Here is a 103046-nt window from a genome sequence, read left to right as displayed (position 1 = left end):
TATGGGAAAACATGAAAATAGTAGATAAAATATGACATGCAATGAAATGCAAATATTTCCAAGACAACAAAAATATATTCGGTAAATTGTGCTGTAACGGCCAAATGTAGTTGAAAGTAATTGTGAAGTCTTGAGATTTGGCTTTGAATGTAAAACGGTGGCTACATTTAATCAGCAACTGAAAGAAGTATCTTCACTATCGCTCCGCTTTGCCACATCCATTTAGATGGCGAGATTGACGTACAAAATTGCCCTCTTAGTGGTATCTAGATTTGTATGTCTATGTTTCTAATTCGGTCTAGTTTTTTTTCCTGTTAGCCACAACCCTGCGAAGAGGTAGGTTTGACGCGCATCCGAAATCAACCATGGCACCTTTTGGATTAAAAGCCGTTGTTGGAGAAAGTAAGGAGTGTTTTATTGTTACTTCTCTGTTTGTTACAGTATTTGATCAACACCGATGGTGCATCTCCATGCATGATCAACCTAAGTTAAATATCATAGTAGATATCAATCTAGAACCAATACGAAAACATAATATTATTCTAAAATGATATATAAATTTTAATTTGACACATTTTCCATTTTCATTTCATGTGTTCACATTTTTAATGCTTGTTTTATGGTGATACTACCTCAAAATACTGGACTATAATGCAATATTGCTTGTTTTGAAATAGATAACATCTTATTTTTTGTACTGTATCGGTAAGGTTGATTTCTTTTACAAGGTAACATATAGTGCAATTGTGTATTCTTTGTGAATTCTATTCTAGTTCAATACACCAAACAAACATGCCTCCAAATCATCGGTTGAGATGTTGACAACTATTAGGGAAGGAATTGTTATTCGGAAAAGAAAATTATATTTAAGTCACTTTAAAACGGAGAGGTCATCATCAAGAACCTTCTTCGTGACTGATTCAGGGCACCTTTTAATTTAATTTCAGGTTCATAGATCCATGTTTTATACCGTTTAAGCTGTTCACTGTTATTGGGAGATGAAAGGTTAAAGGCAGACTTCACAATGGACTGGTTGTTTGTTAAACACTTTGAATTTAATTCAATTAATTCAATACTAAAACTGTAATGAAAGGAAGTACACAAAGTTCCAGTGTGATATCATTTATTTATGAAATAAAACATTGGTTTAAATATTTGGGGAAAATATCTACTCGGAAAATATTTTGTTACATCCCTGCACACCTGATCTTTGTTTGTCCCCCCCTAAAAATGTTTCTATGAGACATTCATTGCAAATGTTGTTTTGTTTGGCAATGACTAAATCGTCAGCCATCAATGAATTGTCAGTCACTGGTGCATTTTTGAATTTACAAAAAGTCTCTTTTAGACGATTTTTGCGGACCAAATCAAGCATTGTTGCCGATATTGTCTTCATTAAAGTCATGCCAGAATCTTACTCCCCTCCAAATGTCACTCCAAACATTCCAAACAAAAACAGGATGTATAGAATTCCTTCAGAGGTTTCGTGTGTCTCTTTGTTTCTGAGGGCTGTTGCTTTCCTGTGACGTTGTCAGATGATACAGAACCACCCTGAAATAGTGATTGTGAGGGTTGTATACTAAGAGGATTTCAAGCAGATTAGAGGCAGGGATTGCGTTTACCCTCCAGAGAGGACAGACTGGATTGTTAAACCCCAGTGATGGAAACTGGGACACTCTTTATCTGTATGCCCATCCACCCAAGAAAAACAAATTGTAAAACATCAGCTATATTCCAATGTTTTGATTAATTTATTTTTTGGTCATTTGCTTGTTGTTTCAAGTTCAAGTCTATTGCTGCCCAAATAGTGGTTGGTCAAGTGCAAATTTGTGAGTAGTTTTTGCTACACTATATCAACTAGGATTTTTATAAGGGGTAGATATTATTCCAAGGATGTTTAAAAATACAGTACCGGTACTGCATAAATACTGCTATGGACGTCAAAGATGCCTTTTAACTAGTAGTTAATTTTTATTGAAAAAATAATTTGTTGCGTGTTTCTCACATTAAAGAGATAATGAATGCTGTCATCAAGAAGGCGAGAGAAAAAGGAAAATGGAAAGTAAGTGCACATTCGACTTCTAGATTCACAGAGGATTTGAACAATACATTCCCTGCTAAAAAGAGTCTCACTTGTCTGTAGGTGCTTGTGGTGGACAAGCTGAGTATGAGGATGATTTCATCCTGCTGCAAGATGACAGACATCATGTCAGAGGGAATCACCAGTGAGTACCACTATTTTTTCCAGTGCAAATTCATCTGAAAGACAACACATATCTTTTTATGGTTTACTTCAGGACTGATGGGGTCGAAGTATTGTATTTCTTTCTCTTCAGATGTCTGACCAAGGCTGCTGCTCCTGGTCCTTGGGCACCTTCACTCATTAATGTAGCTTGAAATGGAAAGTTCTCAGCTCTTCAAGACAAATTATGTGCATATTTTGTTTTTGTTTTGTTTTTTTTGGCGGGGGTTCCACCCTGGCGGAAGAGACATATCAAGCATGTTGTATACATTATCAGATCATTGGCCCTTCTTCTGCATTACCTGCAGACTAATTAGCATGTGTCAGCAAAGGTGTTAGTTTTGGGAATGGAAATTAAGAGGGTGATTCGTGATTGAATTGGGCGCTATCTACTGTAAGGGCTTACGACGGTGTAGTGCAGGGGTGCCAAACTCATTTTTGTCGCGGTCCACACTGTAGTTACGGTTTCCCTGAGAGGGCCATTATGACTGTGAATTTTGTAAAACCGTACAAGTCACCTCCACATATTACAAATTCAGTGCACAACAAATTGGTGGATAACTAGTTTAGAAATCAGAAGTCAAGAATAATGGTTTGTTCAGCCATTGTTTATGAGATAATGCTTGCAATCTCTCTGTGTTATGATGGATTACATACGGCAATTTGAAATTTTGCTTCAGACTTGAGCAAGTATAGAAAAGTTGACATGCTTGATTTGCTCTTGCGGGCCAGACAAAATGATATGGCGGGCCAGATCTGGCCCCCGAGCCATGATTTTGACACCAGCGATATCATGGTAATTGTGATTTGAAAGTGCAAATGTTGATGGGCAGTCACTTCATGGTGTGGTTTAAGGTCTCCTCTGATATAATTAAGTGACGATACAGCTTCTCATGTTACACTATTAGTATTTTTAAGTGATACTGCAATTGAGTGTGCAGTTTGGTAATGTGCCAACTTTCTGACAAATATTTCAAAAATTGCTCGTGTGAAGACTTGCCTTTTTTTAGACGGAACAATTTCTAAAATTAAACAAGCGAGAATATTTAGTTTTATCTGTGAGCCAGATGCAATCATCAAACGAGCCATATGTGGCTCGCGAGTCATAGGTTCCCGACCCCAGCTGTAGAGTCTGGTTCATCTCCACATAGGTCGATTTGTCGCAACAAAGTTTGGAAAGGTGTCCATCCATGCATCCATTCATTTTCCGATCCGCTTATCCTCACAAGGGTTGCAGTGGTGTGCTGGAGCCTACCCCAGCTGTCTTCGTGCAGCAGGCAGGACACCCTGAACCGGTTGCCAGCCAAGCGCAGAGTTTGGCAAGGTGTTGGCGTTAAAAATAACCAATCAAATGAAATGAGAACAAAACATTTTATTTTTAATAACAAACCACAAAAATGCCAGCGAAGTTGAAAGTTGGTTCATCTTCCACCGGCCACTGGCATTGCCAGCAAAAAGTGTCCAGCATCTTGACAGATGTCTTAATAATTGATGATTAACAAGAGTTTGCTAATTAAAACATTGCTCTTTTCCACAGTTGTAGAGGACATATCCAAGAGACGGGAGCCTCTGCCCAGCATGGAGGCCATCTATCTCATAACGCCCTCTGACGAGGTAAGAAAAGTCTGTGAAATACAACAAGCACAAATGTAATGAAACCACAGTTTCAAAAGATTTAACAAAGACTTGCATTTGTAAGCAAGAAAGTCAATCCTTGAGTAATTACGACATTGACATGTGCAGTTTGTACAGTAAGTTTTCTGATGTGATAATGGTTATTGTCAAACCTATATGTCATTGGATAGTGGTATACTTTATCCATATTTATATATATATATTAGAGCTGTCAGTTTAGCGCGTTTTTATTGGCATTAATTAAAATTAATTTTAACGGGGTTACATTTTTTCTCGCGAGATTAACGCGGCACACGTCACAAGCGGGTGTTACGTTGTTCTATAAATACACCAGAACAAAACAACAAGCGGGCTGCAGAAGTCCACGCCCATGTCTGTTTTGCCAGCCATGGCAGCGCGAGACACCGAAAACGGATACTTAAAGAGTTTATGAATGGAAAGTTTACTTTTAAAAAGTTGCCAGATTGCTCCACTGACAAGATCAAAGTTACCTGTTCTTCTCTCTCTATTTTACCGATACCCACCAATGCATCGTGATGAATCTCGATTTCACCCGTCAATCGCGTCGTACCCGGTGAATGAGCCGATGCACTCGCATCGCGCACGTGCGCATCGATGTATCGATTAATATCGATTATTTTCCACACCCTTACCCGTTATGTGTTTATATCTACTAAATCATTTTTATATCAATCAGAAAAGAAAAAGTAAGAAGAAATCTCCATTAAGGCTCATACTTTACCCTTAACCGTGATATTTTTACAACTTTTGGTTTGTATCGGGATTATATACATCCTCACCCTGGCACTCTTGTGTCAATTTTCTCTTGTATTCATAATGGATATGTCAATACCTTTCTCTATTTATCAACTTAGTTCTGATTTATCATTATATTTAATGTTTAGAATTTATCATTTTAACTCTGATTGATGTAGGTTGTTTGTACTATTTTTTTGAATTTGTTTTTGAACTCAGCAAGCGATTTACTCATTTTTAGGTCCGTTTCGAGATTATTCCACAGATTAACACCTTTCCTAGATACACTTCTTTGCTTGATGTTTGTTCTTGTTTTGAGTTTTTTGAATAAGTTGGTACCTCTTAATTCATAGTTGCTTTCTCGAATTTCAAAAAACTTCTGAATGTTTTGGCAGAGCAGGTTATTGTGTGCTTTGTACATTAATTGGGCGATTTTAAAGTCAACCAGGTCATAAAATTTCATCGTATTTAATTTGATAAATAGTGGATTTGTGGGTTCCGTATATTTTGATCTATTAATAATTCGAATTTCTTTTTTTTGTAGTTTGAGAATAGGGAGTGTGTTTGTTTTGCAGGCATTTCCCCATATTTCCACACAGTAGGTCATATATGGTAATAATAATGAAGTGTATAATGTGTACAAAGATCTCTTATTTAGCACTTCCTTGGTTTTGTAGAGGATCCCTACGGTCTTGGCTATTTTTCTTTTTACGTTATCGATATGTGGTTTCCAACATAGTTTTGAGTCTATTACTCATCGGAGAAACTTGGTTTCATACGCTCTCTCTATTTCAATTGAGTTTACCATAATTTTAGCTTGGTGTTTGATTGGTCTTGTGCCAAAAACAATTAACTTCGATTTTTTCAGGTTAAGTGACAATTTATTTCTGTCGAACTAGTTTTTTAATTTGTTTAATTCGTTTTCTACGGTTGTCAGGAGCTGTTTCAGATTTATTCCAGAACAGTAGAAAGTTGTATCATCAGCAAATAGGACACATTTAAATAGTTTTGAGACGTTGCAGATATCATTTATATATAAGATGTATAGTTTTGGACCAAGCACTGACCCCTGAGGAACTCCGTGAGTGATTTTCAGTTGATTCGTTTTTTTATTGTTGAGTTGCACGTACTGATATCTGTTTTCTAGATAACTTTTTATCCATTTATAAGCTACACCTCTAATGCCATATCTTTCTAGTTTTTTCAATAATATACTGTGATCTATTGTGTCAAAAGCTTTTTTTAGATCTAGGAAAACCCCAACAGTAAATTCTTTGTTGTCTATATTAGTGGCTATTGCTTCCACAAACTCCATAACTGCCATTGAGGTGGTCCGTTTTCCCCTGAAGCCATATTGATTCTCACTTAACAGCGCGTGCTTTTGTATTAAGCTATCAAGTCTGCGAGAAAATAGTTTTTCTAATATTTTTTAAAATTGTGGTAGTAGTGATATTTGTCTATAATTTGTAAACAGATGTCTTTCTCCACTTTTATAGATTGGAATAACTTTAGCAATTTTCATTTTTGATGGAAAGATACCAGCTTTGAATGACAGGTTGCATATGTGCGTGAAAGGTCGCACTACATATTCTATAATCTGCTTGATTATTGTCATTCTATATTAAAGCAATCAGTTGACTTTTTATTTTAAAAATTTTTTATAATATTTGATACTTCTTGTTTTACAGCAGTACAGAACATCGTGGAGGAGTTTTTTTCTACGTATCTATGTATTTCAAACAAGTTTGTTGGATCAGGAATTTGTTTTGCTAGGTTACTGCCGATGTTGACAAAAAATCATTAAATTCAGTTGCTATTTCTGCAGTTTTCCAAAATAGTATTTTTGCCTTTGATAAAATACTCTGGATAATCCATTTTTTTAGGACTATTTCTGATTACTTGGTTAAGTATTTTCCATATTTCTTGTGTGTTACCTTATATATAGATATATATTATATATGTATTAGAGCTGTCAAACGATTAAAATATTTAATCTAATTAAAAATGCAACTGTCATAATTAACTCAAATGGACTAAAAAATTAATCGTGATTACTCACACATTTTTTATTGTTTCTGAATTTCCTTTTACATTTTTTGTCCTATTCAACATGGAATCATCAATCATTTTTCTATGTGCCAAATGCAAATATTTACTGAAATAACAATTTCGATTTTCAATTTTACATTAACATTTTTCACTTGGAGCAGTTATTCACAAATAATCTCTCACACAATATTACTGTCCATCAACAACAGTGAAAACAATATTTTGTCACACAACAGCTGCTTTAACAGCTTTTTTTATAAAATCAAAACATAGCAATATAACATTATGAAGTGCACATCTGAGGTAAACTAGTACTCAGCCTATAGTAGATTTAAACAATGGTTGCATACTTCGTTTTTCTCAAGTTTACTTTGAACACAGCAGTCTGTTTCTGTATGTTTGTTGAAGAATAACGAGACACCGGACACCAGTGTTCATTATGTGCCGCTATATTCAAAACTGCCCGCCGTACAAAAAAGCGCACGCACTTCCCCCGTGCTGCTGGGGCAAACCATTCTGAAGGGGGGGGGGGGGGGGGGAAGAACACTGTAACCTTCCACACAAAATAGTTCCAAACAAGTAACAATCGTGTCAGTGGCATACATCGTATACCTGTATGATACAGAGAAAGAGAGAAGAACAGATAACTTTGGTCTTGTCAGTGGCGCAATCGGGCAACTTTTTAAAAGTAAACTTTCCATTCATAAACTCTTTAAGTATCCGTTTTCGGTGTCTCGTGCTGCCGTGGCTGGCAAAACAGACATGGGCGTGGACTTCTGCAGCGCGCTTGTTGTTTTGTTCTGGTTTATTTATAGAGCAACGTAACATCCGCTTGTGACATGTGCTTGTGTGATATGTGTGTATATATGTATATATATATATATATATATATATATATATATATATATATTCTCTCTGTGTGTGTGTATATATCTATATACCTGGCCTGCCTGCAGTCCAGACCTGTCTCCCATTGAAAATATGTGGTGTGTGATGAAGTGTAAAATGCAATAACGGAGACCCTGCACTGTTGAAGAGCTGAAGCTGTTCATCAAGCAATAGGAAGGAATTGCACCGACAAAGCTTCAACAATTTGGGTCCTCACTTTTTAAACGTTTTTTTGAATGCTGTTCAAAGAAAAGGTCATGAAACACAGTGTGAAACAAGACGCTGTCCCAGCCTGCGAGTGGCCCATATTTTAGCTACAGCTGGAAACCTGCCTCCTATTGTGGCACTCATGGTGCCTGCTTGATTTAATGGGAAATGCAGGGATGCAAATCCTGTTGGTCTTGTATTATTTCATCGTTATACTGTATTCCAAACAGTCACCAATGGACTTCCTTATGTAAAGGAAGTGTGTCTTTGCTCACAGTCATGGATCATTCCAGAAGTAACTACTTTTTACACAAGATCATGAGAAATCGTATTATTTTCTGTTGACAGTCCGTTGAGGGTCTGATTGATGACTTCAGAGATCCACGGTCACCGAGGTATAGGGCAGCCCATGTCTTCTTCACCGACAGTGAGTAACACAAAGCTATTTGTAGATTCATCTTGAAATAAATACATGCAATGGGTGGTTGTAATATTTAAAAATAACAATAAACTGGACACGTCATGTTCGAAAATATATTTACAAAAATGCTTGCACACAAGTGGTCGACTGGTTAGCACGTCCGCCTCACAGTGCATGCAGAGCTACAGCGTTCGATTCCAGCGCCGGCCTTCCTGTGTGGAGTTTGCATATTCTCCCCGTGCCTGCGTGGGTTTTCTCCGGGTTCTCCGGTTTCCTTCCACATTCCAAAAGCATGCGTGGCAGGTTAATGTAACACTCTAAATCATCCCAAGGTTGAGTGTGAGCGAGCGTGGTTGTTTGTCTGCATGTTCCTTGCAATTGGGTGGCAACCAGTTCAGGTTGTCCCCCGCCTATTGCCCGAAGGCAGCTGGGTTAGGCTACAGCACGCCCGCGACCCTCGGAAGGAGAAGCAGATCAGAAAATGGATGGATGGATGGCTTGCTCACTGCTGAGGGACACAGTTACTATAAGAATAAACTGCAAACCTCAGGTTATATCAGGCTTAATATCTGTGCACATCTCTTAAAATGAAACACAATCTAACGTTAGCATTTATTGCTTCACTAAGGGAATGTTTAGGGATTTAAATAACACATTTGTGTTTGATTTACTGCAGCAATTCCAGACTCCATGTTTGGTCTCTTGACCAATTCTCGCGCCTCCAAAGCCATGAAGGCCTTGACTGAAATCCATGTAGCCTTTCTGCCCTATGAATCTCAGGTAAGGAAATGCATTTTACAAAGTCCTGCGAATGCATGGATTAGTTTATTAATAATAGTATTGTTACCTGATCAAGTGTAAATCATACCGGGTATTATATTTTCATGAATATTTATATGTACGGTATCTAGTGTATCTACTCTATATGAATTTATATTTACATTTGACCAGCCGAGCAAATACATTAATAATTATCCAAACATTGTCCAAAAATAGAAACCATTAAATTTTTGTTTCAAATCCAAAGAGCTGATCCTGAAATGTTCAGGTAAAGATCAAATGTTGAGCAATATTCTGATGGATTCGCATCATTTTTAAATGATTTGTCTTCAGCTCATTTTCACAAAAAACTGCAATTTGAACATTGGTGTGTAGACTTTTTCATTCATTGGAAAGTAGTTTTTTTTGGGGAGGGGGGTTTAATGATCCACTAGGAGTCACTGAAAGGCCAGTCATGAGCAATCTTACCCTTAAAGTTCCTAGCAAGTCAAGTTACTGTGGCAGAAATCAAACAAGTCAAGAAGAGTTCCTCCGAAATTTTATGCATCATAAGTAAAGTCATGCAATCTTACTTACTCACACGTATTTCCGCATTAACCACTATGCACTCAGGATCTCTACTTGTGTTAGTTAACTGTACTAGCACACATACACATCATATATCTAGATAACCCAAACCCAAAGATTGAAAAAAGTCTTTAATCTTGACTCAAAACTTTTTAGAAATATACGGTGTATTTGTGTGTGTGCGCGCGCGTGTGTACGTGTTTATTTTATTGATGTGTGTATCTACCGGAATGTATGTTATGTACACTGTATTCACAGTACAGTTTGTGTAAACACACGATTCCCCATCTTTTCTATATACTGTACCTTGTCTTGTCTTGTTTTTTAAAAATTTTTTCCAAGATGGCACCCGAGTAGGCAGCCTTCGGCAAGTGCTCTTCAAGAGCCTTGCTTTTTTGTTCTTTTTTGTTGTTTTTATCTTTTGTTTTGTCACATGGTGTTTTTTGTTTCATCGTGTGGACCTAATAAGGACTGTTTTCAGCGTTTTTTTTGGCCACGATATTTGTCAAAGGAGAAGTATCTGTGCTTGGTGGTTGCGCCTTCTCGGGAGCACGCCTGTACCAACACAGATTTTGATTGGGAGGAATGTTGGCGCAATTGACTGTCGGTGCTGGACAGACCTGGGGCGCTTGTGTTTTTTGCGCCTGTAATGGGCAGCATTTTTCACAACCCCGATTTGTTCAGTCGAGATGTCAGCACCGTTGGACAGTCGGATGGATGGCTGCTGAAGTTGAGGATAAGGAGAGAGGAGCGTTGGCGCAGAGCGCCGACGCGTATTTGGAACAGAGTCGCCGGTTGGAATTGAAATGGATTCCCATGGGACAGGAGAAGTGAACCAATCTCTTTTTTCGTCAATGGATGCTACAGCTTCTTGTTGACTTTGAAACTTAGCTTGTAGCCAACGTGTGCACATTTTGAGCATAACATCTCTGATCCACTGGTTAAAGGACACTTTGATTCTCTCCTCTATCATCTCAAACTGCTTCAAACAACATAGCGTGTGACGGAAAAGTGGTTAGGACTGCACGACTGTCCGTGTTTTATCTTTTGTGTTGTGTTTATTATTTTACTTTATGTTAACTGTTTTGTTCAGCGCTTTGTTACAGCTGCCGCTGTTGTGAAAGCACTATATAAATCAGCATGTATAGTATTGTCTAATTCGACGTATACCATAGCAACAACATAAAATTAATCATAAACACATTACATGACCCCACAAAATCGAATGATGGTGTTTTAATTTCAGTGGTTACTCCCATTCTCCATTAAGCGCCTTCAGCTGGTCCAGAATGCCGCTGCTCGCCTCTTGACTGGTACTCGTAAGAGGGAGCATATAACTCCTACTCTGGCATCCCTTCACTGGCTCCCTATTCATTTTAGAGTTATTTTCAAGATCCTCCTCTTTGTTTTCAAATCTCTGAATAATCTCGCGCCACCTTACATCTCTGAGCTCATCCGCCCCTACACACCTGCCCGGCGCCTCAGGTCTGTGGACCAGTCTTTGTTAGAAGTACCAAGAACTAAACTGAGACTCAGAGGGGATCGAGCCTTTTCTGTTGCTGGTCCCTCTCTCTGGAATGACCTCCCACTGAACATTCGGCAAGCCTCCTCGCTGCCCATCTTTAAAGCCCTCCTCAAAACTCACTTGTATTCTTTGGCGTTCGACTCAGCATGACTTAGATTTGTTCTTGATTTTACTGTTTGGTGCTTTCTACCGCCTTTATTACCGATTCGTCTTACTGTTCATTGTGTATGTTAAATCGCTCCATGTACAGCACTTTGTATGCAGCGAAGGCTGTTTGAAAGTGCTCTATAAATACTGTTGACTTGACTTGACTTGACATACAGACACTGTTGCAAGACTGCAAAAAAGCCATGGCACATCGTCTACGTGCAAATCACGGTGTTGGCCAGCAGAGGGGGTTGTGTGCACATAAAACCTCGATGAACGGACCTTTCTTTGTGAACCAATTGTAATGCTGGTTAAATCACGTTTCCCTTTGGTGCAGGTCTTCTCGCTGGATAAAGTAGACGCCTTTCAGGACTTCTACAGCCCCTTCAAAGCTGATGTGAAGAACAACATGCTGGAAGGTTGCGCTGAACAAATTGCAACCCTCTGTGCCACTCTCAAAGAATACCCTGGAATTCGATACAGAGGGTGAGACCAACAATTCATTCAGCCATTGTTTTTTTTCTTTATTTCATTTATTTATTCATCCATGCATTTTCATGGCCACATAGCCCTGAGTGCATTATAGCACCGAATGGCTATAACTGTTTAGCTTTTTTATTTATTTTTGTGTGTTTTTAGGGTGGGGGGGTGTCAGGATTACAACAGTTTGGAAAAAAACCCCCAACCCACCTCTCTCAAAATTGTACTGTATTTGTTTTTTGTATTATTCAGAGAGTACAAAGACTGCGCTGTTCTGGCCCAAATGCTACAGGACAAGCTGGATGGCTACAAGGCTGATGACCCAAGCATGGGGGAGGTGGGAGATAGACAGTAGATGAAAAAAAGGCAATAGGTAGCCATTCATTTACACTACCCATACAATCGAACTGTAGGAACAGTTGTAAGTTGACAACATTTTTTGTTGATCTGCTACACTGTGGAAAATGTGTGCAGCAATTCATTCCTCTGTGCATGATGCATGATGTTTGGAAAAGACCAGGTTGTTGTAAGGTTCTTACAGACTAGTCTGTTGTGAATCCAAATCATTCGTCCACAACTTCAAAAGAAAAGAATATTGTGAATTGGTGAATACAATGTCTTCATGTCTGGCAATTGTGCTCAGAGTCCATATTATGTATTACATTCTGTACACATACTGTATATATTGAGTATATTCACGGGATTTTTTAAGTGCAGGAATAGTTCTGCAAAATTATTGGTGATCACGTTGTTTTGATATGATTTTACTCTGCTAATGAAGCAAAATCTCCGTATAATGTGAACAGTCTTTTGTTTCCGTGCTGGATTCCTCCAGGGACCGGATAAGTGCCGGAGTCAACTAATCATCCTGGACCGAGGATTTGATCCTGTGTCACCTCTTCTACATGAGCTCACTCTTCAGGCAATGGCCTACGACCTGTTAGGCATTGAGAATGATGTCTACAGGTATATATAGCCACACACGCATCCATGACCACATACATGCACACATACTATTCAGATCCAAGAATAGAGATCACCTAAAGCAGGGGGTGTCAAACTCGTTTTTGTCGCGGGCCACATTCTCGTAACGGTTTCCCTCGTAGGGCTGTTATGAATTTGGGGAAACCATATTAATGTTTAATCCCCTCCACATATTACATACACAGCGCACATCAAATTGATGAACAACTAGTTTTACAATCACAAGTCAATAATAATGACTGTTATTGTGGATTGCATATGACAATTTGAAATTTTGGTTCAGACTTTAGCAAGCATCATGGAACTTGACATGCTTCATTTGCTTTCACAAGCCACATAAAATGGTGTGGTGGGCCAGATCTGGCCCCTACGCCTTGACTTTGACACTTGTGCCCGAAATGTTTGCATATTTTATCAAATCAAAAAAAGAAAAATCAACAAACCAACCACAATTAATAATTAAGAACTGCTTATCCTCACAAGGGTCACGGGCATGCTGGAGCCTATCCCAGCTGTCTTCGGGCAGTAGGCGGGGGACACCCTGAACTGGTTGCCAGCCAACACAGTGCACACATTGTCAAACAACCATTCACGTTCACAATCACACAATAGGGACAAATGAGAGTTCCATGAACCCATTTAATCCCAGATTTTTCCCAGACATTTAAAAGTCAAAATCAGGTGTCATTGGTAGCCCTTTTAAGTACCGGTAATCAATAATAACACTGTAAATCAAGTCATTTTTGTCCTTCACAAATGTGACTGTTGGGATTAAATGGGTTAACCTGCCATGCATGTTTTTTGGATTGTGGGAGAAATCCGTGGTACCTGGAGAAAACCCACGCAGGCAAGGAGAGAGGGAATTTACAATTTTTTGGGTCACATATACAACATTTAGCAAAATGGTTATTTGCATTTCAAGATGTTTATTTGTCAAATGCACCAATAAAAAAAACACGATGGTAGCAATGAGCAATTAAATTCTTATTTGAACCCCTCCCTGCGGAGGGTTGGTTACCAGGCTTGATCTTGTGTCAGCACCCTGGTCAAGTGAATTGATTGATGATGTACCTTGTAGGAGAAACTGGAGAATTCCAATCTAGAAATACATGTAATACTCATGTTATTGCTCTCTGTATTCTTTCTATCCATTGCGTGTTTTTCTTTTCCAGTTACACTCATTGTATATGCACTGGAGCCGTCATCTTAGCGCGTTATTATCGGCATTAATTTAAATGAATTTTAAAGGAATTAATTTTTTTCTCGCGAGATTAACGCGGCACACGTCACAGTGGATGTTACATTGCTCTATAAATAAACCAGGAGCAAAACAACAAGCGCCCTGCACAGGTCCACGCACGTCTGTTTTGCCAGCCATGGCAGCGCGAGACACCGAAAACGGATACTTAAAGAGTTTATGAATGGAAAGTTTACTTTTAAAAAGTTGCCAGATAGTTCCACTGATAAGACCAAATTTACCTGGATGTTTTGCAGTCGTAAACTGAGCTATCATCATAGCACGTCGAGTCTGAAATACCACTTAATGGCCAAGCACACAGCTGATGTGAGTACTCCGGCCCCTCGTCTAAGACAGACAGCTATGGATCATTTCAACGCGAAGAAAATGAATGACACGACGAAGAACAAATTTGCTAAAGCCATAGTATGCTAAATGTATGGCTACTGCATGCAAGCCTGTCAACATTGTCCAAAGCCAGACTCGAGCTGAAATCATTCGCATTGCATCGAACGACTCCACTATGGATTGCCAGCGAGAGCCTCCATTACAAGCTATGAACAGAAATTGTACGTAGCAGAGAAGGCTAAGGTACACCAAGCGGGAGAAGACACTGTTTCGGGAGAGAAATAAGAGACTAGGTTGATGAGCCTCTGGTGAATAAAGAGTAGGCATTCTGTTGAGTTCGATGTATACCACTGACACGATTATTTGTTTGGAACTATTTTGTGTGGAAGGTTACAGTGTTCAGCGTCCATATAAATGGGGTGGAGCTTCTCTGTGTTTGTCTGACAGCGACGGTGCGCTGAGGCACGTCGAGAGGTGCAGTCGTAGAGACCACACTGAAAATAAAACGTCTCCAGTGTTGTGCCTCGAACCAAGTGTAGTCATCCGAAATGATGTCTACACAAAACCAAAGAGAGACTTCTGCGCAAGAAGGACCAACAGAATCAACATAGCCTGACTGCTGTGTTCAAAGTAAACTTGAGAAAAACGAAGGATGCAACCATGGCTTAAATCCATTATAGGCTGAGTACTAGTTTACCTTAGACATGCACTTTATAATTTTATATTGCTCTGTTTTGATTCCCTAAAAAGAGCTGTTCAAGGTGCTGTTGTGTGACAAAATATTTTTTTCACTGTTGTTGATGGACAGAAATATTGTGTGAGAGATTATGTGTGAATAACTGCTCAAAGTGAAAAATGTTCATGGAAAATTGAAAATCTAAATTGTTTCAGCAAATATTTGCATTTTGCATGTAAAAAATTGATCCATGATTCCATGTTGATGAGAGCATTAAAATGGGAAAAATAGGACCAAAAAAAAAAGGAAATTTAGAATCGATAAAAAAGTGTGTGTGTGTTCACGATTAATTATGAATTAATTATGACAGTTGCATTTTTAATCATGATTAAAGTATTTTAATCGTTTGACAGCTCTAATATGTACATATCTGTGTCAGGTTTGAGACCAGTGGAATGGGGGAGACTCGGACAAAAGATGTGTTGCTGGATGAGGATGATGACCTGTGGTTGACTCTGAGACATAAACACATTGCTGAAGTTTCAACGTGAGTACTTGTGTTACATATGCCTTGTTTCGACATGGTAATGTGGAATATTTAAAAGAAACAAACACAACAGCAGACCACCTAACACTTACTACACTTTAACTTTTGAAAGTGTACAAAAGGCTTCCTTTTTTACTGCATGTCAAAACTGATTTTGTGACATGATTTATGTTGTCTTTCTTTTGTTTGCATAGGGCTGTGACTCGCTCTCTGAAAGAATTTTCTGCCAGCAAAAAAATGAACACAGGGGAAAAGGTAGAGGAAAAACATCCACATTACTCTGAACAATCTTTTTTGTCATAAGACCGCATTGAAGAGAATGAGAAATTAGGAAATTGGTACACAATGTGGCTAGAAGAATTTCGATGAAACTTTGAAATGCCAGTGTGCCACAAATGAAATATACTTTACTGAAGGTGAAAATCTATTCAGGTCAAAAGTTACTCTCTTAACATTTGTACACAACCACCTTCAAACGAAATGTGTTATGCTATATTTTGTCCAATACAGATGTAACTACATTACTCGAAAATAAAATATGAAATATTGATCTCTTATCTTCTGATGGGAAACCAGGATTTTTTTTTTCAGTGTACGGCAAAAAATAAAAAATCTGGCTCCCTTTTCCGCAATCAGCAAAAAATGCTAAATAGATATTTTAAGCAATACAAAGTATAGTGTGGTCACAGCCGATATCAGACTCCACAACCGTCCACATACCAACAAGGAAAAGAGAAGAACATTTATAATTTATACCAGGGGTCCCCAACCTTTTTTGCCCCACGGACTGGTTTATGTCAGTCAATGTTTTCAGGGGCCGGCCTTTATGGTGTGGCAGAAATAATACTACAAAATAATATGGTATGAGCTGCATGAAAACTGTGGTGTTTTCGAAATATAATAATAAAAACAAGGAGCGTCTAATCTGGCCGCAACACTCTGATCAATATGGTAATTTTTTAATGCCTTCAAAATACGCAACGCAAATTCAAAGTGCATGAAAATGACGACTCACCACAGCCCCGAGCTTGATTTTCTGCAACCAGACGGTCCCATCTCAGGGTAATGGGAGACAATGACACCTCAAGTGTGTGGTTTATGTCTAGTCTACTTCGTAATTTTGTTTTAGTCGCCGTTGCTGCACAAAACTCCCGCCTCACACAGGTAGGATGTCGGAAATAGCAACTGTGCTATTATGGCAATCTCAGAGTATTTAGACATAATTTTAATCCAGTTGTCTCGAACGTACTTTTAAGGCCGCCGTCATTTGCGATCTCAAGCAGTTTTTTAAATTCATTTTGGGAGCTCCGGCGTTTTGTTGTAGCGTAATCGGTCACGTGACGGAGAAGCGTGGTTTGACGTGTGTCAAGCGTTACACAGACGGATGCAACTGAGAATCCGGCGATTTTTCAAAATAAAACATCTTTCGTATTCCGAAATAAATAAAACGGAATCAATGCAAGTTCTTTCTGTGCGGCCCGGTACCAAATGCCCTTCGGACCGGTACCTGCTTTATACTACAATTTATACAGTATTGTACTGAATCACTCATGACTGTCACCATTGTCTTTCAGACCACAATGAAGGAACTGTCTCAGATGCTGAAGAAAATGCCTCAGTATCAAAAGGAGCTAAGCAAAGTAAGAACAGCAAGTGTATTCTTTTTCACAGTCTTCACATTTGCCCGTAACTTGTCACTGCCTGCACATAAGAGATAAACTTTTTTTTAATACATTTGAACGTGCGAATGTTTGTAACTCCTGGATATCTTCCTCAAATAGCTAAACTCATCTACCGGTACTTTTCTTGTTAGTATTCAACCCACCTTCACCTGGCTGAAGATTGTATGAACCGCTACCAGGGCACGGTTGACAAACTCTGCCGTGTGGAGCAGGTAATTCAAAAAGCTTAAATAAAAAATTGAAACAGTCACAGGTATTGTGTGTTGTGATGAATTTGAACCATCCTCAGAGGTGTGTAGAGTGGCCAAAAATTATACTCAAGAGTACTCTTAGGTCATAATAATATAAAAAATTCCCCTGAATAATGACTTAAGTAAGAGTAAGTAGTCAGTGAAATATAATTCAAGTACTAACTGATGAGTAATTTCTGATTTAATGTTATTCACTTGAAATAAAACCAAAATAAGTAGCATTTTCATCAAGTCGGTGATGTGGTTCAAGACTGGTTGGCACATCCGCCTCAGAACACAGAGGTTCAGTGTTCGATTCTGGGGTCCGGCCTTCCTGTGTGGAGTTTGTATGTTCTGCCCGTGCCTGCGTGGGTTTTCTCCGGGTTCTCTAGTTTCTTCCCACATTCCAAAAACATGCATGGCAGGCTGATTGACCACTCTAATTTTTCCCTAGTTATGAGTGTGAGCACGAATGGTTGTTTTTCTCTGTTTTGTCCGGCTGGCAAACATTTCATGGTGTACCCCGCCTACTGCCCAAAGATGGCTGGGATTGCCCAGGGGGATTGTCAGCACATTGTTTTAGGGAATACCAGGTGAGACAAAGATGGGAACACCAGATATTTCTCAAACTTTGCTTCCCTCATCAATACCTCAAAATGGGCTAGCGGAGGTACACTTTATAAGAAACAAACTCCCCTAAATAACCTGACACTTTTCTTCACCTTTCGCTTCCATTCTAAAAGGATCTTGCAATGGGTACCGATGCAGAGGGCGAGAAAATAAAAGATCCCATGAGGCTTATTGTACCAATCTTACTGGATACCAATGTCAGTGTCTCTGACAAGATTCGCATCATTCTGCTTTACATCTTCCTCAAGAATGGTGAGATATGTGGATTGTTTTTATCCTTTTTGTAGAATTGTCATTACTATGTTACAGAGACTGAAACTCAGACATATGTCACCCAACATACATTTTATACCTTTTGTAATGTATATTTAGTATGCTATATTCTATCATCAGCACAATTTGATTAAAAAAATGCACCATATAAATTGGAGACTGCTATTATTTTTGTGATGAAGCTAACTTACTAATGTAACGGGACGAAATAATGACTCTCACCTATGTATGTATTCATGTATTATAGAAAGTCTGGACCTCTTTTGTGATTTTTGATTTGATTTGTAATTTCCAGATTTTCTCCTACTCACAAATACACACCACTGCATAATTGTGAAGGTTTGCACTCTTGTACAGTTTATGTCAGTAATCAACTGCGTGTGTGTGTGTGTGTGTGTGTGTCAGGTGTGACCGAGGAAAACTTATGTAAGTTGCTACAGCATGCCAGCATCCCACCGGAAGACAGTGACATCATTTCCAACATGGCACACATGGGTGTGCCGATCATCTCTGAGGTATGTTGTGTTCTGAAATCCTCAAGTCAAGTATGAAACCGGTGATCCTTATGTATTTTACCTCTGATACCCTTACTTAGCTACAGCAGGCGTAGCTAAATATAGGCTCAACGTGTGATTAAAAACCTTGCAACAATTTAGACAGACTTCGCATGCGGTAGTTGGAGCAGCCTTCTAACAGGAAGTAAATGTAAGCAGAGGAAAATTCTGAATCTGTGAGCATATGTCTCAATGAAGAGATAAACACAAGAAGATAACAAGGAATACATCTATAATACAAGCCCCAATTACAATGAAATGCAATATATTTATATATATATATATATTTATATTTCAAATTTGGTTGTATGTCTATGTGTGCCCTGCGATTGGCTGGCAACCAGTTCAGGGTGTCCCCTGCCTGCTGCCTTAAGACAGCTGGGATAGGCTACAGCAAGCCCCGCTTCCCTGAATTGCTGAGTCATTCACAAACCAAGATGGGGCGAAATTCACCACTTTGGGAACAACTGCATGAGAATATAGTCAAAACAGTTTAAGGATGATATTCCTCCATGTGCAATTGCAAGAAATCCAGGGATTTCATCATCTACTGTCCATACTATCATCAAAAGATTCAGAGAAACTGGAGAAATATCTGCACGTAAGCAGCAATGCCGAAAACCAACGTTGAATGTGTGGGGCCTTTGATCCCTCATAACCACTTCAAAAAATCATTATAGGTTAGGACAGTTCATTGCCACATCAACAAATGCAAGTTAGTCTACCATGCAAAGCAAAGGCCAGAAATGAAACCGGCTTCTCTCGGTCAAAGCTCATGAAATGGGCCGATTCAAAGTGGAAAAGTGTGCTATGGTTTGATGAGACCACATTTCAAACAGTTTTGATAAATGGTTGACTTTGTCTCCAAAAAAAAAGGACGATAGGGATTTTTATTGCCGCAAGTTCAAAAGCTAGCATCTGTGATCGTATGGGTGCTTATTGTTAGCGCCCATGGCATGGGTAACTGTCAGGTTGGTCCAAATTGACACTCAAGAATAACCAAAAGGAGGAGACAGGAGACTCGATTCTGGTACCAGGAGGGAACGAGGAGAAGCGTTCGGTTTCAGTTCTCCACACGTAACCCCTAACGATCTCCCCCTTCACCTCCTCATTTATTGGGAAAAGCTACTACATAGGTGTGTCCAACCTAAAGGGTGGGGGCTGTTGAACACACACTGAACTTGTTTGACTATGTGTGTGTATGTGAGTGCAATTTACGTACATGTGTGCAAATAGACATAAACATCCCGTTGCAGCTGGTGTTGATGTCTCCATTCACGGTTCAGCCTTGCTTGCTGTTTAGTCTTAACAGTTATCTCTTCCCAGCCACGTCCTCGAAAAGGTGGTTGCGACCCTAACTTCTCACACAGTACAGCAAGCAAAAGTGAGCACATAATGAAGAATATATAATGATTATAGATGTGAGTAAATAATAAAGGATATATCTTTATTGAGAACGTTCTTCATTGCAGGCAAAGCCAACTAATGATTGCAAGCATAAGCGTTCTTCTTTGCAAGCAAAATCAAACTACACTGACAGGCAGAAGCATTCTTCATTGCGAGCATAAAATGACGACACGAGAATCAACCGAATAATACGTGAATGTATGATTACTAAACAATAATAAATCCAACATTCCCCCCTGTTCATCCTACATTTGCACGTATCATCACACAGAACCTTCCCGACGGCCTTTATTCAGTGGAGTCATGCCGCACACGCAAACATAGTTACACCTAGGGGCAGGGAGCAAAACGACTAAAAACCATCTATGACCCCCTGATGCCGAAGCGAAATCACGTCATCAACCGAAGAGGTATAATCAACCTCAGAATCACTGCCATCAAACAACAACAGAGGATACATCTCATTCACTTTAGACGTCGTGGGCGAGACAGCCGTAGTAATAAGCTGGACAAGCAGCACTCTGATACAGGGAATGCAACAGCATCGACACAACGTCAAGACAGCTGCAAAAAGAGCAAAAGAGATTAGTACATAAAACACCAAATCCTTGTACTCTCCGAAGGCCTTATGCCACCACTCCGCCCAGAAGGACGTATTCACGCCGGAATGGGCCCTTATTTGGCGAGTCAGGGTGCGGAGGCCTCCAATGGCCTTGGCGAGGGCGCCATTAGGCGCGGTGTTGTTAGGTATGAACGTACAACACTGGTCACCAAACATCGCACATACTCCATTGGTCTCTGCCAAGAGCATATCAACCGCGATGCGGTTCTGAAACGCCATCAGGGAGGTGGCCGCCAATTGCTCTTTTATAGCCAAGACGGCTTATACAGTAAAATTTCCGAGCCTCTGGACCTTGTAGTGGAGGTAGTTGATCCTGTCAACATTCTTATTAGGGGTAACCCAAATGAAAATGGATTCCCAACCGGCAGCAATCTGGTTAACCAACTTATACTCATCTGGCACACCACGAGGAACCCTTTAGGATTACTAAACAATAATAAATCCAACAGTAACTCGCACAACTGTTTGGGCACCAATAATGCTGACAGGTACAGCAGATGCAGATTTTCTTTTTCAGGTACTTCCCTGCCTGCTTTTTTCAGCAAGACAATGAATGCCAAGCCACATTCTTCACATGTAAAAATAGTGTGGTTTTGACCATATTGAGAATTGAGTGAGACTATAGATTGGCCTATCAGAAATCCAGAGCTGTCTCCCATCCAAAATATAAAGTGCAAAATACAAAAAGAACAGGTAAATCAGTTTGAACACGAAATATATTGTATTCAATTGAATATAGGTTGAAAAGGATTTACAAATCATCGTATTCTGTTTTTATTTACATTTGAGAAAACGTCCCAAACCCATTGGATTTGCGGTATCTATTAACGATCATCCCAATAAAATAAAATGTTTCCATTGCAGGTCACTGCCAAGAAAACCAAAAAGCCTGACCGGAAGGAGCGAATTAGTGAGCATACCTACCAACTCTCGAGATGGACACCTCTCGTAAAGGATCTCATCGAGGTGCGCTATTTGGTGCAATATTATTCTGTCCGCAACAAAAAGAGACACATTATTCATGAGGATATCTGAACCTAGTTTGATATTCTACCTAATGCTGAATTCGTACATAAAACATGTTTTCCTTTATGAAAATTACAATGGGTGCGTCCTTTGAGATATTGAGTCCTAGATCTAATTCAAATGCAAATGACAATGCATTGCGTTTCCATTGACTATTGTAAGGAAGCAGTGGACCCTCTAGAAATTTTTTTATCGGGTTGGCCAGACTGACGAAGTCCCCTTCTGCTAATAGCAGTTTAGTTTACATTTTCAATTTCACAACAATTATGTTTTATTGTGTCAATATATATATATAAGGCATGAGGTGTGCCATTTATTGCAAACAAAGCCACTATTGGGCAAAATCCCTTTATGGGTTCGAGGAAAGAGTTTTAGTTGTGGCTGCCTGGGCTGCTCTGCTCTTGACTGGGGGATATCAATAATAAACCACACGCAAAATCAGTAACTTTGTTATCAAAATGAAAATAATAGTGGGAGTCATAACAATAATATTTAGCCGCTCTCCATAGTAATTATCAAATTGAGCTGTCATAATAGCCTGTTGGCATTTCTATTCAGACAAATGAAACAGAACTATCGTTAAACATGAATCAAAGTGCTTGAAATGACGACATCATGATGTGTAATTCAATGGAAACACGCTGAAAAAAACATTTCTCCAGATGATGTTACTATACAGGCTAGTCATCCATTTCATGATAAAGGCCACATAGGCATAATTTGACCTGTTGGCACAGGAACAGGTCAAACAGTTGCTTTGGGTGGGGCCACCACTCGCTTCTGACAGGTGTTGAGGAATGGGAGCTGTTAATTTGCTCTTGGCCCTCCTTGGTTACAGGTTCTTTTATCTCTCTATAAGGTGGAAGAAGACCCAACACAACGTAGTCTTTTCTTCAGTTTATTACAACGCAACACGAATCGATTCGGGCTCCTGTGAGTCTCAGATTTCATCAGGAAGCCCCGAAGAAACACATTCATGAGATTATATAGAGACGATATGATAATGAGAGGCGGGGAGGTACGCCTCTCATGCAAATCCCGAAACAAAGAAAGTAACATGTCATCTGACCCGGTGTGGCCGGAGGAAGCCAGGAGCGGTGAGGTGAGATCAGACCACCACTACCCCCCATTTGGTGCGATGGCAGGAACACAGATACCTGAGATAACAGCTCCTCTAAAACATGTCCCGTGGAGGGGGGCCCCAGAAGTGGTGGGGGTCGAGGGCACTAAAGTTGATTGTAATAACATAGAGCAGGAAATACCGCATTGTACATTGTTTCTTTCAGTGTCTGAACAAACACAACCAACAGGAAGGAATAACACCATAACCAAGTAAAAAGCAGAGATAAGGAAGATCAAGAAAAGTTCGATCTTGATATGATGACAAAGTATAGACCACTGCTGCTGGTCACAGATTAGGGTTCCTCTTTGAGGGCACTTGAGAGCCTTCAGGGACTTTTATGAGGTGGTGGAGGCAAGAAAACCCTTGGGGGGCTGTTAATTAACCAAAGGGAAATAGGCTCTAAACTTCACAGTACATTCTTTGTTTTAACTACTTCAGCAGATTTTCAGGAGAGAGACTAGTGTCAATAGTTCTCATAGCAAGATGAAATTCAACAAAGTTCTACTACTACTTCTAGCGGAATAATTCCTTAACACAGGCAAAGTCAAAGTGCTTACCTTGAAGAACTTGTCTTCTTGCAGGATGCCATTGAGGATAAACTTGACGTGAAGCAATACCCATACATTTCCCAGAGACAAGCATCTGCCAAAGCCAGCGCTCCGTCAAGGTTAGTAGTTCACAGTAATCCATATTCCGTAATCGGTGATTGTAGTCCATTTGAACAAATATCTGATATGTGTCATGAATTATTATTTTCTGTCTCCCCATAACTGCTTTGATTGATCCCTAGAAATTTACTCAGACAAGTCAGACAACACAAAAATGTCATTGAGTCATAATTGTATTTCCTCAACGTATGGATTTTGTCAGATTTTTGTTGGATAGCAGGTCATGAATGCAAATGATGAGCTGAATTGCATCATACGAAACTTTGTTTCTGTAAGTAATTGTAAACTGTGACAGACTGCTAATTTACGCTGATGGCTGCAAAGAGCCTTCAAGAGGAAATATTATATTTTGAATACACAGTTCAATCTGTAGGCACTTAGTATTGGCGAAGGTTCGAATACCGACTAGGTTCCACTCTCTTTTCCTGCATGTGTGTGCTGTGATTCTTTGTATGATGTCATGGATGCAGTTTCAATATAAATACAAAAGATGTGTGTCGCGTTTCTTGTTTCTCTTCTCATTTAGCAGTGCCCGCTATGGTAACTGGCACAAAAACAGGGGCCCTACAGAGGTGAAGACGGGTCCGAGGGTCATTGTCTTCATTATTGGAGGCATGACCTACAGTGAGATGCGCTGTGTGTATGAGGTCACCCAAGCCAATGGCAAATGGGAGGCACTCATTGGTATGTTCTCATTTTCATCCATGTTCGTTACTTTTTCCGTTAATGTCCGTGTTTTATGTTATGTGTTGTGTTTATTATTTTACTTTATGTTAACTGTTTTGTTAAGCGCTTTGTTACAGCTGCCGCTGTTGTGAAAGCGCTATATAAGTCAGCATGTATTGTATTGTATTGTATTGTACTTTTGGTTATGGTGTTCTTAGATGTCAAAATTCCTAAGAGTCCTCAAACAAGGACAACTTTACACCTAATAATTTCAAAAACTGTGAGATTTTTTTCCCCCTAAACCTTATGCTTTGAATTGTACAAAAACAGGGATGCCCACACTTTTTGGACCAAAGATATACTTTTCGATCAACTAACCTCCCAGGATCTGCGCGCACACACACACACGCCATGATGAGAAACCGACTGAAACTGAGGCATGCGATACGCTTTTGCACCCTGTTAACTATCGTAGCTCACACGTACCGTTTTAAAGTGCTTCCCTGGACCCTCCTAGATTCCTATTCTTTGCCTGTGCCCTCAGTGAATTGTACACAAAGCAAACTCTGAATGAGAACAATGACGATAAAAGATAGGCCGCAACAACTCTGATCACAAGCTGCAATTGCAGACTGATGAGCGCTAACAACTTCCGGTGACGTAATCACGCGCCATCGTAAATTCAAGATTTACCTGCTTTATTTTATTTTTAAAACATTTTTTTTGTGAAAATGAGACTGATAGGGTGATTAGGGTGCAGCGTACATTAACACAAAAAATATATTACCAACATGTACAAAGACACACAACGGGTTGTTTGGTTTTTTTCTCCTCGACACTCCTCGGATCTACTTGGGACCTGTCTTAGATCTACTGGTAGATCAGGATCGACGTAATGGGCACCCCTGTACTAAAATATTGTGTAACTATGACAAGCATATTTCATTAAATCTACAAATTAAATAAAGGTACCGATAAATAAACCTAATTTATCAGTTTATTGAAGAGAAAAAAAGTAAGACAAATTCCCCCCAGTGTTTGTCTCTTCGGAAGTTGTCCATTTCCAAGGCAACAGATTAAACAAAGATCATAAAATTCTTTTCCATCTTCATAGACTTGACTGTGCTTTTAAAGAGCTACAGTATGTTGTATACTCTTTGACAAGGAACAATGAGCCAGGCATGCATTTTTTTAATGTACATTGTTCAGTTTCATCACAGTTTTGCAGTGTACACTCAGCATTGATTTTGAGCAAAGGTGTTGGTCTCCTGCAGGTGCCACCCACATCCTGACGCCTCCCAAATACCTGAAAGAACTGCAGCACCCAGATTTCCTGGACCCCAATGCACCACCTGAGGCCACAGATGAGCAGTCAGCACAGTGATAAACGGGGGTGAAAGCCCTCTCGTTGGTGGATTGTTTTATTGACATTTCTACATGCAACACACATCTAGTGTTTATATTTGTTATTCTTGTTCTTCTCTGGGCATACAGTAGTCTGGTACTGTAGATTCAAATGTGAGATCATCTTTCAAACAGCTATGGGTTGATTGGAATCATCTTTATTGGCCAAATATGTAGAACACACAAGGAATTTGTCTCCGGTAGTTTAGGCTGCAGCACCAGTTTTGCAAAAACAAGCAACTACGAAAAACAAGGACATAACATATAAGTTTCGAAAGAGTTTCCGTCATGTAAGGGTGCAGTAGTACCACCCAATGACAGCTGTGTGACAATGTGCATAGTCATCGAGTAGAGGTGAAGTGATCAGTGGAGCAATACAATACTCTGATAGTTGTGCATTTTGAAGTGACCAGTAGCAGTAATTGTAGGATCACTTTAGGTGTGCAATTATACAGGAAGTCCTTGAGCGCTTTAGAGTGTCTGGTGCTGTGGAATATTGATCAACGACAATTGTTCAAGTATGTAGAGAACTGGATGTACAATGATCAGTGTGGTAATACTGTTCCAGGGGGTTGTGCAAAAATGCAAAGAGACACTACAGATTTGAATTACTGTTTAGTGTCAATGGCGAGAGGGAAGAAGCTAGTTGAATGTCTCCTGGTTTTGGTGCACATGGTTCGATCGTACTTACCCGAAGGGAGCACCTGGAAGCAGTGGTGGGCAGGATGTGGGGGGTCCTGTAGGATTTTTCCGTTGTCGTGGTTCTTGTTGTTTGTAAGTCCTCAAGAGTGGGTAGGTGATCAAATCCAGAATGTTTGACGGTTTTCCAAGATGTTGTTGGCCAGCACAGACTTAAATCTGCCTGAAATGCTGTGTCAGACCCTTTAGAGAGCCGCACAAGAGCAAATGCCTGCAAACAATGGGCACTTGGTTCATATTGAAACTACCGTGGTTCTTAAAGCTGCTTCAAGCACCGAAGCAGCCCTTAAAAAAAAAACACTCCCAAAATTTTAGAGATAGAGTATACTCTACTTTTCACCTGTGCGTTGTTTTTTAACAAGCTAGACAATTGGATAAAAACATACAGTAAAAAATAGATTTTAATGAGAAAAATAGATTTTTCCCCTTTTTGCTTTAAAACAATGGTTTGATTCAGCTCGCTCATTCCACCCTGCTTTGGAGCTCCGAGCAGCGAGCCGTAGTGGTGCCTAATTGCTTTCCAGTCTTGTAGAGCGAACGTAGAAGTGTACTGTAGCGGGCTTTAATCAGGATATGTGACAAATTCCTTCCCTTCCACTCAACACCAACACATTAACATTAATAGGCTGCTTTTTGTTAGCTGCATTTACTCTTTGATCAAGTTGCTAGATCGGAGTTGCTAGATCGGAATTGCTGATATTTATTTGAGGTTTCAGGATCAACTGAAATGATCACCCTTTGCTCATTTTAAAAACTTCCAAAAGACTTGAGGAACAAAGAAAACACTGCAAACAATTTCACGTAGCGCCCCAAAGCACACAAACAGATGGTCTGCCTGCCTACACTCTCCCCACACAGGATGATTCTTCAAATACAATATTTTGTATAAGGCACTTGAAAACGTTTTTTTCCTGTGTCAAAAGTATTGTAAATTGTGTTTGGTCAATGTTATGAGCAAGACTATTTTTGGAAGATCTTCTTTATTGTGCAGTGTGTTTATTTCTTATGTGAAATAGTTTCGATGTAGGAATGAAGTTCAATTGACACGGATTTCCTCCATTTTATCATCTAATGATTTATGCAATCACATGTACCGTATTGGCCCGAATATTAGACGACCCCCTCTTTTTCAAGACTCAAGTATGAAAAAATACTTTTTGAACACCAAATACATTTTTATACAGAAAAGAGCATGTTATTTTAATAATAATAATAATGCATTTTATTTAAAAGCGCCTTTCATGCCACCCAAGGACACTGTACAAACAATAAGAAAATACAATGTAAAAATTTGTAAACGAGATGTTATATAAAAACAGGACATAAAATCATAAAAACATAGGAAATGGAAGAGTTATGTGTTGTAGGCAATTCTGAACAGGTGTGTTTTTAGTCGGGACTTGAAAGTGGAAAGAGGTGTGCAGTTTTGGAGGTCCGGAGGTAGGTTGTTCCAGAGCTTTGGAGCAGCGTGACTGAAGGCTCTGGCTCCCATGGTGATCAGTCGGGCAGGGGGCACTGACAGGCGGAGGGAGGACGAGGATCTGAGGGAGCGAGAGGGGATATGCACCTGGAGAAGGTCAGATAGGTAAGGAGGGGCCAGGTTGTGGATGGCCATATATGTATATAGAAGCAGTTTGTAGTTGATTCGATGTTGAACAGGGAGCCAGTGGAGCTGTTGGAGAACGGGGGTGATGTGGTGGTGGGAAGATGTTTTTGTGATGATACGAGCAGAGGCGTTCTGAACCAGCTGGATTTTATGAAGGGACTTTTGAGGTAGACCGAAGAAGAGAGCGTTGCAGTAATCAAGGCGGGATGTGACAAGACTGTGGACAAGGATAGCAGTGGTGCGGGGGGGTGAGGGAAGGGCGAAGTCTGGTAATATTGCGGAGGTGGAAATAAGCAGTGCGGGTGATGGTGTTGATATGTGAATGGAAGGTGAGCATACTATCCAGGATGACACCCAGACTCTTAACCTGGGGGGAGGGGGACACGAGGGAACTGTCAATGTTGCAGGAAAAACTGTTTACTTTGGATAAAGTGGATTTGGTGCCAAGAAGGAGGACTTCAGTTTTATTAGCATTTAATTTAAGAAAGTTTGTTGTGAACCATGTTTTGAGTTCGGAGAGGCAAGAGGTGAGGGAGGCGGGTGGGAGTATGGAGTTTGGCTTGCAGGAGAGGTAGAGCTGGGTGTCATCAGCAAAGCAGTGAAAGTGGATGTTAAATTTGCGGAGGATATGGCCAAGAGGCAGGAGGTAGATGATGAAGAGAAGTGGACCTAGGACAGATCCCTGTGGTACACCTGTGGTGACTGGGGAGGCCTTTGAGGTGAATGATTTGAGCTGGACAAACTGTGTGCGGCCAGTGAGGTAGGAGTGGAACCAACTGAGGGGAGTGTGGGAGAGACCAATGGAGGAGAGTCTATTGAGGAGGATAGGGTGAGAGATTGTGTCAAAGGCAGCGCTCAAGTCTAAGAGGATGAGGATGGAGACTAAACCGGAGTCAGATGCTATGAGGAGATCATTTACAATACGGATTAGGGCAGTCTCTGTGCTGTGGTGGGGGCGGAAACCGGACTGAAAGGGTTCATAGAGAGAGTGAAGGGACAGGTGGGAGTGGAGTTGAGCAGCAACAGTTTTTTCAAGGATTTTTGAGATAAATGGAAGGTTGGAGATGGGGCGGAGGTTATCAAAGTTGTTGGGGTCAGAGCCATGTTTTTTCAGTGTGGGGGTAATAGCAGCGGTTTTGAGGAGTGATGGGACAATACCAGAAGAGAGTGAGGAGTGGATAATAGCAGATATGTGAGGAAGCACAGAAGGAAGGCAGGATTTAACAAGGGATGAAGGGAGGGGATCAAGCTGGCAAGTGGTGGGCTTGGATTTGAGTATGAGGTCGGATAATTCAGCAGTCGTTGGCAGAACAAAACTGGAGAAAAAATGACAAGGAGAATAAGTTTCAGATGGGGTGTGGGGCAGGCAGGTTGTGATGGAGTTGGTGATGGATCTTGAGGATTTTGTGGTTGAAGTGTTCCATTATGGAGTTGCAGGTTGCTGTGGAGTACAGGTGGAGGGGGAGAGAGTTTGGTGGCCGGAGGATTTTGTTCATGACGGAGAAGAGAGATCTTGAATTTCCTTCGTTGGAGAGGATGAGGCCAGAGTAGTAGCTGGATTTGGTTTGTGCAATTTGGTCCTTGTATTTAGTGATATGGGTAGTGTACATGTCCTTATGGATGGTGAGACCGGTTTTCTTATAGAGTCGCTTAAGTTGGCGGTTTTTTGATTTCAATGAAGGAAGAGCGGGTGTAAACCAGGGGGCAGATGTAGAGAATGAAGCAGTCCTGGTCTTCAGGGGGGCGAGAGAATTTAGAGTATTTGTGAGGCAGGAGTTGTAGTGGGCGGTGAGGTCATCCGGGTTTGAAAGGGCATCTGGAGGCGGGGAACGGTCGATCATGGAGCAGAAGGTGTCAATGTTGATATTTTTGATATTACGAAAAGAAATGAGGCGGGAGGTTTTGATCGTAGAGAGACGGAGTACGGTGTTAAAAGTGAGGAGAAAATGATCGGTTACAGGAAAAACATCAGCAGTGGGCTTGGAGGGCGAGAGGCCGGAGCAGCAAACCAAGTCCAATGTGTGGCCTTTGATGTGGGTGGGGAAGTCAGTGAGACAGTGTATCGTGAGACTCTCCAGGTAGGATGTGAAGTCTCTTGTGAGTGGCAGGTCGGGGTTGTCCATGTGAATATTTAAATCTCCCAGCAAAAATAAATTTGGCGAGAGAGTGGATAAGTGTGTGATTAAACTGGAAAATTCATTGATGAAATCACTATGCGGCTTTGGGGGGCGGTAAACTGTGGCAATGATGGTTGGCGTGGGTCCAGGGAGTTTAAACACCATGCATTCAAAAGAGCTTGATGCAGGAACGGAGACTGGTAAGACTTTCCACTTCTCGCGGTGGATTACCGCGAGCCCTCCTCCACGGCCATTGCCGCGGGGGCGGCAGATGTAAACAAAGCCGGGAGGAGTGGAGTCATTCAGAGCAGCGAACTCGTTTGTTTGTTGCCAGGTTTCTGTTAAAACGAGGAAGTCAAGTTTGCGTTCGGCGAGTACATCTTGAATGAGGTGTCCCTTGTTCGTAAGTGAGCGGATGTTCAGCAGTCCAAAGTTGACAACGGAGGTGTCGTGTTTGACGGCGGCAGTGCCGTTAGCCGACCTAGCCAGGCGGGCTACTGCATAGTCGGTGGTGTTGCGGCCGCGGTTCCTGGGAGGACGTCGAGAAGTGGACCAGGTCGAGTTGATTGAGCCAGCATTTTTGCAGTCAACATGTCTACGCGACCCGCGGTGAATGTAGCGACGTCGAGGCAGGCGAGCGATGTCAAGATGTCAAGATGCAGTTCCGGCGGTGGAGGCTCCGGTGCAATCCTCCGGATCCGGAGAAGATCCGCGACAGAATAACGGAGTAGTCCTGTCGCTGAATGATGGCAGAACGTCAGGAGTATCAGAAATAACCCAAAGGCGGCGAAGTTGTGCCGCGCCATGACGAGGGAGAAATGCCGGTGCGGTGACAGCCGGTAAGTTTAAGCTAGCGGCGTTAGCCCATGGACTAAGTTACGATTTGGGTTTGGTTGACCAGGTGAAGCTATGATTTGCTACATCAATCACAGTCCAAACAGTCCAAAAACAGAAGGGCAAGGAAAAATCAGAAGAAATATCTGTGCTTTGTAAAGATTGGAAGCGTTTTGGAATGAGAAGCGGCGACATGCACGCCAGCGTCCTCTCACCCCGGAAGTATTTTTGCCTAATTCAAATCTAAAGTGTAATCACATTCGTAAATGAATGGCTTCTGGTTTTTGAACATAACTTCTCAGGTGCCGGTTAACCTGTCCGATCTTCGACCCACTTTTCTCCACATTGTCACCATGTTTCTCCATTTTCTGTTATCTCTTCTATTATATTCTTTTCTTTCTTACATTCGCTTCAATCATATCTGGCGCCATCTAGCGTCGTGAATGGGTATAATGTCGACCTCGAATACTGTATAAAAATAAAAAATAAAATAATAATAATAATACATTTTATTTAAAAGCGCCTTTCATGGAACCCAAGGACACCGTATAGACAATAAGGGAATACAATGTAAAATAGAGAAATATATAAAAACAGGACATAAAATCACAAAAACATAGGAAACAGAAGAATTATGTGTTGTAGGCAGTCCTGAACAGGTGTTTTTAGACGGGACTTGAAAGTGGAGAGAGGTGTGCAGTTTTGGAGGTCCGGTTGATTGTTCCAGAGCTTTGGAGCAGCGCGACTGAAGGCTCTGGCTCCCATGGTGCTCAGGCGGGCAGGGGGCACTGATGGGCGGAGGGAGGACGAGGATCTGAGGGAGCGAGTGGGGGTATGCACCTGGAGAAGGTTGGACAGGTAAGGAGAGGCCAGGTTGTGGATAGCCATATATGTATATACGAGCAGTTTCTATGCGGTATTGGAATATAAGACAATCCCCACTTTCTCAGTCTTGTTTCAATGCAAAAACCACCGTCTTAAATTCGGGCTAATACGGTACTCTGTTGAGGGAAAAAAATACAGATGAACAATTCTTCTAGAGGTAAAGCTTGAGTTGACATTATACTGAGAACAACAGGAACATTTGACAGTTTGAACATGAACCTGAAAAACATTTCAGTAAAATGTTATGTTGCTTGAAAACCCATGTTTGGCACATTTGGCTGGGCAGTGTGTATTTTCTAACACTGATACTAACGACTGCTGATATTTATTTGACAAATTTTGAGAACGTTTGTGTAGGGCTTTGTTTGTCCACTGATATGGTGTATCCCTTGATTTTCTCTGTGTTTGGCTGTTTCCTTGGAATACGATTTAGTGCTTTATGTAGTGCTTCTGATAGAATTGTCAATACTGTCTGTTCATTCTTGATGTAGATACAAAAGTACCTGATGAAAAATTGAGTTGACGAAAAAATTGTGTCATAAAATGAATATTATTTGATGTGCATATAAAATGTGACCTGCTGTGTATGAACCGACAAAGGTTTTTAGGTGAACCGTGTGAATTAAATACTGGAAACTGTCGGCATCATTTTTGTATGTGCTTTTTTAAAATTCTCTTTATTCATATTTTATAGTCAAACAAAACAAGTAAACTTCGACCCCAGTGAGAAGCACCACTTATCAGTTGAGTCTAGAAGGAATCATCATTCATTCATAGTAGCTGCAATGTTTTAAAATTCTTGCACGAGCATCCTCCGACGGATGCTGATGAAATAATTTACTTGAACAGCTAAAACTACGATGGCCAGGAAAATATAGCAAAACTGCAAGCACACAGTGCAGTTGTTGTTGGTCTTCTGTCAGCCTTGAATATGTCTTCATCCACCAGGACCATTTCTCTTCTTCACTTCTTTCTTTCCTCACATGATAAAAAACTCAAAGGTCAAAGTTTGCATCTACACAAAAATAAATCTCTTAAAGGTCATGTGTGAAGTAAACTTGCCCAAACATCTTTTGAGTCATACTTAGGGCTAAAGGTATTTCAAAACATCTTTCGTGAGGTTTTTTTGAACACAACTCACCCGGCATAGACCCAGAGCAATGTTGTGAACAATTAAATGTTTTTTTGTTTGTTTGTTTGTTTTTTCGGAAATCTCTGACCTGTGATGTCATTTACGGCCAGTCGACCATTGTAATGCATTGTTGATTGTCCTGTTAACTCAGGTTGGTCTCAGGTTGGTCTGTTGGTCGGTGCACAATTAAGGTTTGATTGCATTCATTTCGTTTGGACTTGTAATGATAGGTATTTCAACACCAGGTGACGCGGTTACTTCAAGTTGCAGAGCACAGGGAGGGAGGGGAAGACGAAGAAAGAGGGAGAGAGTAATGACCATGGAAGGGAAAGTGATATGTATCTGATTAAACAAAGCGGGTAACAAAGTACGAAACATTCAGGAGACGCCTGGAGTCGGAAAGACTCAAATCTACGAGACTTGAACAACAGGGGGCTCAGTACACATCCTTGAGGAGAACCGGTGCCGAGTGTGATGGTGGAGGAGAATGTTACATTATTACTGGCATACAAAGACATTGTGCTGTCTTCTTTATTGTCTATTTCTAACTTTTGGCCTGGCCCTCCACAATATTTTCTGCTTCTCATTTGCCCCCCCCCCCCCCCCGGAAAATAATTGCCCACCCCTGAGGTGTGCCCAGCAGCAAATGTCCCGAGGGGCAAGCAGGCTCCCCACTGATGGCGCCTGAGTAGGCAGCCTTCGGCAAGTGCTCTTCAAGAGCCTTGCTTTTTTGTTCTTTTTTGTTCTTTTTTGCTGTTTTTGTCTTTTGTTTTGTCACATGTTGTTTGTTGTTTCATTGTGTGGACCTGATATGGACTGTTTTCAGCGCTTTTTGGCCACGACATTCGTCAAAGGAGCAGTATCTGTGCTTGGTGGTTGCGCCTTCTCGGCAGCACGCCTGTACCAGCACAGATTTTGATTGGGAGGAATGTCGGCGCCATTGACTGTCGGTGCTGGATAGACCTGGGGCGCTTGTGTTTTTTGCGCCAGTAATGGGCAGCATTTTTCACAACCCCGATTTGTTCAGTGGCTATGTCAGCGCTGTTGGACAGTTGGCGTTGGTGCGGCTGGATGGATGGCCGCTGAAGTTGAGGATGAGGAGAGAGGAGCGTTGGCGAAGAGCGCCGATGCGTATTTGGAACCGTGAGTTGCCGCTTGGAATTGAAATGGATTTCCATGGGACAGGAGAAGTGAACCAATCTCTTTTTTCGTCAATGGATGCTACAGCTTCTTGTTGACTTTGAAACTTAGCTTGTAGCCGACGTGTGCACATTTTGAGCATGACGTCTCTGATCCACTGGTTAAAGGACACTTTGATTCTCTCCTCTTTCATCTCAAACCGCTTCAAACAACAAAGCGTGTGACGGAAAAGTGGTTAGGACTGCACGACTGTCCGTGTTTTATGTTATGTGTTGTGTTTATTATTTTACTTTATGTTAACTGTTTTGTAAAGCGCTTTGTTACAGCTGCCGCTGTTGTGAAAGCGCTATATAAATCAGCATGTATTGTATTGTATTGTATAGAAAATCTTGTCGATTGCATCAACACCAGCCAACCAATTCCATGGTTTGTTTTTTAGGATGAAAAATACGGCGGAGGCTTGAAGACAACACAAGGACAGCACACAGACCGAGTGGCGAGCAAGGGGGGCTGGGCGTCAGGAGGGGGAGCAGAGCAAAAAAGCGTCCGCCTTTGTCGAGAGCCAAGCAGAGCCAAGAAGTTATGCATTTTGATTGGAATACGTGCCATAGCACTCTTTGTTTTTCATGTTAACATTATCTATCATTGCCTGATACATTAACTTTATAACTATGACAAAGTTTTGTTTACATACCTGATATGAAGTGATCGGAACACACACGAAGTTGGTCGTAATTTTTCACATCAGAACGGTTGAACGGGTTGATACCAGCAAGCCACTGTCGTCTACGTCGCTCACTTTTCTTTTCTGCCGCCTCTCCTTGCCTTTCGTAACCCTAGGAATGCGATAACTCTTTTTGTCCCTCCCACCTCAGTTGTGACAGTTGACACATGTCAGCGGCATGTTCTTGGATGAATGAACATTCACAATAGACTTCATGTTTGGCTTGTTTATAACAGCCCTCCAATATGGCTGCCGGTAGTGCATTGTGGGTAATTGCGAAAAGGACGGAGCCCTCTATAATGTCTAGACCCCGAATATAAGACGACTCCCACTTTTTCAGTCTTATTTCAATGCAAAAAACACCATCTTATATTCGGGCCAATAGGGTAATATACTTGTGAATAATTATCATTTGTGCCAGAAAAAACATGTAAGGACAAGGACGTTCAATCAACATCTTTGTGAGAAGATGTGGTAAACCTCACTCAAAAATTAATAAATGCACATTGACTACAGTACATTTCAGTTTAAGGTAGCTCAGAGTCTAGCTACAACATAATCAGACTCTGGATATGTCTACAAGACTTACCAAATTATGAGACATGTTTTGCGTGACTTTTCCAATTATCAAGTGGGTTGGTGGGGCGATGAGAGGTGGCTCGCCCAGGACGCAAGTCAAGCCAGGACTACCTCTGTCATATTCCCATGCGGTGAGGTTTTTGGCCTGTGTGGTACTTCTTCCCTGGTGTCTGATATAAAAATATGAAGCCAAAATACAAGATTGGCCTGTCTTTCAAGTTTTACCTTCATTAAAAAGTGTTAAGGACAAAATTGAATTTGGCAGTACGGTATTTGTTTTCAATGCTTTTAATTATGTTTCAGTTGATTCCATACTGTTCAACAAAGTGATAGGAAGAAAAACAAAACAAATCTTAATCTTAAATTGTTCTTAGGAATCAACATCATTATATGATGCTCACATTTAGGCCCCTGATAGTTCTGTGCATGCGTGAGTTACTCTAATGATTACCTTTCTACATTTGTCATTTTAATTCCACTTACAACAGCACATGGGAACGTTCCTTCAACTTTCCTGTTATTGTCTAACAAAACTATGACAACTCTTCAGAAACAATGTCAATCATTTTTATATACAGCACCTACTGTAGCATAAACATCCATGACAACAAACACACGTACAAGGCCTCGCCCAAAATGTCCATGCATCCGTCCATCCGTCCATCATCCGAGCTGCTTTTCCTCACGGGTGTGCTGGAGCCAATCGTAACTGTCTTTGCGTAGAATCCACTTTTGACAAAATCACATCCAACACGATTTGTTTAATCACTTAAATGTTGCAAATACATTAATTGCCATACTAAAGGACAAATAGAGCATGTAAGTACATTATTTAATGTTAAACTAATAAGTTAAAACAACAGTCACAACCCGATTTGTTGTGCAGAAACGTGACGTGAGTAAATCTAAGGCTGTTACAGAAATCACAAATGTGTGTGTTATGTTTCTCTTTCGACTTCCACTTTATAGTAACATATTTTATTTTTATGGATATTGGGATATTTTGGAGAAGTCAGAAATCTAATTTAAAATCAAATGCACTTCATGTATCGCATTGCCAGTGACGAATGTTCGAAATTAAACTTCTTGATGAGCTGTGAAACTACCAAATGTTCAAATGAACTGTAGACAAGAGAAAACCCTTGCTTGACCATTGAAGAAAATGTTGAAAACAAATTGTCTGTGGATGAAAAAAAAATCTATTTCAAGTGAGGAGGTTTCACAGGTTTCTACAATAACTTGAAAACTTACTGACATGGAACAGCCTCCAAAGATGACAATTAAAACCAATGCCAAATTAATATTAATATCAACAAAATACTTAATACTCCATGCCTTTGGCTAATTGGTTTTCTGCTCACTCTCTGTGGAGAAAGGGACCAATTTATTGATGGAACCCCAGAGAAAAAGTCAAAATGATCAAACCTATCCAGAGCACAGGGAAGAAAATAAGAGGATGGAAATGACAGAAAGAGAGATCAAGTTGTTACTCTTTTAAATTTGTCCATCCATCCATCCATCCACCCATCCATCCATCCATCCATTTATTTTCAAAACTACTCACATGACTTATTTATTGGGAACGAAACCATCGGAAAATGAAGAAAATGTGCCATTATATATTTTAATTTTTTGGGGATATTTAAAAAAATTAAGGGCGATATTAAAAATGTGTCTTCTTTTTGAAGCGTATGTAAATGGCCAATGGAGGGGAGCGCCACATATGTAAAATCTCACCTCGGCCGCCACATTTTCTGACCTACAGAATATTGAATTGGTTTTAGTATGTTTCATAAATTGGCTTCATAAGTTGAAGTGAGACCCTCCTCTTCCTCTTACTTTTCTGTCTGTGGCTCTCGGTAAAAACATTTTAGGTGTAGCTGCTGATTGTCAGCCAATTGAGTCGACATGCCACTGGCTCAGATAATGAAAAGTCTACACCGGGGGTGTCAAACTCATTTTTATCGTGGGCCACATTTTAGCTACCGTTTCCCTTGGAGGGCTGTTATGACTGAAATCAAATAAAAGGACTCAATCATAATGGTTTTGTCAACTATTGTTTAAGTTGATGTAATGAGGGGTTTGGTTCCAAGAAAATGCTTACAATATGTCTCTTATTTATTACATATGAGAATTTTTAAATTTTTGGTTGAGACTTTAGCAAGCATTATGGAAGTTGACATGTTTGATTTTCTTTCACGCGCCACATAAAATGATGTGGTGGGCCAGGTCTGGCCCCCAGGCCTTGAGTTTGAAACCTGTGGTCTACACAATACTGTTCAAAGGCCTTTAAAATGTGATTTTTTAATTTTTTATTTTTATGAGTAATGAATGCCCTTTCGGTTAAGAGTAACAATGGGGGAGCTCATTCACATGTGAGATTTGAGTATTTGACTTGTTAACATGGTTCGGGAGTAACGGAATAAATGTACCGGCGTCATATCACCCATTGGCCAGCTTGCTTCCCTCTTCTACGGCGTCTCACTCTGCTAAGAAAAAATTGGCAAGGTCCGCAGGAGTAGTAATCTTTCAGAGCCCTTCATGAGTGTAAGAGTGCAGTTTTGTGTGTGATTAACATACAAAAACAGAAGGAGCAGAACTCACTTAAGGACCCCCGTACACAGCGCCATGTTGTCAACGCCATCAAGTAAAACAAAAGATAAAAGGTGTTGTTTAACAATTTTCATGGTTGACGTGAAGGTTGTATTGAAACAGATCTGACCTCAGAGAAAGTATTGTTCATTATGGTTCAGTTTGAAAACTCAGACAACGGCATCACGTTTTCATTTTCCCTCATGGCAAAGCTGCTGGGGAAGATGCCGATATTCCCTGCGCAGTGTCCCTCCAGCCACTCCTCGTTCACTGTAAAGAACAAAGAAACATACAAACTTAAGATGATGCAGCGATACACTCCAGGGACAAAAGTATTATGGCAGGATCTTTTTAAGAACCAATCAAGTAGTTGACTTCACCCCATGGTTTCCCCTGTGGCAAAAATAGGGGTTACTTGGAAGCCCTGGTGGACTGCATGGCTGGCACTTACTTTTCATCCGTGGAGTCTCACATGATAAGCAGGTGGACAGACCTTCAACTTGTTTGCAAGGTACAAAAGAAGGAAAGTAAAAGAGAGGGAAAAGGAAGGTAGCAGAGCAGGAAAAAACGTTTGGTAGAGTTCTCATGGCTTGGCGGTTTTCGGAGCTCTGTCAGGGCCACACCGGGTGGCTTTTGTGGCCTTCAGATAAGGAGCTGGGCCATCTTATGCTTCAGCTTGTGTTCTGAGCTGCTGGATTGTTGTGGCGAACCTGCCATGTGGCGGTTTCATGGACCACAAACCCCGAAACCAAGAGAATTGGAAGTCTCACCGCTTGTGGTTGAAGTGGAATGTTTGCAGTCTGTGGAGACTGAAAAAACAAAACAAAAAAAAGGGAAAAAAGGCAAAGGAAAAACAAAAATAAAATTTGCCAGGAAGTAAGAAGTCTCCAGTTGCATTTTTTTTTATTTTAAGAGAGAGACTTTCAAGAGAAATTTGTTTCTAAAAGCGAGAGTTTCAGGAAAGTGTGTTTTCAGAGAGCAATTTCCAGTCCAGAAGTTCAAGAGAACGTCAAGAGAGAGACTCCAAGAGAGCACCAAGAGAGTGAGGAGATAAAAGTGGAGCCCTTTCATTTATTCAGACAGGCAGATGTGCGAAATAGCCACCTCTCAGTTCAAGTTTCATGTGAGACTCAATCACGGGCGTGCTGGCCAACAGGAATTTGGGAATTTTGGTCGCTCTATTTAAGGAACCACGTGACGGCTTCCCCCCGACCCCCATTGGCGATTAACTTTCATAGTGTGATGTCATCATGAGATTTTGGGGGGGGGGGTCAATTCCTGAAGGTTACTTACAATGTCGACACAAAGTACAATGTCCTGATGTCAAAATACTTTTGTCCATGAAATGTTGACCTGCTGTATCGTACCTTCACCCAGGATGTCAATAGTATCCCCTTCGCTGAACTCCAAATCCTCTGGGCCTTGAGCAGAATAATCATATAGCGCCACCATCTGGTAAAGGATGGTGTGGTTGTTCAGAGAATCTTCTGCCTGAATAAGAAGAGTGCAAATACGGTTAAGATTCATACTCTCTCCATTTCATTTAGCTGTTGTCTGTTTTTTGAAAAATTTGGAAGGTGACCAGCGTTATCTCAACTCACTTAGAAGGCATCACTGAGTGTGGGTTTTTAGTTTTTTTTTGCCACATTTAAGGCCCATACATAGTATGAAAAAACATAGACATTTATTCTCACTCCAAGGCTGGAAGATCAGTTTTTTTTTTCTTGCAACTTTGTTTTGGAAGTCTTTTTGCACACATGACATGTCGGCGGGAGACAAGACATGAACATGACAGAACAACTCAGGACACTACATAGTCTGTAGACAAGGGGTCCCAAAACTACGGCCCGCGGGCACATTTGACCCGGCCCTCTAACCCTCCTGTTGTCCTCGGGTCAAAATGACCCGTCACTGTTAAAAAACCCCTAAATTATATTTTTTTCACTTGAAATGTTATGACTTTTCCTAGATTGTCCCCATTTCCATGGAAGCTGTACAAAAACAAAGTACAAACAACAAACAACAACATATACATCCATCCATCCATCCATCCATCCATCCATCCATCCATCATCTACCGCTTATCCGGGGCCGGGTCGCGGGGGCAACAGCTTTAGCAGGGAAGCCCAGACTTCCCTCTCCCTAGCTACTTCTTCCAGCTCTCCCCGGGGGATCCCGAGGCGTTCCCAGGCCAGCTGGGTGACATAGTCTCTCCAGCGTGTCCTGGGTCTTCCTCTGGGTCTCCTCCCGGTGGGACATGACCGGAACACCTCACCGGGGAGGCGCTCAGGAGGCATCCGAATCAGATGCCCAAGCCACCTCATCTGGCTCCTCTCGATGTGGAGGAGAAGCGGCTCGACTCTGAGCCCCTCCCGGATGACTGAGCTTCTCACCTTATCTCTAAGGGAGAGCCCGGACACCCTGCGAAGAAAACTCATTTCAGCCGCTTGTATCCGGGATCTCGTTCTTTCGGTCACGACCCATAGCTCGTGACCATAGGTGAGGGTTGGGACGTAGATCGACCGGTAAATTGAGAGCTTCGCCTTTTGGCTCAGCTCCTTCTTCACCACGACAGACCGATACAACGTCCGCATCACAGCAGACGCTGCACCGATCCGTCTGTCGATCTCCCGCTCCCTCCTACCCCCACTCGTGAACAAGACCCCAAGATACTTGAACTCCTCCACTTGGGGTAAGATCTCCTCCCCGACCCGGAGGGGGCACTCCACCCTTTTCCGACTGAGGACCATGGTTTCAGATTTGGAGGTGCTGATTTTCATCCCAACCGCTTCACACTCGGCTGCGAAACGCTCCAGTGAGAGTTGGAGAGCCCCACAACATCCAGAGCCTTGAGGAACTCCAGGCGGATCTCATCCACCCCTGGGGCCTTGCCACCGAGGAGCTTTTTAACCACATCGGTGACTTCATATACATACAATGATAAACAAATGCTGCAAAAATTTAAATACCGTATTTTCACGACTATAAGGCGCCATTAAAAGTCTTAAATTTTCTCCAAAATGGACAGGACGCCTTATGGTGCGGAGCGTCCTTTATATGCGCTGAGTTCCAAAATCTGACTGACAGCCGACACGCTGTTTATATAGAGAAAAGGCGGAAGTGACTGTGGCCAGGCATGCGGGAAAGAAGTCGGCCAATCAGGGAAGGGTGGGCGTGTATATATACATATATGGAGAGGGAGAGAGAGAGAGAGAGAGAGAGAGAGAGAGAGGACAGGCAAGCTAGTCCGCCAATGGTGAAGGGTGGGCGTGTAAGTGGACGCCTCAAGCCAGTACCAACACTTGTATAGAGTGTGGCAATGTGCATTGTTGCAAAACAACTCCGGTTTTGGTTTCTAAGAACCCCTGAAAATAAATTCGACAAAAAGACACGCCTACGAAGCTCAGTTCAAACTTAAAGCCACCGGTTATGCTTTTGGCATGCGTGCCCATCTCACAGCAGCGGTGAAAAAACAAGTCAACCAAATGAACTCTGAGCTTGCCATTATTCCCGGAGGCTTGACTAAAGAACTCCAACCGCTGGACATTGGCATCAACCGGCCGTTCAAAGTAAAGTTGCAAACGGCATGGGAACAATGGATGATCGGTGGCAAACACAACTTTACAAAGAGTGAGAGGCAGCGCTTGGCGAGTTACGCCACAATACGCAACAACGAGAGGGAACGCAGCGTTTTTGATGGATTACGGTACTTGCACAATTGTTCAATTCTTTCTACACACACACGCGCTGCCACCATGTTTCGCTCTGTTCTTTACTTTCAAATGTGGGAAAGCTTCACACGAGAGAAATGTTGACTTTGCTGTTGCTACTCCTTCTTTCCGCTCGGCAATGCGTAGCAACTCACAATAGCATGTGATGCATTCAATGACAACTGAGATGTGCAGTCCTCTGCTTCTGATACAGAGGATGAGGACTTTGATGGATTTCTGGGTGATGATTGATCGAAAAACGTGAGAACATTGTACGATGGCTAAATAAAATACACCCGAACTCAGTTCTGCTTTCGTTGCCTTTTTAAAAACGTGTTTTTATCTTATCTGTATGTCTTGGCATGCTACCGTATGCTTCAAGCTAACGTGTTAGAGTGCGCGCATGCATGCCGTATGTTTAAGCTGGCGTATGTTTTACCACTGTAAAACTGCGGCCATTCGTACGGTGCGTCCTGTGTATGTGTAAAATACAGAAATGTCACCCATTAATGAGGCTGCGGCCATTAGTACGATGCGTCGAATAGTCGTGAAAATACGGTAATTCTGGAGCAGGCCTGAGGATTTCGGAAATTCAATTCCGCTTTTCGGTTCCGTAGGATTACCTAATGGGAAACCACGATAACAAATGTTGGATTCCGTAAACGTTCATCATGGGAACCCATTTTTCTATTTTGACTGATATTGATAATCAAGAATTCCGAAACTCAAAAGTATAATGTTTCAAATGTCAGCGTTTGAAAATGATGCATTAACAACGACATCAGCAGCTGTGTACTCCGGGTTTATTCCAAAAAATAAAACAAAAACTGGTGTACTCATGTGGCATCATCAGAGTATTTTTGCAGTCTCACACTGCAAAGTTTAATTGACTGGTAATCATTAATACAGGTAAGTATTGATGTGGCTTGACATCCTCGACCCAAGACGATGCATGTGTAATCTACGATCAATTTGAAGAAAGAATTGAACACACGTCTTCATGAGTTCTACCAACAGTTAACAATTAGCATTACTACACCTTTGTGACGAATGTTTTATTCATAAAGTAACGATGCTACAACCAGTAAATTATAGAATAACCAATACTGTTTCATAATATTTTTTACAGCAAATAGCCTACAAATCTAATGACCAATTTGCCTTGTAAACGTGCCTCGCGTCGTATTTCGCTCTCGCGTTCTGTGTATACGTCACAAGTGAGTTTAGTGATACGCCCTTTGGACTATTCATACGAAAAATCAGACAAGCATTCCCATTTCTTAAATATCGTAATTAGTAGACGATGGTGAGTATTTCTCGCCGCCATCTCGAACTTTCATCCGCGCGATTCCTCAGTTTGCGGACTAAAATAACAACCCGCATGCGCACATAACGTCATCTGTTGTGTCCCCCCAACACTGAAAACGAAACAAAACGAAAGTCAAGTCAAGTCAAGTCAACAGTATTTATGGAGCACTTTCAAACAGCCATCGCTGCATACAAAGTACTGTACATGGAGCGATTTAACATACCCAATAAACAGTAAGACGAATCGGTAATAAAGGCGGTAGAAAGCACCAAGCAGTAAAATCTAAGTCATGCTGAGTCGAACGCCAAAGAATACAAGTGAGTTTTGAGGAGGGCTTTAAAGATGGGCAGCGAGGAGGCTTGACGAATGTTCAGTGGGAGGTAATTAGAAGAAACACACTCAAACACCACACCACATCACAACACAGATACAGGCGCAGTCAAGTCGCGTGGATCACACAGTCAATTCAAGTGCGGTGACTTTTATAATCAAACTATTTTTCGGTAACATGAAAATGATGCCACGGAAACGACACGCTACCGGTAACGATTGTTACTGTGAAATCCTCAGGCTTGTCGTAGTTTTTTTTGTTTGTTTTGACTGAGAAATTTCCTCGCGTCCCAAAAACGCACATTGTTCGGAACTGTGCGTCCCATGGGAAAATTATGCGTCTAGGATGCGGGGCGCAGAGGTAACGAGATGGCTGAATCTCTAACCATTCTCTGAGTAAGACTATTATTACCACTACCACTAATACTAAATTAATTAATACCTTCAACTTCACAATAATAATGATACATAATTAAATCAACCACGATTTTCAACTATGTATTATCAATATTCATTATTCCAAACATGAGAAAGCATTCAGCAAACATAACTGGAATCGAGCTAAAGGACTCCAAATCCCAACGGCCAAACCCAGAAGTGAAGTGCCGACATTATTGACTCCAGCTGTAACGCAAATTACTTGGTTCAAACAAACATTCTAGTGCGACCGCACAAACGTGACGACTGTGCAAAAATAACTCAATAAAAGACACCACTGTTACAGAAAGGCTTTACACGCTATTTAAACTGACGTTCGCGAATGCAACAAACCGTGGTTGTGCAAATTGTTCCCCGTCAGTGGCAGACCCGCCCCTCTTAAAGCGCCAGAGTTAATCCATCAATATGGGTTTCCTTGGATGGAATTTATTTGATTCCTTCGTGATTTTTGCGGTCCTTATACAAGGGATTCGAGGCTTTAATCCCTCATTGTGTCCGAGGACCGTCAATCCGAGGCCAAGGCCAAGGACTTGATTCCAAGGCCGAGGACCAAGACCGCCCCTCGGTCCTCGAGGCCAAGGACCGGCTCGAGGAACACATCTCTGGGGTGTGTGTGTGTGTGTGTGTGTGTTAGTGCGCTCTGCTTAAGCGCGAAGGCTCACGTGGGGAAATTTTATATATATATAAAATATAAAAATCTGCCAGTGATCAGATACCCTGCAGGAATAATAAGGTGGCCAAAGGAAGAGATTCAGACCACGGACGTTAAGACCCGAAAGCTCCTAACCATGCATGGAGGGTTCCATCCCAAATCCAGCACCCTGAGACTGTACGCAAGCCGAAAGGAAGGAGACCGGGGACTAGTGAGTGTGAGAGCCACTGTCCAGGATGAAACATCCAAGCTCCATGAATACATCAAAGAGAAGGCTTGAGAAGGCATACTCAGCGAATGTCTCAGACAATGGGGAACAGAAGATGAGGCGCTGGAAGAGGGGCCGTCATGGGAGGACAAGCCCCTACACGGGATGTACCACCGGACCATAACTGAAGTGGCCGATCTCAAGAAGTACTATCAGTGGCTCGAGAGGGCTGGCCTGAAGGACAGCACAGAGGCACTCATCCTGGCTGCTCAGGAGCAGTCCCAAATGATGGAAACATCAGGAAGAAGGAACTTGAGAAACTTGAGAAATACCAAGGGCTCCGAGAGGATCTGGAGAGAGCCTGGAAGGTAAAGGTGACAGTCGTGCCTGTGGTGGTCGGAGCACTCGGGGCAGTGACCCCCAAACTGGATGACTGGTTGCAACATCGGACATCTCAGTCCAGAAATGTGCAGTGCTGGGAACACCAAGGATACTGCGCAGAACCCTCAAGCTTCCTGGCCTCTGGTAGATGACCCGAGCTGAATGAGGGACGGACACCACCCGAGGGGGGGTGAGACGAGGAATTTATATATATATATATATATATATAAATTCCTCGCAAAAAAAAAAAAAATGAGCACATCACACCATCCAGTGTGGGTCCTTGGGCAAGATCCTTCACGCTAATGCCTACCTCATACAATGATGAGAGACAATAAAACGAATGACATGCCGGCTCAGACGTCGCCCGGCCAAACAAGGTCTGCGTCAGGTGCTGGGGAACCAGAGCACCTTGATGAAAAATGGGCTACTGGAACAAAGCGGAGATGGGCGAGAGGCGATAACATGGCTCTGTTGGAATGCTACTACTCAAGCAACCCTAGTCAGAGGGGTTACATGCAGAGAATGTGGGCTAAATGGTTACTTTGAAACCCACAGTCACGGTTGACCACGAAACAACTAGTAGCTCAGTGTTCCAACATCCACAAACGGCAACTGCTGTCACAACTTGAGATTGATGAGGTACAACGCAGGTTCCATGGCGAAGGGCCCCAGGCTGTCAGATCAGAGGAGGAGGTCATACAAGAGATTGGGAGGCAAGCCCCAATGAATGCAGATGATGAGATTGGGTGGCCAGCCCCAATGAATGAAATGCTGAGCGAGGCAGCAACTGACCTGAAAGCTAAGATCATGGCGAGAATGAAAGCTGGGCAACCTAGAAACCGATTACAACGGCTATGTGAAGTACCATCTGAAAGTCTCATAGAAAGTGTGAATGCAGCACTGAGGGCGATCCCTACCGTAACGATCACAGAAACCAATGAGCTGATATACGCTTCAGCATCAGTGATCCTGGAGACTCTGCGCTATAAGAGCAACCATGGAAGCCATGAGATACGTTACCCACCATGGAAAAGACGGTTGGAGGCTAAGATCAAGGCGGCCCGGAAAGATGTGAGTCAATTGACGGAGGCCCAGAGAGGTGTGATGAAAAGGCCGATACCCGAGAGGTACATCCAGATGACCATACCTGAAGCACTCGAAACTGCCAAACAAAGGCTCCAAGCCTTGTCCAGTCGCCTAAAGCGGTACACGAAAGAGAATGAGGCCAGACGAATAAACAGGCTGTTCGCAACACAACCTGCGAAAGTGTACGCTCAGTGGCAGGGTCCTAACAACAGAGCTGACCCACCAAGACTGGAAACTGAAAGGTACTGGAAAGGCATATGGGAGAAGGAGGTTGCACATAACAGCAGTGCACAATGGCTGGTGACCCTGAGAGAGGAGCACAGCAACCTCCCTGAACAGAACCCAGTTACCATAACAGTGGCAGACATACAGGAAAGAGTCTCAGATATGAAGAACTGGACAGCACCAGGCCCGGACATGGTCCACACCTACTGGCTAAAGAAACTCACAGCACTCCATGAGCGCCTAGCAGTACAAATGAACCAGCTGCTGAGGGATGGGACTCACCCAGAATGGCTAACCGAAGGGCGAACGATCCTGATCATGAAGGATCCCTCGAAGGGTGCAGCCCCATCCAACTATCGGCCAATAACCTGTCTCTCCACAACATGGAAGCTCATGTCAGGCATCATTGCGGCTAAGATAAGTGGACACATGGATCAATACATGAGCGAAGCACAGAAGGGCATTGGTAGAGATACTAGAGGAGCCAAACATCAACTCCTGGTTGACAGAACAGTCGCACAAGACTGCAGGTCCCGACGTACCAACCTGTGCACAGCTTGGATTGATTACAAGAAAGCCTATGACTCGATGCCACATACATGGATCACTGAATGCTTGGAGTTGTATAAGGTGAACAGGACCCTAAGAGCCTTCGTTGCGAACTCGATGAGGATGTGGAAAACCACACTTGAAGCCAATGGCAAGCCACTTACCCAAGTGTCCATCAAATGTGGCATATACCAAGGTGATGCACTCTCCCCACTGCTGTTCTGCATAGGACTGAACCCCCTAAGCCAAGTAATCACCAAGACAGGCTATGGATACCGCCTCAGAAATGGAGCTACAATCAGTCACCTCCTCTACATGGATGACATAAAGCTGTATGCTAAGAGCGAAAGGGACATAGATTCCCTGATCCACACAACCAGGATCTACAGCAGCGACATCGGGATGTCATTCGGGCTTGAGAAATGTAGTCGGATGGTGACTCAGAGAGGAAAGGTAGTCCGCACTGAAGGGGTCTCACTCCCTGAAGGAACAATAGCAGACATTGAGGACAGCTACAAGTACCTTGGTATACCACAAGCCAATGGCAACCTCGAACTGGCAACAAGGAAAGCGGCTACGGCCAAATACCTCCAGCGAGTGAGGCAAGTCCTAAGAAGCCAGCTCAATGGCAAGAATAAGACCCGGGCAATAAACAGCTATGCCCTGCCAGTGATCAGATACCCTGCAGGAATAATAAGGTGGCCAAAGGAAGAGATTCAGACCACGGACATTAAGACCCGAAAACTCCTAACCATGCATGGAGGGTTCCATCCCAAATCCAGCACCCTGAGACTGTACGCAAGCCGAAAGGAAGGAGGCCGAGGACTAGTGAGTGTGAGAGCAACTGTCCAGGATGAAACATCCAAGCTCCATGAATACATCAAGGAGAAGGCTCCAACGGATGACGTACTCAGAGAATGTCTCAGACAATGGGGAACAGAAGATGAGGCGCTGGAGGAGGGACCATCATGGGAGGACAAGCCCCTACACGGGATGTACCACCGGACCATAACTGAAGTGGCTGATCTCAAGAAGTCCTATCAGTGGCTAGAGAGGGCTGGCCTGAAGGACAGCACAGAGGCACTCATCCTGGCTGCTCAGGAACAGGCCTTGAGCACCAGAGCCATCGAGGCCCAGATATACCACACCAGACAAGACCCAAGGTGTAGGTTGTGCAAAGAGGCACCTGAGACGATCCAACACATAACTGCAGGGTGTAAGATGCTGGCAGGGAAAGCCTACATGGAACGCCATAACCAGGTGGCTGGCATAGTCTACCGAAACATCTGTGCGGAGTATGGACTGGAAACCCCAAGGTCAAAATGGGAAACACCTCCGAAGGTGGTGGAGAATGACAGAGCGAAGATCCTGTGGGACTTCCAGATCCAGACTGACAAGATGGTAAGGGCGAACCAACCAGATATCGTGATCATAGATAAAGGGCAGAGGAAAGCCGTTGTAGTGGATGTAGCGGTCCCAAGTGATGGAAACATCAGGAAGAAGGAACATGAGAAACTCGAGAAATACCAAGGGCTCAGAGAGGTGCTGGAGAGAGCCTGGAAGGTAAAGGTGACAGTCGTGCCTGTGGTGGTCGGAGCACTCGGGGCAGTGACCCCCAAACTGGATGAGTGGTTGCAACAGATCCCGGGAAAAACATCGGACATCTCAGTCCAGAAATGTGCAGTGCTGGGAACAGCAAGGATACTGCGCAGAACCCTCAAGCTTCCTGGCCTCTGGTAGAGGACCCGAGCTGAATGAGGGACGGACACCACCCGAGGGGTGAGATGAGGATTTTTTTTTTTATATATATCAATTGGTCGCTACTTTGCGGATTTTCGTTTATCGCGGGTGGTTTTGGTCCCCATTAACTGCGATAAACAAGGGATTACTGTAGTTGAATCGAAATCCCCACCTGGCACCACACTGTCGTTCTGCCGGCCTCTGAGACATCTTGTATGGTCCTCCCTGCCTCAAATTCCCATTCAAGAGGTACCAGTACCCTTGAACCGTGCTTCCTCTGTCTAATGAGAGAAAGAGCAGACTTCAAGGGATTGCGCGTGTCCTTGTGATGCTTATTTTGCTGACTGATTTTGTTGGACTTTTTTTCTCAAAAGACACAGACAGTTCAAGGGAACAAACATGAGAGTTACCTGAGGCGCAGAGATGATGCTGGTTGATCCAGTTGCTGTGCAATTTCTTCCTTCAGTTTATGGTACGATGTATTTGAAGGGACTAACAGTGTCACGGTGTACATGTAATGAACTTTTACGACCACAGAGTCTGTTTCTGCTTCTTGGACCGAGGTGACATCCTGTGGAAAAAAAATGAAAAAAGTCCTTAAAAACAGAAAACACATTATCCACAAAAGTAGACTATGAATACTGTCAGAAATTCTCTGTCGTATTTATTTCACACTTCTGCAATTTCCGTGCCAAAATATTGATTTTAGTTTTGGCTCGAACAAAAGAGCAAGTCTAAAATGTTTTGTACCATTGTTTTATGAATCTGTGAGAGGTTATTTTGTTTGTTTGTTGGTTTAATCACTCAGTCGTTGCAAATGTTAGGCAACTCAATTAAATAATGACAAGGGTTTATGATCATGACTTTATAAAACACACACACACACACACACACACACACACACACACACACACACACACACACACACACACACACAAGCACATAAAACTAGATTGAAAAGTCAAGAAGTGAAGCTTTTCAGTTTTGAATGAAGCGGATTTAAAAATGCTTGGCATTTACTACTCAGAAAGGGCTGCCATTTATTTTTAATACCTACATTGTCCAAACGTATAGTACAATTTACTAGGCCAATTGGTCGGGCGTTCAAGTTTAATTGTTATGACAATTTAAGACATGACAAGATGAGTTGACATGATAAGTTATGACAATCCATCTCCATCCATGTGTAGGAGACTGGACTGTTTCTGAATTCTTTATGTAATTTATTCCTTTGTTGTGTGTACACAACCCCCCCATAGAATTTATTTTGTGATTTCCTCGCTTGATTTTCTGTTTTGGTGCATTACATTTATGCTTTTCTTAGTGTCTTTGAAGTATTCGTTCATTTACGTTTTTTCGGTAGCGGTTTTTGAACGCCTCACGAGCGGAACAAGAAGAGAAGGCACGGAGACGGAGAAGGACGTTCCAGTGTTTGTTGAGACTGTGAAAAGCATTAATAAAGTATACGTTTTAACAACCAACACCACAGCTCTCCTTTTTCGGAGCTGCAACACATGAATTATTTTTTTTAGACCGCCGGTCATGTGAGTGCTGGAGCCGAGCTCAACTCACCTCAAAGCGGAAGACAGAATCCACCCTGGACTGGTTTTGAACTCAGGTCATTTTCTTGATTCGTGAGAGTCATTATATGTGACCAAAAAAAACAAGCCTCCAAAAAATCACCACACATTATTGCTCTACTCCTCTGCCGTATTGTGTCTCCCAGAGCTCAGTTGAGGATTTATGGCAGACCTCAGGTGCGTGAGGAATTAAACTTTTGTCCAAACATTGTTTTTAGCTTGTTACTGTTAATTTTAGTTTGATATGAGCTGCCGATCATAGGAATGAAAAAGTTAGATGTTTTTACTTTGAATAAGGTTACTTTACTTACACAAAACATGCTGATATAAATTTTCATATTAGATTAAAAAATCTTAGAATATATTTTTGTTTTGTTTTCTTGCTTTTTGCAGTGTAATGGAAATACAAGAAGCGAGGCTGGCTGTTAACTTATTTGATTACTGCATTGTCATGATTATGGTCAATAACTTTGAGAACACATGCTACCAACATTCAAACATTCTCAATTTCTGGAGACCTACAGCCCTGATTAATTTAACCTTTACTGAGTCAGGTTCGGCAAATGAGAACAGATTGTCCTGAGCATACCTGACCGCTGGCTGAACTGGCTGCGTAATTGGGAGGCTCTGGGAGTGGCAGTTTAGTATAGGCGGCGGTTGAGTAGGACGGCGGTGGTGTGTCTGAAGAAAGTTGTCCTCCTGCAAAATGCAATGTACAGCAAGAGTGGGAAGGAACACGACGGGAATCTGCTCAGAGCAGGGTACATGACATTCAAATTCACAATAACACCAATGAACTGAAGGTAATTTCATGGAGGCTTGTATATTTATAAACATGACGCTGTCCCAGCTTTTCTGGAACGTGTCGCAGCCATAAATTCCTAAATTAACCTTGATTTACGGTACTAAAAACTATAAAGTTGATCAGTTTGAATGTATCTGATCTTTGTAGTGTGTTCAATTCAATATGGGTTGAAAATGATTCGTAAATCATTGTATTGTTTTTATTCATGTTTAACACAATGTCCCAACTTCACAGTAACTGGGTTTGAAATTTTGAGACCTATTATTGCGTAGGTCTCAAAACTCATTACTCATTGGTGCAAAAGAGTGAAAACAAACACAAATAACCCAAACACAAAAACAAAAAATCATTCAGCCCTAATCATGACAGTAAAACAATAACATAATAGAAGGTCTAGCACAAAATGAAATTCATTTTTACCCCAAGATGGAGTTTCTGAACGAGACCTGTTCTGTGGACGAGAGGGCGGGTTGAGACCTGGAGGGAGAGGAATCCCAGTAGCAAATGTCTGAAAGACAAATAACATGAAGCAAGTGAATTATTTTTCTTTCATCTGACAAAAAAACAACAACTCAATGATGGTGTATTTGTCCAACTAAGACCTATTTCTACAAATGAAGTGACTTGTGATCCATGATGACGTCGATGCAATTGCTGTGGAATGCAGGAAGCAACCAGGTGCCCGTCTGAATCTTGAATCAATCATATACAACAGCCATTGTGGCAATTTTGTTTTGTGACTTTCTATGACTTGTGACTGCAGTGTTTTGGTACCACTTCCAGACACAACAATTTTCGTTATCCTGTATAACAGGGGTCGCCAACGTGGTACCTATGGGCACCATGTAGCCCGTCAGGTCCACACTAATAGCCCGCCAGTGCTAGGATTGTAATTTGCTTGTAGAAATTATGATTTAAAAATGCATACACTGACAGGATTGTGAGACATCGTTAAGATGATCAGAGCCTGAAAATAAAAATCATAAAAATAACACATTCTAATATTAGTAATTGTAATTTGTAGAGATGTTGTTTCCGACGTGTATCAATTTGGTAACCCTTCACACAGTCAGTACACATGAAGTAGCTCTCACTCTCAAAAAGGTTGGTGACCCCTGCTGTATACAGTAGTGCATTTTTATTTGCCACTCAGTTTCAGCCTCTGTTAATTTGCTATAATTAGAGGTGTCGGTGAGTGTGCTATTCAGTTCTCTTTAGCAGGGCACTTGAATGTCTTATAGTAATCCCAATTTTAAGATGGAACAAAAAGTTTAGAAAAAAAAAGAATGTTTGTTAATGGAAGCGAGAACCTATCCAAAGTCATTAGGGACCACAAATTACTTTATTGATCTCTGGAATTGAAATGCTCACCTGAATACAACACTGTGGAACCTCTTAAAGTACGACAGTCACAAAAATCTGTCTATTATTACAGAACAAAAGTATTTACACTTTCAGTTTTCCCTTTGGTCATCTTGACATTTACTGGCTTCAGCAGAGACATTGGCACAAGTCCTCTCTGAAAACAAAAAAATTAAATCAGTAAGTGAAAGACTTGAGCACTTCTACTTTTATATTGTACTATTTTTGTCTTTTTCCTCTTACCTGTCCATCATATATGACAGTTGCCATCCCATCCTTGTCCTGATCTTCAAATAAAAATACCTTGGAACCACCGGGCACTGTCAAATGGCCTGGACCTCGAGCCATGTAAGGGACTGACATGCACATGTAGCGAGACTCCCTGTCAAGTAGTGACATTATGTTGTCTTCAAGAAACATTTGACTTAAACAGACACTAATTTTTCAAAACTGCTGACATTTCGTCTTCCAAATTATACATGTTCATACAGGGGCTGGAGGACCATCGGAATATTTAAGAAAAACACACACACACACACACATGCAAACTCCACATAGGAAATCTGTAACCGGAATCGAACCCTGAACCTCTACACTGTGAGGCTGACGCGCTAATGAGTCAACACCCGGCCACCCGCCCATACATACTAGAAACATATTAACAACAAAAATACAGTACTCCCTCCCCCTGCTGAAAAATATTTGATTCTTCCCATTCAGTGAGAGTGAGTCCCCACAGTATATGAAGCTAAACGTTTTTTTAAATTTGTGATGAACCATCTATAATTAACCTTTGATATGAAGTAGATATAAATGTGTGTCACCATCTGAGTCACACAGATCCTCATGTCTTCAAAATTTGCTTTCCCCTGAGCCAAGGTTGAGATTATATGGCTGTTGCACTCATGGGGGATTTGGGTGTATCATCTTTTTACATGTGTTTTACATGTGTTTTATTTATTTGTTTATTTTATTGTATTTTATTTTTCACAAATGGCAGTTGCTTCCACTGCCCCTTTTGTCTAGGCTATGGCTCTGTGGTCTCCCACCTCCTTGTGTAGATGAGCTTTTTTACGAGAAGCATATGGCCGTTGACCTGAAATTTTTAAGGGCGCAAGAAGAAGACGATTTTGTGGTGCACATTGTAAATCGACGTTCGTTTTTTTTCTCCAAAATCTTCTAATTTACTGGCCACACAGGCGAGAGTGGATGACAGATTTACTTCCACTGTCTCAATTTTTAAGAGCAACGTGGCACCTTTTAGGGGAATCTACCCATGCCTGTCACGTCCCGTGGTTGCCAGCAGAGGGCGGGCTTTCTGCCCGCCGTTTACACACCTGTCACCCATTAGGGAGTAATTGCTCAGCCTTTATTTGGACGCTCTGGCAGTCTACTCACTGCCGGAGAATTCCACGCCGTGCCAAAATTTCTCTCGCCCAATTCCTACTTGCATTTATTCATTGCCTCTTAGCCTTGTGGCTGTTATTACGCGTCGTTGTTCCTCTTGCGAGTGAAACTTATATTCATTGTTCTAATCTGACCCTCCTTGCCATCTTTTTCCGCAAGCGTTTTCAGTTCTCCTTTTATTTTATCCCTGGTCCCTATTTTGACCAGCGCTTTTTGTGTTCGTTATTAAAGACTTCTTTTTGTTATCTGACAAAATCTCTTTTTGTGTCTGGTATTTCGGGGATCCACTTCCTTATTTTGTTGTGCACGGAGCGATCATTCTATCGCTTCGGGCACAACGTGACACTACCTCTGTGTTTTTGCCGGCTGTGCCAATACAGAGGACAGGATGAAGATGATTTAAAATAACTACATATTGTTTTTCCATTACACTTTGTGAAGAAGTAGATGGAAGAAAAGCTTGTGGGTTTGCATCAAGCATGACACTTCTATCCTATGTGAGTGCAAGTGAGAGAATATCAATACATCTCAAATTCATACGCCACTGTGCCCAACACAAAGGTATGTCCCAAAAGCTCTGTCAATAAAACATAGTACTCACTGAGCACCATCCACCTTGGGCTGATAATAACCAGGTTTCTGTGGAGAGGACATGACAACAGGCAGGAGTGAGAGTGGATGATATTGGAAAAAAAATAAAAATGACAAAAAATGTAATGAGTAACTCCATTCTTACCTGTAACCTGAGAGGTTCAAATCCACCAAAATCATCATTGGGAATCATGGAAGAAATCACCTTTAGGTAGCAAGCAAAATAAACGACAGTGTTTACATACTGCAATATTTTTCATTTTTATTCTGTTCAGGCACTCCCAGCTGTGTGTGTGTATGTCTATCTATCTATCTATCTATCTATCTATCTATCTATCTATCTATCTATCTATCTATCTATCTATCTATCTATCTATCTATCTATCTATCTATCTATCTATCTATCTATCTATCTATCTATCTATCTATCTATCTATCTATCTATCTCTATCTATCTATATATATATATATATATATATATATATATACATTACACATTTTTTCAGACCGTAATGAGTACTCTTGAGTAGTTACCGATACAAAATATCGAAACCACTAGCAGTTTTGTTAGATAAAATGTATATGAAACCAATGACGTAATTTTCATGAATATGAACAAGATAATGAATGTATCCCAATGTAGCATTTTTACTTAAAAATTGCATGAAATGAATGGCAATTTTCTAAGATCTTTTTTCAATGTGTTCATAAAATAATATTTACAATTACAGTTGTATAGAAGAATGAATTGAATGAATATTACTTACTCTGGTTAAAATCAATCAATTTAGCTCCTAGGATCATTGGAACTCACAAAAGCCTCCACAATGATGCGCTGTTGACCCAAGGGAAGCCCAAAGTCTCTCTGATACAATACTTTTGCTCCCAAACATATTTTATTTTGCTACAATAACACTTGTAATGTAACATTCTTAGTGTCGTATCTAATCCAAATGTAAATAATTCAGGTGGACATACAAGCATATATGTTAATCTCTTGCCTCAAATTCATGTTTTGAAGTCAACCCCAGATGTTTTAAGTATGAAGCAAAAAGAGAGCAACTGACCAAAAATGTTCCAAAATATTTGAAAGGGAGTGTATGCAAAACTAAGAAAGGCATCAAATACAGTACTTTTTGCTCTTTTGAGTGGTGAATTCAATTTCTCTTCATACCTTTGCTTTTCCTAAGAAGTCTCTCTGCTTGAGCTGTTCCACATCTTTTTTCCTGGGACGAAACACCACATCCTCGGGTACCATTAGAGGCGCGAGGATTTCCTTTCTCTGTGTCAAAAAAAAATAAACATCCTTTCTTCACTTTGTTTTTTTAGTTCGGGAATAACTAATATTTGGATGAAAGAATAGCAGAGCAATAGTAGTAGCATGTAAGATGGAGTAGCAATAGCAGCAGCAATCGGAGTGGCATATATTTATTTGTTTTTGCTACGGCTGCAAAAACGAAACAAAAAAGGGAAAGCAACACATGTGCGGTTCTGTGCAGACATCACGTTGTGAGATTCTTTGAATAATGATAGCAGACTCCGCTTAAACGAAAAGGCCTGTCCATCAAAAAAAAACAACAACAACAACAACAACAAAAAAACCCCAAAAAGCCCACCATCAAAAGTAAAATCGAGCAACCAAGAAAGAAATAATCCTTAACACGGGATTGGACAATGTTACACAGTAACTATACTACCGGTAAGTTAAGAAAAAAAATATCTTGTAACTGGTTCCGACTATTATGGTAGATGACAGTATTTTGAATTTTAGATTTTACTTGAAAATGGGGATATAAGTGTGCATGTTGAATAAAAAAAAAAATTATATTTGTTTTCTATGATAAATTTACTACTCTAGTTTATTCCATGAACTGGTGTGAATTAAAAAGAGCAGCGCATGTGACAGGGCCAGCAAAATAGGCACATCGTGGGGGTCAGAGACTCTCGAGGTGCCGGGGGGACACTCCACATCGAAACCCAATTAGGCGAACCACTCCCAGATTGATGAATATGATTAATTTCAACAAGAGGTTCCCAAAATAAACATACTAAGACAGGAACAACATATTTCCGTACATATAATAATCATGGTAGAATAATCATCAAGGAATCCATCCATCCATTTTCTGATCTGCTTTATCCTCACAAGAGTCATAGGGCATGCTGGAGCCTATCCCAGCCGTCTTCGGGCAGTAGGCCGGGGACACCCTGAACCGATTGCCAGCCACTCATAGGGCACACAGACGAACAACAATCCTCACTTACATTCACACCTCGGGAAAATTTAGAGTGTTTCATTAACCTGCCATGCATTTTTTTGGAACGTGCGAGTTAACCGGAGTACCTGGAGAAAACCCACGCAGGCACAGGGAGAATATGCAAACTCCACACAGGATTGCCAGAGCCCAGAATCAAATCCATGAGCTCTGCACAGTGAGGCAGAAATGCTAAATTGCCAACCACTGTGACACCTCGGTTGTTAAATCCATCCATCCATTTTTAAAATCGGTTTATCCTCACAAGGGTCGCGGATGTGCTGGGGCCCTCCCCCAGCTGACTTTGGGGAGTAGGTGAGGTACACCTTGAACTGGTTGTCAGCCAATCACAGAGCACACAGAGACAAACAACCATTCACACTCACACTCATACTATAATCTACAATTTAGAATGGTTCATTAACCTGCCGTGCATGCTTTTGTAATGTGGGAGGAAAATTTTAGTGTCAAGGCAATACACCATGAAGTATCACATAGATCAAGATTATGTTTCTGGTGTCATCACGCATGGTGCAGTAGCTGATTCCTATTGATCTGAATTTTCTTTTGCTGGTTTGTTGACCACTTTGGCGTGGTTCCTAGCTGAACTACTAGATATTTGTAGCACTGCAAGTTTTTGGTTCTCAGGTTAAGTTCGCTGCGTATTCACATGAAAATGAATGACACTCACCAGGACGCTACCCAAAGCCATCTCTAAATTCCCTCCTTGACTTTGTGACATGAGAATATCTCTGGCTTGTTCCCACTGGTCCATTCGGCAGTACACAGCTGCTGCATTATGTAACACCTAGGAGAGATTTCATGATTAGGCTAGTGCCTTTCCGTGCTCAGTTTTTTGATGCTGTAACCAATAATTAATTGATTCCAAAATGCTATTTGAACACTTTCTCTGTTCTAGGGACTGGTATAATTAATTAAATGGGAAATAAAAAATTTGGGGGGTTTGGGACAAGAATGTAAGCATGACTGTGGTGTATTTGACATGATAAAGTCATTGCGACAGTCTTTCTTCAGGTTGTTTACTTGTTTGGTGTACACCAGTTTTCGGTGATGATAAACAGAGGAATTAGGTTTGTTTTAACCCTTTCATGCACCTGTAAACTGATAACATGATAATACGTCCACTGAAAGGGTTAATCATATCAAACCAGCTTTAAAAAGTCAATTTATGCTGTTATCGGACATAAAATTATAGCAAAAAAATTACAGGTTTCTCATCTTTACCATGAAAACCTTTTTTTTAATGTAATCATTTGATTCGACCGGGGGTCAGTAACATGCAGCTCTCGAGACACATGCGGTTCTTTAGCGCCCCCAGTGGCTCCCTAGAGCTTTTTCAAAAATGTTTGAAAATGGAAAAAGATGGGAGGGAAATAATTGTTTTGTTTTAATATGGTTTCTGTCAGAGGACAAACATTATTAACGTTTTCTGATGCTGTAGAAATGTGTCAAATAAATATTAAATGTCAACATTTCGTGAACAAACATTTGCGTCATAGCCTACGGCACACATTTCTATTACCAGGGCCGGAAGTCAGTCAGGGGGCTGTCTTTCATGTACAATTCACCGAGGCTACTTGCTGATAATGGGAACCTGTGCGGCCAAGAGAAGCATTTTTAAACTGTACACGTGAGCGACGATAGTTAGCACGCTGCGAAAGTGCGTCTCGTGCCTGGCTCATCTTAGCGGCTGATCTGGCTGTTGCTCATTACGGTATGCGTGTGTAAGTGTGCGTATGCACGCGTGTGCGGTAACGGGTTGTTGTTCGAAAAGTAGATCTTTTGGGCACCCCTCCTCTATAGGATGAACTGCAGGGCGAAAAAAACTTTTAATCATGAATGCTCGTTGTGTATTTGTAGCCAACTTAGTCACGTTGATAGCAGGCTAATATAACTCAAATAGATACATACAGCATGTGTTGCCTTCATTATAAAGGCTTTTTTTTGCAGCTCCAGACATATTTGTTTTTGGTTTATTTTGTTCCAATATGGCTATTTCAACATTTTGGGTTACTGACCCCTGGGTTCGACCTTGACAGGTTTATAACAATACAGTATATGTGTCTCAATGCAGCAAGTCTTTTTATTTTTTGCAGCTCCAGACATATTTGTTTTTGGTTTATTTTGTTCCAATATGGCTATTTCAACATTTTGTGTTACTGACCCCTGGGTTCGACCTTCTTGACAGGTTTATAACAATAAATGTGTCTCAATGCAGCAAGTCATCTCAAGAAGCTGTGACTTTGGTAACAAATTTTACAACAGTCTTTGAGAATTGAGTACAAATTTAAGACATTCAAAATAAGCATGCATTGACATGTGGATTTTGAAAACTTGGGAGGATTGTGTGTGCAGGCCAGTGTCACACCTGCCAGCTGTAGAGCTTATAACGCAGCCCAAGTTGCCGATAGTCAATGACCATATTTCCTCTCAAGTGTTTCTGTGCCCAGACACAGTCAGACAGAGCCTCGTTCAACCTGCAGAAGAACAGAGAATAGATTCATGAACCACACAAAGCATTTCAAATAGAGTAATGTAAACAATGTACAGTGACCCTCGCTATTTCGCGGTTCGTTTATAGCGGCTTCCGTGCATCGCAGATTTTTTCAAACATTCATTAAAAAAAAAAAAATCAAAATTTATTATTATTATTTTTTTGAAGTCCGCAAAAATCAGTGTCTAAGTGTTGTTTCCTATGCGTGCTAGTGTGTGGCACTCAAGCGCGGAAGGTCCACGTGGGGCACGTGTGAGTGCATGCACGCATGTGCTAGCCGTGAGTGTATGTGTGTTGCTGAGAGAAAGAGAGAGACAGAGAGAGAGCAAGATAGAGGAGGCTTATAAGAACAAAAGCAGGTCTCTTTCATCCTTAATTGTCTTTATTGAATAATCATAAACACGTCTGCTGCACTCTAGGGATGCTAGCTTGTGTGTGTGTGTGTGTGTGTGTTTGTGTGTGCGTGCGTGTGTGTGTGTGTGTGTGTGTGTGTGTGTGTGTGTGTGCGTGCGTGCGTGTGTGTGTGTTAGTGCGCTCTGCTCAAGCGCAAAGGCCCACGTGGGACAATTTTTTAAATATATATGTTAATTGGTCATTTTGTTATGTAATTGGATTTTCGTTTATCGCGGGTGGTTTTGGTCCCCATTAACCGTAATAAATGAAGGATCACTGTAATTGAAACACTGTACATCTAAAAGAATACTGTACCGTCCTTTTATAGCTCCCCTTTTAAGCGCTTCAGAGAGTCGTCTGTGAGTGGTAGACAATGTATTGCTGGGTAACAGAGAGAGTCTGCCATAATGTGTCAACTGTCGGCTATCTGCATATGGTGGAAGGGGCACATGACAGCCATTTGGCAGTCAGGAGAGGTGATATTAGGGTATTTTGGAGCCCCAAGCACAAATTAACTGGGGGTGAGGGGGGGGGGCAGCAAATCAGTGCACGAGACAAGTACAAGTGACGAACACAAACAAATGGCGAAGAACAACAATCTCAAAAAGAAGAGAGGCACATGTTTTGTTCATTTCTGTCTCATTGCACGCATGTTGTCAGCATCAGGAAAGGCCACACCTGTACAAGAAAATTATTTTTTTTGTTTTTTTTTCTCAACAGGCTTTGTGGGTTTACAGGAGAGGGTCTACAGATTCCCCTCCGTGAGTCGGCACCTTACCGTGGTGGAGGGGTTTGTGTGTCCCAATGATCCTAGGAGCTAAGTTGTCTGGGGCTTTTATGCCCCTGGCAGGGTCACCCATGGCAAACAGGTTCTAGGTGAGGGGCCAGACAAAGCACGGCTCAAAGACCCCTGATGAAGATTAAGATAAATGGATCTAAGTTTCCCTTGCCCGGACGCTGGTCACCGGGGCCCCCCTCTGGAGCCAGGCCTGGAGGTGGGGCTCGTTGGCAAGCGCCTGGTGGCCGGGCCTACACCCATGGGGCCCGGCCGGGCACAGCCCGAAGAGGCAACGTGGGTCCCCCTTCCCATGGGCTCACCACCCATGAGAGGCACCAAAGGGGTCGGGTGCAATGTGAGCTGGGCGACAGCCAAAGGCGGGGACCCTGGCGGTCCGATCCTCGGCTGCAGAAACTAGCTCTTGGGACATGGAATGTCACCTCTCTGGCAGGGAAGGAGCCCGAGCTGGTGTGTGAGGCAGAGAATTTCCGACTGGATATAGTCGGACTTGCCTCCACACACAGCCTGGGTTCTGGTACCAGTTCTCTCGAGAGGGGTTGGACTCTCTTCCACTCTGGAGTTGCTCACGGTGAAAGGCGCAGAGCAGGTGTGGGCATACTCATTGTCCCACAGCTCAGTGCCTGTACATTGGGGTTCACACCGGTAGACGAGAGAGTTGCCTCCCTCCGCCTTCGGGTGGGTGGACGGGTCCTGACTGTTGTTTGTGCATATGCACCAAACAGCAGCTCAGCATACCCACCCTTTTTGGAGTCCTTGGATGGTGTGCTGGAGAGTACTCCTGCTGCGGACTCCCTTGTTCTGCTGGGGGACTTCAATGCTCACGTGGGCAATAACAGTGAGACCTGGAGGGGCGTGATTGGGAGGAATGGCCCCCCCGATCAGAACCCGAGTGGTGTTTTCTTATGGGACTTCTGTGCTCGTCACGGATTGTCCATAAAGAACACCTTGTTCAAACATAAGGGTGTTCATATGTGCACTTGGCACTAGGACACCCTAGGCCGCAGTTCGATGAACGACTTCGTAGTTGTATCATCGGATTTGCGGCCGCATGTTCTGGACACTCGGGTGAAGAGAGGGGCGAAGCTGTCAACTGATCACCACCTGGTGGTGAGTAGGCTCCGATGGTGGGGGAAGATGCCGGTCCGTCATGGCAGACCCAAACGTATTGTGAGGGTTTGTTGGGAGCGTCTGGCGGAATCCCCTGTCAGAAGGAGTTTCAACTCCCACCTCTGATAGAGCTTTTCCCATGTTCCGGGGGAGGCGGGGGACATTGAGCCCGAGTGGACCATGTTCCGTGCCTCTATTGTTGAGGCGGCCAATCTGAGTTGTGGCCGTAAGGTGGTTGGTGCCTGTCGTGGCGGCAACCCCCGTACTCGCTGGTGGACACGAGCAGTAAGGGATGCCGTCAAGCTGAAGAAGGAGTCCTATCGAGCCTTTATGGCCTGTGGGACCCCAGAGGCAGCTGACGGGTATCGACGGGCCAAGCGGAACGCAGCTTCGGTGGTCGCCGAGGCAAAAACCCGAGCGTGGGAAGAGTTCGGTGAGGCCATGGAAGCCGACTTCCGGATGGCTTCGAGGAAATTCTGGTCCACCATCCGACGTCTCAGGAGGGGGAAGCAGTGCACCACTAACACTGTGTACGGTGGGGATGGGGGGCTGCTGACTTCGACTCGGGACGTTGTGAACCGGTGGGCAGAGTACTTCGAAGACCTCCTCAACTCCACCAACACGCCTTCCTTGGAGGAAGCAGAGCCTGGGGACTCTGAGGTGGGCTCTCCTATCTCTGTGGTTTAAGTCACCGATGTGGTTAACAAGCTCCTCGGTGGCAAGGCCCCAGGGGTGGATGAGATCCGCCCGGAGTTCCTCAAGCCTCTGGATGTTGTGGGGCTGTCCTGGTTGACACGCCTCTGCAACATCGCATGGTCAACAGGGAGAGTGCCTCTGGATTGGCAGACCGGAGTGGTAGTCCCTCTTTTTAAAAAGGGGGACCGGAGGGTGTGTTCTAACTACAGAGGGATCACACTCCTCAGCCTCCCTGGTAAGGTCTATTCAGGGGTGCTGGAGAGGAGGGTTCGTCGGGAAGTCGAGCCTCAGATTGAGGAGGAGCAGTGTGGTTTTCGTCCCGGCCGTGGAACAGTGGACCAGCTCTACACCCTTAGCAGGGTCCTTGAGGGTATGTGGGAATTCGCCCAACCAGTCTACATGTGTTTTGTGGACTTGGAGAAGGCGTTTGACCGTGTCGCTCGGGGAGTTCTGTGGGGGCTGCTTCGTGGGTATGGGGTACCGAACCCCCTGATACGGGCTGTTCGGTCACTATACCACCGATGTCAGAGTTTGGTTCGCATTGCCGGCAGTAAGTCGGAATCGTTTCCAGTGGGGGTAGGACTCCGCCAAGGCTGCCCTTTGTCGCCGATTCTGTTCATAACTTTTATGGACAGAATTTCTAGGCGCAGCCGAAGCGTTGAGGGGGTCCGTTTTGGGGGCCTAAGTATTGCATCCCTGCTTTTTGCAGATGATGTGGTGCTGTTGGCTCCTTCAAACGGGGCTCTCCAACTCTTACTGGAGCGTTTCGCAGCCGAGTGTGAAGCGGTTGGGATGAAAATCAGCACCTCCAAATCTGAAACCATGGTCCTCAGTCGGAAAAGGGTGGAGTGCCCCCTCCGGATCGGGGAGGAGATCTTGCCCCAAGTGGAGGAGTTCAAGTATCTTGGGGTCTTGTTCACGAGTGGGGGCAGGAGGGAGCGGGAGATCGACAGGCGGATCGGTGCAGCGTCTGCTGTGATGCGGACGTTGTGTTGGTCTGTCGTGGTGAAGAAGGAGCTGAGCGAAGCTCTCAATTTACCGGTCGATCTACTTCCCAACCCTCATCTATGGTCACGAGCTATGGGTCGTGACCGAAAGAACGAGATCCCGGATACAAGCGGCCGAAATGAGTTTTCTCCGCAGGGTGTCCAGGCTCTCCCTTAGAGATAAGGTGAGAAGCTCGGTCATCTGGGAGGGGCTCAGAGTCGAGCCGCTTCTCCTCCACATCGAGAGGAGCCAGATGAGGTGGCTTGGGCATCTGATTCGGATGCCTCCTGAGCGCCTCCCTGATGAGGTGTTCCGGGCATGTCCCACCGGGAGGAGACCCCGAGGAAGACCCAGGACACGCTGGAGAGACTATGTCACCCAGCTGGCCTGGGAACGTCTCGGGATCCCCCGGGAAGAGCTAGAAGAAGTAGCTAGGGAGAGGGAAGTCTGGGCTTCCCTGCTAAAGCTGTTGCCCCCGCGACCCGGCCCCGGGATAAGCGATAGATGATGGATGGATGGATGGATGGATGGATGGATGGATGGTCTACAGATTTGGTTGGGGTTCGTTTAAACAGAGTAGGTTTTACTGTCGGGATGGAATTTGACATGCTTGAATTGCTTTCAAAGGCCACATAAAAATAATGTGGCGGGCCAGATCTGGCCCCCGGGCCTTGATTTGACACCCTGTGGTCTATCAAACTACATTTAGGGAAAATTCTACTAACATTCAGATGAATTATTCTTGCTGTATTGATTATAACTCAAGGGCAGCACGGTAATCGACTGGTTTGCACGTCCGCCTAACAGTGTAGCAGTCGTGTGTTCAAATCCGGGCTCAGCTGTGGAGTTTGCTAGTTCTCCCCGTGCCTGCGTTGAGTTTTCTCCGGAACACTCTAAATCACAGGTGTCGAAGTCTAGTCCTCAAAGGCCCTGCTGCAACACACCTAAACGAAATGATCAGCTCATCAGCAGCTCTATCGGAGCCTGATAGTGATCCTGATCATTTGAATCAGGCGTGTTGCAGCAGGGAGGGATGGAAAACATGAAGGACCGGACTTCAACACCTGTGCTCTAAATTGTCCTTAGGTGTGACTGTGAGTGTGAATGATTGTCAGGCGTGTTGGAGCCTATCCCAGCTGTCTTTCGGCAGTCGGTGGCGTTTACCCTGAAGTGAGTGAGTGTCAACCAATCGCAGGGCACACAATGACAGATTGCAACACTGTCCAGAGCATTTAGATACTGTATATCAGGAGTTTTTATTTATTCATTTATTTTTTGCTATCTCAGTATCCTTGGCCTCACCATATTCTCGTTGTTTATATTGGGCTTTAACAAAGCTGCAGCTGTAACAAAACGCTTTACAGAACACAGATCTCTGCTTACTAATTGAAATGTATACACTGAGGAGATCATTGAAGTATGCCTTCATTCACAATGCTCTTGCAGACAAGGAAACTGTGCAAAATATTCTCATGGTAATTACACCAGTGCACTCAGTGGAGAGTTTCATTTTGAGGAGTTAATCATGAAATAAAATGACAGTTGCCTCTTGGAAATAAAATCAACTGCCAAAACACCCGCACATACATTTACGGTAATCACCGAACCCAACAAAGTTAAATATCCTGTAATTGTCGTTTTGTACTACCTGTCAAGCTGCATCATTACGGCTGCTCTCTGGAAGAATGCAACTGCGAGACGTTGATCCTTGACAATTGTGAGATCTAAAGCCTAAACAGACAAAACGGGACATGGGTGAAAATATGTTATTTGTCAATTCCTGTAAAATGAACTCCTGACATTTGTCAGATGTGCAGGCTTTGAATGCTCAGTTAAAAAGTAACATGATGTACCTCATTTAAACACTGACATACTTTTTGGAACTATTTGGAACAAATATGTGTCCTAATGATGTGCAGGACATTACAAAACTTTGATGTGCTTGTACTGCTCTGGGCAGTCCACCAAGAAGTTGTATGAGGCAGGGACAATGAAATTTAGAGCGTATTGTTTTGACATCTATAAAAGGTGCACCATTGTTATAGTCCAGTGGTTCTTAACCGTGTTCGAGGTACCGAACCCAACCATTCATATGCACATTCACCGAACCCTTGAGTGAAAAATAAAAATGTGATTTTTTTTTACAAATTCATGACATTAAAAAATCACATTTATTAAAATACAGAAAAAAAGGTAAATGAAATTACTTGTTCTCAGTATAGTTATTTAAAAATAGTATGATGTACTATCACGACTACTGAGTGAACTAAATTTCCTGCAGGACTGATTGGACAAGCAATGTAATGTGATCATCCGCAGCCAGCGATGGCCAAGTGGGCGTGTCATAACGAATTGACATGTTGAGTCGGGTATGTCTTAACATCCGTGGCAGAGGCTCCGTCGAACCCGTGAGACCGATTCACTGAATGCCAAGGGCTCCATTGAACCCAGGTTAAGGCCCACCGTTATAGTCGTAATCAGCTGTTTCACCAAAAACGCTTGTTTTTAAACAAAAACCAGAGAAATGTAGCTATTTGATAAAAGAAACACCTCAGTGACATTGACGCAAATATTTTTCGCTTTGTTACACCACGAACTATAAAACAAGATGGAGAAAGGACTTTTGATGCAAAAGAATGTATTTACAGATCTACAGTACAACTAAAAAGTAAGCTAACACCAACTTTGTCATGATTCTGTTTGTGATCAACAGGTGGCACTGTAGGGCTCTCCCTGCAGCTGCACACCTGTTCGTCGTTGTGTAATTATTGCTTTAAAAGGACTCCCGGCACAACCACTCCATGTCGGGTCATTGTTTGTTGGTTCCTGTCATGTTTGTTCTGTAATGATGTTTAGGTCATGTTTCTGTTACTGTTAGTTTTGAGCTTCAGTCATGGTTTTTGTTTGATACTTTGGCTTCGTTTTGTTTTTAGGACTTTGTTTTGGATTTACTGTAGTTTTCTGTGTTTTTATCAATACAATTCTTCAAGTACAACCTGCTCCTCCCTCCTGTCTGCTTTTTAGGGTCCACCACCACCACGCAACGTGACAAACTTTCTACGTGGCTCAAATTGAATCTTGTATGACATGACTTGCATGATGGCAATCCTCTCGTATAATCAACATGACAAGCCAAGATTCACCACTTAAATTTTTATTCTCTAATGCACTGCAACGCCTCCATCTACAGGGATTTGTTAGACATAAAAGTGGTTTCTGTTAAGGAATTATTCCGCTAGAAGTAGTAGTAGAACATTGTTGAATTTCATCTTGGTATGAGAACTATTGACACTAGTCTCTCTCCTGAGAATCTGCTGAAGTAGTTAAAACAAAGAATGTACTGTGAAGTTTAGAGCCCATTTCCCTTTTGTTAATTAACAGCCCCCCAAGGGCTTTCTTGCCCCCACCACCTCATAAAAGTCCCTGAAGGCTCTCAAGTGCCCTCAAAGAGGAACCCTAATCTCAAGATCTGTGACCAGAAGGTATTTCCTGCTCAATGTTATTACAATCAACTTTAGTGCCCTCGACCCCCACCACTTCTGGGGCCCCCCTCCACGGGACATGTTTTAGAGGAGCTGTTATCTCAGGTGTCTGTGTTCCTGCCATCGCACCAAATGGGGGGTAGTGGTGGTCTGGTCTCACCTCACCGCTCCTGGCTTCCTCCGGCCACAGGGTCAGATGACATGTTACTTTCTTTGTTTCGGGATTTGCATGAGAGGCGTACCTCCCCGCCTCTCATTATCATATTGTCTCTATATAATCTCATGAATGTGTTTCTTCGGGGCTTCCTGATGAAATCTGAGACTCACAGGAGCCCGAATCGATTCGTGTTGCGATAAACTGAAGAAAAGACTACGTGGTGTTGGGTCTTCTTCCACCTTATAGAGAGATAAAAGAATCTGTAACCAAGGAAGGGCCAAGAGCAAATTGACAGGTCCCATTCCTCAACATTTCCAAATCTGAATTTCACAGAAAAGTTGGGTGAGAAACTCTTCCACTCCTACTCACTGACAAAGGTACTTGAGAAACACTGCATATTTGTCGGGAGCAGTAAACGGTTGGGTTCCAGATGATGAATACCAAAGTTCACGGCAGTGAATGATTTCAGTGAACATCAGGGACGGTGCTCCTGGAATGGCAGACCAAGGTGGTAGTCCCCCTTTCTAACAATGGATGCATTCCAACATTGTTTACTTTGGACTAATTTTGGTGCTGTGTATTTTGGGTGGGGGCTGGGGGGGGCGTGGTTGTGTGTCTTGTTGTGTCATTTTGATTAGTATTTGTGTGGTTGGTTCTTTTTATCAACTTTTGTTGAGGGAATGTTTCGGGTCAGGCCAATTTAGTCAGCGATAGCTAGCTGCAGTGTAGCATTTGTGCTTACTCTGAGCCTTGTCTGGGTTTCGTCGAAGGTTGGAGTCCTCCTCTGTAAGCTGAACAGCGAGTTTCAATAAGGGGCTTGTGGTGCTCTGGTTTATGAAGAGTGGGTGGACCTTCAATTTTCCCCTCCAGGGATTTGCCCACCGGTTTTGAGTGCATAAGACATATGAGACTGCATGAAGAGTAGGTTCCAGTTGGTTCGATTTCTTTGAAGATAGAAGGGTGTGATTCATGCCAATAACCCAGACCACCAGCTGGTGAGTACTGTTGATGTGTCTGGTTGTCTGGTTCACAAAAATGTCTATTTTGCAAAGTTTTGTGAAGTCACCTCCGAAATTATCCATCCATCCATTATCTGAACCGATCTATGCTCTATCTTTGGTGCTTTGTGTGTTTTACTGTTTTATTGTTTTTTATTGTTTATTGAACATAAAACATATACAGTAATAATTTGACAGAAAATAAGGTAGATAAAAAAGTAAAAAGAAAGAAATCAGTCTTCATTCAACACAGTTATTATGTTCAAGGGAGTAGGATGAAGTAAAAAACTTATCTAGTCCTACCCCGTTATGTGTTTATATCTACTAAATCATTTTTATATCAATCAGAAAAGAAAAAGTAAGAAGAAGTCTCCATTAAGGCTCATACTTTACCCTTAACCGTGATATTTTTACAACTTTTGGTTTGTATCGGGATTATATACATCCTCACCCTGGCACTCTTGTGTCAATTTTCTCTTGTATTCATAATGGTTATTTCAATACCTTTCTCTATTTATCAACTTAGTTCTGATTCATCATTATATTTAATGTTTAGAATTTATCATTTTAACTCTGATTGATGTAGGTTGTTTGTACTATTTTTTTGAATTTGTTTTTTAACTCAGCAAGCGATTTACTCATTTTTAGGTCCGTTTCGAGATTATTCCACAGATTAACACCTTTGCTAGATACACTTCTTTGCTTGATGTTTGTTCTTGTTTTGAGTTTTTTGAATAAATTGGTACCTCTTAATTCATAGTTGCTTACTCGAATTTCGAAAAACTTCTGAATGTTTTGGCAGAGCAGGTTATTGTGTGCTTTGTACATTAATTGGGCGATTTTAAAGTCAACCAGGTCCTAACATTTCATCGTATTTAATTTGATAAATAGTGGATTTGTGGGTTCCGTATATTTTGATCTATTAATAATTCAAATTGTTTTTTTGTAGTTTGAGAATAGGGAGTGTGTTTGTTTTGCAGGCATTTCCCCATATTTCCACACAGTAGGTCATATATGGTAATAATAATGAAGTGTATAATGTGTACAAAGATCTCTTATTTAGCACTTCCTTGCTTTTGTAGAGGATCCCTACGGTCTTGGCTATTTTTCTTTTTACGTTATCGATATGTGGTTTCCAACATAGTTTTGAGTCTATTACTAATCCGAGAAACTTGGTTTCATACGCTCTCTCTATTTCAATTGAGTTTACCATAATTTTAGCTTGGTGTTTGATTGGTCTTGTGCCAAAAACAATTAACTTCGATTTTTTCAGGTTAAGTGACAATTTATTTCTGTCGAACCAGTTTTTTAATTTGTTTAATTCGTTTTCTACAGTTATCAGGAGCTGTTTCAGATTTATTCCAGAACAGTAGAAAGTTGTATCATCAGCAAATAGGACACATTTAAATAGTTTTGAGACCTTGCAGATATCATTCATATATAAGATAAATAGTTTTGGACCAAGCACTGACCCCTGAGGAACTCCGTGAGTGATTTTCAGTTGATTCGTTTTTTTATTGTTGAGTTGCACGTACTGATATCTGTATTCTAAATAACTTTTTATCCATTTATAAGCTACACCTCTGCCATATCTTTCTAGTTTTTTCAATAATATACTGTGATCTATTGTGTCCGGGCGGCCCGGTAGTCCAGTGGTTAGCACGTTGGCTTCACAGTGCAGAGGTACCGGGTTCGATTCCAGCTCCGGCCTCCCTGTGTGGAGTTTGCATGTTCTCCCCGGGCCTGCGTGGGTTTTCTCCGGGTGCTCCGGTTTCCTCCCACATTCCAAAAATATGCATGGCAGGCTGATTGAACACTCTAAATTGTCCCTAGGTGTGAGTGTGAGCGTGGATGGTTGTTCGTCTATGTGTGCCCTGCGATTGGCTGGCAACCGATTCAGGGTGTCCCCCGCCTACTGCCCGGAGACGGCTGGAATGGGCTCCAGCACCCCCCGCGACCCTAGTGAGGATCAAGCGGTACAGAAGATGAATGAATGAATGAATGAATCTATTGTGTCAAAAGCTTTTTTTAGATCTAGGAAAACCCCAACAGTAAATTCTTTGTTGTCTATATTAGTGGCTATTGCTTCCACAAACTCCATAACTGCCATTGAGGTGGTCCATTTTTCCCTGAAGCCATATTGATTCTCACTTAACAGCGCATGCTTTTGTATAAAGCTATCAAGTCTGCGCGAAAATAGTTTTTCTAATATTTTTGAAAATTGTGGTAGTAGTGATATTGGTCTATAATTTGTAAACAGATGTTTTTCTCCACTTTTATAGATTGGAATAACTTTAGCAATTTTCATTTTCGATGGAAAGATACCAGCTTTGAATGACAGGTTGCATATGTGCGTGAAAGGTCGCACTACATATTCTATAATCTGCTTGATTATTGTCATATCAATATTAAAGCAATCAGTTGACTTTTTATTTTCTATTAATTTTTTTCTCTATTAGTTGCAAACATTTCATAACCTTCTATTTCCATTTCAGTTGTTTTATCTTCAAGCCAAGTTTCTGATATGGCAATTATTTTAAATTTATTGAATTTAGTCAGGTATTCTTTAATTTTTGTGAAGTTTTTATAGAGACTTCTACTGTTTAAGTGTATTACCGAAAGTGCATTTTCCAATTTTATATTAGTGTTGAATTGTTCATCCAGGTAATAGTCAGAGTTTGTTACCCTTTGTTTGTTGTTGAAGAAGTTATTGTCTGGGTCCAAATTGTTCTCGTGATCAAATGGCTTATAGTCAATATCTTCAAAGAGTTGGAAATTCATGATTTTGGGATCTGAATTTCCCGCTCCCACGTGGTCGTCGTTGGCTCCCTCATGGCCGTCGTTGGTTCCCTCGCTGTCGTCGCTCGCTCTCTCGCCGTCATCACTGGGTCCCTCGTGGTCGCTGGCTCCCTTGCGGTCGTCGCCGACTCCCTCACGCTCGCCGGCTGGCTGCCTCCCGGCTCTCTCACGCGCGCTGGCTGGTTGTCTCCCGGCTGCCTCAGGCTCGCTGTCTCCCGGCTCCCTCGCGGTCACTGGCTCCCCTGCAGTCGTCGCTGGTTTCCTCTCGGTCATCTCTGGCTCCCTTGCGGTCGTCGTTGGCTCCCTCACGGTGGTCGCAGGCTGGTTGTCTCCCGGCTTCATCACGGTCGCTGGCTTCCCTGCAGTCGTCGCTGGCTTCCTCGCGGTCGTCATTGGCTCCCTCACGGTCGGTCGTCGCTGGCTCCCTCGCGGTCGGTCAGTCAAAGTTATTGTCTGGGTCCAAGTTGTTCTCAGGGTCAAACGTCTTGTGGTCAGTAGGGTTGGAAGTCATCAAAGGGTTGGAAGGGTCATCAAAGGATTCAAAGTCCATGTTTTTTGGTATGTGAATTTCCTGCTTCAGTCAGAGTTTTTATTGTCGGGTGGTGAAAAATTCTCAGTATGCTGCTTGATGGTGTTGAACTCGAGCCTGTTGTGTTGGAGTACTGGTGCGGGGGTGGACAATAAGTTTGTTATGTCTTAAGTAGGCAGTTTCCCCTCTGTCACGTGCAGCTTTTAATTTTGGGAGGAGCTCTTTTCTTTTTTGTCGTACAGCATCTGTAAAGTCTTCGTTGATGTAGATGTTGGAGCCTTTTAAGTATTTTGCTTTTTGTAGGATCCTTGATCTGTCCTTGTATCTTAGAAATTTCACCACAACTGGCCTTGGCCGAGGTCTTCCAGGGTCTTGTCTTCCTGTGCGGTGAGCTCTCTCCACCTCAATTTGCCCCTGTATCAGCAGTTTCTCTTTAAGGATTTTTTGAACTTTTTCCTCTGTTTCAGTCCACGTTTCTCCCGGTTTTTCCTCAATTCCATCAATTACTAATTTGTTTCCTCTTGACTGTCCTTCCAAGTAGTCCACCTTGTCTGTTAATACAAGCATGCCGTCACATACTTTGTAGAATTCTGTTTGCATGTCTTTGGAATGGCCAGTTTGACAGATTAGATTTTTTTTAATGTCGTCTACCTCTTTTGGGGTAAAGTTGATGCTGGTTTTTATTTCTTGGACTTCCCTGGTAAAAGTGTCAAGTCGTGAGTTTGTTGAGTCTATTATCATCTTGACAAATCCTTTGAAATTTTCCTGTTGTTGTTGCAAGAGCGCCGTAAAAAGTTCTTTTTGTTGCTGGAGTAATTCATTTACTTGAGTGAGGGTCAGGGAATCCTCTTCCTGCTTTGTGTCTTGCTTCTGTTTGGGTGGCATTTTGTCGGGTCTCGTTGCTAGCCGGTTGTATGCTAGTTTGTGACGTGTCCAGTAGGCTTGCTGCTGGGTGTTTCTAACGTGGCAAATGGGTTTACCGGCTCCCTCACACTCGCTGGCGTTTGGTTGGTTGGTCTCTGGTTGTGGCTTCCAGCTGCGTAGCGACTTTTCGCAGTTAGCTTCCGTGCTAACGTCTGCGGTTAGCTTCCGTGCCAACGAGCGAGCGTTTCGTCCAGCGCCCTCTTCACATCGCCAATTTCTACACACGCGCTGCCACCATGTTTCGCTCTGTTCTTTACTTTCAAATGTGGGAAAGCTTCACCTGTACCTCTGTAAAGTGAGTTTCAGTATCTCGAAAAGTGCCATACAAAAAAAAATTATCATTATTATTATTATTATTATTAGTGAGATTTTCCTCTCGTCACATCTTGCCACAGTGATGATATGTTTTTACATTAGATGCCCTTTCCTGATGCATCCCACTTTTATAGAAATTTGGTACCTGGTAACACAAGCAGTGGCTTGAAATTAGGGTCGCGCATACCAATTAGGATGTTGGTGTTCCTGACTTTGATTTGAACCATGTGTCAAAGGCAGCAATCCGCCACATTGCTCAGCTCCACGTTAAGGTGCTTTTAATCATCCACCACTAGTTAGAACCACAGCTTGGATAGCTCTGCACGACGTTTGTAGACAAGATTTTTTGTTAAGATAGGTGACAGTTGGTAATTGAGACAAAATGTGTGAAACTGCAAGACTGTTAAAATTAGCTTCACAAAGATTGAAACACGTCTGTTTTCGACACCTCAATAAGCAGAGAACTGGTGTCGAGTACGACGCGCACGAGCGTGATTGTAAGTGATGTGAATTATTGTAGTAAAATGTGTACAAGAAATAAACCAAAATAAACATTGTGCCAATGTGATCAATACCCATGGTTCCAGGGGGTTGTAGGGTTCACTCACGGCTGCTGAGATGTGCTCTCTGCGGCAGGGGAGCAATGATGCACCCCTTCATTGGCTTTTTTTTCCCCTTCTAGTTTTTGGACAAATTAATTTAGATGAAAGATTTTACAATTATGTGACCTCCAAACGTAACATGACTAAACTCAGAAAACAGGTCGGCGGTGATTGGATGATAAAATGAGCCCTGCGGAACTGTATTGTCATTTTAAATGGACAGCAAGTGGCAAAATGGCCGGTCCCTGAATGGGTGGCTTATGTTGCTTGAGTCATTTTCCACAAAATCAGAATGCCATGTGTAGACTAATGGGAGAAGACATTTAAATTTTGAGTTGACGAGCCCTTTAAAATAGAACTGTGCTTTTTCTCATAGACATGAAATCAGACTAAACTTTTTAGAAGCTAATGAAAGCCTATGTATCGCTTTTACCCAAGACATACAGTTTAAAAGTATTGTTACCAAATTATAAACTGTATCTAAACTTCTGACTTTGAAGAAAGTAATGAAACAAATATTCTCCGATGATTATGGCATTTCACGAATATAAATACTTTTGGTAGCTAATCCTAATTGACCTAGAACAGGTGAAGTTTAGTTTGGCTTCAAGTCAGCCAGTAAGAAGTCTGATTTCAACAGTAACTCCAATGTATACTGTGTGTATACAGCAGTGGTTATCAATTATTTTCTGTCATGCCCCCCCCAAGGAAGAGGAAAACATCTCGCACCCCCCTCCCCTTTCCGCACCACTATAAATACAGAAGTATCATTTGTCTATAAAATTGTTATAAGTACACCTTTGCATAACACTGTATCCTTATTAATGTATAAGAGAATAAAAAAAGAAAGAAATATGGACCAACTTACAAGACAGAATAGCTTTAGTAACTGGAACAGAAAAGTGCATCTGAAATTCTAAAATAACATTAAATCCTTAGTTCAACAATAAATATTTTTGACTGACCATGTCAAACCAGTACTGAAAAATAAAATGGCATAAAATCAATAACTAATAATGCATTCAAACTAATCACCAACATGATCCCAGAGCACATTAAAAAAAACTTTAATCAGCAAAAAATATATAAAAGAATTTGTGCTTTAAAATTTTTTATCAACGATGATGTCTGGATTAATGGCTACAATGAGCACGTTTTGCAATGCACAGCATTTCAAAGCGAGGTTTGAAGCAGGACACAGCAACTCTCGGCTCCTGCGTAGCGGGGATTTTAGTTTACTGAAGTAGCAGTCACAAAGCGGCATGATTGTTGGCAATATTCGGCACGTTTTCGCTGAAAAAAAACTTCAAGCAGCTTATCAGCGTGATTGGGGTGTAATGTCTTTAAGTGACGCCTTAATTTATTTGGCTTCATGCTGTCCACGACCAAAACTTTTAGACAAATTAAGCACATCGATCTTCCCTCGTCTGCCACCGCAGGCACATTGAAGCCAATTTAGCCAATCTCTCCATACGCCTCGTCATATTTCCTCCTTGAGAATGCTACCTGCGCAAACTCTGCCAACAATAGCGTCACTGCCCTCTAATGTAGTGGAGGTAAAACTGTACGTTATTTTAAGACAGTAATTTTTTTTTTTAAAGCATGTTCCCCGAGGTCAAACGCGCCCCCCCTAACGGAGCCTCGCACCCCTTCAAGGGGGGCGCGCCCCACTATTTGAGAGGCACTGGTATACAGTATACGTGTATGTTAATCAAGTTTCCTCTTACAAGATCCTACTGTATAGACCAAAGCATCCAATTCACCTCAAGGGCAGACTCCAGCTGTCCCAGACACAGATGTGCTGATGCAGCATTGAACAGAGTGCGAGATGTCGGTTCGGTGATCTGTTCCAGCTTTTGCAGAGCTCCTTGCCAGTCCTTCTTATCCATGGCATGCACCGACTCATTCCACAATTGTAGTAACTCCGTATAAAGCATTCTGACTGTTGAGGGCAAAAAGAGCACTTGATTAACATTCCATCTTTTATATCTTTGTACTCATGTACAGTGAAGGGCACTGGTGTAAAACGGGATGAGGGGCAAAATTAAGGGAGCAGTTTCACACTGTATTTCATCGATCAAGGACATTTTGGCAGCAAACAGGAAATAATAATCTTTTGCCTTAGTCTATTCAATGGAGACGCTCTAACCATCTATCAGAGAAAATACACCACTAAATTCAGAGACAAACTAGGCCTTCCAAGTTATTTTGGTACGTTTTAAACTCAACAACATGGTGCCCGTAATGCACCAAATGCAGCATTGTCATTTTTAAGGAATGTTATAGAATTTTGAAAGTGCAAAATAAAATGCCGCATATCATTGGCCACAAAGCATGATTGTCGAAAAGAAATTATAATGTTTTTGAAAGACAAGAAAAACTATTTTTTTAGAAAACACATTGGTATTTTTTATTGATATTGTAACAAAACACTTGACCAGATGTGTAAACACGTAAGCATTAATTGCTTTCTAAATAAAAGTGACATTTCTTTCTCTTTCAAATAAATGCAGATATAACCAAAACTAAATTATTTCCATCCATCCATTTTCTGATCTGCTTTATCCTCACGAAGGCCGCAGGTGTCGCTGGAGCCTATCCCAGCTGTCTTTGGGCAGTAGGCGGGGGACACGCGGAACCGGTTGCCAGCCAATCGCAGGGCACACAAAGACAACAACAACCATCCTCGCTCATAATCATGTCTAGGGACAATTTTGAGTGTTCAGTCAGCCTGTCATGCATGTTTTTGGAATGTGGGAGGAAACCAGAGTACCCGGAGGAAACCCACGCAGACCCGGGGAGAACATACAAACTCCACACACGGAGGCCTGAGCTGGAATTGAACCTGGTACCTCTGCATGACGCGCTAACCACTCAGCCACTGGGGCGCCTGTTGTTAAATTGTTAATTAAAATTATTATGAGAAATTATCATGATAAGTGTCTCCACGTAGATGAGATTACTTAACAACAACAAAATTACAGCAAAGGAACTAAACCGGACTTGAACGCTTAGTGGGAAAAGCTGGATCAAAGAATTACCGATATTTCTGCATTTAATATTAGGATGGAAAAAAACAATAACATTGAAAAAGAGACACAATAAAGATAATCCAAATACAGGAGCAATGGAAAACAATTGGAGCTGTGTTGTAGTTTATATATTTATACCAATACATCATATAAATCATATGGCAAAGTGAGCTACCCAAGGGATGCACACACTTTCCTTCTTCACGTTTGAACATTACACAACTTGCATCTACAATAATAATTATCGAAAACATACACATCATAGCACCGACAGCAATTGCTTCTTTTCAGAATCAACAAGAGAATAGTCTTTGCCTCAGTGTGTGCATAATTGACATGTCATCTCGGCGATTGAAAAACTGAACACATTAATCAAAGATTTTTACCTTCTTGCGTGAAGAGCTGACTTCCGAATCAAAATTGCTTGCTGCCTTGTGCTTTCTTTCCGCATAAACAGGGAAGTGAGAATTACCGAAACAGGTTTCCAGCTCAGTCTCCACCCTCTTGCAACAAGGAAGTCATTTAACCACTTTCCTGTAAGAGCACCTGAAGAGGAAAAAAAAAAGCTCTGGAATTCACCTGTCCACATGACTCCTGCCAAAAACAATTACAACGTATTAGTACTACGAGAGAGTAGAACCTGTTCATCCTGAACACCTGCATGCTTATCGGTGCTGTGTTGTCACCTCCACCATGGTAACACAACGTCATTCACTGAAGACTCTAAATTGTCCTTGGGTGTGAATTTGGGAGTGTATGGATAGCTGTTTCCATGTGCCCCGTGATTGGCTGGTGACTAGCCCTGGGTGTACAATGTCTCTTTTCCCAATGAGATAGGCTTCAGCTCACGCACAGCCTTTGCCAGTTGCGGTGTGCAATACTGCATATTTTCATTTTGAGCCGATACCAAGGCACTCCAGAGCCGATATCGCAGATAGTGACACTTTATATGAAGGTCGATGCAGCATCAAATTGCTAGATTTTCTTTTCCTAGATTAAAGAGTACAAAGCCAGTCCATGATTCAGGTAAAGTTTATCGGTAAATGGATATATACCGGTATTCCTTTTCCCCCATATTTTCTTTTTTTTCCAGTTAAAATGATCACTGGAAAAAAAGGTTTTCAAGTTACCGTTCAGAAAATACAACACCTTCATTGTGTTCTTCTGGATTTTTTTTTAATCTCAAATATGTTGTTCAATATTACAACTCAAAAATAATTGGGAAACAATTATTTTTCAAGTACAATGAACAATGTACTCTGAGGCTCAGAGGGGATCGAGCATTTTCTGTTGCTGGTCCCTCTCTCTGGAATGATTCCCACTGAACATTCGGCAAGCCTCCTCGCTGCCCATCTTCAAAACCCTCCTCAAAACTCACTTTCATTCTTTGGCATTCGACTCAGCATGACTTAGATTTGGTCTTGGTCAGGGGTGGGCAATTATTTTCCCGAGGGGGGGGGGGGCAAATGAGAAGCAGAAAATATTGTGCAGGGCCGGGCCAAAAGTTAGAAATCTACTCCCGATTTCAATTTTATTTCTACGTTGAAGTCAGTTAATGACATTGTTTACAGAAGCTGATAAGAGTATTTATTATTTCTAGATAATGAAAGTGCAGTTATTTTACATAAAAATGATTTCTTCAGTGAAATTATCTAAACAATTCTAATTGGGCAACATTTGTAACTCGTTTTCAGCAAGATGAACACTACAACACTTTCTGATTTTAACTTTCACATGAAGATAGCACAATGTCTTTGTATACCAGTAATAATGTCACAGAACTCACATTTCTTTGTCCCAACTGCCAAACAATGTAAAAAAAATACAAGCAAGCGTGTTTCAGTGTTTTTTTTCTTTCTTGTTCAGTAGAGGCCAATCTAGCCCAGGGGTGTGCAAACTTTTTGGCTCGGAGGCCACATTGATTTCTAAATTTGACAGGTGGACCGGGGCAGCGCAAGATACGGTACATATAGAAACTGTATATGTTGACAGTCCATACCAAACATCAACAGAACAAAAGCATTAAAGTATTACCATACTTTTTAAAAATGAAAACAGTGAAACAACTGTGGTATATGTCCTGTATGAACGTCCAAGTGTTTTAACAACACACATGTAACAACATAAACATCAACGTGCATGTCATGTTCCTGTTCTGGGCCTGGCCAGCAGGTGGCAGACTGAGCGGACTTGCTGCCTACACACCTGCTGCCAATCTGTCAATTACGGAACTGTGTATTTAAGCACCCGCAAGCTGTCTTCTGGTTGTCGGAGTATTGTTTATGCCTTGCTGGTTCCATGCTCATAGACTATTCTTGCTAGTGATGGGTCCATGAGGCCTCATGAGGCATGTCGACACACTGACACACAGTGTTGATACTGTGCTGATACTGTGTCACTGACCACTGCCACCTGCTGGACCTTCAAGATCCCTGCATCCAACCCACTTAACAGAATGAACTTACTGATAATTTTTTTTTATATTGAACATATAAAATATACAATTCGGTAATAAATTGGCAAAAAGTGAAGGTAAGATATAAAAAAAGGAAAAGAAAATAGTCATCATCACAAATATGTGTTCAAAGGAGTAGAAAGAAGTAAAAAACCCCTAGAGTCCTACCCCTTCTTATATATGAATTGATCATTTTTCAAAATAGAAAAGAAAGTCTACATATCAACAAATGCTTTTACCCTTATGTATGCTGTACTTATACATTTTTACAACTTTAGGTTTGTATATACAGTACATACTCATTGGAGCACAAGTATATGTCGATTTTCTCATATTCATAATGGATGCTACATTTCATTAATATATTAAATAATCTCATCAATGTATTTCTGATGTATTGCTATATTTCATGGGTGTATCGAATTTATTAGCTTAATTCTGATTTGTGTAGTTGTCTTGTACTACTCTCAAATTCATTTTTAATCTCAGCAAGAGAGTTACTCATTTTACTGGTCCGTTTCAGAATCATTCCACAGATTTACACCTATTACAGATACACTCCTTTGCGTGATGTTTGTTCGTGTTTTGGATTTTTTTGTATAGGTTAGTACCCCTTAAATTATGACAACTTTCTCAAATTTTAAAAAGCTTCTGGATGTTTTGGCAAAGGAGGTTATTGTGTGCTTTGTACATTAATTGGGCGATTTTGAAGTCAACCAGGTCATGAGATTTCATTGTTAAATTTGATAAACAGTGGATTTGTGGGTTCCGTCTATTTGGAGCCAGTGATTGTTCTGATTGCTTTGTATTGTAGTTTTAAAACAGTGTTTTACTGTCATTTCCCCATATTTCCACACAATAGGTCAAATATGGAAGTAATAAAAGTATGTGTACAAGGATCTCTTATTCAGCACATCCTTAGTTTTTGGGAGGATCCCTATGGTTTGGGATATTTTTCTTTTATTATCTATTATGTAGCTGCCAGCACGGTTTTGCATCTACAACTGTTCCAAGACATTTTCATAAGGTCATTCATCGATTTGATGATGAAGTGTATACAATATCATTCACATCCATGCATTCATTTTGCAACATTCAATGTGTTCAAATAATGTGAAGATCATTTGAATGAGGATGCTTGTGGGCTTTGATTTCACATTTTTATTGAGAAAAATAAGATGCTCCAATGTTTTAAACTTCAGCCTGTTGCGTCTTTTACAAGCAATTTCTCCTGCTGTGAAGAACACACGCTCACAAGGTTCGGATGAGGCTGGCGTACAAAGGAACTCCTTTGCGAGGTGGGAGAGGTTTGGGAAAGAAGTGTGTTGGTCCTTTGCTAGACGTACCAAGAACTAAACTGAGGCTCAGAGGGGATCGAGCCTTTTCTGTTGCTGGTCCATCTCTCTGGAATGACCTCCCACTGAACATTCGGCAAGCCTCCTCGCTGCCCATCTTTAAATCCCTCCTCAAAACTCACTTGTATTCTTTGGCGTTTGACTCAGCATGACTTAGATTTGCTATTGTTTTTACTGCTTGGTGCTTTCTACCGCCTTATTACTTATTACTTATTACTGATTCGTCTTACTGTTTATTGTATATGTTAAATCGCTCCATGTACAGCACTTTGTATGCAGCGATGGCTGTTTGAAAGTGCTCTATAAATACTGTTGACTTGACTTGACTTCCAGTACAGCTGCTTCCTGGAACCTTGATTGTCAAACATGGAGTGGAGAGTCAACCAATAATAATTACTGATTGTCAATTAATCATCAACATAGCAACCGTGAAAAGATGAGTGAACGTTTGTATACCTGGCGTAATACCAGGTGTATCGCGAACTTCATTCTCATGCTTGGCCCGATAATGCCTCAGCATGGTGGAGGTGCTTCTGTTGGCGAATTGACTTGGCAAATTCGACATTTCACCTGTAATGAAATGTGAATAAGAAGTAACTAAGAGTTACCTTGAAATGTATTCGGATTAGAATGGTACAACACGTCAATAATCTGAGAGGCACTCGGCGAGTGCCTCTCGCCGAGAGGCTCTCGGCGACAGAAGGCGATTTGAATAAATAAATAAATAATACCTTATTCTCCAGGACATCAAAATGGTCCCACGCGGCGGATGATTTGCGTCTCTGCTCCATAATCGGCAAGGAAGGCAAGGCACGAACACGAAGTCTGCACTGACACAAGCTTCGATAAGCGAGTGTGAGTGAGGTCTGGCTTGTTTCGGCAGGTGTTCCTTATAAACACTGTGTTGGCGGGCTTTTGCTGCGTCAACGCCCTCTGCACTGAGTCGACGCCCCCTGGACTAAGTGGCGCAGCCTGTACTGTGCCAAGCAGCCGATGCAGTCTAAACTGCACCGGTGCAGTTCACGTGTCAATTAGCAGCCTGGACTGTGTCAACGCAGCCGATGTGTCAATTAGCAGCCTGGACTGTGTCAACACAGTCAATGTGTCAATTAGCAGCCTGGACTGTGTCAACGCAGCCGGTGTGTCAATTAGAAGCCTGGACTGTGTCAACGCAGTTCACGTGTCAATCACGTGACGTAATGAGCCAGCACATGCATCGACACATGGTTTGCTCTGTGAGCCCGGCTCATGTGTCAATGCATCGGTGTCGCTGGACCCATCACTAATTCTTGCTATAGATCTCGTTGTGTTTCGCTTTTGAACTCTTGGTGGTTTTGTGAGTATTGGATTTGATTTTGTGATTTGGCTTTCTCTTGCGTGTATTTTGATACATTGTTTTTGTTTGTCTTTGCGATCCTTATTTTCCTCGCTTGCCTTCTGTGCAAGAGCTTTTTGTTGTTCGTTTTTTTTTTTTTTTTGTGCTCTCTGGTCCTTGTTTTGACCAGCGCTTTATGTAATCTCTTAGTTGTGGCGATTTTTGTTTTAAAAACATTTTTGCAACGGAGACCTTGTTGACGTCTACACTTTGGGGGTCCAAACTTAATTCGGCTTGTCCGAAATGTAACAGTGCAACAATATATTGGCCAAAAACTGCAGCATACAGTACAGGTATATGACAATATATAACAAAGTTGGGACCATTTGCTACAAAATGAGACAAATAAAAGACCTGGTAGCTTTCTTTCCACTCACTCAGTCACTCTCGAACTTGAACTCCCCTCGATCATCATACAAGACATTGTTGCTCAGCTGATGTCGTGCAACAGACTTTTGAAGCCAGACACGAGACGCTTCGAAGTCTTCGATGCCCATAGCGCGATAGAATTCGATTGCTCTCTTATTAGCGGTCCAGTTTGTGGAAAGTTTTTAGCACGACAACAGTCCTCGACTGTCCGTCGAGCCGCATGCAATTCACTCTGAGCATAGAAACACCCAGTATCGGACTGAGTAAGAATCGCTTCCTCGTTTTTCAAAGTCTCGTACATTTGAGTCTTTCAGACTCCAAGCGTCTCCTGAATGTTTCGTACTTTGTAACACGCTTCGTTTAATTAAATACACTTCACTTTCTCTTCCGCGGCCATTATTACTGTTCCTCTTTGTTTGGATGCCATCATGATCTACAGGATGTAAAAATGTTTGCAGTTCCAGTAGAACTCACTGCAATAAAGACTCACTTTCATGTCGTCGTTTTGGATCCAATGATTGAAAATAGCGGCGCGGACACACCGTCTTATCGAGCGGAGTTACTTGAGTTGGCGCTACTGCGGGCTTCAGTATCATCTCTCCTTCGTTCCCCGTGCTCTGCAACGTCAAGTAACTGCGCCACCTAGCGTTGAAATGCCTGTCATTACAAGTCCAAGTGAAATGAATGCAATCATTTACATTAGACCTTAATTGTGTACTGTACCAACCTTCGGCGGGCCAGGTTAAAGAGACCAACGGGCGGGATCCGGCCCGCGGGCTGTAGTTTGCCCAGGACTGTCCTAAACCGTCACTTCAGAAAACAATAAGGCATATACAGTTTGTTGAGCTATGAGCATTGCATCGTGTAACTGGCGCCAATATTGAGTCGTTGGTTGCCATGACAACGAAAATACAATTTATTTAGGCTTGTTTTGTAAAAGTACTTTATATTTCTATGTGAACTTTCATATTTTTTTTTCTTTAAATTCTCTTCATATGTTATTTGGAATGTTTTGTTAAGAATCACTTCCGGGTCACGTACCGTGGATAGCGAGGAATTAGAGGGAAAGATCGAGAAGACAACTTGAGGGAGAGACAGACATTGCTATGATACCGTGATTGAATTTGATCTACTTTCGGTTTACCAAGGCGCACACGGTATGTCATTGTGTGTTCATTTATTTAATGTCTTGTTCAAGATACTGTAATTTTGATTGTTGTTGTTTGAAATGTATTTTTGTTTTCACGATGTTTCACGAGTAAACGTTTTTTGGACATCAGTACGAGGCGTCATCCTTGACCGGGGTAGATACACATCGCAAAAGAAAACAAGACAATACGAACACTTTAGATTGGTCAATAATATGTAAAAATAAAAGACCCAAGGGGAGACTGACAGGTAAAAGAGTTGTGAAAAAATATGAAATAGACCAAATTTAGACAAAAGAGGTTTTCGACTGACAGTGCTGATATGCAGAATTTATTTCTTTGAATCACATGCGGATCAGAATTCGATCAAACTCCCTGATTCAGGTAGTACAGGGGTCCTCATTTTTGTCGCAAGGCCAGATTTTAGTTTCCCTTGGAGGGCTGTTGTGACTGAAACCATAAAAAGAAGTAAAGAATAACTGTTTATTCACCTATTGTTTAAATTGTTCTAATGAGGGATTTGGCAACAAGAAAATGCTTACAGTATCACTCTTATTTATTACATATTACATTATTTTGGTAGCGATTTTAGCAAACATCATGAAAGCTGACATCTTTGATTTGCTTTTGCGGGCCACATAAAATGATGTCGCGGCCCAGATCTGCCTTAAGTTTTTCACCTGTGATGTTGTGAAATAATATGATGATAATATGATAATGAGGGAATAATTTCATCTAATGAATATCGTCATGTAATTAAAATCAAAGGCATCAATGTCCACTTATTTATATTTTAGAGGCTTTTATTTTGAAACAGGCCTTTGCCACACTTTTAGCCGAACCGTTTCAGGGCGTATTCATAATGCAATCCATAAACACATGTTAAAAATCCAGAGGTAAAAATGTGTCCAAAAAAAAAAGCATGACACCAACGATCAAGGCAGCCGTTGTATTCTGTTCCTCTCCAACTCCACCCACTGTGCGATAAGGTCTGCCTCAGTCTTCCGGGCTTCAATAACCGATGCTGGATCAGCAACATTGGACCCTCTGTATGATTAATGAAATATGTGACATTTAGCTTTTGGGTTTTTTTGTTTGTTTTTGTAGGCTCCAGGACACCAGCGACCCTCGTGAGGATAAGAGGATTGGATCATGGCAGGATTGATGGATAACTGATTCTTGATTGTAAAGTGTCCTTGAATGTTTTGAAAGGTGCTTATACATAACAATTATTATTATTATAATAACTTTCTGAGAAGGTAGCAGCTTGCCCTACCTTAAATCCAGATGATGGGCTCCCGCAGCAATGTTGATGGCGATCAATGATGAACTTAAAGACTTGCGCACCTTAAAGAAAACAGAAATGTTAGTTTTAAAATTCACTTAAGTCTCTCATATTTCTAATTTCTTACCCCTCCATTTGCCCATGGGTCCAGGTCACCATTGGAGAAAATTATGTTGCTTGCACTGGAAAGCGCTAAACAAAGGCACACACTAGATCACCAATACATCCATGTCTTTTGTGTCTATAAATATATATATATATATATATATATATATATATAAACACTCATACCGTGTATGGCACATTCAGAGCGCTTCACTTTTACTACATTGTCCAGAATTACATATTTTTCCTCCCCATCAAAAATTGGTATGATAGATTTTGTGCATGCGTGCGTGTGTTGTGTGTGCAAGTTATTTAACAGTAATGCTGAAAAAAATATCGGGCACCTTTTCCAAAACTTCCAAAAAGGATTTGCCACTTTTGAAATGCCTGACTTTTCTAATACCATGAAGAGACTGGAACATTCTCCATACAAAATGGATAGATTATTTGATCATATCACCATGGGTATTGATGCTAATAGTTATTCAGTTTTGCTGCTGTTAAAATACTAACAAATACAAGTCCCGGGAACTTGTGCTAGTGAGGCAGAAGACAGAATGTCGAGGTCGCAACTAAGTTGCAGGTGGAGAGTAAAGAGCCCAGAGAAACAAACTACTGCCATGTTGGAGCACATGTCTTGCCATCAAAACACATCTCCAATCAGTGGTCCACAACTATCATCATTTAACTCCACAACTACAGTGAAATTGGAGTGCTAAAATTTCAAGGTTATATTTTTTAGTTGATGATTGTCATTTCATTTAACTATGTAAGCGTTTAATGGTATCCAAAGTAAGTGTTATTTCAAAGAGTTGATCACACAGTGCTGGATTATGGAAGTTCGGAAATTCACTCTGTCCCTTTGCATGAATGACTCTGAGAGTGTATGTTCACAGAGGCACAGTGTGGCTCTCCCAATATTTCGGAACGGCAAAGTAAGGTAAAGTGCCCATCTCTGTGAGTCACCGGCTTGCACCAGCACTGTTTTTGGTGCACTTTGAATAATCGATCATTTTCCCTGATGATGATGTTTTTCATTTTGGCTTAAAATTTTACCTATGTTCATAAAATGTTGAAGTACTCTCTAGTTACCTTGATTTTAAAACGGGTTATCTAAAAAAACAATGTAAAGTAAAAGTGTAAAAATTTCCCCCAAGCCTATCCCCCACCTTTCGTTTGTGAATGTTTGTCGGTCCAAGAAAAGCATGAATTTGTATGAGCCAAGTATTGGCGACCACTGATTGACAGGGTGTTGAATCTAGAATTGTTGCCTTTTTTTATAATAAGGCTGTAACATAAAATATGAAACAAGTGAAGCCCTTTGAATACTTTGTAGATGCACCATATAAGTAATTACTAAAACAACAGGGAAGAAATTTCATCTGTGCTGTATGTTATGTTACCCATACAGTACATTTGACAAAGTTCTATCCAATCCAATCCAACAGCTTCATGTCTTTAGCATCAATATATTATTTTACGTTTAATTGTAAAGAATGTTCATCACTTGCCGAAGTGCTGCTGAAGAGTTGTCAGGATGCAGACTAGTATCTTTCAAGCCACTAGTTAGCAATTATTTATTTATTTTTGTCTGTGGGGCTCAAAGTGTGAACCTCAAGTTTTAAAGCTTATGAATGGGCGACCGCAGCTTTTTTATTTTGATGCATAAATTATGGAACCTCACTCTTTACTTAAAGGCCACATTGTATATTTTTTCAGTCCTCACCATCACCCCAGAACTGGATTTTGAGCCATCCTGGTCGTGGGATCACACCCCAGCGTTTGGAGCAGTACCGCAAGCGTTCTTCCTCAGTGAAGGTCATTGCTGGAAACATGTCTGTGATGTTGTTGCTCTCATAGCAGAGATTTATTTCCGTGCATGCCTACAACACAGTAGAAAACTGTAATTTAAGATTTCACTTGAAACAAACAAAACGTTATTTTCAAAGCAATATGAAATATAATATGGTGATCAGTCTTTAGGGGTTACAAGCAGGTTATTTCTTATGCTTGTGTAAATGGTAAGGATTGTGTCATAAAATAATATGACATCAAACGCTGTCAAAAAACCAGACACGCAATTCACACACTTGACTTCAATATCAGTTTGATCCAGGAGCACATGTGTACACAACCACCACCAATGGTTCGGTTGCTGATAGAAATTGGGTTACTATCAACCCGAAGGGGGTCGGGGGCGTAATGCAGAAGAGAAGGATTGACAATGTTTCAGGGTTTTGCAGAGGATCATATGGAACTGCAATGCTAGAAACATTGGAAGAGGGTTCAGAGTGTCATCATAGTCTGAATTAAGAAGAGGAATGACATCGGGTGATTCTGAAGATACAGCCTGCAAAGAATGGTATGAAGGATAAAACAAGATTCAGGCAAGGCGATGGTTGTGAAATTAGAAATTCAAGGTTTGATGAGAAACGTCAGCGTTATTAACCACAAATGGGATGTGAGTTGGTGGGAAGGTCTGGAGTGAGTTGGATGACATTTTAGAAAGTAGTCGCTACTGGAGGTGACGTAGCGATGATTCAAATGGACCTCATTGGGCCTGTTGGTGTAGGTAAGAAAGGTGAAGAGGAAGTGATGGGCAAGTACGGTGTGAAGGAAAGAACTTTGGAATGATGGTTGATTTTGAAAGGAAGAAAATGGCAGTGGTGCACCCCAGAGGCAGGTGCACGCAGACTATATTCTACGTGATGTAATTCACTAGATGGAACGAGAAAAGGACACAGCCATTGTGAACTGGTTTGGAGAAATGGGAGCAGGTGGAAGAGAACTCAGAAAAGTGGAAGTCAGTCACTGCAAAACAGTAAGTCTGTGAATGAAAGCGTGGTCAGTGGAATCACGAAATCTACAGATGGAGAAAGTCCAGACATTCAAGTACCTGTGGGATCAGCTGTTGAGAGCTGGAAATGACAAATTATCATGTTGGCCCGAATATAATACAGTGTTTTTTTGCATTGAAACAAGACTGCAAAAGTGGGGGTCGTCTTATATTCGGGGTCTAGACATTATACCCATTCACAACGCTAGGTGGCGCCATATATCATTGACGCGAATGCTAAACTTGACTCCGCAGGCCAAAGTGAACCCGTCACGAAGAATAAAAATAAAAATAGTGGTAGCACGAAGAAGAAAAATAAAAAATAGCGGTAAGAAAGAAAAAAGAAGAAAATTATAGAAGAGAAAAAAGAAAATGGAGAAACGTAGCGAGAATTTGGAGAAAAGTGGGTCGAAGATCGGCCAGGTTAACCGGCAGCTGAGGAGAAGTTATTGTTTGGAGAGATGTAGAGGAGGGTCAGTGGATATATAGGAAGAAGCTGGAAAGGCAGAAACTAGCTAAATTAAGAAAGAAAGATTCTGAATTAAGCTAATAAAGTCACTTTTCATTCCTGACTCAAGTAATCGGTCAAATATTTTTTCAAGGTAATCTGGCATTACTGTTGGTGTTCTATTCTTGCAGTGTCCACCCAATCAGGGGATCGAAGTCGCGCCGCCTTTATGTTTCTGGTTTGAGAGCACACAGTGCTGACCAAAAGAGTAAATGTTCTGGGCTGTATTATTATTGAAATGGCTATTTTTAATTTTTCCATATTTATGTTATGTACAGTACACGTAAATCCTCAAGATAATGTTCAAATTATGTTACAATGGCTTATGTAGTTTTGGGAAAAGAAGTGCCTAATATTTAATTAACACTTAAGCCTACCGCGCTACTGTGTTTTAATGTGGTACTTGGCAAACAAGTTTGAGAACCACTGCTGCTGAAAATGGCTGGATGGAAAATTGGGTCTCTCCAACCCAAATCCAAATGTGGTGCATAAATTGATTGTATGACCTGATAGTCCCAAGCCATGCTGTCAAAGCCGAGACCACAGCCAGTGGGGTCGGCGCACTCCACATACAAACTGGAGACATCGAAACAGGTCAGCAAGCCAGTGGAGTTGTACACAATGGCTGGAAAGTGAAACATACAGAGGTCTGAATGAAAGCAGTTTCAATACAATACAAGAATATATCTTTCTTTATCGAGCACTTTCACAACAGCTGCTATATCCGCCACATGCTATCCATAGTACTAGAAACGTAATACACTTTAGGTCAACGAGCCTCTCCAAGATACCTGCAGTATCCCTCAGGCTAGTAAGTAGATCAGAGCCACGGAGCATGGTTTCACAAGCAACCTGACAAAAAATAAAATGAAATAAAATAAAAAAGGACATCATTAATATACGAGATGACAACCCTAACACAATGTAAAATAATGTCAAGCCTGTACCTTCACAGGATTGGCAGGCATGTTGCCGATGAAATGAGTGCTGTAAGGGTAATCTAACATGGCCATAAAGGTGAAAGCATTCCTCAGAAAGCCATTTAGCTGGTGGATGTCCTGAACAGATGATGGACGCTTACACAGGGTGAACGCCGACTGAATTTTACTGTAATCTAACAGAGTCAACAAGAGGAAAAATAATCCATTTTTATATTTAAAGTCTGAACTACCATATATTACTCACAAAACATTAGGCATATTTGGCTTCCAGGTGAAATTTATGCAAATGTACAAAGTTCATGCAACAGTGGTATCATATCATGAAAGTAGGACATTTAAGAAGAGAGATCTACTGGTGATTTCCTCAATCCAAACAATTCATTGAAACAAAAGGCAACAACTACAGTGGGTAAGCCACAACAAAAAATGTTAACATCTCAATGACTTGTCGTGTGCCCCTAAGCATCCATTACAGCTTGACGACGACATCTCATGCTGTTCACAAATTGATGTATTGTCAGCTGAGGCATGTCATCCCACTCCACTTGAAGGGCAGCCCTCGGGTCACTAAGGTTCTGGGGTATGGAGTTTTGAGCCTCTACACGGCAACTCGGTTGATCCCACAGTTTTCAATAAGATTCAGGCCTGGAGAATGTGCAGGCCATTCTATCTCAAGTGCACCAGTCTCCCACAGCTGTTCCCTGATGATGCAACCTCCTGGATCCTGGATCTGGCCTTCCTGTGTGGAGTTTGCATGTTCTCCCGGTGCCGTATTGACAGCCACCGTTTCTGCTCAACGTGAATTGACTTTAAATCAGAGTGGTCACTCGTCCAGCTTAAACGCTCCCTGGCCCATGCAAGACGATGACGCCTGTGCCCGGTGGTGTGGTCAGGTACCCTTGCAGGTCATCTAGCATGCAGGCCACGCTGATGTAAACAGTTTTGAATGGTCTGACGTGACATGTGGGTGCCTCGCACCTCCCTTAAACGTGCCTGGAATTGAATCGGATTCATCACCCGGTTTCTCAGGGCATTGTTCACAATGTAGCGGTCATCAGCATGGGATGTGGCCAAGGGACGTCCACTTCTACATCTTTCTGTGACTTTTCCAGTCTCTCGGTTTCTCTGTTGCAACCTGCTGATTACACTCGGGATATTCTAAGATCAGTGGCCACTTCCGTCTGAGAACATCCTGTTGAAGCATCACAATGGGAAGGTCCCGTTTTTCCATCGTTAGGGCATAATCAAAATCTCTATAATGAGGACGACTGTTTAAACTCCATCTCTAACTGAATCAGGACATTTATATGTTCGATTCAAGGATCAAACCCCTGTTGTGAATTTTCCTGTTAAGCTCCTCATTAGAGATCAGCAACTTGTGCAAAAACTAAACTGATACAATTAACAGTTGCATATGCACATCAAAAAAGTTTGAATACATTTTAGGCCCGTCCTGAAATTTTTCCTGAGAGCCAACACACACAGAGAGCGAGAGCGAGAGAGAGAGAGTGAAAGAGAGAGAGAGAGAGAGAGAAAGAGTGAGAGAGAGAGAGAGAGATACACATTTTTGAGTAGACAGGGAAACAAATCACATAATTTACCTTGTCGTTCAACTAATTCTTTCAGCTGATGAAAAGCTCCTTTTATAGCATATTTGCACTCTGAAGAAATGGCCTCAAAATCCTGTTTAAGAAAAACAAAAGCAATGTTTAAAAAATACTCCAAGTTGCATGCAATATTAAAGGAGTCTGCAAATAGAGTTCTCTTTGCAAATTTTATAACTATTTTCAATACAAATGAGCCTTCATTTACTGAAGGTTTATGTGTGCAAAAATGGGGGAAAACTTGCTTTTGGCGCAAACAGATGATGAAGCTGGTCAAACCTCAGATGAAATTGTGATGGCTAATTTTGCTTCTTCAAATACCGTGTCTGAAAGGCAGGTGCAAACCAGCACCGTGTGTAACCACCATGAGAACGCAGAAATGAAAAAATAAATAAATAAATAAATCACATAAAAAATGAATGCACTATGTAGATTATTTTCATCGGTGTGCTTGACTTGCACATTAGTGGAATATGTTTTTGAACTTCAGCATGTTTCAACTGTAATAAATAATTAAATATGACCCAAAACCCAGTCAAACGATTTGTGGGTCAGCATTTTCTGTGGACAGAAAAGGCGAACCACTGTCTGTCACCCTTCAAAACTAAATTAAAAAATGCTGTAATTTCTAAATTCCTTCTCTGACCGGATGCCAGCACCCCATCGCACCTCCCCAAATTCTACATTAGAGCCACAGCAAAATTATCAAACTATTTTTTGTGGAAAAGGTGAAGATGAAAAAAAAGAAACTTGGGCTCTTCAACAATTGCAACAATGTTTTTTTTCTTTTCAAACTTGAAAACTGGAAAAACATATTTTGTTTGTTTAAGATCACTGAAATAATATTCAATTGGATAACTGTCATTTCTGAGAATAGCTTCATATTTGTGTTATATTGAGTTTACCACCATCTGGCACCAGTGAACCAATATTCCAAACCAGGATGAACAAAATATTAAAAATATATTAGTAGCTAAGTGAGTAACAGGATACATTTTCTATTTTTACACAAAATGTTTGATTTTTTTAAAAAAGGAAAATGCAGACAAGGCAGCACGGTTAGCACATGCGGCTCACAGGTCAGATTTCAGGGGTTCGATTCCGGGCACCATGCCTTCCTTTGCGGAGTTTGCATCTTCTCCCTGTGCCTGCGTAGGTTTTCTACGGGTACTCTGGTTTCCTCCCACATAAATGGGAGGTTGATTTAACACTCTAATTCAGTCATGGGCAAAATAGGGCCAGCGGGCCGGATCCTGCCCGTTGGTCTTTTTAATCTGGCCCGCCGAAGATTGGTGCACAATTAAGGTTTGATTGCATTCATTTCATTTGGACTTGTAATGACAGAAATTTCAACACTAGGTGGCACAGTTACTTCAAGTTGCAGAGCACAGGGAGGGAGGGGAAGACGAAGAAAGAGGGAGAGAGTAATGTCCATGGAAGGGAAAGTGATATGTATCTGATTAAACGAAGCGGGTAACAAAGTACGAAACATTCAGGAGACACCTGGAGTCGGAAAGACTCAAATCTACGAGACTTTGAAAAACAAGGAAGCGATTCTTACTCAGTCCGATTCTGGCAATTTCCATCGTCAGAGTGAATTGCTTGTGGCTCTAGTAAATGAACATTTCCTAGAATGGTTTGATTGTTATCATGTTAAAAACTTTACGCAAACTGGACCGCTCATAAGAGTCGGGAGAGCAGTCAAATGTGTAGGGCGTGAAGAACAGGGGGCTCAGTACACATCCTTGAGGAGAACCGGGTCTGAGTGTGATGGTGGATGAGAATGTTACATTATTACTGGCATACAAAGACATTGTGCCATCTTCTTTATTTTCTATTTCTATTTCTAACTTTTCGCCTGGCCCTCCACAATATTTTCTGCTTCTCATTTGGCCCCCCCGGGAAAATAATTGCCCACCCCTGCTCTAAATTGTCCCTCGGTGTGAGTGTGAGCGTGCATGGATGTTCGTCTCTGTGTGCCCTGCGATTGGCTGGCAACCGGTTCAGGGTGTCCCCCGCCTACTGCCTGAAAACAGCTGGGATCCCGCGACCCTTGTGAGGATAAGCGGATCGAAAAATGGATGGATGAAAATGCACACAAGGACCCCAGTGTCCACCATTCATGTGTGCATCAAAATGAAAGTTGTTATTGTTGTAGTTTTTCTTTTGTTTCTTTTCTTTTCTTTTTTTCACCTTGACTCATTTATTCAACGACATTATTCTGTAGCAAAATCTGCGTCGGAATTAATTCACAGGTGATCATCTTCCCAATGCCACTGCCCACTAGATGGGATACAATGATTCTTACCCTATAACGAATATAAAATTATGTGGAAAACCTGTTAGGTCATTGTGAATTCACTGAATCTAAATACTACTTCTACGACTAATGTTACAAATAATAATAATAATAATAATAACAATAACACAGAACATGCATCCAACTTACAGCAGTGACATCTCCGAAAAACTGCCTCGAGTCCCTCAGCCCGGCAGTTGACAGGATAGGCGCACTGGCAGCGAGAGCTCCAGCCACAACATTTGGATACTTTATTCTCATATAGACAGACAGCATTCCACCGTAACTGGAGAGAATGATGAAACAGATGTGCATGTTAGATTAAACTCTGAGGCTTCTGAAATGGTAGAATAGAAAATGGCATGTAAAATTAGGGTTGCGCTTGCAGTTAAAAGTTACTGGAGACTAGTGATGGGAATTCCGGCTCCTTTTAGAGAGCCGTCTCTTTTGGATCGGCTCCCTGAAAAGAGGCGGCTCTCTCGGCTCCCAAATGGCTCCTCAGTTTTTTTGTTGCTTAAATTAATACCAAAAATAACGTAATATTATGTGTAAAATGAAGTACTAATGCAAAAAATAGACATTATATCAAATATTTATTATTTATATGACTTTATTTATATTCTTCTGAACATACTCAACATGGAGTGCTACAAAAATAAAAACAAGACCCATCTCAAAACAAGGTCGTCAAAAAGTTCCAATCTCTGAATGTGTATATTTATAGGCTTTTAACTATTTACAGTAAAACAACATAAGTAAGCTTTGAATACCACACAACAAATTATAAATTAAAATTTGTAAAACAAAAAGAAAAAAAGCAGCATCCAGGTAAAGGTTTTAGCTTGTCTTTAGCGAAGATTGGCATGAAGAAAAACCAAGTGCCTCAGCTTTGAGGGGTTGATCCTCTTTCTCCTCTCTGTTAATATTTGCCCTGTTTTGGAGAAGATTCTCTCTGAGGGGACAGATGTTGCGACAACACACAGCCAACACAAAATGGATGAAAATCCCTTGCAATCATTTTACCCAGTTCCTCATCAATTGTGTTCTGTTTTGCTGGTTTTATAGCTTTTTGCATAATGTGGCTCATAGAGCTCTGGGTTGTACATCTAGGCAGTTGTGACATCGCAGCAGCAGCAACAGTTGCAGACACACTAGCACCTTCATTAATAGCTGGTTCCCTTGCTTGTCTTTTCTCTTCAAATTGTACTGATAGGTGGATATTTCTGATGTGCCTGTGCAGGTTATTTGTGGAGCCTGATCTATGGGATATTTTAACCTTGCACAGTCTACACGTTGCCTTTGAACTATCAATTAAATTGAAATGAGTCCATATTTCACTGCGTTTCCTATCCATTTTCTCAACTTTCCACTTTCCACCGTGTTGTTTTTTTTCATTAACTAGCTCTCTCGTCTCCTCGTCTGTCTTGTTCGCGTGCTGCTCAGTGTGCTCGGTGTGTTCGCTCGTTCGTGAACGAGCCGGCTCCGAGAGCCGGCTCTTTGAGGTGGGAGCCAGGTCCGAGAGCCGGCTCTTTGAGGTGGGAGCCGGCTCCTCATTGGGGAGCCGGAAGGGGAGGGTTACACACGCACGCACGCACACACACACAGTCACAGACACGCTGCAGTTTAGAGAAGGAGGAGGGGTTAGAGAAGAGACGCACACAGCAGCACACTGAGCAGCACGCGAACAAGACAGACGAGGAGACGAGAGAGCTAGTTAGTGAAAAAAAAACAACTTTTTGTTTTACGAATTTATAATTTGTTGTGTGGTATTCAAAGCTTACTTATGTTGTTTTACTGTAATTAGTTAAAAGCTTCCAAAAACATGCGTGGCAGGCTGATTGAACACTCTAAATTGTCCCTAGGTGTGGGTGTGAGTGCGAATGGTTGTTCGTCTCTGTGTGCCCTGCGATTGGCTGGCAACTGATCCAGGGTGTCCCCCGCCTACTGCCCGAAGACGGCTGGGATAGGCTCCAGCACCCCCCGCGACCCTAGTGAGGATTAAGCGGCTCCGAAAATGGATGGATGGATGGATGGATAGTTAAAAGCTTATAAATGTACACATTCGGAGATTGGAACTTTTTGACGACCTTGTTTTGAGATGGGTCTTTGTACTTTGTTTTTATTTTTGTAGCACTCCATGTTGAGTATGTTCAGAAGAATATAAATAAAGCCATATAAATAATAAATATTTTATATAATGTCTATTTTTTGCATTATTACTTCATTTTACACATAATATTACGTTATTTTTGGTATTAAATTAATTTAAGCAACAAAAAAACTGAGGAGCCATTTGGGAGCCGGCTCTGTTTAGGGAGCCGTTCCAAAAGAGTCGGCTCTTTAAAAGGAGCCGGAATTCCCATCACTAGTGTGCTGCTGTGTGTGTCTCTTCTCTAACCCCTCCCCCTTCTCTAAACTGCAGCGCGTCTGTGACTGTGTGTGTGTGCGTGCGTGCGTGCGTGCGTGCGTGTGTGCGTGCGTGCGTGCGTGCGTGCGTGAGTGTGTAACCCTCCCCTTCCGGCTCCCCAATGAGGAGCCGGCTCCCAATGAGGTGGGAGCCGGCTCCCATCGTTCACTTCAAAGAGACGGCTCTCGGAGCTCTCGGAGCCGGCTCGTTCGCGAATGACACATCACTACTGGAGACATTGACCACAGGACTTTGTTGTTCCACGTTTCTAATAAAATGCCTTCTTTTCCTATATGGAGGTATCTTATCTTATCTTTTCATCTCTGCCAAAGTTAATTTTAAACTGAATTGCGAGAACTGAATTTGGTTTAAATAAACCAAAAGTGACAAAATTAAGACTGGTATTTTGAGTGAGAATCAAACACAGTGTCAGAGATCATTTTACATTCAGTTTAAAGTTTATTGGAGTTCAGTTCCAAATAAATTCAGATTCAGTTTTTCAGCGCAATGATTCAAATGAAACAATAACAATCCAATTTCTGTCATTCAAATAAATTTTTTTGAGCCAATTATTCAAGTTTACCAATTCAAATTCAAATATAAACGATTAAAACTCAGTTTCTGGTGGCACATATTTCAGCCCAGGCTCTAGTTGAATCCTTTAAGTAATCAATTAAAAAGATTAGACCTATAATTAAAAGAATTCAACATAGATGCAAAATTAAATGTCAGTTTAAAAAAAAATCTTCCACAAGATCTATGGAGATTCATGTAAGCCGACGCTTACCTTCCACCAAAAACAATAACAGGGCAATCTGTGGCTGACATCTGACGCTTCAATGCACTGATCATGACAGCATAATCTGCAATTGCCTGTTCCACTGTCAAAAGGCCAATCTGTGGGATGTTGAAGGACTCGTTGCCAAAAGGGAGAGACTTGCCATAATATCTCTGTGAGAAAGAGAGAACAACCTTAAAAGATTCACGTTAGATTACATAAAGAGTAATAATGTGTCAAGACAAGGCTGTACAGTACAATTCTGTGGCATGGCAATGACATGATCAGAGGTGGTAAATGATCATTGTCAGTACGGTGGGTGAGTCCATCACTGAGCTGCCATCAATACTACAGGTGGGCCCAATCCGTCTGAGTTGGGGCATATTTACTGGTACTACAGTGAAACTCCTCTACAAAGAAACCTACATGGGTGAAAATACCCCCTAATGTGAAAAAAACTTCATGCATTAACACCATTCCCACTCTCCTGCCCCCCATACAATGAAAAAAAAACCCTGTTGCGTTATACGAAATCTTTTTTTCTGCTCTTGCCTCGCGAAGATATTCACCTCAATGAAGTCTAATCCAACAGTGACCTCTACTGCTTCGTTCGCAAATGGCAACAGCAACCACCACACTGGTTTACAGGCATTGTTATGTACATATTGTTAGTTTCAGACGCAGCACGAGCGCTGCATTGCTAAAATGGCTACAAAATGGACCTTTGGATGTCAAGCAGCTAAGACAAGAAGCGCTCTGACACTGCAAGAGAAGGTAAAAGTGATCAAAATCAAAGACGGAGGAAGCAAAATAAAAGACATTATCCAAGAAATTGATGTAAGTGAAATTGAATGCCTATCGTAAATTTTGCAATTTCTTTCACTTTTTTTCTCTTACTATATGACTACACTGACTACTGTCAAATAAGTGTGTGCTGATACTTATGCACTATTTGAATAAAAATAAAGAGTACACATACGTGTGTGTGTGTGTGTGTTTACATCGAATCAAATTTGCTATAGTGAAAAAGACCCTGTTATGAAAAATTTCTTGCTGCAAACATGATTTCGTTGTAGAGGACTTTCACTGTACTGCAGGTACTGCACACCTGACACACCGCCAAATACAAATAATAATAATCATCATCATCAAAATAAAACAACATATACCTTTCAGTCCCACAGCCCTCAATGACATGTGTCACATTGTTTTTATCTCACCAGTCAATCACCACACTCTGTGTGCGTGTGTGTGTGTGTCTGTCTGTGTGTGTGTGTGTGTGTGTGTGCGTGTGTGTGTGTTTGTGTGTATGTGTGTGTTTGTTGTCTATATTTATTTCTTTTTGTTTTTCATTATTTGGTTGCACGTTAACTTTTGTGTGTGACACTGAAATTACATTCCCTAATCCAAATGGGTTTCGCCGATAAGGGACGTTCTGGGCCCACGTGGGTCAGCCTAAAATACTGATGGTAACAGTGATGGACCTTCCATCGGTCTGACAAAATGCTCCATCCATCCATCCATCCATTCCGAGGGTGCTGGAGACTATCCCAGCTGACTTTGGACGGAAGGCAGACCACACCCTAAATTGGTCGCCAGTCGGTCGCAAGGCACATACAATATCAAGACAAACAACCCTTCACATCCACACCGTCACAGAGTGAAAACCGATCCCACACTGCCCGCAACCAAGTCAGGCCACTGACAGTACCACTACATTATCAGTGATGACAGAATGCTCATCTCACGAAATTATCCTTCGATTGTATTTTTATTTAAAAGGGTAGACTATTGGCACATCAATAATACTGTTTGACAGTGTAAAAGCAGGTTCACACATGCTCATAATCGTGCATAATATGAGCATTTTTTTCCTCTCAAAAGACCTAAGTGTCGGATGTCTCCAAAAGATTATTGTTGCAGCTCCGAAATAAAGAGCGCTGTCGTGTTGTTGTTTTTTTTTGGTAAACATACACTTTATTAAATTATTTAACACTCAAGCAAATACACGCGCATCTCTCTCGACTTACATGCCTCCTCTCACGTTCGGCTTGAGAGGCGTTCAAGGACCGCCTCTGAAAACATAAATTAACGATTACTTCAATGACATGAAGGAAATCAAATATAATCCACCAGAACAGAAAATCAAGACAGGAAATCACAAAATAAATTCTATGGTGGGGGTGAACACACAACAATAAATAAATAACAAACAATTCCGAGACAATCCAGTCTCCTACATCATCCTGACCAACTAGTTTATAAGATTACTTTGTTGAGTGATTTTTATTCCCTCCTTGTTGTGCTCAAAAAACAGACAGGTTTGACAATCGTCAATGCTTATCCTTATATGTATTTACAATTGTAAATCTCATAAAATGGAACTTTATTCACGAACACCTTTGTTCATTAACAAATATGACTTTGGTGAATCTACTATGCTTCAATTCTTACCCAGTGTATAAATCATTTGCTCCATGCAGTTGCATACATTTTTGGGAGTCCGTAAATCAGCCCTCACTATACTTCTAAAAACACTGAAAACTGGAATGCTAATTTAGCTCTAAATCGACACCTTGTAGTGGTGTCGCACCCTAGGGGCATAGTCTTGTCCTTGTTATTACATATTCGACACCGATCATTAATCTACTGCACATGCCCATGACCTTGGTGTGTCCGTCCACAAAGTAATTTTCATGGAGCTACCAAAAACAGGTCCTTCTATACTCCATAACAAAGCGCTGCATTCAATTCAGAAACCTGAAAAAAATAAACCACTCTTGCATATATTTGGCTATCCAAAAACTCAGCCACTAGCTCTTTGTGACATCCCGAAATCCCATGCTCCACTGAATACAAGAGTAGTCTCTTTGTCTAAAATGGCCGCCGGGGAGCTACGTTCTATGAAGAGAAAAATCGACGTTCAAGGGCCCGGGAACGTCGATTTGTTGCTTCTGGCTTGGTTGTACACAAGCCTGTCTGTAGGAATCACCAATAAGCATCTAATGAGGCACAAGCTGCATCCAGTAACAAATTCTACTCCAACAAAATTAACAACTGCTCTGCAAACAAGAAACTGTTGTCTTCCATTATTGAACACCAACTGAAACCCTGGATTTGAGGAGCAGTGTACAACACTGAGGAGCAGTAAAACACAACATTTGTTTTTAAAATTGCTTACAGTAAGCCTATAAGCTTCTTCATCTTTTTCAATTTTTTTATTTCTTCTTTTAATTTCATTTTAACCAACTGTTTACTGCAACCTTTCAGTTTCTAAAATGTTGCTTCGTTTTGAATGTTGTTTTTAAACTCTCTGTAGCACTTTGAGATTTCTTTGAAATGTAAAGTGCATTACGCATAAAATATCTAATTAGAATTAGGAAGCCATGTTATTGTTTAAAAAAGGTCATAATAACCTTGAAAATAGTCTTTGTATTTCTCTTTCTCATCTTGCTCCGCAGTCCAATTTGGTTAAAATACAGTACTGAACTGTTATCATGAGTTATTTTCATGTATCCCGCTCAAGGAGACCTGTGATCAAAAATTAATTAATATGAGATCTTTGCGCTCAATCAACACCTTGCAGATATGAACAAAATGACTTCATGGTATTCATTCCTCTGACTCTGAGAGTATTGAGCCTATTGCTGTGGTAAGGGTCAACTGGTTTGTGTGTCGGTTCCACAGTGCAGAGGTGCAGGGTTCGATTCTGACTCCAGCCTTCCTGTGTGGAGTTTGCGTGTCGTCCCTGTGCCTGTGTGGGTTTTCTCCGGGTACTCCGGTTTCCTCCCACATTCCAAAAACATGCGTGGCAGGCTGATTGAACACTCTAAATTGTCCCTAGGTGTGAGTGAGAGCACAAATGGTTGTATGTCTATGTGTGCCCTGCGATTGGCTAGCAACCGGTTCACGGTGTACCCCAGGATAAAAGCGGATTGGAAAATGGATGGATGATATTTTAAATCATTCAGTGGTTTTAGGATACATGTAATAAAATGTGATTTCCCTCCTCAAATTGTTGAAATCTACCACATGCTGTTGTCATATATGGATGGGAAACATGAGTAAGGTTGGGTGGATGTTCCAAGTTTTCATCACACAAGTAATGTACCATTTCTTACATGTTCAGCAAATATGACCAAGGCTTCCTGCTGAGTAGCCAATTCTGTAAGAAATCCAGAGTTCAGGGCAAATTCCCAGATGTCCCCTTCATTGCCGGTGTAGAAGAAAATCGGACCATATCCAGTATTCCAGTATTTATCTGTGAAAGGAAGCAAAAAAGAAATTAACGTCAAATCTTTCTTGGTTGTTTGAAAAGTAACAAAGGTCAATGGTTAAAAGTCACCAGTGATCAGGTATCGCTGAAGGAATGTCCCATTCCCCATGGAATTAAAGTTGAAGTGGTCAAGACTCTGGGTGAAATACTTTTCTTTGAAAAGGGGTTGTGTCTGGGATTCATGTATTTCTGTCTAACAAAACACAATACAGTTCTTCATTGTAATGTACCAATTTCAATAAACCAGTATAAAATGTTGTTTTGTTAATTCACTGGATATTGGGTTTGGATTATTACATACAGTTCTAAACAAAATGAAAATATGGCATCGGAACAGATTTGTCTATCCACGCACACCAAAACAACAGCAACATGTCCAGTCCAAACAAACATCTAGTGGAGACACTGATTAATCAGTATACTGTACCTTAAAAATCAACCGTTATGCTTAATTCCATATCTGTCTAACGATTCGAGAGATCGAGGGTCATAATTAAACAACTGCATTATATCCACTAACGATTCTCAAAAATAGGGCAGAAAAGATGATCCGTAGGGCAGGATATGGGAATCAAACAAATCCTCTTTTCTTGCGATCAAAAGTGCTAAAAATTAAAATATTGTGTCAAGCAAAAAATTATTTATTGCCGTGAAATATAAAGAAATATTAATTGAAAGAGGAATCAACTGCAACTTGGGAAAATGTAATTTCAAAATGAGGATGATACAAACAACGTAAAAGAGTTTTTATTTCTATTTGTGGAAAAACACTGTGAAATAGTTTGTGTTGGAGTCGTTGAAACAGCGTACAATATATCCATCCACCCTTCGATTTTCTAATCTGTTTAGCATCACAAGGGTCGGGGCCTTACAAATTTAATCCAATTGCAAAGGAGGCATAGAGAAGATTATCAATATATACAGGAATGAGGTCATGTGATAATCACAAGGTCATTTAATTACTTCATTACTGACTTATCATTGGGTTGTTCATTTAGAGTCACACCGTATGCATGTCGTATAAAAAAACAATACTTCTTTTCCAATTCATTTGTGTTCTAAGGTAAAGATGGTTGATAACGTATTAGAATAAATTAGGTAATTTCCTGCATTGATGATGGTAATATGGAGGTTAGAATAATGAGGTATGGTGGAGGTAAACGAGTTTCGCTTCTTTCCAGTCCTATTCAGATATGTAATTCAACTGTTTTAGTTTTCATGTGTTTGTAATTATTTCTGTTTGCCTATTATTGTACTTTACTACTATTATTATTGTTGTTGTTATTATTAACATAGTTATTATTATTATTATTGTTCTTGTACATGTTTGAAACAAAAGTTGATACAGTATCTGTGCAATGAAGGGGGCTGTGGGGCATTTTTTCCCCTAAAACATGCATACAATACAACAAACATAATTTGAACAAACAAGAGAGATTTAGTGTGTATGCGTTTGTGTGGTTCATCTTTGTGACGTTATGCACTTTGTCAGGGGATTGACGGAAAAGAACTCATTGCACTTCAAACGTGGTAAATCAGTCACATTTCTGAGCAAAGTTCACAATGACATTTTGAGTTCATGCTTAATGTTAAACAAGACGGGTTTTCAAAAGAAGGGATGACAGTCATGGCTAGTTGCAGTCAAGCTTAATAACCAACCTGAACGATCTTGATTCATGTTTGATTGGTTGTACCAATGTTTTTTTTAGCTTTGTTTGGGTGTGAGCGCAATATTTATCTGATTTTACGAAGTAACAACTCCGATAGCGCTTGCTTAAAGTCTCAAAAACATTTGATCCAACCATTGACTGTATGAATGATCCGGCCTGGTGACCAGATAAAGGAGGAAAAAAGTTACATTCCCCCAAAATAAAAAAGCACATCTCTTGGCGTGTTATTCCTTTTTCAGGGTCTTTGTTGTCGGGGTTTTATTTGTGTGGTTTTTTTTGCAATTCATTATTATTTCGGTGAATATTTGAACAAGCTATGATTAATATATTGGTGCCAAACAAAATACCTCAACACAAGTGAATGCAAGAAATGACGTCGAGATGGCCGGGTTGTCCAGGGGTGTAGTGGGCGTGTTACGCGGGGGTACACCGTCCACTCACTTCTCCCGACGCCACATTCAATTTCAATCACGCTGTCTGCGGGTTATTTAAATGTTTGTTGATCATTGTTCTAATACGAGTTATGCTTAATAACGTTGGCCTGTGATTATTTTGGAGTAGTATTTTTTTTTATTTAACGTTAGTTCAACTGGTGTTGCAGCCTATGATTGATGTTCTGTATGTTTAAATATAGAACATCCCAGAATCGCGTACACCCACTTAAAAAAAACCACTACACCACTGGGGGTGTCCTAGTTAAAGTTGGAGGCAGGCTCTGTGCTCAACCATTGAGGGTCACTCGAGTGGTCATGTATCACTATGGTTGGAGTATTTCAAATAGAACCACAAAACGTTGTTCTAGCTCGACTTCATGATACCATGGATCTAGCTTTGAGTGTAAAACGCACGCTCCAGCTCCGAGCATCAAATAAATGAAGCGATAACAGAAACAGTTCTACTTCTACATCCAATACAGCAATCGGTGGCAAACTTTGTAAGCAGAAACGACCAAATAAAGCATTAGGCCATTGCGAAAAGTGACATAAAAACGAATGTGAAACTCAGATTACCTTGACATTGCTGTATGAAAACGTTTGCAGAAACTCTGCAGTTAGCAACGTCAACCTTAGCGCTCCGAAAACGGACTTCATGTTCGCGACTCGATGCTCTTCAGTCTGTCTCACGTCTTTCTTTCTTTTTTTTTGTATACCGAACCAGATGGGTAGAGGCGGAGTCGTCTGCATCGTCACTGCTCGGCCGTCTTCGGGCAGGGGCCTGCTCTGGTTCGTCCTGCGTTTGTCGGAGGTCAGCCGGATGATTTAGTTACTTAAATACTCGTTATTCAAATTCTTGACGGATTTACTATCAGATTGATAACGTGGCTATGTTGCAGGTTGAATGTTTAACTAGTTGTAGCTTGTGTAAGCTTATGTTAAATTATTAATGTTTTTCATTTTATATTTGAGCATTATATTCTTTTGTGTTACAGTTACCTGGGTTATATTCCGTTAAATAATTGCTGAAACAAGTTTATGTTGATATTGTCTGATTGGCTGAAAAAAAACCAGAAAGTGTTTGAGTTACCGGAAAGAGGATTGTTCTCGTTCGTTCGGGAGTTGCGGTGCAGACTATCCATCCATCCATCCA

General features: G+C 41.6%; 3 protein-coding genes and 1 long non-coding RNA gene across 13 annotated transcripts; 1 reads left to right on the top strand and 3 right to left on the bottom strand.

Moving 5' to 3' along the window:
* Nucleotides 1-252: 252 nt before the first annotated feature.
* Nucleotides 253-32555, top strand: stxbp1b (syntaxin binding protein 1b). Of its 2 annotated transcripts, none has more exons than XM_052068240.1 (19): nucleotides 253-402; nucleotides 2013-2062; nucleotides 2144-2225; nucleotides 3780-3856; nucleotides 8126-8204; nucleotides 8875-8978; nucleotides 11555-11703; nucleotides 11950-12034; nucleotides 12533-12663; nucleotides 15382-15489; nucleotides 15684-15744; nucleotides 17064-17129; nucleotides 17303-17383; nucleotides 18145-18283; nucleotides 18710-18819; nucleotides 21752-21853; nucleotides 23618-23703; nucleotides 24234-24388; nucleotides 25645-32555. In XM_052068240.1, exons 1-19 carry the CDS (start codon nucleotides 366-368, stop codon nucleotides 25752-25754), a joined length of 1812 nt encoding a protein of 603 aa, XP_051924200.1. In that variant the 5' UTR covers nucleotides 253-365; the 3' UTR covers nucleotides 25755-32555. The 2 variants fall into 2 exon arrangements, with proteins under 2 accessions (XP_051924200.1, XP_051924199.1); XM_052068239.1 differs by having other exon boundaries at nucleotides 254-402; nucleotides 24231-24388.
* A 3207-nt stretch (nucleotides 32556-35762) lies between these two features.
* Nucleotides 35763-76595, bottom strand: noxa1 (NADPH oxidase activator 1). 8 transcript variants are annotated; one of them, XR_007962728.1, is made up of 18 exons: nucleotides 76435-76595; nucleotides 74780-74958; nucleotides 64859-64941; nucleotides 59103-59211; nucleotides 57405-57521; nucleotides 55633-55740; nucleotides 54604-54663; nucleotides 54469-54506; nucleotides 52704-52842; nucleotides 52549-52617; nucleotides 51519-51606; nucleotides 50883-50992; nucleotides 49124-49284; nucleotides 48886-48994; nucleotides 39450-39573; nucleotides 38095-38352; nucleotides 37923-37976; nucleotides 35763-36219 (listed from the first exon to the last, which is right to left on the bottom strand). XR_007962728.1 is itself a non-coding variant. In XM_052068252.1 (17 exons), exons 2-16 carry the CDS (start codon nucleotides 74951-74953, stop codon nucleotides 38240-38242), a joined length of 1602 nt encoding a protein of 533 aa, XP_051924212.1. In that variant the 5' UTR covers nucleotides 74954-74958; nucleotides 76435-76595; the 3' UTR covers nucleotides 35763-37976; nucleotides 38213-38239. The 8 variants fall into 8 exon arrangements, 3 of the variants coding, with proteins under 3 accessions (XP_051924212.1, XP_051924213.1, XP_051924211.1); XR_007962730.1 differs by having other exon boundaries at nucleotides 38213-38352; XR_007962727.1 differs by having other exon boundaries at nucleotides 37923-38352.
* Nucleotides 53589-54462, bottom strand: LOC127602324 (uncharacterized). The gene is made up of 2 exons (XR_007962747.1): nucleotides 54204-54462; nucleotides 53589-53717 (listed from the first exon to the last, which is right to left on the bottom strand). It is a non-coding gene; the product is annotated as an uncharacterized LOC127602324 (long non-coding RNA).
* A 6928-nt stretch (nucleotides 76596-83523) lies between the features above and the next one.
* dpp7 (dipeptidyl-peptidase 7) lies at nucleotides 83524-102635 on the bottom strand. Of its 2 annotated transcripts, XM_052068255.1 has the most exons (13): nucleotides 102470-102628; nucleotides 99859-99982; nucleotides 99635-99774; nucleotides 95523-95686; nucleotides 92479-92614; nucleotides 90027-90108; nucleotides 88432-88598; nucleotides 88276-88336; nucleotides 87991-88109; nucleotides 85867-86023; nucleotides 84163-84227; nucleotides 84027-84097; nucleotides 83526-83797 (listed from the first exon to the last, which is right to left on the bottom strand). In XM_052068255.1, the coding sequence occupies exons 1-13, from the start codon at nucleotides 102548-102550 to the stop codon at nucleotides 83686-83688; spliced, it is 1479 nt and encodes a 492-aa protein (XP_051924215.1). In that variant the 5' UTR covers nucleotides 102551-102628; the 3' UTR covers nucleotides 83526-83685. The 2 variants fall into 2 exon arrangements, with proteins under 2 accessions (XP_051924216.1, XP_051924215.1); XM_052068256.1 differs by lacking the exon at nucleotides 84163-84227 and having other exon boundaries at nucleotides 83524-83797; nucleotides 102470-102635.
* Between the last annotated feature and the right edge of the window lie 411 nt (nucleotides 102636-103046).

The sequence above is a fragment of the Hippocampus zosterae genome, chromosome 6 (genome assembly GCF_025434085.1).
Source record: "Hippocampus zosterae strain Florida chromosome 6, ASM2543408v3, whole genome shotgun sequence".
Classification (NCBI taxonomy): Eukaryota; Metazoa; Chordata; class Actinopteri; order Syngnathiformes; family Syngnathidae; genus Hippocampus; species Hippocampus zosterae.
The sequence above is the reverse complement of the archived record's forward strand: the minus strand, read 5'-3'. Positions and strand labels throughout refer to the sequence as shown.

Coding starts and splice junctions, on each gene's coding strand:
- stxbp1b (XM_052068239.1), top strand. CDS start 366: ATGGCACCTTTTGGATTAAAAGCCGTTGTTGGAGAAA. Junction 12,664..15,381: donor ATTGAGAATGATGTCTACAG/GTATATATAGCC, acceptor TATCTGTGTCAG/GTTTGAGACCAGTGGAATGG. Junction 17,130..17,302: donor ATCAAAAGGAGCTAAGCAAA/GTAAGAACAGCA, acceptor TTTTCTTGTTAG/TATTCAACCCACCTTCACCT.
- dpp7 (XM_052068255.1), bottom strand. CDS start 102,550: ATGAAGTCCGTTTTCGGAGCGCTAAGGTTGACGTTGCTAACTGCAGAG. Junction 84,228..85,866: donor AATCCAGTTCTGGGGTGATG/GTGAGGACTGAA, acceptor GCCTTTGTTTAG/CGCTTTCCAGTGCAAGCAAC. Junction 84,098..84,162: donor ACCCATGGGCAAATGGAGGG/GTAAGAAATTAG, acceptor GTTTTCTTTAAG/GTGCGCAAGTCTTTAAGTTC.
- noxa1 (XM_052068251.1), bottom strand. CDS start 74,953: ATGCTTTATACGGAGTTACTACAATTGTGGAATGAGTCGGTGCATGCC. Junction 52,618..52,703: donor CTGTCATATATGATGGACAG/GTAAGAGGAAAA, acceptor TTTTGTTTTCAG/AGAGGACTTGTGCCAATGTC. Junction 50,993..51,518: donor TTCAGAAACTCCATCTTGGG/GTAAAAATGAAT, acceptor TGCATTTTGCAG/GAGGACAACTTTCTTCAGAC.